General features: G+C 38.1%; 1 long non-coding RNA gene across 2 annotated transcripts; it reads left to right on the top strand.

Annotated features, from left to right (window-relative positions):
• Window positions 1-56,293: 56,293 nt before the first annotated feature.
• On the top strand, window positions 56,294-134,314 carry LOC134418106 (uncharacterized). 2 transcript variants are annotated; one of them, XR_010027700.1, is made up of 3 exons: window positions 56,294-56,431; window positions 132,820-132,855; window positions 133,200-134,314. It is a non-coding gene; the product is annotated as an uncharacterized LOC134418106 (long non-coding RNA). The 2 variants fall into 2 exon arrangements; XR_010027699.1 differs by lacking the exon at window positions 56,294-56,431 and adding an exon at window positions 117,239-117,371.
• The last annotated feature ends 9,865 nt before the right edge of the window (window positions 134,315-144,179 follow it).

Here is a 144,179-nt window from a genome sequence, read left to right as displayed (position 1 = left end):
CAGACCATTAAAAGTACCATCCACGTAAGAAAAATTCTTCCACCCTCATCTGAACAGACTTAAATTATGTTGCTGATGGTATTTACAAAATATCTGTGGCTAGTACAGTGTGTCTGTGCTAAAGTCAATGAAGCATACAATGAACAGGACATAGTCACATGAGGTTTGAATTCATTCCAGTTTGTACTCTGGCTTTTTTTTTTTTTTTTTTTACTCAGATGATTGCAGTGACCAACATGTGATTTGGAGCAGGGATCACTGGGGTCAGGCCTGCAGAAGCAAGTGGCAGAGTGCCTGAAAGCAGTTCAGACCAGGAGAGCTTGTGTGTGGTGGCTCAGAGGGCATCACGTGGAGATAGGCACAAGTGGGGAGTGCCAGTGCAGCTGGGTCTGTTTCATGCCCACATGCTTACAGGGTGTCCTGTTGAGTGGAAAGCACCCTGAGATAGACCTGAAATCTGGTTACCCTTTGCCACGGAAGGGACAGTAACTCTTCCCTTCTCTCAGCTGTGCAGGGCATTGTCATTGTGGGCCCTATCCTGTTCACCTCTCAGGGCAGGGCCCACAGTGACCAGCCAATTTGCACACTTAAATACATTATGTGTGTTTAAATACATATGTTTGCAAATGCATTATACTAACATCCATAACTATCTTAATAAATGCCATAGCTTAAAATAGAGTCACAATGCTGCCACAGTTATGGAAAGAGAGGTTCTTTGGAGCCCTGCTGATAGGCTCTGTGCATGCATTAGACCACAGCTGACTTTAAGCCTGGTTCCATGTGCATGAGTTGCTCTGCCTGTGTTTTGTGCACCACTGCTAATCTACTGCTCTCTAATTTTATGTGTTGCACAGATCACTGCAGACTTAACACAGCTTTCTAGGGAAGAGTGCTGAAGTGTTTATCAGAGAGAAGTCACTGATCATGTCTCCAGACACACAGAAACTGCAAAAACAGTAATACAGTAATCTGGGAACAGCTTTGGTGTTTGGATGCTCCCAGCTGAATTGGCAATAGAGATGTCTTAAACTGCTTCTGTCTTTCTGACTCATCTTGTCCAAACTATTCTGGGTGCTTCCTGAAAACAAAGTTTGAAAACCATTGAAACCATTTCTCTAGAAACAGTGGCTTTTTTTTTTTTTTCATTTCTTTTCAGAGGCAAAATCTGCTGTCCCAACAAACGTCAATGGTGAAGAATCCTCACCCACGTATATGCTAGAAAGGGCACTCAAGTCTAACATTTAGTATAATTATTTAATAGCTCCCACACATTAGTCAGACTTTGGATATAAGAAGATTGTTAGTATTTAAAATTAAGTTGCAGCATCATTGTCATTAAGTTGTCCTTCTGAAGGAAGCCACACTGGAGGTATGGAACATATAAACAAGCATAATTTAGGCTGGAATATTTAGGGAAGTGGAACTAAAGCACAGGTGTACTGACGCCTTCCCCTTTCTGACAAATACTTGTAGAAAATAAATAGTCATAGGCAAAGGTCGTGGTAATATGAAGGTAAAGACAGATCTTTGAGCCCTACAAAAGCATTAAGTGCAGGAACACTGCATGTCAGGTGGCAAGCAGGCAGATTACCTGTGAGATGGGCTGCCTGCTCCTGCTGAGGCATGGGAGAGAACAGAGCCATGACACCACTAAGTGATGGTATAAGCAATTGACATTGGCTCTTTTCACTCATGTGGGACTGAATTTATAGAAACCTAAAATCATTTGGCAAGTAGTTACAGTGAATGGCAGAGGCTGACAGACATGTCTGACAGTACACTCCACAGAATCACAGAATCACAGAATCAGAGTCACAGGATGGGTAGGGTTGGAAGGGACCACCTTAATGAGTCATCTTGTCCAACCTCCCTACTCAAGCAGGGTCAACTCAAAGCACAGGGCACAGGATTGTGTCCAGACTGTTCTTGAATATCTCCAGTGAGGGAGACTCCACAACCTCTCTGGGCAACCTGTTCCAGTGTGCAGTCACTCGAACAGGAAGGAAATTCTTCCTCATATTCAGGTGGAGAATAACTTACTTAAGTAATATTAATAACTTACTTAAGTAAGTGATTGCTTATAATGACCCTTACATGCACTGCTACTTCATTTAGGTAACTCCTGTACTGGGATGATCTTGTGACTGAGAGTGAAGTACTCTCCTTTAGGGGACAGGTCATTTTTGGAAGTCTGGCAGCAGTCTCTAATATTGTGCTGCAACTTTTCTCTCTCATCATTCACTTTCAGCTCATGGAATAAAAGAGAGATGAACTCTGTGAGGTGCATTCAGATTCCATGGAAATAATAAGGGCTTAGATTCTTCTACTTAAAATAAAAGTTGGAAAAAGAATATTTTGTTTTAATAGAAATTCACTCTCATCTATTTCTGTTATTATCTGGCTAAGTGCAGCATTCTTGATGAAGAAATGAGAACAATTCTAAGCTTTCATTGAATCTGATTTAAATTACAGTTTCCCTCTGAAGCAGTAACATTTACAAAGTGAAGTCTTAGAGAACAGGGAATCACAGCTGAGATCTGGACATTGACAAAACCCTTTTTTTTCTTATAGATAAAAAAAAGTGTGTACATGAAGTTGTATTTATTTTTCTCCGTTATATCCATCATTATACCCACCCACCCATAAAAGGTTTTTCCCCCTTCCCAAAAATGTGGAATAACCACAACTGCAGTCAAACTAATTTATTTCTCCATTTTACAGGATATGAACATCCCAGAAGATGTGCTGGACACTCATGATAGAAGTTGTCATATCTGCAATTTTACAAACTTACAACAAGTAAAATCTTGCAACCAGAGATCATCCTGATTCAGGATGAAATATACTCTTTTTCCTATGTAAGAGTAATGAAGAAATACAGAAAAAATGCTGCAGTTTTCTGAAGATCTGGGGAGAATTGTTGAACTGCATGAATCATTGCTTTTGCTGTGCAAACTGATCAACAGCTAAATTCTGATCAAAATGCCTAAATGCCAGTTCTGATGTTTATTATCCTGAAGGCAAAGCTAGGCTGGACAAAGCTTTCCTCCAGGAAGAGAGTTGTCTCCTTTGGTCGATTTCAATTAACAACTTCCTTGAAATATTGTTGACCTTTCTGGCATAGTGCACTTTCAAGTAAAATGCAGGATGCCAGTCTAATCCACTTAGCTCCAGAACAGTTTAACCAATACCCGTAGGGCACACATCCTGTGACTTGATTTAATCAGGGGAGTGTCACTTGATGTGTTAGGTGTTGAAGACTTAAGAGGCCCTTGACCTTTTCTAGAACTGTAAGATTTCCTTGTTTTCAGAAAAAAAAAAGGAAAAAAAAAAGAAAAGTGATTATTTTGTGGTTTTTTTTTTTTTCATTTCATGAATGCAAAGCAGATGAGAACTGCAATGATAACACTCATAGGAAAAAACCTATATTGTAAAATTGAGGAATTTAGGAAGTCTGTTTTCAAAATTATCTTGATTATGTTCCAGAAGCATACAGTTACTAATCACTGCAGCATTTCATTCAAGTAGCCATAGTTGCATAGTGAACTGAGCATTTCCACAACTAGGATGGAGAATTGTTGCTACTTGTCACAATTTCTGCTATTCAAGGCAGCTAACTGCTCTCCAGGAGTAATGTTTTCTCTGAGGTTACTTCAAATTATGATGCTTATAGGGAATGCTATAGCTTTTATTTAATTCAGGCAATGCAACTGGCAAATTTATTGCAAATTTCTGTCTTTTGTTTGAGATATTCAGTAACAAAAATAATATGACCTTTGTAATGATTCAGCTCTCACAATCTATGTGATTCTGAAGAATGCTGTATAAGAATATGTGTCCATATTTCTCTGCACAAGTGCCTCCACATAAATGAAATGTTTCAGCCATTGTTCAGAGATTGATCCTAAATCTGGAAACTGCTCACATCATTGGGTTCCAACAACATAACACTCACTCTGCCTTCTGGAAATTTTAGAGCTACTGGGAAAAACAAACAAACAACATTAAAAATACCTTCTTCTTGTGTGTTGTGGTTTCATATTCTAAAATTCAGGTACCTGAATAAGCACTGTGGTATGGACGGTTCCTGAAGTCAGTGGGAGTTTTTCTTGGGACATGTAGACTTTCTCCATGCTGGAACACAAAGACCTCTACCTTCTGAGTGTCAAAAGCAGAGATTGAGGACTGGGGCTTTGTAAATATCAGAAGTGTCTGAATCTGTACATATATTTAGTCTCTTTCAGCCTCAATGCTTGTTCTGGGAGTGAGTATTTAGCTTAAGAAATTCCATTTATGGGACTGCAACACTAATGAATGAATTGACCATTTTCAGTTAATTTCAAGAGTGAGGTAATGCTTCAAAGACCATAATTGCTATTAGAGACTTGAGCAATGTATGACCCGTGGCAAGGGCACAGATAGAACAATGCTGGAGAAACCCATACAGAAAAGTTGAGTTACACAATTCTGGTATGGCAAAGCAAGAAATAAAGTCTGAATTACCTGCTTCACTTTAACAGAGACTTTTAATTACAGAGCTGACATACTCAAATATCTTAGCTGTCAAAACTTTAATTTTGATGAAATAATTTCAAATTTATTTTAAGGGTGAAGGTTTTCCTTCCATTTATTTACAGACTCTATTTCACTGCTGATAAAAACACAAAGTGATCTGTCTTTGCTGAGTAATCTTATGTATAAAAGTAAGCATTCTTGAAGAAGGTTTTCACAAGAAAACTTTTTCGTAAAAGACTTTGTACTGCTGCTTTTTCACTTTAAACATAACCAGGTATGTAAGAAATCTAAGACTGTTTCCAGGCTTCGTTATAACACTAACTCTGCTTGTAATAGACCTTGTAATGATTTACTCATTCACTCACTCATTCATTCATACATTCATTCATTCAGCCATTCATCTGCTGGGAGGACAGTAGTCATGTGGCTTGGATCGCACTTGTTCTAGCACCAGAGTATGATGTAACTCATTAAAGAAAGTTATTCAGCTTTCTTGGGCACCTTTTGGGAAGTCTTTGAATTTTTGCATTATTTTCAGATTTATATCTGCTATCTGGACTTTCACTGGTGTTTGGAGGCACTCAGCATTCTGAAAAATATTAAGTTCTAGACTATTATTTTATATATTCTCGAAAGTTTCAGTCCTATTTCTCCCAAAAGCCAATTTCAAATTTTATGTGGTTTGACCTGGGAAATAATGATCTTTCCTGAATACATAAGAAGGCTTTCCTACATTTGATAGGCCAAGGTATAGATGTACCTTGCACTGATGTTTATCTTTGTCTGCTAATGCAAGTGTCACACTTCAGTTTAGATGCTGTTTTTGATAGTGTCTAAATATGTCTGTTTAGCACCATGTACAGGTTTGACATAAGTGAATCTCAGAAAAACTGCATCAACATAATTTTATGGCCAGCAGAGATTTTGTGCTGCTACAGCTACATGGCTTCCAATTTGAGACCCAGCTTGTGTGGCACTGCCTGGAATGTCTTCTCATGTTGCAGCATAGTGCAATGCAAATATTACCCTCTCACTTCTGATAGATTTTTACATAGGCTCAGCACAAACACTTTACCTACACTATCTTAACAATAACAAAATTATTAAAAATGTCTTATTCAGAGAGTAGACATTAGGATACAACTACATGCCAGAATGTGGCTCACTCATGCAATCCCTTGGCAAGTGTGAATGGTGCTCTGTATTTCATTAAGCAATCACCATAATTTCATAAGGTCTTTGCCCCACTCATTTGCTGACAAATAGAAACATGGGGCATTTGAGGGAACAGAGAGTGGTCTTTGTAATCCAAATCTTCAGGGAATTCTGCTCTTAGCTTTCAAGGCTCTGTTGAATGGAGATTTTATAATTACACAATACAGATTAGATTAGGTTTGTCAGTTTATTGGATAGGAAAAAGTATGTTCTTGCAAATATGATCACACTATACTTAGGACTCTGCTCAGAGGTATGACCTTTCATAAGTAAGGAGGTTTCAACAATTTTTAAAGATAAGCAGACATTTTTGCATTTTCTCTATTTTCTTGGATTTGAAATTGCTGAAAAATATTAGCTGAAAAAAAATTAGTCTGAAAACTTTTCCTAGTAATTTTGGGAAAAACTATTGAAGATAAGCCCATGAAAGCTGAGTGTATAAATTTTTGGGAAAACTTATTAACTCAAAAAACTACATCATGGAATTGTGTCTATTTGATCAGGCAGAGGTAGAATTCCTGTTTTATTTAAATGCTATTATAAGAGGTCTAACTATGCTATTCAAAAAATATTCAAGTTATATGTAGGGTTGTAAAGAAATCTTCCCAGTTTGTTGCCATTTCTGATATGTTTTGCATAAGAACACTTTTTGTTCCATTCAGTTTTGAAGGAACAAGCTATTTCATATGGCAGTTTCTTAGTTGTTTCCTCTCTCCCTACTGAGCGTTTGCTCGCTGCTATTGCAGGATTGCAACAAAACTGAGTTGCAACATCTGGTATTTGATCTTTAACACACAGCTGCCCATTCACTTTGAGACATGTATTTAGTATATTTGTGGGGGAGAAAAGGGCAGAGGTGCTTGTTTGGCTTTTTTTTTTTTTTTGAATTTTGCTGTGGTGACTGCATTTGATCTTTATAGTAGGGACTCCCAGACCTTTGCTGGCCAGAGACCAAAGTTCTGGGTCTGGCTCAGAGGGCACCTGCCAGGCTGCTCGTGGAAAGGAAATTACATGATCCCGCTGCCACCTGTTCCCAAAGGGCTCTGCTGGCAGCCAGGTTGCTCGTTCACCAGGTCACCTTGTTGTAGCAAGGCCAAATCATGCTGGGTGCTGAGTTCATTGGCTTTCCAGCACCCTCAGAGCCTTGGGCTGAGACTGCCTCGGGCTGGCCAAACAATTGACTCTGTCTGTAGGAAGTGTGATGCAATCTGTTAAGAACAGTAGTTTGGAAATGTCAGAAACTGTTTTTTACTACTTTTATATGTAGATGTCAGCAATAAAAAAGGGAAAGAGGTCAGTGATGCCAAGGAGAGTGTCAAGTAGCTGTCCTGAACCACAAACTGATTTCAACAAGCTGCATACAGTTTTTGGCTCATACAACAACAGTCTTCAAGACTGAGATTTATTGTATGAGTTCAAAACAAATTTGTATCATGAGTACACTGAAATGAAGCTCCCAGCACAGGTAATGGGCTGTCTCTAGGGCATGGCAGATGTGTCTGAACGGTGTACTAGGAATGCAGTATGCACATTAGGCTTAATTTGCCAGACCTCCTTCCCATTAGGCTGGAAACAAGCTGTGGCTTTTGTGCCCATCTCTTGTGACAGGCATATCAGAAAAACAGCTGATGAAGAAGGAATGGGCCCTGATTAGTAGTTTTAACATTAAATCTGTCCTGAAAACATAAGACAGAACAAATTCTCTTTGAGTGGCTTTGAGAAATTTGGCAATCTGGAGTTATGCTTACTTAGAAGTAGATGCATTTAGAGATACTTAGTAGTGTATGAGGAAAAGATGGGCTGTGCAGTGGCTCTCCTACTTTGAAATTTGGATCACTCTTTGGATCACATGGTGGAAAACTCTGAAGGTCTGGAGGTACATCTACTCTTGGTCTCCTCTACACTGAGAACAGGAGGGATATCCCAAAGTGTTGCACTGACACTGCAGCAATGTGCAGTGCTGGTGGGATGCAGCTGGTGGATCAGAGGAGCTTCCCCTGAGGTAACAGCTGCACTTCACACCTTCTCTAGCCTGGAGTGAGGATCAGCCATCCAGATGCTTCTCCTGATGATAGCAGCGGGTCTTGTTTGCACTTATGGACCACTTTTGCTGGTACCATTTGGTCAAAGCTTGCAGCCCTGCAAAAGTAGGAGAGCTCCTCAAAACTCTCAGAAAGAAAGCCATTTCACCTTGAGGGTTCCCTTCAAATGAAGCATTTTGCACTAAAGCAGAACAAAACAACGTGGCTTGCACATGGCTGGCTTCCCCCCTCCACAACATACACACACACAGAGTTTTTGACTCAGCAACCATGCTGACAAAGATTCATTATCTGTGCAGCTCTAGAATTTAGACTGAGATCCACAAGGGACTCGGGGTACATCCATGCATGCACTGCAGGCAGACACGAGCAGCCTCTGTCTGCACTCTAAGCTCACAAAAAGCCCACATGACCACAGTTTAGTGAGTCACTGAACCTCAGCTAACATGCTCTGCTGAGATGAGCAAACATATATTCTAACTGCAGGGCAAAATATTTAAAAATGTGTTTACTGCTGTCACATTTCCTGGTATCCAAACAAATGTTTATCAGGATCATTTTGTGCAGCAACCAGAGGCCCCTGGCTCCTGCTGTGTTAGGCTGAAAACAAATATATGAGAAAGACACTTCACAGTTTATCTTCTAGCAGAAGAAGAGATAGCCAGCAGGTAGAATGTTATATAAAACACTGATGTGGCTAGGGAAAGGAAATCAAGGAAAACACTCCCTTTTTGGTTTGATAATTAAAAGTTACATTCATTTTTAGTGGAATTGAAAGGTAACATTTAATGTGTAATGCGCTTCTGCAACAGTACACTGCAGAAAATGCATCATCAAACTTCTGAAGCAGATCCAGCCTTTCCCCTTTACATCATAGTCTCTTGTTACACATTAAATTACCTATTGACAGGATTTGTGGGGGATTGTGGAAGGCTGCTGTCCTCTGTATTAAAAGAGTGAAGTGGCTGCCTCTGAAATAAGATGCCTGAAGTTCCTCATAAAGAGCATTACTGCCCAGTACTATTTTTTGCCAAACTGGTGGGTATTCTTATGCATACAAACTGAATTCTCTTTGTAAATAAAGTGAATTGTGGTTTTGGATGCATAGCTCTCAACAAATAGAAAGGGATGGGCAATTCCAAATTCCCAATGCTCAATACTTTCTTGAAATGAGCCTGTCAATGTGATCCTTGAAAAAGTCCCAGGCAATCAAATCACAAGTTAATTTAAAAAATCTCTTTCTAATTTAATGTACATTTTATTACATCATTTAAAATAAAGGCTGCATTAAATGATCATATGTTCCAAAATTGCTTGGATATTACAGTGATAAGCTTCTGCATACTTATCACCAACACTTGCTTCTCCAGTGCCCTCTAATCCCAAGCAGACATCCATTTCATTACTCTCTCTCTGAATTCATGGTTTCAGGGCACAACTGCTCCAATTTTCTTCCAGGAAGGTTGATACTTGTTGAATAGTGACACTGTCACTGGGGGAAGTATTCCTGAGTAACGACTCCAGGATGGAGTTTGAGGGAAATCCTTGCTGATAAGTAAATCTGAGACAGTCTTCAATTCTGTACCTATTTACAAACCTTGTTCATTTTCCCTTGATAAAGAGTATTACATTCCTTTTAGCTGCTTCAGGTTTATGCTGTGTAGTTTTTCAGGAACAGAAAAAAAAACTGGTTTGAAACAAAAGGTTTGTTTTGCTTTTGTTTCATGGAGGTGGCCAGCAAAAAAGCTTATTCTTCTTCATTTTTATACTTTTATTTGCTTTGAAATGGGAACTTCACAATAACAGTCATCACGCACCAGAGTATCTTGTTTGAAGAGGCTGCCTCATCCTTGGGAACTCTTTTAAAAAGAACATAATTGGACATAACTCTGAGAAACCTGCTTAAAGCTTTGAAATTAACTTTGCTTTTAGCAGAACTGGGAGTAGATGGCCTCCAGAGGTCTTTCCCAAAAAATGTATTCAGGGATCCACTGATCACTGATCAGTGATCCATTTGGGCCATGAACTTTTTGCAAACATTCAGGTATGTTTACACATTGCTGGGGGTATAGAGCACAGACCTAATACTAAAACAAAAGCTGACCTTTGCCAGTAAATCTACATGGCACAGAGCATCACCTCACAGAGATACAGAATGCAGTGTCAAAGTATTATGATCCAAAGCATTGTGATCTGATCGGATCGCTCAATCTCTTTTGAGAGTTACTGTACAGGTCATTTAAGGCACAGTGTTCTAGAACCTCTCTAGGCCTCCAGGAACCAGGGAGAAGCCATTGCAGTAAATACAGGTTATTTTTCCAGGTTATTTTCCCTCTGCACCTCTTGTTGTTAATGCTACCCTCTCTGTTCAGGCTTCCCTCTGTTCAGGCACTTTGCAGTGTAAGATTTGACTTTAGCATGATTCACTCTGCTTCCAGACTAAGGAAAATCTCCACTTTGAAAGATTAAACTCTCAAAGTAGTTGAGGAGCTTGAGGATAATCACTCGATATCAGTATTAACTGAGGATACCTGTTAACAGAGTTACAAATGGCAATCACAAGGATGGGGTTTATTTTCGCTTACTGTCAAAGGCACGGCATTTAATCAAGATGTTTTGAGCTAATAGTATTTAGTATCATAGTATGAGTAATATAAGATGTCATAAATCTACTGGCCAAAGCACAAAGTGGCTTTTGGAGAAATAAAAGTTTAGTCGTGACAGTTCTTTGCAATCTCTAAAAAAGGAAACTTCAACCTACAATTTCCCATCACTTCTCATGTCAGTATATCCTGGATGAGGATGCTGAACCAAATCTCTGAGAAGAGGGAATCTGAACTGGGCACAATATTTGTCTGCAGGTACCCTATTCTCTCCCCTGACTACAGAGAAAATATTAACTATCTGAGACCAATATCTAATGATTAATACAGTGGAAAATCACTTATGTTTGCATGTGCTTTATTTGAATGTGCTCAGATGAAAAAATATACAAAATAGATTAAAGAAGATTTGACCATGTAAAGAGATTTATTTTTCAGTTTATTAAAATATTGAACTCTTTACATTAATCTGAGTTGAATGTCTACACTTTTGTTAATACACAGTGGAAAATAGCACTGCAATTTCCAGAGTTATTGCTATTTTAAGAGACAGTGAGAGCTGAGTGTCCTCAATAACTCTCAAGATAAGTCCTTTAAAGTAGTTATTTAAGACATAAGGTTCATGAGGTTTCTATGGAGATGACTCTTTTTGTGTAGGTGTATCAAAATAAGCATTTGCATCAAAGGAGCATTCTGGAAAATGGTTGTTACAAATTCTGTGTTTTCAACCCACATCTTGTCATTCCATATAATACATTATCCCTGATCTAAATATTGAAGCCAAAAAGACTAGCAGGATTCCACCACCTATGCAAATCAGATAATATAGAATAAATCCCATTTTATCAAATCTTGCCTTACTACAGCACTGCCTTCACTCTGCTTACATCCCAGATGACAATCCACAGGACAACTGCTGGCTCTTCTCTACCTTGATCTGAGGTCCTTCCTGCCTGCTTTCCACAGTTTCCCTTCACATGTACCACACAACACTTGAACTTGCTCAAAAATGTGCTGCTTGCTGGGACCATCACCCCTATTCTGTGAAAACTTTGGTAAATTCCCTAAGTCCTGCCTATCATGGAAAACCTTCCAGTATTGCTGGGACTTTGAAACTGAGCCAAATGTCTAGAGGTGCCTGGCACCCTGTGCCTACATGCTGGGGTGAGAGCATGGATGTCCCTCAGCATCCCCCACAGCTTGCAGGATCCCAGACTGCGAGGATCCATTTCCCTGGTATAAGCCCCAGTTACAAAACTGCAGGGAGGCCTGGGCAGACATCTCACTGTGCTGATGAGCTGTCACAGGGCTGAGGAAGAGTGGAAGAGTGGCAAGTGGGGCACCCTAACAGGGCTGCAGTGCCTGGGGGACCCTGCAGTGTGGCCAATGCCCTCCAGCACCAGGCAAGGTGGAGCTCAGAGAGATGCCTTTGTGTCCATTAGCAGTGAGTTCAGATGCTCCTCCCTCACAGAGATGCCCTGTGCTTTTTCTGATTGCTTCTTTGCCTCTTTTGCTTTGCACTACACATTATATTATATTCATTATATATTTTGACTGCTAATTAGTAATCCATTTTTTCTACAGATATATAACATTATTTTATTTATATTATCTATCATACAGTCTAGATACTGTGCATGCCATTTTAAGTTAATAAAATTAGACTCCTGCAATTATTCTTCACAGAATCCAGTGATAGTATTAATAATTCTTTCAAATTGTTCTTCCAGGCAATGTAATTTCACTGAAAGATCCTCTGTTCCTTTTCCCACTTTGGAGCTCACATCTCTGCTAGAGTCTAACTTGAAAATTTCCTCTGCTTCTGAATGCCTGCAAAAATCTTTCTTTGGGATGGTGTAACATGGATGGAGGCACACTTGGGATTGAGGCATCTACTGGTTAAGCCCTCAGAGTCCATCCAGAAACTTAAATATTTGAACAACTATCTTCATTAAGGGCAAGGGGTAACACCCCTTTGTTTTTCAGAAAAGAAAATGTTTTCAGTCTGCACTGTTTTTCTAAGCCCTATTAACCATTGCTTCCTAGTCAAGTTAGATAGCCTGTGGACTAAAGTTCAAGAATGAGTATTTGTTGAATCCATGAATATATGAACATATCCTAGGGTATTGATTTGCTGTCAACAGATAATGAAAACCAGAAAAGCATTTTACTTTTAAAAAACCCATGTTTTTAATTACTTGCTATACCTTTAGACCCCCTCCCTCAGTTAAAAATTAACCACTGTAGTTAACAAATCTTTATCAGCTAGCAGCAAGTTCACTTTGCTGATTCTCCAAATATTCAAATAGAATGACATCTGATCCACAGCAATTTCAGCTCATGTGATTACAGACATCTACCAGATCAGATAGGTTCAGCTTTCACTGTTCACTGCCATTTGGCTAAGAGTTACCCTTGACCCACATTTTTCATCTGCTCACCTAGAAAAGAAATGTAAAAAGATCACAGTAGAAATTCAAATGAGTACTACATACCTGTGATTCAATGCATACATCAGACTTTGCAACCCAGTAAAAGGTGAAAAATCCATATGTCAACACCCAATATGAGAAATTTAAAGCAATGCTCTAAATATTTCACAAATACACAGATTCCATAGTAAAGATAATCCAAAGAGCACTAAGGGAAGTAGTTAATGAAATATTCAATGAGAACATGTTGTACATTTTACTGGAAGAAATTACATTGTCTGGAAGAACAATTTGAAGGAATTATTAATACTATCACTGGATTCTGTGAAGAATAATTGCAGGAGTCTAATTTTATTAACTTAAAATGGCATGCACAGTATCTAGACTGTATGAAAGATAATATAATGTTATATATCTATAGAAAAAATGGATTACTAATTAGCAGTCAAAAAATATAATGTATATATTATAAGGTATAGTGCTTGAAATCTTTTTTTTTTTTTTGATGGCAAAGGTTTTTTTGATTTTACAGTAATCATTAAATGAAGTTACACAGCAATATATGGAGTCCCTGTTTCTTTCAAATACCCAATCAGAGCTGTAGAGATTATTACAATAGCTATAAAATGTTTTCCAGTGTGAAATAAATAAGCCTTATGAGTCGCATTATTTCATCTCTCTATGTGGGGATTTATGCACATCCTTCCCACCACCATTAAAAGAGATAAGACTTATGTATGCAAATCCTAAGATAGCACAGGGAGACTTAAACAGTAAATTTTGCAGAATAGCTATTAGCCTGAAATTATAGGGAAAACACAAAAGGCACTCTCTTGTAAAAAATCAAGGATTCTGGGCTTGATCTTTATGCCCAGAGTACAACAAATGTAAAAAAGTATAAACTGTGAGATTAAGATGCAAAGAGTAGAACAGAGAATGTTTCTTCCCGCACTCCCTGTCGGGGGCAGGTGACAGCGCGCGCTGCGGATGTGAGCCGAGAGCAGCACGCGTGGAGGTGTGCTCAGAGTGGGAACAGAGAGCTAAATTCAGGTGGTGTGTCATAGCTACCTGATGTGGGAGTTGGAATTGCTCTGAGATTTAAGGTCAGGAGGATGAGGAGTGATCCAAGCTCAGCCTGGCATATCCAAGTGTCCTGCAGGAGCCAGGTGAGGGCACAGGTGCAGCAGCATTAGGCAGCCCTGTCCCTCATAAACTGCAGGACATGGTTTCGGTCTATGGAGAGCAAAGTTTTAGAAACATTTTAGAGTTACAGAGATAAATGTGTTAAGCACCCACATCTTTGTAGAGATTTTTTCCCCAGAGCAGTTCATGAAGCTCAGGACTCCCACTGTCACCCTGGGTTTGGGGCACATGTCACTTTACTTGTGCAGTCTCTACTGCTTTGCCAATTCTGACTCATGGGTGACCAGTTAGCAGAGGCCTTCTATACCTCTTTTTTCTTCTTTTTCTCCCTCTGGGGTTGAGCAGGTACTGAGATCCTATACCTCATTTTTATTTTTAGAGTAGCTTTTTGTCCAAGATCTCACCTTGCCTGTGACTCAAACTGTGCATGCCATATCTTTTTGTGTGTGTCTTAGGTATTTCCAAAAGGTGATGTGACACGTGGAACTGTTACACAAGGCTGGATAGATATTGCACGTGTCTTTCTGGATCACAAATTAGTAGCTGCTGCCAGAAAGCATCTCTGACACCTTCTGCTGTATTAGTCATGGTTTCATGCAATTAATGTAAATAATGTTGATTTTTGTACATCATGTAATTACAACACATTTTTAATCATCCCATCTGGAGAGCTATTGAATATGAAAAAATATATGATGACTTTGTTTTGTTGATCAACCAAATAATTTTAAACAATATATAATGTTTAGAAAACCTGTGGTTTAGGGAGGATGTAGCTGGTTTCATTGACGTTCCTTTTCTGCTCATGAAAACTCAGGAAACATGATAGCTCTACTAGATTTTCTGTCATTGGTAAAATAATCAGTCTTACAGTAGACTACAGAGCCCATCAACAGGTACTAGAGCTCAGTTTTACTGGGAATGGTACAAACAGGTGATGAAAGTTCTTATTCCTGAAAACCAAAATATATTTTCTAATATGAACACAGCCATGTGGAGCAACTAACAGTTTTAGCATCTTTTCATAGTTCTAGTATATAAAATCAATTAATATTTCTTTAAAAAATAATATTATTTGGCAAGAGACAATGGTCCTTCCAGTTTTCCTTTAGCAAGAATAATTTCTAAGATCAGATAATACCTTCTTCCCTACTGCTTGTGCTAATGGAGAAAGCTCCTTCTGTCATTTTGAGCTATGAAATTTAATTGCCCAGAATAGCTGATACTTATTTTCAACAACTGCTGAACAAACTCTTTAAAATGCTATAATTGCACAGACAGGAATCCTTAATTTAATGTACACCTTGTGGCATTAAAATGTGAGCTTGTGTGAGGGAGATAAAGAGCTCACGGGCCTTCTAAATCATCTATTTCTGGGGAGGGACTCACCTTTATTCTGCTCTCACTTATATTTATTATAGACAGAAATAAAGTATATAATTTGCATGAATTTTTTTTCTTTTGCACAGGTAGGAGGGAGAGGCTGTTTCAGCTCTCCCTTTCATGCATGGCATTTTTAGAGAGCCTGAGCACCTGAATGTCACATCTCATGTTGGGAGTCACTGTGTTGAGTTTGTTTGTGTGACAAGCACAACATACATTCTCCCCAGAAATATTTTTATCTTATAATTTTTGTTCATGTACAAACTTTTTCCTCTGAAAGGAAAGACCTTTAGATAAGGGAGGGAAAGGTGTTGGAGGTAGGTAAATATAGAATTAGAAAGATGGTCTTTCCTTCTGTTAAAGAAGTTTTACTGAGCTGAAAATTAAATATTTCAGTTTCCGACTCTGCCATTACCACCTACCAAATATTTTTTTGCCCTTCACAACTTCTTCTGCTTAAACAAGACCTCTTATCCTGCATGAGGGAAAAGATTATCTCATGACCTATGTCACAAATAAGATAACTAAGCCTCTGCTTAAAGCACGCTGTCAAAACAAGGAAGAGATTGTCAGCACTGCTCTGCTCTTCAGGGCACTGATGAGTGTGCACACATTCTGCTGGCTCAGCTCCACTCGAAAGTGGGGAAGGTATCTCCTGAAATAGGTTTGTGGTCCTGTAAATATTTCTTCATAGAGGCCCTAGACTTTGTTAAATTTGTTAGCTTGAGTGTTTGAAAGAATTGACCTAGACTAAAACATCTAGGGGTGCCTAATTATTTGAAAGAATATAGAAACATTTGTGCCAGCATCTGATATCTCTGTTCCTCTAAACAACTGGGTTCTCAAGTGCTTGTACTCACACTGAGAACAAACATATTTCCACTATGATTTGGCATCTCCTCAGAGCATCTTGTAATGTTCTGAGGACATCCCTAGAAAGCTCTTTTCCTTAATTACAAAAGGAAACAGCAATTCAGGGTTACTGAACATGCAAAGCTTGTACCCACTTGTGGTAGAGAGCATATTACAGAATGTTTTTTCTGTTTTAAACTTGGCTCAATTTTAATGCAATTCTTTAATGCAACTTTATGGGTTTTATATGGGTGTCTAACACTTTGTTTGATTTTTTTTTTCTTTTAATTTTCTTTCCTCTTTATTAACTGCTGGTTAATAAATAAATAAACTCATGATTCTCCTAGCCTCAGCCTTGAAATGCCAATGTACATTTCAGGTGGATATTATTGTAATCAAATGATTGATGCTGGATAAGATCTTGAGTATAATTGAAACAAAATACTGCATATGTTATAAAACTTCAAAGAATTTGCCAGCTTGAATTCAAACATGGTTCCAGGTCATATTTAGAAAATCACCTCTAGTAAAAGTAGGGGCAAAGCCAACCTCCAATTTTTGCAGGAAGTCTTCCCAGTAAGAAGGAATCCCCTTTATTCTGTCCTGGAACCAGCAGCTTCATTTGTCTCCTCTGGTAGAGGCAAATACCTCCGAAAGTACAAAATATATTGGCAATTTCTGCAGTGTTGCAGAAGTCGTGGCACTTTGCTTTGTTCCCTGCCTGCAGGATAGCAGAGGGAGCAGCTCAGGAGAGATGAGAGCTGCCACACAAGACCCCTGTGAGTGTCTGGGGTCTGTGGGCAGCAGGGCTCAGGTTGGAGGCACCAGGAGCATTAAATTGCCCATAGCCTCATGCCTGACAGACACCTAGTTTATGCCTGGAAGGATTTCTGCTTGCTTTCAGGCAGCATATTTTAAAGGAGTTCTGCAGCTGTGAGATGGCAGCAGCTTTCAGTGGTCACTCCTGGCCTACTTTATCTTCCAAACATGGGGTAAAAAGAGAGATTAAAGACTGCATAACCCTTCAGCTCCTACATAAATCCTATTTTGCAATAGAACTAAAGCCATAACATAAAAGATAAGTTGGGCTTATTTACATTGTAAGGGTGTGAGACTGAGGTCCCCTCTAGGGGCTCATTCCAAGCTCTGAGTTCTGGGCAGCTGAGTTTGTTGGATAACTATGTCATCATCAGCTGAGTTTTGGTATTTTGTTTTCCAGAATTACTTGTGCAATAATAATGAGCCCAGTAGTAATCTTTGCAAAATCCCTTCTCATTGCCTTCTATATTGAAGTAGAATGAAAACAGATTGGCAGCAGACATCTAGAAAATTAGATATTAACTTTCAAAAGTGCATGCTAGTTTGCCCTGTAATAGCTGGGAAGCAAGAACATTATGTTTCAGCGCTGAACCTTTTTGTGGAATCAAAATATTCTCTCACTGTAGCCTGGTTCACATCTGCTGTGGGCTTTAATGTTGTTAACAATACTTGTGATTGCAGTAATAGAAATGTAGTCAGGGAAAAGAAAGGGAAAAACCCTCTTATTTGTATTCAGAACTCTAACAATGCAGTTAATCCTACTGCAATTACCGGAGAAAAGAGAAAGGAACAAATGTGAGAAAAGAAATTAATGTGAAAAAACCCATTCCTCTCTGTTTAATTAATATTAAGGATGTGAAATAAGCCCACATAAGGAAAGAAGTGGACAACTGTGACAGAAAATTTGGATCAAAATCAGGATCTTGATAAAGAGTGTTATTATAGAAATAATGTAGCTGACCACAGAGAAAGCCAAAGGGAAAAAACACTCCCCTAGACTATGAGGAGTTTTAGGGCAAATCAGAGATCTGAGGCTGTTATTAAAGTGACAATGGGTTTCAGGTGAGAGGTAGCAGGGTCACTGAAAGGGAAGTTGCATCATATCAGGGTTGTTACTCTGCCCCATGCCTGGGAGTGCAGACATTTCACTGAGTGGTGCTGATGGGGCAGAGGAGCTCCAGCCTCTTTGCTTTCTTCTTTCCAACAGACCTTACAGGAGAGCATAAATAATTTCGCTTTAGAGGAGTAAAATAGAAGGTATGCCCAGTCTCCCTGTTTTCAGCAAAGGGATACTTGGCCATTTTATCCCATTTTTTAAGTGTCACATTTTTCTTTGGGCATTGTGCTAGGCTCCTCATTTCCTTTCACTGCTGCTTGACATGAAACTTCACTGGCCATTTTCTGCTTTTGTCATCTGTGGCTTGCACTCCTCATCTCAGGAACTTAAATATGAATTTTCATTCCTAGATTTGTCCCTTCCTGTAACTCTTGTCATGAGAAAACCCATCCATCCTGCTTTCTAAAGTCTCTTATTATTCATTATGTCCCCCTTTTTTCCTGGCCGTTGGTGTCTCTAGACCTCCAGAATAGGTTTAATCTCCCTTTAGTTATTTACACATTAGAATTCTGCATCTGAATTGCTGACCAAGGCTTCCTTTGGCAACTGTTCCCAGGAATAGACATTTGTGCTGTGACTCATCTGACTCATTTTGCATCTCTTCATTGGGAGGAGATGCATTCTGGAAATGCCCATATGTCTTAGTGAAAATAAAAGGAAGATATACAAGTAGATTAGATGAACTTTTTGACATTGTGGCTGTGTAAAATGAGGTGAGATGAATGCCTCTGTAATGCTTCTCTAGAAGGTAAGATAGAGAAAATATATAACAAAAATTTATTTGAAACTTCTTATAACTAAATCTAAAGTCAATTTCTGTGAATTATTAAGGAACCTAAAAACCTTTACACAATACCTGATTTTTATTGCAAAAATAAGTGTACCATTTTCAGACTATTAAATAATACCAAGAATGATTCAAAAGCGTGCCTTTCTTATATGTTGGTTTGTCTCCTACTGCCTATAAAATATATGCTTTTAATCATAATGACAGAGAAAAATTGAGATTTAACAGTACCTTTATTGTATATTGTCAAAGAATATGTAGATATAGGAACTTAATCCATACATTATGAAACTATCTCCAGTGCTGTGAAATAGGCTTTTGAAATTATGAGCTTCCTGGAAACTGCCTTCGGATATTCTTTTTGATATATACAAGTATTTTACAACACATCTTTTTGTTTGTTAAGTTACAGTCGTTTATAATAAGAGTATAGGGTTTTAAGTCAGTCTCCTAAATGAAATATGTCAAAACATAGGGCTACATCATTGCACATCAGGACACAAGATAGTGGATTTTACATGGCACAGTGATGTTTTACAGTTTCCCAAATCACCTGCAGTATAACACTGCTGGCTTTATAGTTATGTTGGTCGTCTGAGTTTTGGGTGGTTCTGCAAGCCCTGAGCTGCACAGTTGCCACACTATAAATGCATTTCCCTGCCTTTTCCAGTGAGCCTCTCCCTGCCACTGGGGGTTCTTTGGGTTTGCTCCCTGGCAGGGCCATGCTGGGATCTCTCTGCTTTACCCCAGTTCACCTCACTGAAAAGATCATTGTCTGGCTCATCCATTTGACTCAACTCCCTTTTATTTCTTTCAGTGGCTTATGCTTCACTGGTGCATCTAATCAGTGCCTTGCCTGGAGGTCTGCACAGAGCTCACCCCTTTCCTGTGTGACCATTCTTTCCTTCTGCTCCATCGTCCCTATCCCTGTTGCTGCACCAGTGGCTCCAGATCCACTTTTCTCTTCATTAATTTTTCTGTCTTCTGTTTGCACTGCCTCCCAAGCAAATCGCTTCACCTGGGACTCCTCTCCTACGTGGCCTTCAGCTTCCGCCATCTGCAAATTGCTTCTTAAGACAAATTTTTTTCAATACGACTACAAATGCAACCAAAATTCAACCAATTAAAAATTTCTGTATAGAAGTATAAATACAGGTATATCTCACTTTTACAATATGGAAAAAAACCAAGTTCTGAAATATATCTATGACATTTTTCCCTTTCTTACTCTCTCTCTCTCTCTCTATATATATATATATAGTATATATATATATATAGTATAGTAAGATATATATAGTAAAATATAGTAAAATATATAGTAAGATATATATATTACTATATATTTTCCCCTCTAATGATAAGTATTTGCAAAATGTATGTACAAAGCTTGTCACAACTTGTGTGTTACATTAGCAAAATGTTAAAAATAAAAACTATAAACATTAATGATGGTTATGGCACAATATTTGCAACAGCACTGTATGCAGAAACCAGATGTTTTTGAAGGGTGTTGTCTTTTTATTTTTTATCTTGAATGCTTCTATGAATCTTGTTATCATTTCATCTCCTGGTTATAATTCATAAATTATAGAATATCTGATAAAACATAAGAGTTACCAAAAATCCACCATGCAACGATGGGCACAGAATATTCAAATTTCATGTCCTTGTAAGTGTGAAAAAATACAATAACAGTAATCAACAAACATGCAAAAATTCTCATCCTACTTGTGTAATATGGACCACTAAAGAATAGCATTGTGTTAAACTGAGAAAAGTAATTAAAAGGAATACTCTAGCTAAAAGGCTGGAGTATTAGAAACTTGGAAAACCTGCCCTACTCATAAAAAACACTCCTAAAAGAACAATATTCTTCAATTTTTCTTCCCCAAACTAGTGATTGAACAGCAGAGGACAGGGGATTATATGAAGAACAACAAAAGCCTTCCCTCAGAAATTGAATAAATCTTTTTCCAAAGGGGAAAAAAATAAAGAAAATAAAGAAAAAAAAAGAAGAAAAAAGAAAAAAATAAAAAGGAAATGGGGGAAAAAAGGTGGGGAGGAAGAGGAAGCATTTAAAACAATTTAGAAGCAAAGGAGTTTATTAAAGAAAGGGTTCATTAGTGAATAAGACTGTGGTAAAGAATGACTAGCACAAGCCTCTACACTATACACTACTTTTTTTTCCTTTTTCTTGCTTTATGGTCATTATGCGAAAGATTAAGGAACTGCCTATCCTGCAGATTTTCTCTACAGGTAAAAATCTGAGCACTGGATCACGGTGAACTGGAAAGGGTCCATGGGACTGATACCTTGCAATTTGACACCAAAATAATAGAAAGTGGCAAATGGGCAATCAGCCATCAAAAAGGGCTTTTCCTTGCTCTAGCAGGTCAGTAGTTCAGATGTGATTATCAGAAAAATTGGTAGAAATTATAACTACAAATAATTAGTAGACAAAAGGGTAAATGAAATATATTGATCGAGAATCAGAACAACTTTTGTAGAAAAAAGCCATACTTTGCAAAACTATGGCAATCCTCTGAAGAAGACAAGGATTATTTGGAAAATGCTGATTTAAACGTACTAACTTAACTTTTTAAAAATATATAAACACCAACATTAATGATATGGAATAGTCATAGGGTAAAGGGGTAAACACACTTCCAAACTACTAGATGAAAAGACAGGAATCAAAGGGCAGGGAGAACAATAATTTTTCACAGCAAAGAACTTGCAGCACTATTCAGCACTCCAGGGATTTGAATACAAAAACATTGTGCAAAGGTGGTGAGCTGACAGGTAATTTTATGTGTAATGATACAGAATTAATCAGGAGAGTAAAAGCATAAGCTGGATGTGAGGAGTGATAGATCAGTCTCACGATACTGAGCAATGAAATGACAGATTAAATCAATGTCAATAAATGGAAAGTTATACACTGAAAAATAATAACCGTCATTGTTCACTCACAATGATCTACTCGCAATTAGCTATTTCTGCTCTTGGAGGCAGCAGTAAAGACCCTGAAAACATCAGTGAAATGTTTGGTTGCTGAGCCTTCAGCAAGAAAAAAGTAACAAAGTAGGAATTATTGGGAAAACAATGAGGATTCAAGATTTTCAATATTTAGAGTGATCACAGAACTGTGTTTATCATACACACAGCTGGCAAATGACTTGGAGAGAGTCTCCAGGCGGAAGATCACTTGTCAGGGCTTGTTTAAGGTGCAAAGTCTATGTGGACTGAGGAGTGGACATACAGCTTGCCTGGGCTCATGTGTTCCTCTCTGGACGTCATTTGCTGGAGACTTTTGTCTCTCCAGCCTTCTATATAATTGCCCAGGTGTCACCTATCTCTACTTGCTATTTCTCCAGTAAGATTTTTTTTTTCCATGAGCCCCCTTCTCTGATAGTAATGTTGATTATTATATTATTATGAAGAGTAAAAAAAAGTAAAAAAAAAAAAAAAAGAAAAAAATTAAATATACATCCATTGTATTTTTCACTGCAATCAGAAGATTTCACTGGCACTCATTTGTTCTAAAAAACCCCAAAACTAAATCAGGACGAGAAGCTTCATCTTAAAAGAAAATGATGCAAAGATGTTAACCTTTAACTATATGTTTATTTTTCTGGGAAGCAAGAACATTGTTAAAATTATGTTGATGCAAATGATTTGTCAGGAACTGGTCATATGATGAAGTTATACTAGCAACTAGAAAGGAAGCAAGTATCAGAAGTGAGATTATAATAGTGAGTTAGATAATTGTGTAACAATGTACAACAATCAATTATGAGAGCAATCATCTGAGTACATATTGAACTGAACAAGACCACTCCCCATAAGAAATTATTAAGATGTTTTAATTATAACATAAATAAAAATGTCACACAAAGTGTTTGGGCATGCTTTTAGCAGAGAGGAGACAAGCTGAGATAAGAAAGGAATCAGAAGAATTTTGTCTAAGGACAAGAAGAATTATTCTTAGACTCTAAAGTTATACATGTGATTAGGGCTACATTGTTAAAATAACACAAAGTGTTTCATAAGTCTACATTGTGGTATTGCTGTTACACAAATTATATCTGTGACTCCGGGGAAATCTAAGCATTTGACCTTGACACGTTACACAGGTATGACCCAGTGATCTAATTAATACCTCTAATCAAGTAAATTCATTTGTAGCTAAACATTGCATCCTCATCCATGCTCAGGAAGGTTTATCTTCCTCAGTGTAAAATATAATAATAATAATAATAATAATAATAATAATAATAATAATAATAATAATAATAATAATAATAATAAAGCCACTGTGATCCTCACATGCACGAGTGTGGCTCTGACACAGAAGTGGGTGTTTTCCTGAGGCTTACTGCAGCCCCAAGTCTCTGGGGCTCTGTCCAAGCCATGTGCCTTCTCATAGCAGTATGGAAGTGATATGTCCTGGATATGTACATTGGTAAAAGAAGTAAAAAGAAGCACCTTCTATTTTTTTTTCTATTTTATAAATCTTTTTGCCATTCTTTTGAATTGGGGATTTACTGTGAATAGTCCATGTTTGAATTATGTTGCTTGGCCAAGTCAGTCTTATAAAGCACATAATGCTACTTCTAATTCAATATTGTGTGAGGTGTTTTCAGAGCAAAGAATCGTTGTTACTTAGCTGTTCCTTTTCCACAAATGTGGAAAAGGAAAAGAAGACTACCATTAGGAAAGGTAGTCTCACGAGGTAGCCTCAGTATTGCTATGAACATATCTGCAGAAAATTGTTTTTAGCAAAAATCAAATATCTCTTCACCAAAAGTCTGCATGAATGTGTAACTGTTCAACACCCCTGAATAGATGTTGTGAAGACTTGACAGGCACTTAACAGAGACTGGATGGTCATGGCCAGTTGAGTTTTAAATCTGGTGGTCTGGGAGGATGAAGGATGTGATAGTGTGGGCTGTTGACTGTTCATTCCTGGGAAGCTGAGTGCTCAGGTGGCTAATCTCAGCCACGTCCCTTGTGGCAGCTCTCACTCCTACATAGGTCACTCAAAGTGTTTTAGTTGACAAAACTATAGCTGCCACAGTGGAAGGGCACCATAACTGTTATATACACTCCACAGAAAATTGTGACAAGTGCTCACCACTTGTTTTCTGCTTCTCTGCTTATCCTCTGCTTATAGAGAAAACTATATTCATGAAATGTTTCCTAAGAGAACCCTCAAGGGCATGTCTGCACCAAGCTCTATCTGAAAGCAGAAAGAGTGTGAGAACAATGAAATAGAGTCTAGAGGAAAGGAACAACAATGGTCAGGTCACTGACTAAAGGACTCTGCCATGGAAAGGAAAGTTGAAATACTTGGTTATGCTTACACTAGGGAAAAAATGGTGGAAGGTAGTCATCTTCAAATATATAAAAAACTTGTTGTAGAAAATTAAGGGATAAATTCAAATATAAATATTGCCAAGTCTGACACATCTAGGTCAAGAAATAATAGCCTTAGCTGAAGCAATGTTTAGCATTTTAGGGGCAGTTCATTGGTGTAGGAGGCTACTCAGAAGAGGCATGGGATGTCCATCACCAGGGAGAGACTAGAAATAATAGAATAACTATTCAGATAGAGCTTGTCCTGCCTTTGGGTAGAGAGATGAGCTGGATGACCTCTTGAGGTCCTTTCTGGTATTATTTTCCTTGATCTTATGACCATGGCAGTCTGCCCAGATTGATGCTTTTGGGTGCAAGATCTTTCTAATATTACTGTGACGCATTTCAAGGCTGAAATTTTTCCTTCACTGAATTAATGAACCACTTAGTGGTATCTTGGGGGTTCCCATACCAGAGTCCAATATAGCCTGAAGAACTGCTGTTTAGCTTCAAATAACTGCCTTAGACATCCAAAAGATGATGCACCGTGAGAAGGCTGGGTCCAGCTTTTATTGAGAGCACCTTTGTGCTCAGGGGTCAGCTGGGGAGACAGCTCTGTTAACTACTGTCAAACACTGTGGGGAAGTCACACCAAGTGACACTTCTCTGTCCCAGGCAGCACACATTCTTTCCACAGCCCAGTGCATGTGACCACTTGGTTCCATCTGTGGCAGCCAGCAGTGCAGGGGGGTGCAAGCAGCTGCCATAGCTGTCCTCAGAGTCCCTTTTTAGCTCTTCTCTTTGGGCTTGTGCTGCAGGGCTGCACACCTATGTGCTGAGTGCTGGTGACACATGGCACTCTGCTTCCAGGCCACAATCTGCTGTTCTCGGTTATAGAGGGTGGCTTTCCAGCCTCGCCACTTTTCCTTTGATAAGCAACTGGCACGGCTGTGCTATTTCTGACCAACAGGGAATTCCTAGGAAATACTGCAAACGCTCTGGCGATACTGCCCAGTGTCAGCTGAAGTGTGTGAGAGGTTCAGTTGCCTTTCTGGGGAGAAAAAATTGGCTCATGTTAAATGCAGAAGGCATGTCAGCCCTTCTTAATTTGGTATAACTGCAGAAATCCAGTGATGGATGAAACACGTGCTACACACATAGCTAATGTGCAAGAAAAGCTGTGGATTTGGGAGCTGCATGAGATCCTTAAACCATAACTCTGGGGAGTAGAGAGATCTGCAGGGCCCCCACTTCCTCAAATTCCCACTGCAAAATCATCCTTTCATTTCATACCATACATGAGCTCTGGCCAGTGACAGCCACCTGTGAGACAGTGATTGGATTGTAGGTGTCCCACTGGTTTTTAAACTAAATCCTTGTGAGCACTTCAGCCACACATTCTGTGCTCCCAGGGTAGGTGGAGCAGCCTGCAGGGCGGGCATTCTTGCCTAGTCAGATGATCTTTAAAGGTACCTTCCAACCCAAAATATTGTATGATTATTTAAATCCCCAACTGTTATGCTCAGCGAAGTTTTCTGCTGCAGCAAAGATCACAGGTTTTCTTGAGATCTGACAGCAGAGTTAGCAATACCCAACCTTGCTCTGCAGTGTTTGGGCCATAAGAAGAATTTAGGAGGAAGAAACTCTGTTTATTTTATTATGGTAAGTTGTCTAACTTATCCAAAGAGGAATTGTGGGAAAGGGAGAAATTTAGCATGAGGATTTCAAAGCACTACTTAATGCAGAACCTGTGATGCCCTAGAGGACTATTCCTGCAAGGAGAGATCTGATAAGAAAAGGGACCTTGAATCATGAGACACCTTGAATCCCTTAGGAAAAACCAGAAGACCCATGTATGAATCTCTTAAATGTTTAAACAGAGATCTAATAGTGTACTAGCGAAACAACAGTCAGCTATCATGAGGAATTTCACAAGGCAAAGCTTTTTTCTTCTGTCTGTAGTTCATTTAAAACTACTGAGTTGTGATTTATTCAGGGGCTGGCTCTTTCCACTGTTAAAAAGACTAAAGTGACTAAAAGTGACACATGAGCTTCTTCCTACTGGAATTCAATTAACCCTAGTGCAGGACTTCAAGATCACTTGTTCTCATTCTTCTTCTGAAATTACTTTTGTTTTCACAGCTCCCTGATGATACTGGCAAATGCCAGTTCAGGCTTTCATGACAGAGCATACAATGCTATGTTCTCTACTCAAAAGTCTCCAAAGTTTTTTACAGATCCTAATACATTTTCATGTGTGCATCAACACAAGCCGGCATGTATCTGTGTAAAAGTGTTAAAGAAATACAATGAATAGAAAATAGCATTTATTCTGAAAAGTGAAAATAGATTGAGATGTTCTTAAAATATGATTATCCTCCAAAGTGTACTGACACAAATTTTCAATCATTTTTGATTTCTACTTTCAGTTACTAAATGAGTTTTCTCCAAAATATGACACTGTGCTCCTGGTTGCTGCTTCTCTGTGATACTCAGCTGGCCTACCTTAGTGATGATGAGATGGATGGACAGAAATCTTTTACTGGTATCAACCAGATAGTGAGTCTGCAGAGTAGTGAGGTTTCATAAATGGTTGCAGTGTTTTCCAGCGCGGCTTTGTGTATTTGATTCTGGCTTTTACTGAGAAATACATTAGTTGCAATGAAATGTCCTCCCTCTTCAAGGAAATTTTTTTTCCTTTAAGGTTTTAAAAAGACATTTATACTATGTTCTATTAACAAGTTATTATCTTTACAGAATAACTTCTATTTAATACTTTTTGGAAAATGGATATTTTTAATTTCCAATGAAGATAAGCATTATTTCTTTTTCCTCAGTTTTTTTAAAGTTCATCTACTTCATAAGATGTTCACATGATATTCATCACTTCCCTTTATTTCCCTATGTGAGCTCTATTGTAAGATACCCACTGTTTTGCCTATAGACAAACAGGCTGGCTGACCCTGTGTCTGTGCAGCTACAGTGCTGAAAAGTAGGGATAACAAACACAGGCATTTTGCTTTGTCTCATATTTAGACAATACAGAGGTCACCACAGACAACACCTGCACAGATTGTCAACAAACCCCAAATCCATGTGATGAGGGTCTGGGTTTGTCTTTGGTCTAACTTTGATTTAAGAGAAAACAAAAGTCCAGGCTAATTCCCCACCTGGTATAAAGTGACACAGCTCCACTGAGTTTGGTGGACACCAGCTGAGAATGTAATCTTGTGTTTGCTGACTGGAAACTAGATCAAATATCTTATCCAGGCTAAGTAGGGTTAAAATTATTGCATCCATTCTGACCTGAACAGCTGAAGGTGTCTCTTTCAGCTGCAGAAGGTTTGATATAAATCAAGGATGAGGCAATGTGCTTCCCAGAGGTTCCAGTTCACACCTGGGGGTGCTGTGGCCTGGCTGGAAATGTTCATCCCTGGATCAGCAACTGCTCAAAACCTTGGGCTGAATTCAATATGATTTAGGAAGCTCTGTTTCTGTTGTTTGAAAGCAAGCTGGGCAAACCTCATGTAACTTTTTCATTTGATTACCCTGCTAATAAATTTGAATCTATGCTAACTGAAAACCAGTTTATGTAGCATAAATACAGAGCCCACATTAAAAAGGCCAAATCTTGCCTGATTTTGATGGTTGCCTTTCTACACTAATTGGATCTGAAAATGGGAAAATAGACAAACTCCCTAAGAATCTGCAATATGGCAAAGTTTCATATAGAAGTAAAAGACAAAAAGATAATTATTCTGAAATAGGTTTAAAAATTAACCCCCTGCTTTCTGTTTGGTTTCATTATGTATTAATTTTTATAAGTCAAAGGTTAATTTAATTGCTGTAAGTTACACATACCAACTGTAACAGACTTGGAACTGAGCATGAATACAGCAGGAATCAGAGGAGTCCCTGAATATCTTCTGTGGCATTAATTTCCAACGCTACTTGCTACTGTTATTAAATCTGGTTGGTAATTAGAAAGAGAATTTTTCCTGAACATCAAAATGTTCTTACAGGTAGCCAGAAATGAGTTGTGTATGAGAAAGTTTTTCTGCTGCTTTACAGACATATGTCATTGCCCCTTCTATCTGGACATAATATTCTTCCACAGTGAATATTTCTTTCCTTGGAGCACCTGAGTGTAGAGAGAGGTAAGAGGGAAGTTGGCAAATAGCAAGTACTACATTTAAGGAGGTGACCATCCTAATTTCAGTGAGGGCAGCCAGAGACTCTCATTAGGCCCCAGACTTTGTAGCAAAAATACACTGTGTGTCCACACTAAAAAAAGCTATGATATCTTTGAATATTTTAAATTGATTATTGCTACTCATAGGTAAACCACCTACAATCTCTTCTGGACAATCTAGAAATAAAGGTTTTACCACATATATTGCCAGTACCTGACATATAATGAATGACTTTAAATATTCACTTTAAATGAATCGCTATTATAAAAATCAGCAGAAGAGCTGACATTGGATATAGTTTCATTTTCTGTTACTATCTTAAAGGCTTCTTGCACATCCTTGGTAAAGTGAAGGCAGTTTTAAGTAGTTTCAATGGATACCCATATGATTTTTACACAAAGTTAGAATCAGGTTTATCATTTGGCCATTGGAATATAGGAATAATTTGGGAAGTTGATTGTTTATTGGCTATGCATTTATTGCTGTTTCTTACTATTAAGAAAAAATAAAGTTAAGAAGAGGCAAAACTTCACATTTTTAAATTTACGTTAGATAAATATTATAAAATTATAAAATTGTGTTAGAAGAAGAGCTTCTTTGTATTTGGCATTGTAAAATGTAAGAGACTAAAATGTAAACCTTTATGATAAGACAATAAACTTCTCTGATACCCCTGGTTGCCCAAATTCTATAATGTTATTGGTTATTTTACGAGCAAGTACTACATTTGTCACAGCAAATTGCAGTTTACAAACCATTTTCCTATTTAGTTTCATAAAGTAGCATTTTTGCAAGCAGTTTTAATCCACTGGGCATCCTTCCTTGGGATTATTTGTCCGTTAAGTAACACATTACTCCTGCCAGCCCACAGGCTTGCCTGGAACCAGTGGTGTTTGTTAACCCTTGGCCTTTGGTTGTTTAAAAACTCTTTAGCTTTGTGTTGTTTGGAAGTTCAGCATGAATTGACCTCCTATTCTAAATCAGCTAAGCAAACAGGAACAAATTTGACACTTCCCTTAAGAAAAAGAATTAACAACAAAACCAAAAGCCAACTAGTAGATATTCTGCTGTTATGTAACGTGCAGCAATTACGTAAATACGGATCTCAACATTTGGTATTTCTATGAGGCAGTACCTTACAGTGCTCACAGTCTATTCACCACCTCAGAACCATGCTGGGGCACAGTGTGTTCAGCATAAACACAGGTATAAGGGCTCACACATACTGCCAGCTGCCAAAAGCTACAGAACTAGAATTAATTTTTTGAAAACATCAATATTATATGATATAACCTCATTATTTAATAGTCACATGCAAAGGAAAATCAATTCAAATTTTCTGTGGATATTTTATTCTGCAACAGAACAAAATGCAGAGAAATGTGGGCTGAGAGAGATGTGCCCAAAAGAGGATCTTCTAGGGCTGCCTCAACATTTTACTGAGCCAGAACTGGAAAATTGCCCTTACAGAAGGTAAAGGTATGCTGTTTCATTAATACATGCAGCATGTTTTCAAACTATTCTGTATTACATTACAGAACACAGCAACTATGTTGTATGACATTTTGTACAAACATCATAAGCTGCAGACCCTCCCAAGATATTTTGCAGTCTATAACAATAATAAAAGTAGTAGAAAACACTTCATTCTCCCAGTTGAGTAATACGTAAGATCTTTGAGAGATTTTTGGACTCTCTATGTTCCATCCAAATCGCTGTTTACTTTTCTGTCATCCCTTTTATCTGCAAATCACTTCCCATTCCTGATACCATGCATTGACCACAACATTCTTCTTGCCTCTCTCTGCTACAGTTCCCACTGCCTACACTGCTCATTTCTAATTGTTCTTAATATCAATGCCCTCATTTCTTGCCTTTCCTCTGCCTGGCAACAGACCCCCACTTTTACCACTGTTGATCTAATTACTTTTTCTAGATTGGCATTTAGTGGAAATATTCATGTCTTTAGCAGGATCGATTACCTGCACACCTCAGAGAGCAGTGCTACTGCTTGAGGGGAGAACAATTAGTAGCTTATATAAATAGACAACTTCTGAAGTGATTAAAGTGATATGTAAAACTGCCACACTAAGTGAAGGCCTTTGAGAGAAAAGAAAAAGAAAAAGAAAAGAAAAGAAAAGAAAAGAAAAGAAAAGAAAAGAAAAGAAAAGAAAAGAAAAGAAAAGAAAAGAAAAGAAAAGAAAAGAAAAGAAAAGAAAAGAAAAGAAAAGAAAAGAAAAAGAAAAGAAAAAGAAACAACAACAAAAAACCAAAACAACCCAAAAACCTCAGCCAAAAGCATTGTACTTAGCAAAACTGATATTGAAACTCAGGGACTAAGCAGATTTACTATGCCACTGTAACTATATATTGCTTAATTTTTTTTCTTGATTCTTATTTATGCTATTGAATGAGTAGAATGTCCTTTTCATGATGATTTGGAGTGGAACAATTCAGAGGAAATCCCCAAGTGAGACAATGATTCATCAGTGGTGAGTCAGTCAGGATTTGTCCCTTGAAGTCAGCACTAGGCCAGTGCCAGGCAGATGGTTTGTGTGGTAAAAAGCCAAGCTGCAGTCCCAAACTCTTCAAGCAATTAAAGAAGCCAAAGCAATTTTTTTAAGAACAAGGATTTCACTATTTCACTCCAGTCATGTTTTATCGTTGTCATGTTTTCATGTTTTTTCAGGCTCTTCAATTCAATAAAACGTGGGTTTCTGTAAAGGACAAAATTATTAATACTTTTAAAAATATTGTTTAAAAGCTGGATGCAAACAGCTGAAAAGCATAGAGACACTTGGTGGCTGAACTAAATGTCTCAGATTCTCATTTGGGCTTGGCTTCCACTGACCAGCAGAGACATCCCTGGATGAAGCAGCATCGACCTAGCACGTTAGAGAGGATCTGCAAACAGACACTACAACAGCAAAACATGTCAGTCCCTGTGACAGGAATAACATTGAGGTGGTGAGGCACTTGCATGGAGAAAATAGGTCACTGCAGCATATTTTGATTGAAAATCTCACAGTTTTATGGAACAATGTCTGCACAGTTTCCAGTGAGTGCAGCAGAGATGGAAGGCCTTCTTCTCCCATTAACCTGGATAATCCAGCTTGGTATTTAAAACATGGGGCTGCCTCTAGGAGGAAAACTCATGGCTCAGGGAAAAAATATTTGTTTATTTCTTGTGTGCCAATTAATCATAGAAAATTTAATTATCTTTAATTTTACTGCTTCAAAAGTGCAAGAGACAAAATTTCCCAGCATCTCATTCCCAAAAGATGAATTTAATTTCTCAGATCTGGTGCTCTGTGATAGCAAAGCAGTCATAACTATGACATGTGATGAATCCTTATTCAGACCCCTGCATAACTAAACAACATCAATAACATCTGTCCTCTCTTTTATCTCCTTAAGTTTAGGTGGCTTTTTCATCTTCTAGTTGCAAAAATATTTTGAATGCACATGTATAGCTAAGAAGAAATTTAAGGCAAAGCTTGTACATCAATTGTTCAGCTAGGCTCTGCCCTTTGTTAAAATGAGGAAAGCTGTATGCGAAGTCTTGGCCAGTTCTTCCAAAGCCTTTATGACACTGCTAAACCATGGGGCTTTCACACACTAGGTTGTATTTTCTTCAGTGGTTTCCAGCTCTGACAAAGCTGTAATAAGAGAGCAGGAGATATGAGACACCAGCAAACCTCAATGCTAATGTTATTCAGGGAGGCAGGTACTTCCAGCCCTAGCCAGTGCTCGCTCAAGCCCTGTCAGCCACTCTAAACTATTGCTCTGCATTTGTGCTGGGAACAGCGAGCCTGCTTGGGGAAGAGGTAGCAGGAACAGGCAGCCCTGTGTGCAGAGAGCTGGGTAAACACTGGGAATGGGGAACAGTGAGCCATATTTTCAATTTCCTTTGCAGGAACTATGCTTTTGTCTGACAATTTTAGGGGAAAAAAAGAGTTACCAGTATGAAGACAATCATCCCTCATAGGAACAATAAATTCCTACCACTCTTGGCAAATTAGGCGAAGAATCACATTTGCAGTAATAATTTTAGTCCATAAAATTGGTTTTAAGAAATTTTTTTTAGGGACATAAGGGTCCAGATTTTGCATCCAAGTGCTCTGCTAAGTGGTGATCAAGAGGTTACTTCCAAAGGATTTTTAAAGGTCAATTCCCTCTTGGCATGTTGCTCCCAGCTCCACTTTGCAGATGGCTATGCCTGGTGCCACTCTGATTTATTTTGAAGGACTTGAAGTAGAGGCCAAGGTGAAAGTGCCGTAGGAGCCCTGAAGTCACTTGAGACTGCTCATAACCACTTGTCTGGCTCCATGGGAGCCCTAGCATGGGTGCAGTTGTCCACAGGCTGATTGCAGTCTCTTTGGGGCTGGGAAGGGCTGGCCTAGCCTCTGTTGTATACATCCTGGACTGAAGTCCTTGCCTACAACACAGAGGTTTTCGTGACACTGTCATCTTCTCTTGTTTATCCCTCCATGTGCCTGATGCATCTGGTTGTAAATCAGGATGTTAACATTTAAGGGATAAGAATTTTATTTCTATTTTGTGGTCAAAAGAAACTTAGTGCAGAAATTCTGCTCCTTATATGGATTTAGATAATTGAATAACATATGCTTTTAAATAACTGGAGTAATTTAATTCCTTTTATGAAATCCAGGTCAAGCCTGTGTCATTACAGTTTCCCTTTCCACAATTTCTTATAATAATGCTGTTTCCTTCTGTGCTCGAATGAGGCTTATAAAAATGTAAAGGATTTGCTGAGTTGGTTGGAAGATAGATGGAAAAAAGAAAACAAATTCATGGATTGCTGTTCATGTATTTCAATGCTTGATGTTTGTCCACGAGTGTTCCATGTGAAATTATGAAAAAAATACTTATATGTGAGTTTAAAGTGAAACAGCTAACAGTTTTTTATTTAAATATTGTAGAGTAGAGAAAGACATATTGTAAAAAGGAAACTGCAGTCCCAAATCTGATATATTCCCAAGTTCCAAACCCAATTATTTCCCACATCATTTTTGCTATTGATGTATATTACAGTCATGTTGTTACCTACTATGCTACATGACCAGAACTTGAGAGGCTCTGTATAGCTACCTGTTTATCTTCTTCAGGGTAAGACTGCAATGGAGTTCAAAGGGATATCCTCACTTCTTGTGAGGATACCTAAGCTGATTTTAAATGGTTTGGGTCAAGATAAGCAAGTAGTGTAAATTACCTGGGTAAATCACAAGGTTAGATATCTGTTCTGAGCTGCTATTGGGAAGCTACAGCCAGCATCTAATCTGAATAGTATAATGCAGAGGCAAAAAAAAATTCCTAGTATGGGACTAAATTGACTTCCCAACAACCTTTATGCACCATAAAATACTGCGCATCTTAAACTCATGAGACCACAGATTATATGAAGTACTGTCACAGGTTTTATCCCTGCCTAGAAGTGCCCTCCAGCTTTGATGTTTCCTGCTTTAAAAAATACCTTCTTGCTAAACGCATTGACCCAATGTATGCATAAATGCTACAGACCAAAATCAACACCTCCTCTAAAGACAAAGATAAGAAAGAAAAAAAGCAAGAACATAAGCGATACATACAATATCACAGTGATATACAATGATTTCAACTTGTTAGCAAAGTCAGGCACTAAACTCAGGTTCTCTAAATTTTATACCTGCTGCCTGTGTGTGCAGGAAGGGAGTTTAATGATAGCCATGAGGGAGCTCTCTAGGGTGGTTTATGAATGGAATTTGAGATAAGTACCCCAAGGCAGAGTTTTAGTTCTTCTGAACTGAAAAGGAACATAAGGTATCCACCTACTGAACAAACACAGTACAAATGGAGAAAGTTTGTAATTAAAGATCATTAAAGAGTCAAAGTTACATGCTGGCCTCCCAGAGCTTTATCTTGTGTGACTCTGCTGGTCCGTATGCACGAGTCCCTGTGAGAGCACTCCCAGAGCATTTCCGAAATGCATCACGGTGCCTGTGGAATGTGGCTGTTATCCTGGCACTCTCCACATGCTTTCCTGGAGCAGATGTATATCTGCACCTGTCTGCCCTCCCTGTTCATTCCCACCACAGGAACCTGAGTTTCTCAGGCGGTCACTGTGCCCCTGTGTCCTTGTGCAGCTCCCAGCGGGTGCTGTGGCTGCTCTGCTGCCCTGCACGTGGCCAGATGGGCTTGAGGTGCAAAGGTGGGGTGTCTCCTTACAGAAACATGGGCACTGCCACGTGGGAATGGCTTTCATCATGAGAAGGAGCTAAACTCGCATGTCAGCTCATCACTTATCAGCAGACTCTGTGTTCCTACTCTTTTCTCTCCTTTTTTGCTCACTTTCACAGGTGAGCTGCCTTCTTCTTGAGTATTTTAATTTGGCTTTCACAAACAGGAGTGTGACAGTGGTCACAGGGGTCTTTGGATGAGGGAAGAGGCAAGGATTTGACTCCATATTTCAGAAGGCTTGATTTATTATTTTATGACATATATTTCATTAAAACTATACTAAAAGAATAGAAGAAAAGGTTTTATCTCAGAAGGCTAGCTAAGCTAAGAATAGAAAAGAAAGATAACAAAGGTTTGTGGCTCGGACACTGTTTCCAAGCCAGCTGACTGTGATTGGCCATTAATTCCAAACATCCACATGAGACCAATCACAGACCCGCCTGTTGCATTCCACAGCAGCAGATAACCATTGTTTACATTTTGTCCCTGTGGCCTCTCAGCTTCTCAAGAGGAAAAAACCCTAAGGAAGGATTTTCATAAAAAGATGTCTGCGACACAGGAGTTATTGAGGGTGAGCACATGCAACCTATTCTGCCCAAATCCCAGGATGCTCCTTATTTACAGGCAGCCTTATGCTTCAGGAGGGACAGTGCAAGTGAATATGTCAGGAGAGAGAGAGCACCTCAAGGAAATGAAAATACAAGTGTTAGGACCACTTGACATAAGCTAAAGATGACCAAAAGAACTGGCTTGCCATGCTGACTGCATCCTGTTGAAGTGGTCACACAAATGTCACACAAAACCCAACATACAGCTTCCAGGCAGGAATATGATCATTTCCTTGTAGGTAGAGGGCTAGACATGGCTTTTGTTTCCTAAATTTAGAAATTTGGATTTCAGAAGAAAAACCTTTTTAAAGAGAGCTAACAGGATTTTGTTATAACGTGTAAATAATGATGAAATTTGATCTTGAAATAAAAAAAAAGAAAAAATATTCTCTGTCACTTTTAGCCCTTTTTCATCTTTTTAATGGTTGTTATTTCAAACTTAAAAGGAATAAAACCCCACAAAAGAGTTAAGTAAAGTGGTTTTGATTCATGTTTTAGTCATATGACCCATACTAAAGCATTTTCAAAATTTCATTTTGTGAAATAGTCCCTAAAGTGTGGCTTTTTTAGTATCAATTTTAGTTTTTAGCTTCCAACTTTTTTTTAATGAGATCCATTTCAATTTTGAAATTTATTATTAATCAATTACCTTTTTCCATTTTTGGTCCAAGGAGTAGACATATGTGGCTGAGGCCACACTCAAAGGATTTGCTTCTTTACCCAAATTTTGAGTACAAAGTGGTTTTTTTTTTTTTACCATCCCTGCACTGAATTGCAAGGCAAAACCAGGTAAGGTAGTTCTTATAGTTCAACTTTTTATCAACATACTTAAAATTACTGTTTTGTGTCATTTGTTGCTGCTTTAGTAGGCTTACTTTGGTAAGCCTGGACTGGGGGAGCCAGACAGTGAACTGCTTTGTTCATGGTCTGTCACAAACGAACAACTCTTCAATATTTCCCGAGTGCTCCTTCCCCATTTTGCCTTCCCAGAAAACCCCTGGATATGCTCCCATAAGGTGGTAGAGAAGGGACTGACAAGGGTGAACCAGAAGTTGAGGTGAAGAGTAGGATGAGGGAAAGGAGTATGAGACCTCAAGAAAAAAGTATAAATCCTTCCCCAGCTTGAATTTCTGATGGGGGACAGGGGAAGCCTACAATTTCTATGAACTCCTAGTTATCCCCTACCAACCACACCTCTATTTTTATTCCCAAGAGTTTTGTGGCTTTCCACTTTCACCCATAAATCCCTGAATTTTCTTTGAGGCTTGTTCCAAAGCCCATGGTCTGCTCCTCTGAGCTGAGGTGATGAGAAAAGGGATTTTCCCAAGTGGCTAACACATAGGTGAGTGAGCAGTGGAAGAATGGAAATTTTGCAAGATGTGTATTGCTGAAATATAAAACTGTTCATAAAGGCATGTTCTGTCTTATTAAAAAAAATAAAAAAAAAAAAAGAAAAGAGAAGAAACAGAAACCTCAGGAAGCCACAAAGGCAAAAGTGCTGTATCCTAGCCTGTATTCAAGGTACACTTGCTAGCTAACACTCACATACACACAGAGTGTGTATATATGCATATATGTGCATATCATCAGGATCTACTTCTCAGTTGTGCCTATCAAAATGGTGTCTGTGGTGGAAGTGAACCATCTGCTTCACAGCACTTCTTTTTATAAATCTGCAGCCTGGCAGTGTAGCACATGCAGTGTCACTTCAAGCCCTACTCCCCCAGATGAACTCCAATATGTCACTGGGTCGTCCCCTCAGCTCCACGTTGGTTCTGTAAACAGAAACCCTATCTCCCTGCAGTCTGAGTCAGCAGCTGTACTGGAGTGGGACCTCTCTTTAAGGCTTGCAGAATGTGTAATCTGATGTCAAAAGAACCACAGAAGGGTATTTGCCACCTGACTCTGGAATGGACAGCAGCCTTTTAATAGGAGTTTCCACAAGTCTGTCCTCATGGGCATAGATTAAACTTCTGCTGCATTTGCTGGACTTTTCCAGCTTGCTGGACTTTTCCAATTTGGTGGTCTCTTCCACTTTAAACTATTTTTCTGGGAGTTCTGGCTCTCAACTTCTTCCCTGACTTCATGCCATTTTAGGAATGATGTGCTATGTGCTTATCAGTTTTCCATATTAGATATGCAATGTGCATACAATGCTTACCTTTAATTTTGGGATTTACTCCTAAATCCCCCTCAGGCATCAAGGAAATAAACGTAGCACAAGCAATCTGTCTGAAAAGTCCAGGCAGGAGCATGAGCAGACCTAAAGAAGCATTGTGAAACAGCGTGTTGACATACAGCTGCTCTCATCATGCATGCCATTAGAACTTCTACACACATTTCAGTGCCCTCCTGCCCGTACAGCTTATATAAATTCCCCTCCAGCACTACCATTAAACATGTTCAAGAAACAGCCCACAGCTTATGGTAGATAATGGTTCCTATTGACACCACAGGAGGGCAAAGATGTTTGTGCTAGAAAGTGTTTGTAGTATTTTCCAAAGATGGGACATGTAATGACTGTACTTGGGTCAACTGACTCCTTTTTCCTGTTGCATTTTGATGGTAAAGATTAATTTCTTGCTTTCTTTGTCTTCAATCACTGATAGAGCAGAAATCTAATTAATGAGATCACACAAGTTTCCTGTGGCTGATGATATGTTATTATTGACACCAGTCTATAAGCATAAGGTGGCACAGCTTCATCAGTATTTTTTGTCTTTTATTACTTGAAGGGGTTAAAGTCACTTACACCAACTTCTGACTTCTCCAGAAAAAAAAAAAAAAAAAAAACCAACACAATACTTTGTCACAAGTTATGTTGTGTGGGAGAGCAGACAAAATGGAATTAGCAATGTTCTCCACATCAAGAGCACACAGCATGATCTTGTTAAAGAATTATACTGCTTCATAATCCTCAAACAAATAACATTATGATATAATGGATTGTTTTTTACTTCCTAAGCAGAAGATGGTAGGTTTGTTTTTCCTATTAAACTCAATTTTCATTTCAGACACAAGACAAATGGTACATTGATGCATTCACTTATCTGTTTCTTGAAGTTTACAGAAGCAAAGAGGATTTTTTGGATCCATTGGTGTCAATAAAACTTACTCTCCTGAGTCATAATTTATCCTTTTTTCTTTTCTGCTGCTTTGAATCTGAGTATTGATGGAAGAAACTGTAATCAAATACACTTGCCATTCTTGATAACAAACAAGTTGTTAAATACATATTTTTTTTTCATCTTGATTTCAGAAATAGATAAAAAATATTTCTGGGTCAAAACAGTCATGATTTAAAAAATCCCCATTTCTTGCTTTTCTCTGCTGCAGCCCTTTGGCAACAAGACTGACTGGGAAAGGGGTCCAAATTGAAGCTTAGTGCCTTACCCTGCAGAACCTCTCCTTAAAATATAACTGATAACAGCACTACGAACTTGGTGTCAGGTCAACTAAAAGTTTTATATTTCTCCTTTATCAATCTTCTTGTTTGATGCTTCAATTTTCAAATGAACATTTCCAAAGAGAAAAATAAAAGTGTATCTCACAAAAAAACCATTGAAACTATACATTCCAGATTTAAAAGAAAAGGATTATTTTTAAAGCAAAATTGTTTGACAAATGCTAACAAATACTTCTAAATAATGTTGATCAACTTTAGAATGTATTACTTAGATGTAAATTTAAAAATCTGAAAAACATTATGCCAAGTATTTAAAAATCTTGAAGTTAAAAACATTTGTGCCCCTGATTATTAGCCACTAATAACTTCTTTTCTGCATTGGATTGACGATGGAGTAATCTTCCTGCAAATTAAAATGCCTTTAAGGCAAATACAAATATGTAAAACTCATTCTATTCCTGACTTGTCAGGGTTTATCCCATTTTCTTGTCACAGTCCTCAGTTTCTTTTTGCCATGACAATGTTTTCAGTCAAATTAAAAAAAAAAATAATTGTGCAGTATCAAGGATTTTGAGGTAATTTCTCTTTTTTTTGGTCACAATTTCTTTATGGTAGCTCAGTAAAACGTGGTTGCCTCAAACTGTGTCATCAGCAGCTAGTTTGGAACAAAGCTCAAAAAACTATTAAACATACCAAAACCCCCACTATGTCTAAAAAATTTGAAGGACGATTTTATCTTTCATAGGAGATCCCAATGTGATATTTATAATAAATTATAATATGTGCACATATATGTGCACATATTATAATTTTCCAACCACATTTCCTGAGAAGTGATGAAGACAATGACTCCCTGTGTCCAGGAAAGATCGCTGTACTTCAAATAGCAGTAAGGTGTTGGTGAATTTAATCTTTTCCTTTTGAGTCTATTGCTGAAGGTTATAAATTTTGCAGATAATTCAAGTATTACAGAAGTTTTACAGAAAGAGAAGATGACCATGAAGAAAGAAGAGCTTCTGTCCATCTGCTTATCAACACACATGGTAAAAAAAGGCCAGATTCCAAATTTGACTGCATGCCTCCTTTTCTTGAAATAAAAAGGCTCTGCCTCAGACTTTCACATGGATCAGGTAGATGATGACTCTGAATACACTGGATAAATTCGCTAGTTTGCAGTCTCAGCTCTGTCCTTGAGTAAGCAGCATGTAGAGCCTCCCTCTCACTCCTGCATCTCCAGAGTGTGTCTTTCATGGATGAGCAGACCTGGCAACAGTGGAGGGACAACTGCCCCACATGGCACTGCCATAATCCAGCACCAAGATACCAAGAGGAGGTGGGATCACACAGACCTAACAGACGTGTGCCTCTTGGGAATTCTGTGATATATTTACATAACCACTGTAGGGGGATAGAACATAAGCAAATAAAGGTAGTACAGAAAGTAATCTTACCCCCTAAAGAGTTGCAGCTGAGCCAGTTATTAAGGATTAGGAGCAGATCTGAGTTTAACAGGCCACAGCTGTAGCCAATAAGAAGAGTGTTATAAAAGAGTGGGTTGGTTGGTTGGTTGGTTGGTTGGTTGGTTGGTTGGTTGGTTGGTTGGGAGGGAGGGAGGGACGGAGGGACGGAGGGACGGAGGGACGGAGGGACGGAGGGACGGACGGACGGACGGACGGACGGAGGGAGGGAGGGAGGGAGGGAGGGAGGGACCTGGAGTTAGTTAGGTGCTGTGAGGGCAAGGAAGAGTCAGTGCCTAGAGGAGGTGCCTACAAGAAACTTCAAGGAGGTACAAAGCCCTAGCAATATGGAACCCTTGCAGTGTAATGACAATAGAACTTGTGTAATATAATGACAACAAACCACCTTAAATATTGCCCAAACACTGGAATGGTGTAAATAGCTCAGTAATAAACTATCAAGAGGAAGAATATTTTTGCAGAAGAGGTAGTGACAGTAAAGGAGATAGGGGAAAAGACAGGTGAAAACAGAACCAAACAAAAGCCCCAAATAAAATAAAGGGTATATTTTCAGATGAGAATTAATGCTTGCTATAAGAGACAAAAAAAAAGGGAATCGGTCTGATGGCTCACAAGACCTGGAAAAATGCATTCATTGTGACACTGTGGATTTCTCTACTGAAGGGGAAATTCCAGTTAGAGGATGTACAGTTCACCAGCACACATTGCCTCTTACTACCAATACACACAATGGCCTGGGCTTTTGCTTGCACCTGGGGGAACTCCCCCATTGTCCTGTGCCAGGCTGCCACCTGCACACTCTCTTCTAAGGGCTGCTGGGTGCCAGCAATGCACAGAGCAGCATGAACACAGGTGAAACGAAAGCCAGAGTAAAGCTCCGTTGCTGTCCTAATGTTCTTCCTGCGGTTCCTAGTGAATGTTTCATAGTGTTCTCTGCAAGTTTAGAGCCGATGAAAGACCTGATTGCGCTGACCTTTGATGCTAAGGCAGCTGGTATTTTAGGAGTCAGGTCAAGAAGGTGACCCAGCCACAGTTAAGGGCATTGAAGTTCTGGACTGAATGCAGAAGTCAAGGTAGGCACCCCAGAATGACATTCACTCTAAGGTAGAATTTGCTTACAGCTATCAAGTAGAGAAAGCTGATCCCTCCCCTGAATCCGAGCTCTTCATTTAGAGATTTAGAGATGCAGGAAGCCATCACAGTCTCTTCCTGTCATACCCTTTCTAGAGAGTGGGCATGAGGACAGTTTCAAAGAACTGGGCAGGAATTACTTTTAAGAAAATGTAAACCTTTATAAATGGACACAGTGCTTTTTTCAAAGGACAGTTTCAGAGTGGGAGCTTAGTCACAACTGGGAGACACTGACCAGGTTTAGACCGCAAAGCCAAGCATGGGACTGCTATCTAAGACCAACTTGTACAGATTGATCATATCCATGTAACAGACCACTTGGCTCTGCGTCACTTTTTATCCAACAGTGGTATTCTTAAAGCCCTTTATGGAATCTTTTCTTATGAAGTTCACTTATTTCTCACTGGAATTGTCTGAATAAATGGGGAGAAGTTGTGGTGCAACCCACCAGATCAATGCCTATATATAGCATGAGACTGAGAATGTGGTCAAATGTGGTCTGATCTGCACAAAAGCTGAGCCAGGCTGTGCTAAAAGGCAAACAGTGAGGATGACTAGCAGTGTCATGCATGAGTTTTTTCTGTGTGACATTATGAGCTCAGATTAGTATTCTAGGTCTTCCTACATTTGCTTTCTCTCAGGACAATCTCAGTCATGAACAAAAGCAGAGGGAGGATAGTCTCCAACTGTCAAGTGGGAGTGCAGGATTTTGTGAGGGTGGAGACTGCAAGGCTGGCCAGATCTAAGCCTCTGACACAGAGAAAGGGTGCCTGGGGTGACTGTCCTTCCCTCTGGGCTCACATATCTTACAGTGAACAACCAGAACTGCACAACGAGCTCCCTGCCTGCCTGAGGAAAGAATTTGCCTCACATCTACTGACAGATCTTCAATCACTTGGCAGACTTTAAGAAAAGGAAAATAGAGAGTCTGTCCCCATGTGCATATATGAGCATGTGCATGTGTCAGAGGGGGCTGTCCCAACACCCACTCCTTTAAAGAGATGTTGCTTAAGGTTGTATTTTCTGAGGGTCTTAATATGAGTATGTTTGAAGCCCACTCACTGGGTTGACACTCCTCCACCTCTCCCTGAAAATTTTAACAAAGCAATGACTGCTAGATGCATCCCAGCATTAGAGACCAAGCTGCTCTGGCTGCCAGTCTGTATGTATGCAGAGAAGAACCCTTGGCTCCCAAGCAGTTTAGAAGTCAAACACAGATGTTTGCAGAAAGCAAAACTCTTCTAGGGTGAAAAGGTGAATGATTTTTTAAAATTATTTTTATTTTTGCTCTCAATTTTATCTCCGATCATTTCCATGTCTTTTATTGTATGCTTTTCTGGCTTGGCCTGACTCTTGCATGTTGGTGCTGAAGCAGGATAACCTTGGGTCTAAAAGCCAGGAAAGAGGAAGATTACTTTCCCCACTGATCAGGTATAGAATCTGGAACTGATTTTTCAATTCTCTGCTCTATTTAATAAACACTTCATTCTTTCTGGGATTGGTGTGGTTTAGGATTATTAGAAGACTGACCTTTGAATATGGATCCCCTTTTCCTCTGATTAATTCTGTTATGTCAATATTTATATTGTACTCAAAGGAATGTCTTTATTTGTGTTTGGGAACTTATCCAAAATTTGATTGTCTGGGAGAAAATAGTCTGTTTTGTGCATGTAAAAGCTGTTTTAGGTCAGGGAGAAAAGAAGTAGGTCAAATTTTATATCCTCACATTTTGATCTAAGGGATGGGAAAACAAAAATAAAAAGGCATCACATGACTTAATGCTTGTGCTTTGAGACTCTTTTTCTATTAGAGTTACTCTGAGGACACACACACAAATCTGTATACACAGATACTACGGCAGCAACAAATCAACAAGCTCAGTTATGTGGAATGGGGCGTATCAAGTTTGTAAACAGATGTATGGTCCAGGTAGCCATTTATTCTCACTCCCCTCTTGAAGTCTTGGAACTGCAGCACGGGTGGGGACAGTAAAAGGCAGAAAAACAAGTTTGTCATACATTCAGCTGATATTGCATGGAGTTAATATCTGCACACAGAAAAATATTCACTCTTCATCTCATTGTTATTTTTATCAATCCTAGGTCAAGGAGTGCATTTGGTGTTAATTTTTTAAGTGGTCTGAAATGGTCATTTTTTAAAATGGTCTAAATAGTTTTAATTAAAACAGCTTAAAGCTTTAATCACAAATTATGTAGCTGAAGACTTTCAGATAATTTTTCCTTCATATATTAAGCTTCTGAAACATGATTGTGCAGTGACACCATTTCTAGGTAAGTACTTTAAAGTAACAACAGTGGCAATAATGTCCTGGACCTTTAAGTGCCAGGTGTCCACAAACTAGCTCTTCTCTGGGGAGCTGAAAAGAATGCAAAGAGAAGCATTAACTGCCTTGGCTGGCAGCCTAACCTGCAGTGCTTTTGCCTCTACTGTGGGAAAACTTACTGCAGTGTCACAGCCCTGCTAGTATCAATTAGTGTCAATATGAACAAAGAACACCAGATATAAGGCCAATGTTCTGGAAATATAACAAGCAAAATGATGTTTTGTAGCAAAGCTGAAATTCCACTTTGTATGTGAAAGAGGATCCAGGAAAGGGAAAACAAAAGCAGATTAGTCATACATCTAAATTTAGGGGTTTTTCCGTACATGCTACTGTTTCAGATCAGTCATGGAAATTAATGAGTTCAGTGTTATGAGATGAAAAGAATCTCATAGTGACCTGATATGAACTCATGGAAGCCTGATAGGAGGATTTGGCAGGGAATGTAGAGAACCTTTTTATATCATCCAATGGCTCCTTTTAACAGTAACCACTATCATGTTGTCAGCTGAGCAAATAAAATTGGCCCACTTCTCAGGCCTCCCCTTCAGTGTGTTCCAATATCAGAGCTGGCTTGATTTTCTACCTCTGCTTAAGGCAGCCCTTCCCAGAGGGAAAGGGATCTGTTGACCAGGAGAATTGTCCCTTCATAGGGACCTCCTTCTCAAAGAAGTGAAGGACAGCATGAGGGACACCTGCTCACCGTGCAAGCAACTTAGTTCTCATGTTCAGTGCAGGCAAAGTTTGGAAATAAGAATAGCTAACCTCTGGTTATTATTAATTTTTCTTTGTAACTTCTGCTCTGTGTCTCTGTGTTCTGTGCAGTTGTGTACTTGTACAATAAAGGTGAACATAAAGACCTATAGAAACTGAACCTCACGGTATAGAACTATTCTAATTTACATGTTTGACACTATCAATTGCATCCCATGGGTGCAGGGACAGCACTGACACAGCCTTACTGTCATTGTGTACTCTCCAAAACCAGAGCAGAGATTGCAAATTGGAGGAGTTTGGTTAAAAGTCGCTACAATCAGTTTTCTAGCATCTAAATTAATCAAAATGACTAAACAGTTGAAGCCCAGCTTAAAATCCAACCTTGATATTTGTTCTTCTTTTGCCCTGGTATATACGATATTTATTTATTTACATTTATTTTTTTGACTTTTTTAATGTAAAAATTACCTTGTAATGTGATTTTAATAGGGTTTGGAAATGAATTTTTGCCCTAAGAACATTTTGTTCAGGTGTGTGCAAATCAGAATCACCCTGTAATTAATCATAATTTTGTATGTCTGCTTAGAAAATAATAGTGTCAAAAGTCTTATTATTGTTTTCCTGTGCATTGTTCTAGATAATACACACCTCAGAGAACACACATGTGCTCTTTCCCTCTCTGAGGGAGAGAAAAAGGTAATGTGTGACTCCTTGCTAGTGGTAGAAATAATGCAGCATTGCACACAGTTTCCTGAGCCAACACTAAACAACCCATCTTGGACACTGGAAACAGTACAGATTTGTAGAGACCTCTGACTGGGTTACATTTATGGTCCATAAAAATGCTGGTACCTGAGCAAATCCATGATTGGAGTCATCATCAGCATCTCCCCAGGACACTGCAGGACCATCAAGGAAAACTTTGAGGCCCAGGGACTTCAGTCATTGCTGAGCAGCAAACATAGAGGTTTTGAGAACCTAGAGCTTGAGATTGGCTCCTTGGTGAAGTGTCTGAAAACAGTGATGGATAGCTAGGCTGTGTGATGGTGTAAACTTGAGGACCCCCTCCAAGCTATTGGTTTTGGTACCTCTACCCTGGAAAGCAATAAAAGAAACCCAGGATGATTCAGTCAGAATTTCTTGCGATTAAAACAGTTGTGATATTATTCCCTATGCAATCATCACTCTCCTCAGTTTACTTGAATCTTTGGCAGAAGACTTGCAAAAGAGATTATACAAGAGAAAGAGAAGTTCAGAAATGCCACTCTCTAGTAAAACCAAAGTATCTTTTACAGAAGTATTCTCCTAATCTGAGTACAGCCTTTGGAATTGCCCATGAACTAGCAGCTTTCTCTTTCAGTTATTCTGTTACATAAACAAAATAGTTATAGTGAAGAGGAAAAAGGTTTCTTTATTCAAGGTGGCCATATCATCTTTAATAAAAATTAAGTATTTCAAGGAACAAAAAAAAGGTACTGACCTACTCAAACTTGGGTCTTCACAATGCTGGTACATGGTAAACATTTTCATAACTTCATGGTATTTTTCAAGAATTGTTTGGTTTTCAATTCCTTGATGTTAGCACCTATGATGTAGACCAAAATTCTTGTTTACTTGTCTACCTTTATTGTCTCCAATGTTTTTTTTTTTAAAGAGGACTTGCACTTTTCCAGGTTTTATCAGTTTTCCTTGATATTGTATTAGATTTCCCAAAGCAACAATGCAAAGTTCCACCTCAAATTGTCAAATGGTATACCATGTTGTTTAATCTTCTTTACTCATTTGTGTTCCCTCCTTCAGAAATTGGAGGTCTGAATATCCTGTCTTGAATAATTATTTTACCTGTCTCACACTGATACACAGAGCATGACTAGGCAGCAAAAGAAGATGAAGAACTCAGCAGTTCAAACAATGTCAGAATAGTGCTGGACGTAACTGATATAATTGAGCTAGAAAACCCCTCAGAAAATCACTCAATGAGTCTCCTTGCCCAAGAAAGGATCAATTCTGTCTATGGGACTCTTGAAACCTTACTTAATTTATCCTGAAAGACCTTCAAAACTGGAGTTTTCATGATCATCCCACACAATCGATTTCAGGGTTTCACTATTTCATTGTTAGGAACCTCTTCTTGACATCTTAAGTTAAGATCCCTTGTTGAAATTTAAAACCATTTGGTTGTAAAAACACATGTGAAATTTGTAGTCTGGACACACAGACTTTAAAGAAACTCACCACAGTTTTTACCACCTTTCCTAAAGTTACACTTATTTATCACTTTCTGTTCCATTATTTTCCAATGGTGTGATTTTGGTCTTCTTCTTACAAGGATGACATTTTTTTCTCCATGCCTTTTTTTTCAAATAACTAAAATTATTTTGGATTCTGGTCCTATCTTCAAAAATGCTTTCAGTCCTTTGAAACTTACTCTTTTTTCTATCATTCAGGATTTTTACTGTAAATATCAAGTATCAGGGCCAGATGCACATCCCATAAGCTTCACTAAATGCATCCTTATGTTTGAACTTGAGGGAACAATCTGTGATAATTTGTAAATTGAGTCAATTTACTTCCCTCCACACTGAAACAAGTGGAAAACCAGTGATCAGTCTATGAGTCAGGTGCAACTTTGCTTTTCATGTTTTCTTGAGGCACTGTGATCAGTTTCTGTGCTAGATATGTAATAGTGTCCAGCAGAAGTCTTTCCATGGAAGGAGCAAAGTGTATGCTCTGGAATATTAAATAGAGCTTTTGATGCAGTGGCAAGAAAGATGAAGAAATCAATCATCAGAATATTAAATGAAAGGAGGTGAAGGATATCACAGTGCTCCTTGAGTGTGTGTAAGAGGAAGATTTCTATATTAAATTTGGAGCAATCATGACTGCAATCTGGGTTGGAAGTAAGAATAAATGTTGAATGTTAGGTATTTCCACAGAGAACAGAAAAGAGAGCAATGACAGACATAAGGCTCAAGAAATGATCATCCAGTGAAGTGGTTTACCTGCACTAAATTATTTACCTGCATTAAATTATTTTCTTTATGAATAAAAAAGAAGTAATAAGCAGCTATTTAATCCTTCTGAAACTTGATCCAGACCCACTGACACCAACAAAAAACTTATATAACTTCATGGGATTTGGAGTAAATCCCTTAGAGTGTGTCACTGAAACATTACAGGATAAATTGTTACCTAAATCGAATTTATCATTGGAGCCTGTTATGTCCAATATAGATTCCTTCTGTTCTTTACTAGCTCTTCCTTTCATTCATTCATTTATTCATTCATTCAAATGAGATCTTAGCATGCTGTAATCAGTCTGCTTACTGGAAAAAGACAGGAAATGTGCACTGTGAACTTTAGCTAACAAGAATTATGGTTTCAAAAATTATCTGTTCCAGCACATATTTTTAAATACCTTTCATAATTATGAAACTTAAAAAAAAAAAAAAAAAGCCACAAAAATCCCTCATACACCATTGGGGGACACTCCTCATATTCCATTAGATTTGTGGTTCTTATCTGATGAAAACAGCACTGAGCTGGAACAAACAATGCGTCAAGGATGATTATGCAACATGAGATGAAGAAATATTTCTCAACCCAGTGCCAGGAAAGCTACAGGCAATTCTGGAAGTCACATGCTTTCTGGTGGGATTTTTTTGCATTTTTGTTTTTGTGTCTTGTACAAAAAGATAGTTCTATTTCGGAAGTCAAGTTGCAGGAGGAAACAGCCAGTAGAGAGGATCTTTTCTGTATTTGTGAATTCCGGCTGAACCACAATGAGTACATTCTTCCTTCTCTCTTTTGTGTGTATGTTTAGAGTTTTGTTCTTTTAGTAGTGAAAGTTTAATGGATAGAAAGGGATCAATGGAGGCATTGTTGAACTGACCTCTGGTGACCATCAGAAAACAAACGAGGGCCAGCAGATGGACACTGCTCTAGCTAGCCATATCTGCAGGGTATCACAGCTATTTTCAGTTGAATTATTGTATACTAGATTCTATACTGTTATGTTTGCTCATAGTGTCATAAAGACTAAATGTCTATGGGAAACTAAACACTATATGGTAAGAAAACAGCAGATAAATGTCTGGGAAAATGACAAAACAAAGAAAATAAAACAACAGGGATTTTGCTTAGTAGTGTATATTAAGTCTGAAAAGCAGTGATAAAATAGTAAACAGAGCTATGAAAAATTTAAATACAAATGAAACCAGATTACTGTGATTTTTGTGTCAGTTTCAGCTGTCCCAAGTTAGCAACAACATTTCTGTGTGAGGTAGATGGAGGCTGAACAAATCCAAAACCTCAGTGAAGAATTTGATAGGGCCACAGATGGGTTGGTTACACAAGGCTGGCAGAACTATCACCCTAACCAGCATTGTCTAACCCCATAGCCTGGAGATAGTCCCAACTTCATCTATATAAGCCACAGCTGTAATATGGAGCAAAATCACTAAAATTGCTTTTCGAACAGGGATCCTTTTATACCAGCATGCATACACTAATTTTTATCTTGATAAATTCCAAATTTTGCACAAGTGTTACTAACTCCAGTCTGTGAAAGGCTTAATTCCGTTGCCTCAAAATATTGTCATATGCATATTGTCGGAAACTTCAGCGTTTAGCTAGTCAGTGAGGGCTGGATGTGACAGAAGAATAATAGACAATCTTCTTCTGAAAAGGACAGCCTGATGCAGAAGTAGCAACACAGAGTTACAGAGTCGCAGAATCAGAGAATGGATCAGATTGGAAGAGACCACGCTGGGTCATTTGATCCAATCTCCCTGCCCAAACAGGATCATCCAAGGGCACAAGGCACAGAGTTGCATTTGGGCAGCTCTTGAATGTCTCCAGTGAGAGAGACTCCACAACCTCCCTGGGCAACCTGTTCCAGTGCATAGTTACCCACACAGTAGATAAGTTCTTCCTCCTGTTCAGGTGGAGCTTCCTGTGCATCAGTTTCTGCCTGTTGCCTCTTGTTCCATTGACTGGCAGCACCAAACAGAGCCTGGTCCATCATCTGAACACCTCCCTACAGATGCTGACAGATATTGATGAGGTCTCCTCTCAGTCTCTTTTCAAGGCTGAACAGGCCCAGCTTCCTCAGCCTTTCCTCACGAGAGAGATGCTTCAGTCCCTTAATCGTCTTTGCCGCCCTCCCCTGCACCGTCTCCAGGATCTCCACGACTCTCCTGTGCTGAGGAGCTCAGAACTGGGCACAGCATCCAGGGCAGCCTCACTAAAGCTCATTAGATGGGCACGGTCACCCCTCCTGGCCTGCTGGCAGTGCCCTTCACACTGCCCCCCAGGATTCCATTGGCCTTCTTGGCCCTCAGGACACACTGCTGCCTCAGGGACAGCTTGGTGTCCAACAGGGCTCCCAGGGCCTTCTCACATGGCTGCTCCCCAGCAGGCCAGCCCCCAGCCTGTGCTGGGTGTGGGGGTTATTCCTCCCCAGGGGCAGGAGCCTGCATTCGCCTTTCTTGAATTTCACAAAGCTCTTTGCCCATCTCTCCCAGCTGCCAAGGCCCCTCTGAAGGGCTGCACTGCACTCTGAGTGTCGGCCACTCCTGCAAGGTTTGTCCCATCAGTGAGGTAACACACCACACATTCCTGCTCTGGCAGCTGAATCCCACCCTAAGCACAGACTTCTCATCACAAAGGAAAGCTGCATTTAGGAATCCAGACACGAGAGATGGCACCTGGGCACCTAAGTTTGGTTCATCAGTCTTGATTTTTCGTGGACAGTAGTGAATAAGTCTCAATTATTTACAAGGCCAGTTTAGACACATATTTAATGCCTGCATAATTCTATTTTAGTGTATTCTTTCGAGGGCTAAATCCTACCTAAACATTCATATACTGCTAGTATTCGTCATTTTATATAACAAATATTACACCCTCGCCTTCGAAATTACAGATTCCTAAAGAAAAATCACTATTGTTGAAATCAGGGTTATAGTGGGTAAAAGCTTAGGGACAATACTTTAAACAAGCCTATTATCTCTTTGTCTCAGGGGAACTACTTAGTTGCTGTGAAATAGACACTAAATATTAACAGTCAGAGAGCTATTTCACACTTGCACCTTCACCCAGATTCATTTGCCAAGTAGGTAAACAAGATTAATTAGTTGGAGGATTATGTTTTGTTTTGTGGAAGTGGGAAAAAAAATGTTTAATCATGTGAATCACTGGTAGTATCTAACAAAAGCTTACTCATTCCTGTGGGTAAATCAGGTGATCAAGAGAAACAAAGACTGCTAAGGGACAGGCAGAGTCACAACTTCCTGCCTCTTGAATCAGGAATCTACTATGTGTAGCAGCAGGGTTTTGCTTCCTTATTTTCCATAATGTCACTTTCTCTTCTAAGAAAAAGAGGAGCAACCTCCCCTTCCCACACCCCCAGGAGAAAAGGGAAAAAAAATAAAAATAAAAAGGGGTGTGGTTATGCAGATCTTTCCTTCCATTGTTCTATGTTCCATATGGAATGACCGTGGATGATGAAAACAGAAAACAAGACTAAAACAATCCTTTTATTCTCTTCTATTGAGCTCTAAACCAGATGATTGATTGATTCAACTTGTTTTGATTCAACTTATAGTTTTATATAAGGAGTGGTAAGAATTCTTTAGAAAACCTGAGGTATTTTCCTCGCAGTTTTGCTTCTTCCTCTTTTTGTTAACTACCCTTTATTTATTGTTAATGGGGAAACTGACATGAAGAGAAATATTGTCCTTTCTCTCTTGAAATTTAAATATACATAACCACAACCTGGCTCCAATCCCACAAATAATCCAAAATTCAGATACACTATGCATCTCTCTCTTTTGAAAATCCTTCAAAGAACTTTTATGTCATTTTTTTCTTCCACAGCAGATGATCCAGTAGCTTGGAGAAGGGTGACAACCATACAGAGTAACTTTCCTAACTTCCCAGACATCTTGAAAACATCTGACAATGCCAAGAAAAAGAATATTTTTTTTAAATGACAGAAGAACGTATTAAACAATCTTGATTGATGGATGGATTAAGGTGGTGCTCTTTTATCTAAATCTGAGCATATTTGTGTTCTGAGGACTTCAAGGCTACAAGCACTGTCCCAAAAATCAGACAAAACAGGTCAGATTATTCTCTCAGTTATACTGTTATACAGGAAATCTGTATTGAATCCAGTACAATTTTGAACTGAGACAGAATCTTCACCACAGAATATTAAAACCCTAGATTAATTGTTCTTAGACTATTTTTAGTGCCTATGCATATTAGCAAATATAATATGTACTTAATGCTATTTCTTTTTATATCCATTTCACTTGTACTGTTTGATGCTTGGTATCATAAGCTAAATTTCAGCAATGAGAATTATTCCCTAACAGGAATAAGCATCTAGAAAATCTTCAAAAATTATGTCTGCTTTTCTTGAGCCTTTTGGGACTTTGGCCAGCAATGAACAGATGTTCTGGGAAGAAAAAGGAACAGGGATAAAGCATAATGTAAATATGTGCTATATATTTGCTACTGCTCTGAGCTTTCACACAAAAGGTGATTGAGATGAATCAGGCACCATGGTGGAGTGCTGGGAGCCCAGCCACACTGTACTCTGAGCACAGGAATTTCTGGGCTCACTTACAGTTTCATGGGTCAAAATTAAAGGTGATTGTTAACAAGTCAATGATTGGGGTTTTTTTCTCCTGCTTCACCCCATATGCAGATCATTTGAAACAATCTAAATACCTGTTATGGTGTATTACCCTGTGTCTTCAGGAAAACCTATTGAGAGGAGCCAGCAGATAATAAACAAAACCACTGCTGTTATGCATGTGCTGACATGGACTGCAGATGAGTCCTGTTCTAAGGGGTTTTTGTACGCTTGAGGGAAAAATCTTGTTTTCCATTCTCAATAGTTTGGGCTAACAGAAGTGAGGAATCCTCATTTCACAGAGAGGAAACAAAGCAATTGCTGAAGAAAATCTTCACTGAAGTGTCAGTTAAGCCCAGACCACAGGTATGAAGTAAAAGGCCTCACAAAACAGTCATCTTCCAATTAGAAAAAAACATGGTGCTTCCACAGAATGCTTCCTGCCAAGTTACATTGAACATGACCTGATATCCCCTTCAAGGATAAATATATGATTTTGTTGCTTATGTTCTTAGTACAGGCAATGAAGTCATAGAATCAGAGAATATGGTGTGTTGGAAGCATATCTGGAATATCAGAGTTGGAAGGGACCCACCAGGATCAGCTGGCCCAACTCCTGGCCATGCTCAGGAGCCCCAAGAGTCACACCATGTGCTTTCCACTGTAGAAATTGCAGGATATACCAGGTGGAAGGTATATATGATTTAGTCTACCTTTTCCTATGCAATAGCTTTCAATCTATCTCAGATAGACAGTATTCTAGACTTGCAACAGATCAACATAATTCTCTTGTATTGCTTTTGTTTATTGTGCAATATAGATGAGTGTTTCCTCTTCTGTACCCAAATATGGTATGGCCCCAAGTTACCCTGACCAAAAGCAGCACACCCAGGATGAACAAAAATCAAGTGAAAGTTAATAAACATAATGGTTTAACCACTGTAATTTCCTGAATCCTATGGGTGGCCTATATTTTCTCAAAGGTCATTCAGATTTGAGGTTTCAGAGTAAGTACTTTTCAGTGCTTGCTACTTAGTGGAATTTCCAACCTAGTTTTACATTCATAGGGGTATGAAGAGAGTTCATCACCCAAAAAACTAGTGGTCTGGAAAGGATTTTAACCATTATTTGAATACTGTCCTTGCCTTGCTCTCAAGCAGGGAAGACCATCACAACTTTTCATTGATTCTTCCATTGTATGTTTGAAATCATACTCTAAAGCCTACTTTGTTCACAATTCGAAGTATATTGGTGAATTTTTTTATATTGTAAGTGAGCAGATGTTTCTGACTTCTAGTGAATTTTAAGTTCCAAGTATCATCCTCAAGTGATTCATATTTTATGTGAAAAGATAAAACTCCGTTATGATTTAGATTTTTTTTTTAGCTTGCCAGTATATAAAAATAGAGAGGCATTGAAAGCCTTCATTTCTACCTCCTCTATTGATCACCCTGAAACAGCTGAAATGGAATTCAGATTTCTCCCTAAGGAAGTACAAATGCACTAAAAATCTCTTACCCCAGCTAATAGTCTACTACGCCAGAGTAAAATCAGAAAACTTAGTGAATTTAATTGCCCTTTCAAGGACGTGTTCCTATACACATGATCTGTGACCTGCAGTAAATCAAGCATGCATGACTGTGAACTAGCCTACTGCTTTTGTGTGGTGCCTCCCTCCTATTAAACAGAGGTATGGTTTGTCTCAGCAAAGACTGTAAAGATTGCCCATCAACCAGGAGCTGCTATCCTTTTTCTTTTAGCTAGAAACTTCCCCCTGCCCTAGAAGTTATATTCCTATCCTAAGTAAAATACATTTTTGCATTGTTTTCTTTTTACTTATTGCTGCTTTTTAATTGCACCAAATTCCAATATGAACATTCATTTAACGTTGCTTTGATAGCTGTAGATTTGAACTATGATACATTGCACCTCAAAGCTCCAAAGCATGTCAAAAACTCTATTCTGCATATTCAGAAGAGAAGGGGGAAAAAAAGAGAAAACTGCATCTAAAAGTTGATGAGGAGCAGAATTTGGGACAAGGAAGTAAAGGAAAAAATTACCCAGGAACCTTGACAGACTTAAATGTCAGGCACATTCTTCACAAGTACTGCTTGCATATTTGAAGGCCATTGCAGTCAAAATAGGACATTCAAATCTTACTCTTATTTATATAGTACTGGAGTGTATGAACTCTGGATGTATTAGTTCAAGGCCAACAAAGCTCTCAGTGGTTTATATTTGAATTTGATTTATGTATACAAGAAAAAGTTTATTTCTTCTCTAAAAACATGTGAGAGCTTTCTCAGAGGGTTTTCCAGGACCAGGGTACTCCAGGCCACTACAGCAACATCTGTAAACACCTGCACTGCAGATGCTGGCTTCAATCACATGCACTTGTGTAAAAATAAAACATTTGATGAGGTCCAAAAGCAACTTTTTAAAGTTCCCAAAAAAAAAAATGGAAAAGGATTGTGGAATCTGGTGGGTGGGCAGAGCACACAAGGTGATAGCGTAATGAGCAATAAACAACAGGATGGGACAGATTTAATTCAGCTGAATTTCCTCCTTGACATCTAAAAAGGAAAGAGACAACATTTCTAGTAACTTTAGTAGTCCTGTTGACTAAGACAAGATCTGACATTGGCAGTGCCAGAGCCTAGGTTAAAGGGCTCCCTTATTTATCCATATCCCCTCCCACTTGCATGGTGGCAGCAGCAATTTGGAGCTTTTCCCAGGCTGCTTCTGTTTTCTGGCATTCCTCACACAAGCAAAGTTTTTCACCTCTAAGGAAAGAGAGAAAGAAAGTGTGCCTCACATTGGTCCAGGGCTCTGAGTCTCCTGTGCACATTCCTGGGGCTGTGCTTGGTGCTTGAGCTCTCCCCTTTGTCCCCAGGAAAGACAGGGGCACCAGATGCCTGTCCCTGGAGCTGCAGGTTGCTAATGGGGCTGTGATGAATAGGGTGAAATTCATCATAGCACAGAGGAACACCGTGCTCCTAAACAGACCTGCAAGACTGAAGAAGGGAAAAGCAGGCATGAGGTGAGTTATTATGGGAAGCGTCAGAAAACTAGGATCCATGTCCAGAGAAAAGAACCTTAAAAAGTCTTGGCAATGTGAAGGAAAGAGGAGGAATGACTACTCCTCTGCACTTTTTCCAGAAGTAAAGGGTAAAAGAAAATTAGGGTCAGGAGATGATCTGGTAAAAGAATGAGTTATTCCATCAAACTCAGCTCTACAACTGGCATCAGGCCCAAAACCTGCGAGGCTCCTTGTTTTTCTGGGTCTTGTCATCTTGCTGGCAAGTGAAGGGCAGTCAGAGCTGCCACGTGTCACAAATAACACATGGCACATGAGCATCTGTCAGGCCTCCTCATACCCCAGGTGGAAGGTCACTCGCTGTGCTCCCACTGAGCACTATTTGTCTCTCAGGAATACGCTGCAGGCCAAAAGTCAGGCAATCACAGGCTCCAGACTCAGGGGACTCATGTTAATAATTCCTCGTGGTTCACAACCTTTGTAACCAGCCTGGGCTCCATTTCCCTTAGGAACTTGTCAGGCAGTTATCAGGAGATGTGTGAAAACAGAGATAAAACAAATGTATTATTAAACAAATAGCCTCACACTTAGGAAATGTGGACCTTTCAAGCTTTAAAGGAACATGCTCAGGTTCACCCCGTGATTCAGGAGCTCCTGCAATCCTATCTGGTGTGAGGGGTGTGTGGAGCACAGCATGCTGGAACCCCTCCAGCCTCACCCAGAGTTCTGCAGCTGCCAGCTGAGCACAGAAAAAGGAACATATCCAGCGTGGCTTCTCAGAATAAATTGATCCATACAGGTGAAGCAATCCTGAGAAGTTAGCCTCAGCCATCAATAAAACTGAAAACCCTAGAAACCAGGACAATGCCTACTATGCTAATCTGTGACCCGTTGGTTGAGTGAAAGATCAAATCCTTTGGGATTTGTCCTAAGAAATACCATGAAACTCTTTCTCTTCTTAAGAGAGTCTGTAATCTCTTGAGGGTATTGTCCAAACCATAAAAACCAGGTTGCTCCCATTGGGTCAGCTTGATTGCTATCTCTGCTCATTCTGTTTTCAGTGGAGTGTGGTGTAGCTGTAACCACTGAGCAAGGAAGAGAATGAATGTATGAATTGCTAAGCTGCATTAAAAGTTTAAGTAAGTGATAAGTGAGGAATTTTCTTTAATGGCTTATTTACTATACTTACAACAATGTTTTGAATTATGTAGTGAACGTTCAGATCTGTCACAAGACTTGCTTTGCCTGGAGACATACAACATGTCAGCCTGCTGCCGTGAGCTGTTTTGCTGTGCATTGCTGGGGATGTGTTCACTCTCACGCAAATCAGCACAGACCAAGCTGCACTCACAGAACAATTTTGTTTTCGGTAAGCGTGAATGAAAGTTTCAGGAAACAAATTCAGGTTTCCTAAAGTGAGAATAATTTTGCCCTGTGAAGTCCTCTTAATGCCAATGGAAGCTTAATTTTCCCGTTCCTTGAAAAGAAAAAAATGCATTATGAGATTTGTGGTAAGAGTTGCAATAGTACTAGTGAAGTAGAATCTGTGAAGACATAAGGACAAGGGGTATAGAAAGATTATATATTTAGAAAATATGGACAAGAGTTTAGACTTCAAAGCACCTTTTCAGAAAGAATGTTCTGGAGTTTTTTATAGTGAGATGTATTTGCTGAACTCTAACACAGGCAGTGATAGAATACAGGGAAATTTCTCTGAAAGCTTTTCCAGACTGACAAGAATTACACAGGAGATGCTATTGTCCCAGTCAACTGTCTGATGGGAGTTTGACTATGGCAGAGATGGGGAAATACAGGTGTGACACCTTTTTAAGCTTTAAATATTTGCCCCAGTGTAATTTTTGCATAGTGGTCTATAGTTTTGGGGCTCAGGAGAGGTTACAGAAGAGCTTTATGCAAAAAGTAATGCAAGAGTGGCACAGCAGCAACTTGAGCAAGAACAGTTCATTAACTAACTGAAGTCACCCTGCTCCTCTGCTTTGGTGACCAAAGAGTCACAGATCGTTTGAAAGCCTCACTCTACAGCTACATTTAGGGAAACAAAGTTGCCACAAGTGGTGTAGTGTGAGTGTGCTGAGTCAAGCTAACTATTCAGCCCTGTGAGTGGGTATCATGTGTGATAGTGCAGCTGTAATTTAGTGGTGACAGACATACTAATTAATCCCAAAACATTTACTAAGTTGACTATAAAATTAAAGTATCTAGAGTAAAGATAAGTCTCAAAAGAAAAAAGCCCAGCTGAAGGAACTGTGCCATTCCCTTGTAAACTATTGCTTCAATAAACTTCAAGCTGTTCCATTAAAACACAATTTGTTCCATAAAAAAAAAGCCCTGTTGGTTAGCTAAGGTAAGAGTAATCTAATCTAACTGTAAATGTCTGAGAGCTGGTCATTTCAGCTTTTCATTTGGTCATTTTAGCTTTTCCATATAGCAAGAGGTGAGCAACAGGATGATGCCTGTGAGCTGTCTTTGCATCACTATCTGAATGCAAGAGGAATCTGTCCCTGCCTGTTCCTCCTCAGTGACTGACTAGAAAGGGTGTAGGGAAAATTGTTCAGGCCTAGACATTTACATTTTAGATGTGTAAGTTAATGTACACTATGTCTTATGCTTTCTCTATTTTCCTACTCGTATTCCTTTCCTTCTTCTCTATTGTATAATCAGACCTCTAAAAGTTTAAATTGTCAACCCATGCATTGGGCAATTATTGGAAAAACACATAATAGTAACTAAGCTTTCATTAGTACAAAAATGCAGTAGTAGTTTATTAATTTTCTCACCTCACTCTTTAACCCTTGGCTTTAGTACGTGGGAGTTTGTTCCGGGCATGAAAGAGAAGCTCAGTTCTCTTGCTCGTTGAATATCTGAGTGTTATATTTTGTTTGAACTAAAAGCCCAGGCAGTGGCTACTTTGGAAGCATTCAAACATCATAAAACATGAGCAAGGGAGCATGCATAGCAAATAAAAGAATTCATTTTCACACAACCCACCATGATCAAAAAAATCATTATTAGTGAAATTGTTTCAGAAAATTCCCACTAGCAGCACTTACCAGTCTGCCTGGCTTGTGGCTTTATTTTACAAATCAAGCAACACAAAACAATACAGAGCATGAAACTTCATCAAACATATTTTTCCCTCTGTTTGACTGCTATCTTACTACAAAAGCCCAAACTGCTTAGTCAGAAATGTAAATAGCATTTTTGAGTTTGACTGATTTTGCTTTTTGGCAATTTCATTAATTTATTGTATGTGAAACATATTGTATCTATTATATATTTGAATGGTACAGCTTTCCACATTTCTGTACAGCAGGTTACTGCAAGATTTGTTAATGACACAATAATTGTGTTTGTCTGAGCTGGATTGTCACAACCCACCTGAGCTCTATGGAAAAGGTAGCTAATATGAACTCCCACTGGGAAAACAAAGGAAAGAAGACAAAAAGAAAACCAAATTGCAACAATTGAAAATTATTACTATCACTCCAGAATTGCTTATAATCCATGAGAACAAATAGAAAGCCAGGTGGAAATATTGCATTATCTATAGAGAAATTTTTGTTCATTTTCTTGTTCCATTTCTACTCAGCTTAGCACAGTTCTCAAGCAGAACTTCTGCAGACCTTAAACAAGATACTGCAGTTTGCTCTTGGATGTATTAACCTAGAAAGCAATTAAAATGCAGCTCATTTAACCCTGTAATAAAACTGCTGCGAAAACTGCAGGCAGCAGAGGAATCTGCAGAGTTCTGCAGTGCATTCTCACCACTTCTATGCAGAGCAGAAGATGCAGGTTCTGCTTCACAGCAAACTTTGGGGTTTGGAATTTTCAGGTCGAAACAAAATATTTGGAACATGTTTTCTCAAAATTTAGTTGTACCAAAACATAGGTCAAAATTTTATTGTTCAAAAACCTCGCTGAACATATCTTCAAAAGCTGTTCAGCCTCATTAATTATTCAGCTTAAATGAAACAACACCTTTCAAGAAAAATAAATTTTGTCAAAAACTGCCTGACTAGATCTTTCCTGTGTTAACAGAAGCCATGTAAAAATAGGTTTAAATGTATTTTTAGAATTGCAAATTAGGGGAAATCTATTTACTCGAGAAGTGTAGGCTCATAAACAATGCTTAGTTTCTATCTTCATCTAGAAAAAACTGGTATTTCTGTCAAGTTGTAATTACTATTCAAGGACAAAAATTACACTTGACTATTCAGGACAAAACCTTTAATTCCTGCTAAGAACTCAGCAACCTTTCTTTTACTGACCTCTGCTACAGAGCTATCTGTCCTTCGGGTTTTTTTCAACTACCTGACCTTCTGCAGAAAAAAATAACAATCCTAAAAAACAAGAAATATACTACAAACAGAATAGCTTATAGAATGAGCTACATAGAATAGCATAAAGCATCTCTCTGCTACCAGTTTGTGTCTCTGCTCTTTGTTTTTAGTGTCCCTGTTCTCCTCTGCTTACCACCCTCTGTGATAATTTGATTGTTAATACTTCCAGAGAAAATGCCCCTCTGGACAATATCCTTGTATTTTTACATATCTGAAGACTATCTTGGTCACAGAGAAGATTTGACACACTCACCAGGATTTCAAACTAGCCCTGCAGAGAAATGGGGCTTGTCTCTGAGGCAAATTTACAAGGAGTAAAATATTTTAAAAATCAGAATTGATTTAGATTCTTTTGTGAGACCCCTGTTTTCAGGAAAGGGATTGCAGAGTGAATGGAGAGAGAGATTTCTCCTCTGACAGTACTAACCAGCAGCTCTAGTCTATGCATAGTGTTCATTAGGTCACTTGGAAAAAACAGGACCATAAATGCCTCTAACAATATTGTAAATGCTTCATGCTAAGCCACTCTCTCACAGTTTAAGCTAATCAGATAGACAAAATTATGGATGAATTTTTTAAATATAAGCAATCAGAATATGAAGCTACAGCACTAAGGAATTCTCTCTAATGTCTGTGAGTGAGAAGATAATGGAAAAAGAGAATGAGAAGCTCATATAAGACTGGAGCTAAATTGTCCACTATATGAACATTCCTTTAAGTTTCAATCCTTCTTAGCCACAATTAAATAAGATTGCAATTTTCTGCAAGAAAGTGAGTAAGCACAGTAAGTACTTGTGAGAGACTGTGAAAAAGGCTGACTTTAAGAAATTCATTCTGGTGTGTTAAATAGCTCCATCTGAAAATAACCCCAGATTCAGAATCATAGGAGTTGAGAGACTATCTTCTCAGCCAGGATATGCTTGAACCTAAGTAGCCTAAAGCACTTTTTGCCATGCTATTATCAGACCTTAAAGGTCTTAAAACTACAAAATCCTTCAGATGATTTTCCCTGTTAAGTGGTTTCTTGTTCTGAGGTACATGGAAACAGGTGTGGTGCTCAGCCCATTATCTGTTCAGCCCCCTGTGAAAAATGGACCGTGGTGGTGTTCTATGTGTTACCATCTCCTGAGGAGAAATGCAGACCATGAGGAAAGGTCTTTAGGTCTGCCCTCACCATCAAATCCCAGGGGAAAGGACATTCCAGATGCCAACACACCAGCTGTGGGACTGCCATGGGACTGATGGCACTCCAAACACAGCACCCCTGAGCACGAGAAAGAGGGATCATTAATTCAGGCAATGCCAGTTTGTAAGTGCTGGAAGGACCTGTATATAAGGTATTTTGAATGTTTTAGACCTGACAAAGTAGAAATCCCCAAAACTCTGGTTTCTGCTATTTGGAACTGGTTTATTTATTTATCATTCTGCTAATCAGAACTACCACTTATTGCTAGGTGACATCTCAAGAGATATTCAGGGAAGGAGCACGCCATTTGACGTGGATTAATTAATTCAATTGACAACACAGAAGTAATTAAAAAATAATAAATCTACTTTGTCCAACAGAGAAATTCCTACTTCATCACTTTTTTGTGCAGCCTACTCCTGTGATTGCAGGTGGAAGGTTTTTGTGGGCTACCATAGATGCAATTTTCTGAAAGAAAAAGTGAGAGAGGTATGCAAATGCAAGGAAGAAAAATCTATATTAGAGATAAGTGTACATCATATATTTTTTAATTTCATTCTGAGAATCTTTAAAGCACTTTAGAGTGGTTAATATTTTGTCTGCACTGACCTGTGTCAAGTCACTCAAGATTTATGATAATATAGCCTTTTTCAGAATCAATAGTCTGCTGGTCAGAAAGGATTTCCTCAAGCATGGACAGCTGGGTGGCTGCCTCAAGATGCTGAATACTTTCCTTTCTTCTAGCAAAGGGCCATGGTGAATTTTATCAATAGGTCAATTGCATACAGGTGGATGCAGTTTTCAGGTCTTTTGCACAGCTACTTTGCTCTTCATTTTCTGTAATCAGGAAGAAACAGGAAATCCAAATGTCTCAGTAATTTTATCCAGTTCAGGGTTCAAATTCCTGTTATAAATTGTTGTAACTCAGTTTACTTCAAGAAAGCTGTGGTGATTTACCTCGGCTGAGTATACACAGGTAGCTGTTTTCCATTTCCTTGCTCTTGCTTCTCAGATACTACGTTGTAGCAAAACATAGTATTTTGTATTATCTTTTGAATTTATTGAGGGAGTTAGTATATGTTGATATATTTATTGTTAGTTTGTGTAGTTGCTTATTGTTTTTCTTCTGCCAATTGATATTCTGCTGCCAAATAAGATTCAGCCAATGGTCAGAACTGCAGGATGGGATGGCCAGGAGAGCTCTCCTCTCCTCCAAATGTGAATATTGACTAGAGAGAAGCAGGGCTGGGGTTGTCACCTCCCAGCAATTGACTTGAAGAACCACAGTTAATAATCTCTGCTGCCTTCATTGAAATGAAACACTTTTCTAGTGGCTTGGTCAGGTAAAGAGCATTTAGGCTATCAGCAATCTATGACTTCTGAGATTTTTGAAAGTTGTTGAGCACTTAATTTTTTTGAAATCATATTGCATGTTTGTGCTTTTTTATAACATGTCCCTTATTCCTGTCAGCAGATACCTCACTGTGCAAAGGACACTATTTCCAAAAATCCAGACAGAATCTTTTAGAAATCCAGTAAAGCTTCCCATATATCTCTATAGATATACTAACACAGCTGTACTGAGGGAGAGATGAAATATCTACCAGCAGAAAATAAGCCATTAGGAGAAACAATAAAAGGGATAAGCAATGCCTAAAGCTAGAGAAAGAGAAGGAAATTTGAAATTCAGGCAATAAGAAGAACATATCACTTAATCATTTGATTAAATGAGAATCCAATGGGCAAATTAACATTTTATTGTTTCCTGAGCTGGTGTAACATATGTGCTGAGTAGGCCTCCTCCAAAGGTAACAAAATGCAGGCTTTGCTTTTATGGAGCAAAACATGGTAGTGACTGTCTGCTTTCCCAGACACAGATTCTAATGTATTCACAAAGGGAAGCATTTGTCTGGCTCAGCCATTTTCAAAGTGTACATCTAGATGAAAGCAGTGCAATATTAATGTCCACCAAAGGCATTAATAGGAAATTCAGATATAGGGCAGAGATTTAGGACTCTCTGAATACACAGCCTACTGCAATCTGAAGTAGGTGAGTGTTGGATAGTGTTTTGCTTGCATGAGAAGCAGAAGGAAGAAGGAAATATGCTCCTTTACCTGGTAGCTCTGTATTTGTCTTCTCTTATTTGTTCTCTGTTACTGTTTTCACTTAATTTCTGGCCTAGTTACCACCCTTAAGTGGCCTTTTCTAAGGCTCAACTTTGTTTCTTTGTGGAGGAGAGTATTGTAGGACCATTCCGATTTAGTAGACAATTTTTTTGTTCTACCTTCACTGTACAAAGTGAGATTATGGATTATCTTCATTAGTACTTACTACTTATGGACTATGTTCATTACTACTTACAAAGTAGACTTTCATATAATTATTAGGAACTGGCATTTGTTATATTTTTTCTACTGTTTTCCCACTTACTAGTTTTTCAGTATTCAGCTGTTCATATATGTTCTCCATGAGCTGTTTTGTTATGTATGAAAGTACACTATGATATCTGCCTTAAACAAAATAGATTGAATTTATCTGATTTTTAATCACCTTATGTTTCTTCAGTTGAGTTTGTCTTACACACCCTGAATTCCTGCTACAGTCAAATCTGGGATATAATGAAGGAAAGATTGATCATTGCTAATTATCTCAAATTGGGTTTTGTGCAATAAACCACTGAATATTACTCAAAATAACTGTTCTACTCAGGATTAAACCATTCAACAATTAATGAATATTTTCTGGTCTTCTCAAGTTTTCTCTAATTTGCAAGTCTGTAGACAGGCCTGTGATGCTGCATCATTTAACAATTCTTGTATTTCTTGTTCATCTGTGTTTTTATGTGTTGTTAGTGTGCTAGTAAAAACTTCCTTAATACTTGCTTTCAAAGGGAAAATCTTTGTGTTTAGAAAAGGGAAAATAGAGAGAGATGTAGAGTCTCCTTTCCAGGCAGGGACACTGTTTTTCCAGTGCTCCCCATTCTTTGTTGGGGGAAATCAGATTTTCCTACACCAGATGGTCTTCTGAATCACGTCATCTGCATCACATTTACAGGTGCAAACTATCATGTCCCAGGTAGCTGCCAGTTACACAAAAAAGCTTCAAGAGTTATTAACAAGTTTAATTAACAGCGTGTGAATCATGTACTCACGTCTTCTACTAATGAGCAGTTATCTGAAACCCTTAGCTATGTTACATACTAACAGCATCCAAGACAACACACTATGTCAAAACAGTTCTGATTTGCAAAAGAAAAAAATCTTTCCAAAGCTATAATTAAATATTGGTAAGATATGTTTCTGTCATCAGCTAGCAACTAGTGTACCATCTATTCAACCAAACAGGCACCCATTTAAATGACAGTCATACAGTTTACATGGATGCTGATCTAGTTCAAATAGATGCTGAACTATTTTAAACTGTTTTTGCTGAACAAGCACAAGCAACTCAGCAGTAATACATAGAGATGAAGCCTAGTGATGTTATTTTCCTTAAAGGAAAAACCATTAATGACATCATTAAAATATTTGCTGGAATGTCTTACTAGGAATGTCTTTTATATCTTGTATTCTCTTATATAAGAAAATATTCTCTCCTTTTTTTTCCCCCTCAATATTTGTATATTAGAGATTACAAGAAATCTCTGAATAATACCCAATGGTATATTACCTCCCCTCCACTAACTTGTTTTTACTATGTTAAAAGCAAATAGTAGAGTAACTAAAGAAAATATCAATAATAAAGAAATTAAATCCTTGGCGCTTAAGTATCTGTTTGGGGAACAGAAATATTCTAGAAAACTTTAGATGTTGCCTCTGTTGATGTACTTGATTGAGTTCTCTCCAATGGTGCATGAAAGCGAGTAGCTGATGATATGAAATCTACAGGCTCCTCATGTCTTTTCGTGGGAAGTTTTGTGGGGAGGGCTCAGGGAGCCTGGGGATTTAAACTTTCTCCAGTTTCTCATGTTGGCTCTCACTGAAGGGAAGAGGCTCTGTTGGGTTCAGAACGGCGTCCCCAACCCTGTTGACCCAGCTGCTCCAGGGAAGGTTCAGCCTGACTTGTGCAATGGTTTTTCCCTGTGTTTTTCCTGAGACTTCTCCTTTGGCCCAGTTCCATACACTTTATCTTTTCTCCAGAGAGCCGTCCCTTACTCTTTCTGGGCCTGATCCCAGAAGAACTGGGATGACAAGAGATCGTGGAAGAGAGTTGCACTAATTTTAGTAAGCTTGGGAACACTGTCTGTGGAAATAAGAGAGAATAAGCCCCCAAAATATCTAAAGAAAATGATGAAAGAGATATTGATGAAGTCCTGTTCCTCATTGAATTGAACAGGAATGTTTATTAATAATGTAATTTACTTCAATAGAGTTATGACTTAACTTTCTATACTCAAAGGTGTTTCTAGCAACCAATGAATTATTTTAGTAAACAGAAAGCATTTTGATTATTCCACCATAAGACATTTTCAAATCTTTTGTGGAGGTACATTTTTGTCTTTATTCTCTTACAAGGAATTCAGTAGAGGAAAAAAAATATCACTGGGATGCACTAGGATCCAAGCATTATATGATATTTGCTTAATATTTTCCTTTCCTAGTCTTGAGGTTTTTACTTTTCCTGGAAGAAATTAACCATTTGATTCCCTGAATAGTTGCTGTATACTTACTAATAATTCAAAAATGAAAAATACATCAGAATAATCTCTTCAATAAGATGGTTTGTGTTACAGTGTATATATATATACACTGATGATATGAAATCATATATATATTTATATATATATAAATCATTTCATATAATTACTGATGATATGAAATTATATATATATTTATAGATATAAAGAGATCTAAGTACCTAAAAAGTAAAAATCACAACAATGATGTCCCATTCTTTTCTTCTCTCAATTGGCACATTCACACACACTCATATATATGTACACATATTTATGTCATACACACTCATATATATGTACACATATTTATGTATATGTTTTTTTCTCAAATTTGTACCCAAAATGATTTTGTTATTTGTATATCACTTAAAATTACTTTTCAGTGTATGAAGATCTCACTGAAGTTGAACTGGCCTTCATAAATTGATTTTACTTCTTGCTGTGGATGTTCCTCTCTTGCCCAAGGACGATGCAGCCAAACTTCCACACCCAGCATGTGACAGGCTTGAGATTTACCCACCACAGAGTTGTACCTCATCATCTGGGGGGCCAGAGGATGGAGGTGATTATCCATTAGTCCATTTCACTGTGGCTGGTCGGGTACAGAACTAGCAGGAGCGTTTGCCAGTTCCAGTTTGTCAGAGCTGATATTCCCAGTCCTGCTGTGCCTGTACTGAAATGGAGCTGCTTTCTGCCACGTGGGGTACTCCTAGGTGAGGTCTCCAAAAAGTCCCACTGCCAGTATGGTTGGGACTTCTTGTATCCCCTGGAGCCCAGGAGTTCCTCATGGTGGTGACAATGCATTGGAGCTGTATCTCGTTCATGGGTGAGGAGATGGAAATGATTCTCCATGCAGTAGGTTTTGGTGCAGAGGGTAGAGACAAAGGGTGGTGCTTTCACAGTAACATCTATTGCTGGGCAGATGTACTGTTGTGTTTTTCACTAGTTGGAGCTGTTTCTGAGTGTGTAGTCCTTGTTTTGATGCTTCAAAACACTTACAGTATTTTATTTGTCCATTTATTGCAACTTGAAGAAAAGAAATTACTTGTAAATGTTCAATAAATATTTGGAAGTCTCTGTGACAGAGACTGCCAATCCAGCTTGGTGGAACACCTGCCCACCAAGATTTTATTCTTTGGCAGTGGCAGATCTCACCTGGCTTTGCTGATGATACTGATCCCTCTGAAACAGAATACATGCCACCATAAACACCAATATTATTTTTTCTTTTCTCTCCTCCTCCGGCAGTCCATTACGAGACAGAAATGGGAACCCAAAACAAATAGAAAGGCTTTAACCTTTTTATTAGTGATTATCTCTCCTCTGAGAGAATTGTTTGATGTTGTAGTCGCAGAAGCAGTTTGAACATAGACTAGGTCAAGGTGAGAGCAGAGACCCCACCAAAGACTGAGTGAGACTGTGGAGACCCAGTTGTCTGAGAGAACAGATCTGTTAAAGAAACCTGACTTGGTCAGAATATACAGATTTACCCAAATCCAATAATATCAGAGGAAAATAAAGTTTTGGACAAAAAGTGGAGAGAGGGAAAAGGAGGGCAGAGTGTTTTTGTGGGACAAGGAAGATCCACTCCAGAATTGTGCTTGTGGCTACCTGTCCAGTCAGCAGGAGAGTGAGAAAGCACAAGTTTGAGTGTTTATCTTTTGCACCCCAGAGAAATGCCCTTGCCATAGACATGCTTCCCCTGCTGAAATGCTTTGAAATGTTTTGGTTTCTTAGTGATATGGAAATGGAACAATTTTGTTATGTCAAAATATTTCATAGGTCAGACTGCTCACTCTCAGCTTAGCCCTGTTGCACCTGTGTTTTATTCAAGCTCTGTCCACTAAAATAATTAATCCAAAAATAATGCACATAGAAAGAGCCAGCAAGCACTATCAGTAAAAAGGCAAACAAGCTAACAGCCCTGTCAAATGATCACTTTATTCTTCTACTGAACAGTGTATGAATAAACCTTATCTATATAACTCTTTTGTACCATCTTTTGACTTTAGATATGAAGCATTTTGTAAGTGGTAAACTCTAATCCAGGATGTAATTTAAGCACATGTTTTAACTGCTCTTTAGAAAAAGGTCTAACAGAGCACTTATTTAAATGTTTTTCTAATTAGGGGTTAATTAATGACAGCACCTGAATTTCCTGTAAAGGGATATTTTTCAGATAGAGAAATGGAAGCCAGACAAGTTGTCTTGCCAAGGAGTGCACAGAGTTACAGGCAGAGCAAAGATTTGAGCACCTCTCACCTCTCTCCAGACAGTGCTGTTTTCCCAAAGTTCCATGCAGTTTTATTTCCAGCATTTGTGCTGCATTCATGGGCTCGCTGGTGCGCCACAGACTTTGAAGTCAGGAAGTGTGGTAGACTACAAGGATACAAGCTGACAACTTTTGAAACATTCTCTTACCTATCTTTATGGGTCAGGACATAGCAGAATAAATGAGAACATGGGTACTATTTTATTGAAACCTTTTCTTTGTAATTCTTAGACCCTCTAAATCACTGAAAAAAAAAATCCACTTTTCTGTAAATCAGACAAAGGAAAAGGGAGAAGCATTTTATTTGACAGAGAAGGTCAAGAATGTTTTCCTCTTTCATCTATAATTCTGGCAGCCAAGGGAAATCCAGATTCATGAACAAGGAATATTGCTCTTATGGTCAATTAATCTATTGCTTTAATTCCCTTCAGAGTGATTGCTGTGATCCCCAGGTGTTTTTACCCAGAGCCTTCTCTGCCTGTCTTAGTCTTTGGTGACAGTCTGACAAATTCCTTATGAACAAGTGCTCACTTATACACATGTTAATGCATCAGCCACACAGCAAAATATTGTTAGGTTAACTAAAAGCCTACATATTAACTGCATGTAAAAGTTAATGCTATCATTCTGTAAGTAGACCTGGGTCTTTTTGTAGCTGTGTATGAAGAAAATTATATCTTAAAATGTTTTCTTCAAAACTATTTAATTTCAAGCTACTTCTGCCTTTGACAGGAGCAGCCTTTGTGAACTAAGCAGGGAATGCTGCAGTAAATTTATAGGAACATTTATCAAAACCTAGCTACACCACACTACTAATTTGGGATTCAGCACTTTACTAAATGTGCTAGAAAGTAACAGCAGGAGTTGTTCCCAATTTGTGAATGAATTCAGTGCTCAGAGAAGTGAATGAGCTAAGAACAGCCTGGGAAGAGGGAGGTGTGTGGTTCCTCACCTCTTCTCCACATGACAGTTCTTGCTCAGAATTGGACCCATGAATCTTGAGAGTTGGTTCCATAAATGAGTCACTTTCTGAGCAAAAATAACCTACATTAAATTAGAGTCTGAAACGGTTAGACTCAAAGGAACATTGAGTCTAACCATTTGAATTTATTCAAATATATTTGATTAGATAGTATCCAGCTCAATATCTAGGACCTGAAAATTCCTGGATCTGCCTTCTTACATGGTTTGAGTCATCCATTTGATTTTGCCCTGTTCTTAGCATCAGAGACAGTAAACTAATCTTTTCCACTCACTGGCACATTTCCTGGTTCTGTTCTCTCCCAGATGCTCACCAAGCCTCTTAGTTCACCTTTGTACTGCTGTAGCTTTTGTGCTCTGCTTTTCCTTACATTTCCACGTGCTTTCTCCCAAGGCCTCTTCTTTCAAACATCAGTCTCTTTTCTGCTGGTTTTATGTTTTATCTTAAATACACTTTTTATTCCATCCCTTGCTGTAGGCTAGCTTTTTTGTTTGCTTGCTTCCTTTCTTGCTTTTTTTGGTTTGGTTTTGTCTAGTGTTGAGTTTTTCTTAAAAGAGATACACTGAATGGTTAAAAATAGTGACAACTTTTTTTTAAAAATCACCTTGCTAAAACAATCTCTCTTACCAGGGTTTTGCATGAGAGCTGTTTGAAGACAGTCTCCAACAGGGCCAGCTAAGGCTTTCTGCTTTTCATTTTCATCTTGAGCTCTTTTTTTTTTTCCTTCTTGTTTCTTTCTTTCTAATCATTTTCACTTCAGCTCCAAAACAGATGAGAACTTGTGCATCTAACCCATACACATAAATTTATAAAAGAAAAGAGAGAAAACAAGGGAGAATTTTTCTTGAAATTATTTTTACTTATGCAGATATTTAGCTGATATTGAACCACAGATAGTAACCACAGAGTGACCACGTGCTTTCCTTCCTACCCAGGAGTCCTGTTAATCAAACCCTCTCTTGCATTAACTGGTACAGTTCTCTTAAATCAAAGGCAATGCACTGATTTGCTACAGTGTTCTCCAGAAAACATTACCCTCCTCTGGGTGTGTTCTTTGCATTCTCTAGTAGGCATATCACATCAGCAAATCCAAAAAATGAATTGCCACACAATAAAGCAGCATGGCAATAGATCTATTTCTCACCTGTGCACTGAAGTGTGGTTCTTCTGCAGTGTAAATGGGGCTAACATGTTTGTCACTCACATGTAGAGAAAATATCATGTGCTGACAGAAAAATGCTTGTGATGACAGAGTAATGCAGGGCTGAGAAATATATCAAGAAAAAGGCAAGGAGAAGTTGTTCTGCTGAGCAGCAATGTATATAATCTACATGTACTTGTGCCGCTGGATCACCATCTCATCTACTTTCTTGGACTTGTAAATAGAGTATATTTCAATTCTTATGCAGGAATCCAAAACTGTACCTTTAATTTTACACACCTTCTTAAGTCTGCTTCCCTGTCTGTTATAAACATCACAGGTTTTACTTCACTTAGCTCTGACCTTCTAACAGTTAATCATCTCTTTTAAGTTAACTGATCACATCTCCTCCAAGGCTGATGGGAAAAGATTCATTCCAGCCAAAGCTCTCTGTATATGTTTCCTTGGTTTACTACACAAGCTAGATAAGATTGCACAGTGAAATTATAAATAGCTGGTACTGAGTGAGAACATTCTCACCATTTGTGGCTGTGTCTTGTATAGCACAGTTCTTGTGCAGAGCCAAGCATTTTTGAGTATAGAAAGGAAACATCACAAGTCAGAGCCAGGATATTTATGCAATCCTCAGATGTCTAACAACACACTTTCATGGGTACAGACATGTTAATATATAGGTACCTGAAAATTGCAGGAATTGTTGTTCCAGTCTCTCTATTAAATATTTCATCGACTTGTTTTCATGTTAATGCAATAGTTTCATTTTAATGGCCTGACTTCTGTTTGTTTGTTCACTTTCCCAGTGAATAGAGGACAAGCTAATTCCAGGAACTTTACAAACCCACTCAAATCCCATCTAAAATTGAATTCACTTGTAACTCCATGGGTAGTAAAAAACACAATCTGAGATCAGTGAGTTGAAACTGATTGACATTAGTTGATTTTTATTCTTTTTCTGAATCCAAACCTCAAATTCCACCTAATTCATTACATTCCATCTAACTCACTACATTAAAAAGTGGAAATACCACTTTTGGTATTTCCACTTATTAATGTAATGAGTTAGATGGAATTTTTTATTTTTGTCTATATTGCATACAGTCTTTTCAGTACCCAATAAACATAACAGTCATAGTGAGGGGCATGCTTATTTGCAGAGAAGAAGTGCTAATTCAGGTTTAAATACCAATGGTTTATATGTACATGTGTCAATTCCATTATTGTATGAAGCTGGTTTTCAATACTCAGGTGGAAAAGACACATAGTTCCTTATTCTTGCAGATCTGGCTAGATAGAGACAGCACTGGGAGTCCCATCTGTGCTGACTTGCTGTTTGGCATCTTTGGGGAGTGCTAGATGTGTCCAAAGGATTTGGATGATCACAGCAGGAATAACAAAGTGTAGAAGCACTGGACTCATGTACAGATCACCTTTGCCTTGCAATATCAAGAACATTTTCTCATACTTTTGAAAATCTAGAAACCTGAACTGCTGAGTAGCTGTAAATCCAGGGAGAGCCTAGCCAAAATTGCAAGATTTCTTTCTATGGTAAGAGGTAAAGTGCCACACATTGGGGTGAAAAAGAAATATCTGAATGAGCAAGGGAAGAGGTATCAGTTCATAGAGAATGAATCACCTGTATCTCCAGATTCTATGAGATATTAAGGCAGTGTTGACCTACTTTTGCAAAAAGGTGAAACTTGGTTTAGGTTAGGTCATCATCAGTCATATAAAATAATCTTTCTATACCAATGAACATTTGTAAAGTCTCAGCTGGATTATCACACACAGGTTTCAGTGTAACAGCTCTGAAACAATGAAAAAAAGGTACCAAAAGCCACAATAAATGGTAGAAGATTTTGCACTGCTGCACAGAACACAGAAAATGGAATTTTGAAAGGGTTTTCCATTTAATTTGCTGTAAAGTGGACCTGTGTGCTCCCTGTGGTATCCATTACAGGACAAGAAATGGTGGCTTGCATTTCAAAGTATGGAAATCCCAGGGAAGGAGCTTTAATGAAAAGGGTCAAGAGACACAGGAATTGATTATTGGGCAGGAAGAGGGAGAGTCTGGGACTTTTAAAGCAGGTTCAAAATATGTTTCTTGTGAATGACACAGTTCAGATGCTCCTGTCTTGAGGACTGGCCCTTGGGGCTTATCCAGCCCCTTCCACAGGGATTTCTATAAATATGTGCTGAAGGTGCACTCAGTCATCAAAAGCAACAGAGTCAGCATGTACCTCAAACCCTGCCTGACTTCAGCTGAAGCAATGTTCATGCAAAGCAGTCAGAGAGTAATGTCAAAAGGAATATGGAATCAAGCTAAAATTACCCTGAAGTACCCCATGAATCCCCATTAATCTTTGCCCCTCTGCCCTCGATATGGATGGGAGGGCAGGAACTGCCCCTGTGCCCCTGGATATGGATGGGGTGGGAGGGCTGGAGCTGCCCCTGTGCCCTGATATGGATGTGAGGGCAGGAACTTCCCCTGTGCCCCTGATATGCATGGGAGGGCTGGAGCTGCCCCTGTGCCCCTGACACGGATGGGAGGGCAGGAGCTGCCCCTTTATCCCCGATATGGATGGAAGGGCTGGAACTGCCCCTTTACCCCTGATATGGATGGGAGGGCTGGAGGTGCCCCTTTACCCCCGATACGGATGGGAGGGCTGGAGCTGCTCCTCTGCCCCTGACATGGATGGGAGGGCTGGATCTCGGGTCACTGGTTCTGCCAGGCTCTGGCACCATGCAGCTCCTCAGTTCTGCCCTCACTGCAGAGTTTCCTACACAGCACTGCAGGCACAGTCCCACTAAACCCCTCTTCTGCCCAAGTCTCTTTTTCTTTCTGTATGGCCATATCTGTTGCAGGCTCTCCAGCACGAGGTGCAGGCAGCAGTGCCAAGGAGGGCAGAGGAAAAAGTGGTGGCATTTGGTGAAAATGAAAAATACAGCCAGCTTCCATGGAAATATTATTATACAGGGTAAACTGCTCTTACAGCCTTTTTAGAAGCCATACCTAAAAACCCTAACAGACTCTAGAGCTGGCCTCAATAAATGCTTTTTATTTTAAAGGCACAGTTGATAATACGGCATATACCTCTAATTAGAGTGTACAGGGAATAAAAAGTAAATTTAAAGGCCTGCTCTTCTGGGATTTCATTTTTTTTGTCTTGTCAATGTTTGTGCCCCATTTAATCATTCCAGAGGTATGAATAAAGTAATAACATTTAAATTGTTTGGAATTTATTTTTCACATTTAGAAAAAAAAGAGAATTGATTTCTTCCTCCTTTAAATGAGATATAATAAAACATAAAGAATCTGGAAAATTGTAGCTTTCCCCGATAAAAGAAATGATGTGACAAGTATAACTGCCTACTGAGAAACATAAAATGTCCTTGAATCATTTTGAGTAGTAGCAAACAATATTTATTCCTCATGACCTAGTACTTTTGTCCAGAAGCAATAGCCATTAAAAGCATTCACAATTTTAAAGTGACATAAAATCAGTACAGGTGAGGGATTTTGGGCACGTGGCAGGGCATATACTTCAGGGAAGCTTTCCTTACAAATAATACTTTCATCCATACAAAAATGTCATCAACAGAGATGTCTCTAATTATCAGAGTCTTTAAGTCTAAACTTGTCCTTCCTGAAACTACTGTTGATTCTTGTGGAGACAAGATGTGCCTCTGTATTTTTTAATATTCAAAACAGACTTTCTATCATGGATATCTTTCTTACAGAGTAACATGATATGAAAAAAATTTTCCCTACTTACTCTTCATTTGTGTCTTCATGCCAGGCTAAGCACAGCCCTGGCTGAGTGTATATGATGCATTTGATGCTAAGGATGCTGGATGGATAAGGAATGTGACTGACAAGTCCTTAAAAAAGATTTGTCACATGGATTTTAAGCTAAAAAAAGCTCTATGAGCAACAGAATTCATCCTCAATGTTAAGCTTGCTAATATTTTCCCAGCAGCTAGTGGAAATAGGGAAAGATTTAAAACATAGATGATCACAGAACAGAAACATTGTTTGCTAATTAACTTGACTGGATCTGACATGATTAACTTATGAGAATCAGTGCAGTTTCTATCAGTATTTTGAGACTATCTCAGATCTTGTTCTGTCATAATGGACTCCTGCAGACACAGGACAGACATGCTATCTCTGAGCGGATGAAACTGGTTTCTCATCTGCATGCGACACACAAGTCTTTAGTTCAAGAGGTTCTTCATTTTCCTTCTCTTTTCTTAGGAAAAAGGAAAACTTTACCATGAAGCAACTGGACTGAAGGACTGGCTTGACATGCAGCACTTGTCAAGATAGCTGGGCTGCATTTCTTTGTGAAATGTTCTGCCATCCTGCTTCTGCCATGCAGGACCCTCAGCATCAGCAGGTGTGCTGTACTACAAAGAAAGCAGGACAGCTCAAGCTACACAGGAAAAGGATTCAGCTAAAGAAGCTAAACTGACTTCTACACCTTCTTCAGTAGAATCCCACTGTGAATAGGCATTAGGAAGAGATAACTTTGGGCAGCTTGGGCCAGTTTTAAAATTTTGCTACTTGCAAATTGTGCCAGAGAACAGCTGGGACTTTTGCTTTTCCACAGATACCTGCCCAACAGAATCTTTTACTTTGGCCCTCCTGTCATATCTTGTCTCCTTAAGGTTTTTCTGTGCTCAGAAGGGATAGCTGCACTGCTAGAGCTAATGTTATCCCTCCTCCCTCCAGTGCAGGAACAGCTCATACAAGAGATGGAGCTCCTTTACCCGTACCACTGTCAGAATAAGCATCACAGGGAAAAAAACCCCAATATTTTCTTGTTAAATGGAACCTGTTAGGGCTAGGGTTTGGAGGCTTTTTGCATATTATGTTGATAAACATAAAGCCCCGAGATATCTTTGCTCCTAATAGGCTTAGTTGTGCTTGCAAAGATTCAAAATGTGGGCCTGTCTTGGGAGTGTATTTCTATGGCTAATTCAGCAAAAAGCCAGAAAAGTTCTGTGTGCCTTTGTCTTCTGCTTAACACCTGGAATTTTTCAGTGAAAATACTATATTGTATTAACAGAAAAATTCTCAAATGGGTTATTCCTTAATTCTATGCAGCCTGCAGCCACAGTTCTTTTTCATTTTTTTCCTTGGTGTTACTATTGAGTAAAGATGTGGATTGCCAAAGGTATGCATAAAGCTTCCTTGGCCCTTAGGATTGAAATGACTTCTTTCACCTACTCTAGCCAGCATAATTATGTTAATTTTGTGCACTATTAGAAACATTTTGCATGACCTTTGAAAAGTCAGATAGGTTCAGAGCACTAATTTCAGGGGAAGTCAGATGCAGGGTACCTATTAAGGATGAGCCTCTGCTGTACTTTCGCCAACACCATGAGCTGACATAAAGTTCCTCTGGTGCTCATTGTACTCTGGCACTCACAGATCACAGCTCCTTCTCCTCCTGCCCACAAGCACTCTCTTCCCTTTCAGTTACATAAGAGTTTGTGCAACTGTACAGTGAACTGGAGCAAGAAAGTCATCAGGGTAAAACTAACTTGCTATAAAAGTGGTTAATTTGGATCTGAATTAACTCCTGGACAGAGCTGACCCTGTGGCCTCCCAGCACTGAGTGTGGCTGTGGCAGGGTGGGGAATGAGGCTCCTGTGAGATGGCTTCTGACAGAGCTCCTCACCTCCAGAACTCCTCTGGGAGCTGCAGTGTAGATGTGCTCACACCACTGGTTCTCCTCCACAGTGTGGGGAAGCCAGCCCTGTCCCACACCTCACTGATGCTGTGAAGGCGAAATCTTACAGACTCTGATCTTCAGTTTGAACAGGTGTTATAACATATTTTAGGCAGGTGAATGAAAGTGGTAACTCCCAAAGTAAAACAGAAATAGCGGAATATCTTCAGAAACACAACAGGAATGCATGTATCAAATTTCAATCTTTTCATTCACTTTACAACTGGAGAATAACTCAGGCACCATGTGCCTGGTCCTGTGCTATGCACAAGCACCTCAGGAGTCTCAGTGTACCAAAGCCTTTGGACTTGGATAGGAGAACTCATGTTTTCCTGCATTCATTGAATCAGTTTGAATAACTCCAGTGGCAAAACCACCATTTAGTGGTTACTTATGAGAATAATTTACAATTATGTTGAAACAAACTAATTTGGATTTTGTGAGAGCAAAAATGTGTCTTCTAGAACATTCTCTTTTCTGAAATGCCTGAAATCTTTATGAAGTCTAATGTAAAATAACCTTTGACCAATTAGACAATCACTGCCTATACATATTGACAAGAGGCTCCTGTAGATATCTTCTGTAAAGTAGGTCCTCTAAAACTGATATGATAAAAAATGCTGCTTTTTAATATTTTAATTGATTTTGCAATTGTTCTCAACAGATGCTGTAAATATGCATTTGAGTTAAACATTTATCAGGTTAATATTGTGTTACTCACAACTAAAATGTGAGATTATCAGAAAATATACTTTTTCTCATCAGGCGTAGAGAGAGAACAGGTTTAGAATCAACTCTGTGGATCTCTAAATTCTCTGAAGATATTCCATCAGTAATGAACACCACCTGTTTCACCCTGCTGGTCAAGATCCCACAGGGTAGAGCAAGTATTAGGCATCTGAAAGAGCATTTAACAGCACTTGCCAAGCTGCTCAGCTTTCTAGAGATAACAGAGTTATTCTTAGAAACTTCTTCGTGAGAGTCTTTCACAATTAGATGCAGCCAGGAGACAGTCAAAGAGTTCTCAATTGTATATATCCATGTAATGCAAATTTTAGTGGTTTATTTTACCTGAAGATCAAGTGTGTATAATCAGCTGTGTTCCTAATAGCAGTGAAGGTTTTTTGGAGTTTTGGAGAAGGCAGTAACCATGACATCAGTTCTGATAGGAAATGACAAAGAACTTGGAATATTTCAGTACACGTTGAAACTTTAACTTCAGCACTCTATCATACTCTCCCTTGTTTTGGGAAAAAAATGGAATTTTTGTCTAAACATATATAAATTTTTCAGTGAATGGCTAGATCAAACAGAGAAAGCCTCTATTTCTCAGCAGTAAGAAAAAGACTGAAAAATGTTATGAAAGGCAGAAAATCATGACTATCTTTTACATAGCTTTAAGTTCATGGCCTATCAGGATATTTCTTCCTCACTGATGTTGGTCTATGGTGAGTCAGATTCAAAGATGTATCAGACATTCATTTTCTGTAAAATCAAGCCAACAGAATCCATACCCCTTGGAGTTATTAAAATTCTTCCTGTTAGATATGTTGTCAGATATCTGTACACTGATGAATCCACTGCATTATAATGCAGATTGCATATTTTATGAATATTCTCAGAATATATTGAAATTCTTGTGTGATGACAGAAAGGATGCTCGAAAATTCCCTTTCCACCTCTTTTTTCTTTAAAATAATGGAGAAATGCATGCCCATCTGAAGCAATCTTCCATTTTATGTTTTTAGTAAGGTTTCATTACAAGTTAGCCAAATAGATAGAAAGAGTGTTACTCACCTGAAAAAGTTTTGGTTAAGCCATTTGTGTAATAGAATTTCCCTTCTATGGAGCCTTTGCCTTCATCTGCAGTGCCTAGAGCTGAGTTTTCAGAAATCTTTGGGACAACTGGAGGAAGAAATAATGTTAAATGGTAAAACCCAAAAAAAAAGAGTAAGGAATAGATCCATCGTCTTGCTCTGAATGAGGTTGAACTAAACTAGGAAACAAACAACTTTCCTTTCGTCAGGGAACCATCATTTAAGTAAACCTGGGTGATAAAGAAATATCTAATGAGTATAAATTTTGTGTCCATGAGGGAACATCTAACAAAAAGTGTTTGGCTTATGATTTAGTTATGGAGGCATATAAACAGATAGATAATTTTGTACTTGTGCATGATCTTCATGTCAAATACTCTCTTTTACATTGTTTCTGTTAAGCTATCTGCAAACACTGTCAGGTCATCTTCTGCATGAGCTGTGGATAATCCAGAAATCTCAATGGCTATGCTGATATCTTTGAGTTACTGCTTTCTTCATATATTAATTTACGTGTGTCTAGACTGATCTCCACAAGATTAGTAGTTGTCTTTGGAGGTGGAAACATGATATTTAAATGATTACTTATTTCTTGAGGATTGAACTATAAAAATATTGGATTTGTTTTGCAATGTTGCTTCTTATGGGATGCACTATAAAAATTCAATTCTGAAACATTACTCAATAATCTGAGAAGAAAGAGATTCTGTTTTCATACTATTTTATTACTACTTCCATGGAAAAGAAAAATGTGGATATTGTGAACCTGGAAATCAAGATCTAATCCTATCATCTTGTGTTACTGTTACAGGATGTTTAATTCAGAAATTGAAATGAAGGGATCTTTTTGCCTTGTTTTTTTTTTGTCAAGTAAGTGTTTCATTATTTGAGTAGCATATAAAATACACCCCCAAACCACAGGAAAAAGTAATATTGAGCTTCATAATAAAATATACATTTTAGTTTTCCACTCTCTGCTTCATGTCAGCTAATGTGTTTTTAATTTATCATTCAAAATTAATTTCAGAATTCAAACCTAGCACTGAAGTCAGCAGTTGATGTAGTAAACTTACCATGTCATGTAATATCAGTCCCTATGTTTGTACTACTAAAAATCTGTATTAGATATTATTGAATATTTTTAATACACAAAGATTACAAGCACATGCATCTGTGCTTATTACTGACCTGGATTCTAGGGTATTAAATGATGGTGCATATTATATGAAACATCTTTCCAGAGAGCAGTATCTGGCTATGTATTTGTATTTTGATATTGGCTACAATTTTAGTAGATATTTACTTTAAAAATGTGTTACATTTCAAATATTTTAAGTCAATTGATTTGCTTTTCTGATAGCTCATATAACCTAACAAACAGCCTGAATTTGATAAATGTACTTTGTTCTAACTTATAAAATAGTCATTAGAGTTTCTATGAGAAAATGATATGTCTACCAGGAGATGAAAATCCTGATCATATGATTAGAAAACACTGGTACATCCTCTCCCTCCCCAAAACACATATTTGTTCATCATGGACGATGAAGCTAATTATACAGGATCTCCTTGCATGCTGACTGAAGCTGGTTTGCATGTTAATGTGGAGAAGAAACAGCATTAAGACTGTCAGTGCTGGACATGCTTCAATGTTGCCTTTTAATTAAAAGTTCAAATTTCTGAGAGAATAGCTGGAAAAGAATGTACCGGAATCTTACACAAGAGCTTGACTTACAAAACACAGCAGTCACATGGGTTTGTTTCCTGTCACACACTGTTAGCATCAATGACACTGCTGCTGCCAAGTTCACTTGATCTATGCATAAAAGAGATGCTTACTTTTCAAGAGTTATTTGCCCAGCAATAATGAAAACATCCCAAATTCCTTCATAGTTAACATGCCCCCACCCCCAGACGTTATTAATATGCAGCCATACAGATCAAGAAAAACAAAGTATTGAATTGCTGACCTCAGGACTTTTCCTGTGGGGTGGGGGTTGCTTTGGTTTGGGGTGGTTTAAGTTTTCTCATCAGGAGCAGAGTTTTCTTTTAATGGCTGCTGCATGAAAGCACATCTTCTCTATTTACTGGCTTATCTGTAGTGTTTTGCATGGATTTCTAGATTGAAGTTCCTCTCATTAATGAAAATTGAGATAGCTGGCAATTCTCTCAAAGCTAGGTTTATGTCCTGAAAGTGTAACAGCCCAAGGAAAATAATGCCCCAAGTTTGTGATTTAAATCATTCATTCCTAACAGTAAGTGAATATCATACTTTCAAAGACAACATGTCAAAGTTTCCCAGAGATATTCATTCCAATGGCTCACATCTGATTATCTGTTGCGCTGGGGTAAACACAAAGTAATTTTCCTTGCACAGGGAAATCAGCTCTGTCATCACACAGCTATAAATTGAAGTATAACTGGCCCACCCTTTTTTGATTTTGAAATGTAATGGCTCAGCTCAGAACAGCAGTAGAATAATATTTGCATATTTGGTCTATTTTAAAGTCAAATACCATTATTTAAATGATAATTGGAATACTTTCTTTAGTAAAGACAGCATAAACAATACATACATGAATTAATCATCTTTCCTTATGAACTTACACTTCAATGAAGGAGATAATTTAGCCAATGAACAACTAAAGTTGCATTAGATAAATGAAGAAAATCTTTTCAGTGAAAAGGGGATTGACCTTGTTGCAGTCTTGTAATGTTTTTTCAACTTAAATTCCATTTGATTGTTGATTGTTTTAAAAGTAATGTTTTAAAGAAATAAATGTCAGATCAGAGGAAAGGCAGTCTACACCAGTGTCCTCCCTCTGACTGTGAGAGAAAGAGGATGCCTAATTAAGCAAAATCATATAGTTATTTATAATATTCTGTCAATGTGCTGTTCTAAGTTCTTATGCTTCTTGTGTTCTGTGGTTTGGCTTTTCCAGTGAATATTAAAAGCAGAGAATGCACTTGAGACACCATGTTTCTGTTAGCCATTCAAAGCTCTGCTCTGCTTGCTTAATTTTTATTTTTCCCCCCAAAACCATTCCATAATTTTTACCTTTTCCCTTTTTCTGAACTTCAGAAACAAGAGTAAAATTTTGTTGCATTACAAATACATGACATATTGCCTGATCACATGAAAAAGCAGTATAAACCAAAGTCACCTTTGGCCTGGTTACCTTTCTAAGATTTTGATCTAGGGTCCTTTTACAGAACCCTTATTCTAGACAACCAGATCAGCTCAGAGGCTAGATCTTCCTTACAAAAGAGCCTCCAAATGCTAACATTTTCTGTTACTTCACTTTTGATAGCTATCACAGTACTGCACTAGTTAACCAAGGAATAAAATAGTAGACAACTGGGTGCTCACAGCTGCTCAGGTGCTGCTTTAATCCAGGACACTGCACTCCATGCATCTGTTTGAGCCTTCTCATTGTGGGGCTTGGATGCTGTGGGCTCTCAACATGTTCACTTCAGAGGGAGAGGCAACTGCAGCTCGGGTCTTGGGTGACGCAAGTCTCTTCCAAGGGGCAAAGCTGTGTGTAGTGACTAGTCGGACCAGATGTTCCAGCTGTGGACACATCTTGTTCGGGTGTCTGAGTTTGGATAAGTCCAGGCAGCATAGCTGAAAGACAAGTAAGGTTAAAAAGTCTAACCAATTAATTGATAAATTGACACTTTTTGGTGGATTATTTATAGAGTTTATTTCTTTTTTTTTTTTCAAATTCATTTCCTACACAAGTTTCAATAGACTTTTTAAGTTGAAATATGTGGTTATGACGAATTTTCAAAGCTCACACTTACGGAACACTGGAACATATTTCACCTGTGCACGTGGGAGAGTCATCACCAGACACTTTCCCATGCCCAGACAAACATCAGAGCAAAATGATCCCACCTGAGTGATGTGAGTAACCATGTCTACACAACACAGCCAGATTTTCAATGTCCATGAATGATTGCATCATTAAATGGTTCAAAAAAGCGATTACTGGGAAAGTTGAATAATTGATTGTATCCTCAAAACTGAATTCTCTACATGGATATTTGACATAATCAAGATCCTAAATTTATCAAATAAAGCTTTTGTTGTGAATTAGTCACTCCATGACAGCTACAAGCACAAAAAGATGCAAACACACATCAAATATTGCTTTGTGAAATTTGTCACAATTGACAGCCTTCTGTTAAGGTCTCTGACAGAATGTAAATTGGGTCTTTATTATTTGAATAATGTAGAAAAGAGGAATATGTCAAGTCTATTAAATTTATTTAGACTTTATCACTCTTCACTTGTACCAAAACAGCCAAGTGCTTCCTACAAACATTTTGCCAGAGACAATATTTTACCTTTTTATAGCAAAAAATAATTAATAACCTTTAAAAATATGAAAGATAATTTTAACTTTCTTCTAATCTGTTTGTTTTTAAAAACCCAAAATAGAAGTAGAAGATAAACTGTATTCAGAAATTAGCAAAGGAAGATTAGCCAAAAAAATTCTCTTTACCCAAAAATAGATAAACTGTTTGACTATATTTATTTATCTGTTTATTCTTGTTCTCACAAAACATGCCAGAGAATTAATAATGTATTTTGCAAATAAGTTATGATCTAAGACATCAATCTGAGAAGCCACATATGCACATATCTGATCAGGGAAGTACTTAGCCATATGCCCTGCATCAGTGGGACTCAAGAATATTCAATGAGATCCTTTCCAAAATTAAGGCCTGAGGCAGTGAGATATTGAAGGAGAATGTTATGACAAAAAGTCATGGAATCATAGAATCATGTATGTTGTAAAAGACCTGTAAAAGGATTGAGTCTGATCATTAACCCAGCTCTGTCAAATCCACCAGAAAATCATGTCCCTAAGTTCCACTGGACTAACTTGGTGTGACCTATAAATGTACTGAGGTAAAAACAGACTATTTTTTAAAGGGAATATTTCAAGGATCGCATTCACAGCACAGGCCCCAAGAAGCCCTGGTTGCATGACCAGGCTGGGGATATGCCATGGGAAAAGGGTGAGTGGTGTGGAAAGACTGAGAGCTAGTGCTGGGGCTGAAAGATGAAGATGAAATCACCACCTCTGCCACCACTTGGCTGGAGCCTTTCACATTCCCTCCAAGATGTGAATGTAGTGAATGACTTTTCAGAACCTCCACACTCAGATACTGTTTGCCTTGATTTGTTGGGTAACATTTTGCACTTATTCTTTGGTTTTCTGGGATGTAATTCTTGGTTCTTAGGTTCGATTCTCATTCCTGCACTTACTTTCTCCGTTTATGTTGATTTAAGGAGTCCTACATGCTCATGATATTGTTTTTAAAAGCATCAAGCCTTGTGTTTATTAGACAAATATTTGATTGCTCTAAATTAAACTCTCAACTGATTAGTCGTAAAATGTTGCTTCAAACCTACTCCTTTCTTTAATGCAACAGCCTGTATGTGGATTCACCTTTCCTCCCCATTTTTACTTGCCACCCAGCACTTTCCTGTGAGAGCTACTTGTTACAATGGTTGACTCTGGAACTCTTTTTTGCAGCTACTATAGAAACTGGCTCTGTCACTGTTTTGTATTGAAAACGAGCCCAAAAAGCAATAAAATCAAGTGTGGAAAGAAAATGGCAAGATTTTTGAATTCTAAAGTCAAGCTCAGCATCATCCTTACAGCAGAATATGTTGCATGGGGAAAGAGCATTTGGGATTCTTGGCTCATTCCTTCCCTTCTTCTCTTGGCATATACTGAAAACTGAAGAAGCACATTAGCAGCCAGACACTCCGTATCCTCAGGGGTCTCATTTCTCAAGCATACTTAGTACTCTTGGGCACCAAATGGAGACATGTTTTTGGTGCTCAGAGGAAAAGGATATGATTTAGGTATTTGAGAGTGTGGTGCTGACAAGTTTGAAAGAGGAAAGCTGACAATCTTGATGCTCGATTCTTTTTGAAATCTATCTGTGAACTCTTGTGAACAAGACAAACCTAATTTCTTCAAATTCCCTAATATTTTTCCAGTGTGAGATGTTCCTTTGTGAAAGTTTTTAAAAAAACCCCCAACTACTAAGTCTGTCATTTGACCCACATTTGTTTCAAATCTAATGCAGCACAAGCAACCCTTACTACTTCATACCTCCGGTTACTCATTCTCACTCTTCCATCACTCCCTCATGTTGTCAGTACAACCATTTGCAGGGCTTTGAAGAGAACTTGATTAGATAAGTGACCTGGGTTAAAGATAAATCTTCCACATTCACTCATTTACAGGGTTGTTTTTCAGCCATATCAGCTCCTGATCCAGATGACCACGTGAGCCCCAGTCTGAGGCAGTTGTGAGGTGGGGGAAGAAACACCTCAGGTGCCTGTCAGTGCAGTTGGCACTGTGAATGTCCTTAAACAAATCATGAAAATGCACCAAGCCATCTGCTCTTCTTCTCCTCTCTCCATGGCTGAGAGAACCTTTTCCTTTCTACCCCCCAAAAGAGCTGTGTCTTTAATTTGGTGTTTTAAGTCTGTCTCATGATGTTGCAGCTGGAGAGGCTGAGATGGGAAAGCGTGTGGGATTTGAAAGATCAGGCAGGACCCTATAGGTTGGGTGGGCCATAGTGCCTGAGCTGGGTGAGCAGCACTGCATAGGCTGCTACAGGTGAAGAAGCACATCAAGATCTTACACCTATGGGACGGTGTGGGGACTGTGGTGAGATGAGGATGGAAAGGCAAAGTCAGGGATGGCAAAGAAATAAACATCAGTTTTGAACCCTGCTTCATTTTTGATGTAACCACTCTATACAAAAGTCTGAAACCAGGTTAAGGCACAGAATTCTAGGTGGAATATCTACATTGAAGCTTGTTGAAGTTTAGTTGCCCCATTTGAACTTCACGTGTTTCAGTTAATTTGTCTTACTTTTCTTGAGAGAGACCATTAAAATAAACCTCAGAAGGAACTATGTGTTTGGGCCTTGTGCTCCCCATGTGATTCCAATGCCAGGTTTGTATTACCAGTTTTAGTTTATGCACTGGCCTCCTCCCTTCTGGCAGGCCCCTGGCAGCCCTGCTCCATTGCCAGTGAGCCAGCTGCCCACACAACTGCTGTGAGAAGCAGGAGAGACACCACAGTAGTCAGGCAGCCCTGGGCTGTGTGTTGGTTTCTGGGGCAGATGACTCAGAGCAGAGCACTGGAAGCCCTGGTGTCCTTTAGTCCTTTTTGTCCCTAAGACATGGAGGTGACAGTCTGTTCTCCAGGACAACCCCAAGGTGTGTTCATCATGAGGCCCCTGACTCAAATGTACCCCGCTCTGGCCCCCCATCTCTGGTTCCACAGTGCAAGGCAAAACCACAATTACAAGAATTTTAGTTCTGGGGGGAAGCTGGTAGGTGAAGGAATTTAAATAACCAACAATTACCCAGGAAAATATGTTACATATTTTTTAAGAGAATTGAGCCTTGAGCTCTCAAATTTCAATTGGAAATTCTTTGATATGACAACTGTGGTTTGAATTTACACTAGTTTCATCAAGGATATTAATTTATCATGCACTGACATTTTTTTCTCCCAGGACAGCATTTACCAAATAAGATTTCTTGAGCTTTCTCAACATTTTAAGAAATATTTTCATTATTTTCAGTTTAATTCATTTATGTCTAATTTAATTCATTTAGATAATTCATTTCAAGATTTTTGAGCCTTTTTTAAATCACCAACCCATAAATTTACTTACTATATGGGATTTTCAAAACTCTTAGGGTTCTAATTAAATCACAAAACCTGTTTGGACTCGATCATCACAAGTGTTAAACTGACTTCTTGAGAGCCATTAACGAGACATGATAATGTCAGGTGTTTTACTTTTTCTTTAAGTGACAGAAGAAATTCAGCTGCTGTGAGCTTGAGCTTAAAAAAGCCATTAAACTGAAATAATTGCTGTTAAAGGTTCATTTCTTTAACCTTTTGTTCGATAAAAACTCAGAACCGGTTAACTCAACAGCTGAGAACACATTTAATCTTGATTGCTTCATTCTAGCATTACTTAATTTAATTCTTTTTCCTTTATCCCTAGATTTGAAATCTTACCAGCTCTTTCCAAGCCACTGTGATTGATAGTCATATTACTCTCATGTGAATTGGTAGTGAAGGTGATGTTTCTCTGCTTTGAAAGCAATGCCACAAATGAAATTGAAAACCATACTTTTAAAAAGAGAAAGAGTACTTATGATTTGCTTAAAATTATCAACCTTGGTGCCAATACAAAAACTGAAGTACAAGAGTAGCCTCATTTACTCATATCCTACATTTAATTTACATTTTATATCAACCCTTAAGTGCCAATTTTAATGCTAAATGGGCTGTTACTTTGGAAATAGATTATTTGGTTTGATGGAGAGCCAGAAGCTTTGACATCTATTTCAGCACAAGGATAGTTGAGGAAAACCATCTTACATGCAAGGATTTTCAAGGACAGTGGGAATATATTGTTCTATTCAGGAAACTCTGTATGCTAAACACATGCTGTTTACAGCTTATATGGACTGCAAGTAGTAAAATGCTCTGCAAGCATTTACCCAGTGTTTCCATTACTCAGACAGCCTTGGTATTAGCTTGTCCTAGCATGTGGATCTTTTAAGTTCTTCCAGCTCAGCTGATTCAGAGGTCTAGTTTTACTACAATACGTTCACAGCAAGAATAGCAAAGAAACTGGGAGTCCACACCAAGGTTCAGGTTACTGATTTTGTGTCAAGGCTGGCAACAGGACAGCCCTGCAGAGCTGAACTCTCAGAGAGCAGTCTGGGTGGCTTCTGTAGCAGAACCTGAAATCAGCTCACTTGGGAGCTCCAGGTCCAGCCTCTGCCTGCCTGGGCACGTCCCAGTTTGTGTATTTGGGCCCCTACCTTCTGCTAGGCAGCTCAGAGATGTCTAGGGAAGTACCTAAATGCCTCCTAACTTTCCTGGGTGAACCACCAGGCATGTTCAGAATGTGTCTGACACGCTGGACCAGGAAAATCTAGAAGTTATTGTTTTCATTCAGAAACAATTATTCTCCATTGTGGGAGCCAGCCAGTTTGATCACCATCCCAGATACTCTCCTCCTTGAAGGGACTGAGTCTATAGCTCCTGGTGGCAAATCACTCTGGTGGACACCAGCCATGAGGTGGCTTTCCACAGTAGCTGGGCTTCTTCACAGAGAGAGGGAAGGATTTGTGCTACCACAGGGAAAAAAAAGGAGGAAGGCACACCTCTATCTGCCAACACAGAGGGTGATTACCCATAAAGTCTTAGACTCTCCTTTGCTTCCACAAATGCTTGTAGATTTATTCAGTGATTGACTTTTTAATGTGACATTCCTAGATTAAGGACTACAAGTCATACTTATTTACATAATTTTTATTATTACATTAGCATCTAGAGTCCCTAACAAGGTTGATCTCTAATATTCTAGTCAAGGTATTCATTTGTTGAGGGCCAGTCCCTAAGAGTTTACAATTTAAAAAAGAAAACACAGCAGTCAGGGATGGATGGAGGTCTTACAATGTATATGTGCTCAAACCATTATCTCTTTTCCATTTGTGTGAATTTCTCTTATATTTATATGGTTTTGTCTCTGCCACTTTTTGTGGTGAGCTGAAGGGCTCTGTACACATCAAAATAACCAAAATTTTTCTAATATCTATCATCATGCAGGTATTATTTCTGAAGGGCATTAGAATAACACCCATGACATACTGAAACTATTCTTTGTATCAATATAAACAGACTCTAAATAAGGTGCATAAACTGAGCCATGTTCCATTTTGAATTTGAAAGATTTACAGGGTGCTAAGCATGCAAACTATACTAGATCTGCAAAGAGCACTAAAATATATCCCTTCAAACTGAAAGCACGAATACTTCTGAGAGCTTAAGTTTGATTAATGATATCAATGGCTGTAAACATTTGGTTTTCAGATTTTGACCTTAAACAATGCAAGAGCCACTGAAGAACCACCACTCATCACATGTAATTTACAGTCCTGTCTTTTTCTGGTCTGTCTTTTCAATATTGCTCAAAGCTTTATCAGAGTTAGACCTTGCCACTTTTTTTCTCTCTTTTTTTTTTTTTTTTTAATATGAGATTTTGTAACAAGAAGAGTTGATTTTGATAGTTCATAGAAATTAAATCAGTAGTGAAGCAATAACCTATTAACCTTGCAAGAAGGGGTCACAGTAGGCAAGGTGTGAACTGAGGCCTGTTCTGCTCTTAGAGGCACAGGGACAGGTTTTCACATCCTACCTATGCCATGCAAGCTATGCTAGTTTGAATTTACTCAAACTACATGAAGCCAAATCAGTGTGCTGCACATAGTGCCCTTGAGATTCACATGGAATAAAAATATCTGTATTGATCTGTGCACCTGTCTTCCTCATTCTCTTCCTTTACCCTTTGTGCACACCTCAAACCCTGTGGAAAAATCTTTTGACAAGTAGGCAATCTGTCCCTTTGGTTGTATGCACCTCTCTGGACCCAACTTCAAGAAACATTAGAAGCAGGTGAAATTCTCTTACCAGTGATGCAAAGATTCTTTGTATTATGATGTTGTCTGAAATATTCTCTCTATATATAAAATTTTTTAAGGAAAAGACTAAAGAAACTCACTAGTTCAACTAAAGATCTTTGTGGGTGAGATGGAGGAACAGTGTCATGTCTCCTCTGGGATGCCCAGAACTGCACAGAGCACAAAGTGAGGCTGTACCAACACTGAATGCAGAGGGATAACTGCAGCTTTTCACCAGCTGTTTATGTTGTACTTGATGCACCCCAGGATGGGGTTTGTTTTCTTGGCTGCCAAAGCAAATGTTGCATATTTGCATATGTATTATTGCATTGTATTTGTATTCAGTCCTTCCAGTTCATCAAGGATCCAAGGAAACTACTACTACAAATGACTGTTAAGTAAAAACTAGATTGGCCCTGAATCACGCTGAAAAGAATAAGTGGTAGGGGATATTAACACAAGGTTTTGCAGATATTAGCTGGACATCACAATAGGCAATACCAAGTTTCTTACTTTTTTTCAGAAGTTTGTTATACTGCTAACATTAAGCCAAATTTTGTGGCTACACTGAATGTACCAGAGTTCAGGATATGTTAAGATTTAAAAAAATTAAAATATGAAGGTGGGAAAGATAGAGTTGTGGAGAATATTCTAGGAGTAATATTGTAGAGAAGGATCCTGATGAGAGAGGGTGAGGATGCTGGGCCAGATCCCTGCCTTCCAGCCCCTGCCCTCTCTCCTTCTGTCTATGCAGAGGGATGCCAGGAGCAGGGCTCCTGCTTTGTTCTTGGCACTTCACCATCCACCTCTACCAGCCTATAGAAATTGTTTTCAAACTATAGGTAAGCCACTTTCAAACTATGTGCCACAGTTGTGAGGGAAAAGGCCATGAGAAGGAAAAAAATAATTTAGGCTGAGGAGATGAGGACTTGTCCCATCTTTATAGTTTGCAGACTGCTTTAATTCTTGTCTGTGAGCAGCTCCCACAGAGCGACTGAAATTACAGTGAACTATGACATAATTGAGGGAAAAACCAGGATCTTGTTTGATGATGACCATATACTCCTGTCTGCCAATAAAATTACACACTCACATTTATTTCTGCTTTCACTGTAACCACTCATCCAGCTTTTCTGCTGTTTTGTGTTTAAAAGTTTAAAGAGCCTGAAACAGTACATTATCTACTCAGATTTTTATATGTACTTCAACACCAAAGGTACAAAAGGATTGTTTTGACAATTTGCTGAAAATGCTGTTATAGTTTCTAGCTGTGAAGCTGAACTTACATTACCTCAACTGACCGGAGCCGCAGCAGACTCTCAGATGGAATGTATGCATCACTCTTTGCCAATTCAGGGTTATTTAATACGCTATGTCTGGAACCAGCCTTTTTGTTGAAATTGTTTTGGCTAAGAAACTATCCAGATGAGTCTATTGCAAAACTATGTGCTTTGACTGGGATTTTCAAAGTTGGTCTGGAATCAGTCTGCTCAAAAACCAGCAGTGTTAGAGATTACTTCTTTTGGAGAATATCTCTGAAACCAAAGGTTTGAGTTGGTTTTGCTCATTTTTATTTTGTTTATATATAGGATCAGTTGAACTCATGTATGTATATATATGTCATTGTGTAGAAAACAACTTTACCTTTTTTGCTGTCTGCACTAAAAATATTCAATAAAATATCAGCAGAGATAGGTGATAAAGATACAGAAGAGCTCTAATTTAGTCATGTGAATGGAAGATATAATTTTTCAGTATTATGTTTAGCCATGAATCATATTACCCAGAAATGGTTAGTTACTATGTTAATGGGAATAGCTGATGTATTGCTGTAAGTGTTGGCATTTTTCTGCTGTGATGGTTTTCTATTCATGCTAATGAGCATTTTTCTTTTAAATTGGTTGCACTCTTTAATTCATTATGATACCTCTTTGACACTCCAGAACAAATTTTGCTCTCAATCATACCAGTGCAAATCTAGGATTGGGTGTCTGTTTTCATCAGCGGTAGACCTTGATTTGTTCTGTGTTTTAAACAAGATTTTAGGCGCACTTCCATCACACAATCATAGCTAAGAAGAATCTGAAAGGTTGAGCTTTTATTTCTTTATGTTGGTGGAAGAAAGAGACTTTGGTCTCATGTAGTTAAATGTACTATTTCATACCTGAGTGTACAGTTATGTGTATCACAGGCTGTAGTAAGTAATGAGTCTGAGTTATCCTCGAAAACAGCAATCATGGTGAGTGAAATATTAAACCCAAGTCAGTAGCCATTGCTGAGAAAGCAGAGCTTGTTAACCTGGGCATGACAGCCCCACTGCTGCTGCTGCTGTTTGAAAGGTGACTGAAAGGCTGCCCACTCCGGCAGGAAGGAGCTGGTGAATTTAGCGGAGGTGAGCTCAGGTACAGCCTCACCTGCCCCACAGCTGGGACTTAGTGAGAGGTGACACCTGTGGAAGGGGCAGAAAAATGAGTGTGTCAGCTGCTCCCTCAGACACTGGAGTTCACAATCTGGCATATTCATTTCAGCTGCTTTTCTTGGACGAGATTTGTCTGGATGGTTTTTCAAGTCCTACGAGGTAGATTGAATTCAATTTTTCATCTTACTCATCATTAAGTGTGTAATGGGCAGTTTCAGGCTTGTAATGAAACTAGGTCAAACAGTAACTGGCTTGTATAAGCTCCAAATGTCTGGTTCACTAGAGTCTGGTGTGTTTTAAATGAGAATAGATGGTATTTTGATGTACCTTAAAAGGTATAAAAGGATAAATGTACATTATCCATGAATAGATTTTTTTTATAAAATATGCTGGAAATCAATTACGTCCCAAGTCCAGCATTCCTCTCTTCAGGCCTTTGGCATGTGGTCACAAATGCAATTTCAATGTCTAAAATTCAAGTTATATGGTTTAAATCATGCCAGCTGTCACTGCACTAATTCTAATCAACATCACAGAAAAGATACTTTGAAGTCCAGAATTGAAATCTACAAGGAATTTTAATGCCACGTAGCATAAAATCTTTATGTAGTCCCACACAAACTCATGCAGTGTTTCAAGTACTCTGTCCAGCTTGTGATGCAATAGATAATAAACCATGCAACTATTTCTAGAAAAGTTAATGCGAAAAAAAAACAACAACCCAAACCAAAAGAGTTTACCATTCTTATTTCTGAAATTTTAAACAGGTGTTTTGGGACCACAGGAAAAAAAAAAAAACCACACAAATTAGGATTTGTAAAGTTTTCAAATGCACATCTTTGTACAGTGTTCACAACAAAGGAAATAGAAACAAAGAAATGTATGCTAGACACTGAAAGACCAGACTGCAGGGCACAGTCTTGTGGTTCTCATGCCAGCACTCCTGCTGAGCCCTCAGCAAGCACCAAGCCAGGCTCCATCATTTCTCTTCACACCTTTTATTCCTTCTCAGATTCTCTGGGGCAAAAATGCTTTCTTTTTTTTCCACTGTGCTTATAAGAGCAGTTGATTTAATCAAGAACTAGTTAATGAATTATGATAATGGTACCTGGATGTGATAGAGTACAGGCTATGATAGATAACAAAACACTCAGTCAGTAGACGAAGTGTCAAAAACCATGCAGGTATCAACAGTGGCCATGATATTTACAAGTTCTCAGAGAATGTGAATGAGGAAAGTTTTCAGAAAGTGCTGGTTCCCCATCTTCAGAATCCCAGAGTCCTGTAATATAACCTACTCTTGGAATCAAAATTTATGCTATTAAAAATTAAGACACTCTACCTTTCCTGGCTAAATCCCCGTTTGGATCAGTCTTGCTCTAGTCCCTTAAGTCTCACTTTCCCTTTCCCTCTGCTCAGCATCACACCTTTGGTATCTCCAGGGATAGGGATTAGTCTTCATCTTCAGCTATTCACAGCCTTGCAGTAAGAACACCTTCTTAAAAATGGGATCAGCAGATTCAAAACTACCACAGGCCAAAAAGAGTCAAAAGTGTGTATTTCTCACATTGTAAATGTTAGTCTGTTCTGTTAGGCTATTGCGTGGAAGTCAGTGCATGACCTGATCATGTCTAATGGATCAGGCTTCTCTAAGAAGTTAGGGTTGCTTTAGCTGCCTCGTGCCTTTTATCAGCTTCTCCTGGAGTGTAGAAGCTTTATACCCTCAGCCAGTGCATCTCTGAATAAGTGATAAGGCAGTCCTTAGGATCTTTGTGCATTTAAACAGAGGAACAAATTGATTTTAAGAACCTTCTAGGCTTATACAGGACCTGAGCTCCAGCAGGCAGAGCTGTGCCATGGTCCTGGTGACACGGGGAGTGCGAAGGGAACCTGGGCAGAGAGGGAGGCAGCTGCTCCCTGGGCTGGGGTAGCAGCTCAAAGGAATACCTGCACTAGCCATTCACATGGCTTATTTGTAAGGAAAAACCATGTAAAATAAGTCTTATTTTTTCTACCCTGACCCCACTTATTACTTGAGCTGAGGGAATATTTCACAGCTTATTTCTTTCCTGACAAACAGAGCTGATTTTTTCTTCTTGGGCATGAAACCATCTGCCTGCAGCTATGAATAGATTGCAGTTTCCTCATGTTTCTCTCTAAAAAATGCAATGATTTCCACCTCCTCCACTTTCACCTCCCCTCTCCCAATCTTCTTAGCTCTATGGATTGATCCTGACGTGGCCTCTGATCTGTTTTCTGGTTACAGAAATCATCAGGGTAGTTCTTTCAGCCACAGGTATAGAGAGCTCACACATGTTGCTATTTGCTAATCTTGTTTAATCTTTCTTTGTTTTGATAGATGCTCTCAAGAAGAACAAGATGTTATGATGAACACTTTTACACATTTCTAATCTATTGAATATATTAAAATCCAGGGGAAGATGCAAAATTACTATTTATTTTATGCTACACGTGCAGCATAAAATATAATTGAAAAAGGTTGGTTAATAGAATAAACAGTTTTCTGAATAATTTCTAGACCTAAATCTGACATTCATATTTGAAGTCAAACATACTTGAAACCTTATAAATATTACTTTGAAATTAACTTTTTGCTATTCTTTATTGTAGTAACATTTTCTGACAAGCAAGTACTGCAGTGGCAGGGTGTAGGTTGAATGAACCATAACAAACATGAATATGCTAAAAACTCACAAGTATTTTTGGAAGGACTTGTGTTTTATTTGGGATGTATTTTGCTGTAGTCATTCCAGCCTTTTTTATGCATGATTAATCATTGCTAATTTGTGAACTGACTAAGGCAAGGGTTACTTCTCACTGCAAGTCTTACTGCAAGTATGTGAGTCATCCTGGTAGATCCAAGGCCTGTCACTCTGTGTCTGCTGTAAAATCATATTTTTCTGTCTTTCTAGAAGCCTGTTGTCTAATTCAGCCCTACAGCTGGATCAACAAAACAGCACTGAGTGAATCATTTGCTGTCATCCCTGTAAGCAAGGTTCTTGTACTAACTCTGAGTCAAGTCTGGAAGTAATGCCAAATTTAAAACAGGCCCCATCTAAGATGTTTCTTTACAAGTGAATATAATGTCTGTAGTTATCTTAAAGATTTATTGTTATTCTCCGGAAGCAAATCTGGGAAAAGAGATGGGAGAGACTTGCTACTGCACTGAAATCATGTGAGCCTCAAACAGAAAGGCTGATAGTAACAGATATGTATTACAAGCTTTTATATCCTAAACATGCTGGACACCTCAAAGTGTGTTGACTGCCTTTGGTTCACTGATCTCAATGGCAGTTTAAAGCATTTGCTGTAGCAGGAGATAAGAACCATTTTACAGCATGGAATGTACCAATATGGGAAAGACTGTCATGTTAACCATGACATCTCAGGTTTCACACAGAAACTTAGCACTTATTTGGGCTACTACCTAAGTGCGCCAATCACTGACTGTCAAGAGATGGATCAAGGTATTCAGCAGTGGCTGTTCAATCTCTCAGATTTTCATTAGACACTTAAGCATGAAATGAATTCTGATTTTTTCAATTACTTCAGCTGGATGCACAACTTTCTTTTTTTACCTTTTTTTTGAGTCAAAATTATTGGTCTTTTTTTGTGAAACAGCTAATAAATTAAATCATTTTGATAAGCATTTCAGTAATAGTTCCTTTCACTCTTGAGATGCCTGAAAACATTCCAGTTTTTTTCTGGTTTTCTGTATTTTAATTAGGAGTTATGTCAGTTCCAAATGATCACAAGTTATAAAGTACTTTTTCATTAGCTAATCTAGCAAATTATGGTCTGGAGATTCATCAGAAATGGTACTGACTTGTATTTCTTTGGGGTTATTCCAGCACAATGTGATCACGTGTGAAAGGATGAAGAGGAAGTAATCTACCTGAAGTCCTGTGTACTGCAGCAAAATCAGGGAGGGCAACTTGTCATTTCCTATCTATTATCTGTCTGAGTGCATTCCTGACCTATTCTTGTGACAGTTGTCTCATGGCCTGTAGTGCTGCTCTTCCTGTATAGGAAAAATGGCATGGGATCCAAACTGTGATACAGTCTAGACAGATTTACTGCATTACTCATTTTAAACAGTGGAATTGTCTATATTCTTTGCTAATATTAAGGAACAACTTTGGTAGTTAGGTTGGCTGGTTTTAGTACTTATTGGGACTTTTTTCTGTTTCTGCCTATGAGGACTCTGGTTTGCAATATGCTCTCACTTCTCCTGTGTCTGTGGCAGTTTAAGATTTGCATAATCCTTTCTTTTGTGCTTCTTATTTTTTCATCTTTATATTACTGCCATGACAGTAAAGACTCCTTTGCCCTCATATCAGCATAACATTGATCCAGTGCAGAGGAAAGTCCATCCCAAAGCACACAGGTTCTAAGAGTCAGCCATTTTTCAGTATTTGAGTCATTGTGGAATCAGGATCATAACACCTGTACCATATGGAGTTGCCTTGAGTCTGCAAAGAGACTCCCAGTAGCTCATGTCCTCATCCCCTTTGTCAGGGTTTAGCAACATGCTTCTTACTCCAAGGTCATAGAGTTATGTGGGCGTATAAGACACCTCTTATATTTTATTTTAAATGTATGTACTCAATTGTATTTGATATCAAATCAAGGAGGGCATTTACTGACCTTGCACCTTGACTTAATGAGATCCAATACTATAGCAATTCAGAAGTTAAAAATCCACCAGCTATTTTAACAGAAGTAATTGAGGAGTCAATTGTCAAATACCAGGGTAAAGACTGAAGCCAAAACAGACCATTTCAGGAAAAGCAGACTTAGTGGTGGAATGGGAAAAGCTTCATAGAAACATGAACACTTGATAGCTAAAACAGGGTTTCTAAGTAGAGGACAGTCCAAACCCACAAGTAGGTTTTCTACAGCTGCCTAGTTCAAGGTCTCTGGGATAAGAGCAGAGGAAATTTTTGGACTGAATGTCTGGATGTAAATTCTATCTTTGCTTTCATTTTATTTGAAATCTTTGGGAGAGGAAATAACCAAATGTGCTACAGAGAAGGGACATGAGGTGACAAAGAAAATTTCTAAGCTGCTTTGCTAGCTGGAAGATTTTGAGATTGACTCATTTTCTGACCTGAGATATTTGGTTGCCTCTTCATAGAACATTTTAGCACTTATGTTTCCCTGCCTGGAGATTTAATGGCTACTACCTGTCAGCAGAGGAATCCTCCTTCCATTTCTCACCTAAAAGTCTACTGTATAATGGTGACATGTAACTGTGTAGGAACTGACATAATTTCCCAGGAGAATCTAGTAATTTTTCAGACTTTGACAAACATAGCCATTCATGTGTATGCTTTTTGATTTGTTGTTTGTTTTGTTGTTTTTTTCCTTTTTCACAGAAGGTTAAAGTCTAATATATACTTGACCTATGAAATGACAGTATAATTCTGCTGTGTTATGAAAGGCACATATCCACCAAATTGATAAGTGATACACAGTCCTTATTTCTTAATTATTTACCAGTATAAGACCTGAAGGACTCTTTGTATAGGAAAACTGCTGCTCATGAGAAATTTTTTATCTGGAGAAAGTGTTATAATTGTTTAGACATGCAGACATGTAGTCATGCTTAAGAATTCATTAATTTGGGGACATTTATTTATTTCTTAGGAGTAGAATTAGCTAAACATGTGACATAACAGCTCACCATCCTGTGAAGGTAGCCCACTGATCAACATTCCTAAGAAAGGTCCTCCCACTTCTGCAATGAGATATCTGTAAATGTTTACTGGTAAAAGAACTGTTTCTACATGTAGCTAGCGTGTGGAAAAAACTTTAATAAAAATGCTCCCTTAACATTTGATAAGCAAAAAAAAAGTGATAAAGCAAATGAAGTAGATGTCTCAAAGAGCTTTCCTTTGGCCTTCTGTTGTAGAATTAAAAGGGATGACTTTGAAGAGCTTATGAAAATAGGCTCACTCACAATAATAATTTCAATACAAATGGCATCTTAAATGAAAAAAATTTAGTTGGGTGAAAAAATATTTAAAAAGAAATTGTAATCAATAACATGAACAAGGTTAGGTCAATGGTAAGAACTCCTAAAGATTGATCCTTTCAGTTTCCTAATCTCTTCTTGAGAAGATGTCAATATGGGCATCACATTAAAGAAGTTTTAGCAATACAATCTTTAGCAGATACAAGGAAATACATCCTTACCCAGTTTAATGGAATCATCTCTTTATAAGTTTAAGAAGTGGTTAGGTTGGTGGTTGGGTTACTACCATAGCATGTTGTAATATTTTCAATTGTACAATTGAAACTTGTACAAAAGTACAATTTTCAATTATAATTGAAAATATCTGTGCAGAGTACAAGGTGAGGTTGCCATCATTTTGCACATCTAGATGGCAGGAAGAATTATTAGCACAAATTTCTAATGGACTTTAATTAGTTCATGTGTAATTTGTGCTAAAGAAATTCTCGAAAGAGAATTGGTAACCAAGGGACAATAGAATGAGACAAGAGACAAATGAGATATTAAGAAACAAACTCTTATATGCCTATGCCCATAAACGGCCAAATGCTGCACTAGTCAGTGAGGGAGAAGAATAAGGAAAGATGGAAAAGAAATTATTTTTATGGCAGCTTTTTTCTCCACAATTATGACAATTCAATGACAGATGTAATTCAAATTTGTCTCCTGTTGAGGCTGAAAACAAATACTTTATTTCTGAAAACTTCAGCCTTTTGAGGGATTTTGAATAGTAGAATGAGGAAACTTTGGGAAGGGTGCTCATGTTTTAAGGACAATGGGAATATTTAAGAGATGTTGATAGGGATCTTTTCCCTCATGCAGAGGATGTTAGCTTATGGAATTATAATACAGAAGTTAAAATATTTCTTCACATAGAAATGAAGATTTGAATCATTCTGAAATACAGTATTAAAGAAAAAATATCTTTTCATATTTTGCCCAGGTCAAGATCAGTTACAAGCTTACATTTTAAGGGGTTCTCTCATAAGAGATCACATCCTGATTGAACCTAAGAGGAAAACGCAAAAACTCAATCTGCCAGAAGATCCAAAATTAATCTCTAACAAAGCAAGAGATTCACCAAAGCCTAATCTGTACATCAGTTTACTTTCAACTTGAAGTTCAAAAGAAATAGCAGCTCTGTGGTTAGGCAATGATTGAAGAGGATAGTAACAGATCAAAGCAAAGGATAGGAGAGAGATGGCTGAGCATCTGGAAGAGAAAATGGATAACATTTTCCTTGGTCTGGTCTGAGAAAAAATGAGAATGTGGGGGAGAGAAGGTAAAGGAAAAATAAGGTCAAACTTCTAAGGAGAAATGCTTTTGCTAGAATGAATGATGAAAATTTCGAGAGAAAAATGTGAAAGATGCTACTGCTGTACTTTAATCTTTCAAAATTATTTCTGCTACTAGTTGCTCCTTTGAAACCTCTTACTTTATTTCAGGACTCATTACACAATTAAAATGCCCCAAAACTCCAAGCCAGAATTATTTTTCCTCCTTAGTGCTCTGATGTGTTGCACTATATCATGAAGAGGTTTTTTTGTTCCTTTTTGTTTTCCTGAGATGTTCCTCTGGAAATGAAAGTGTGTTCTTTATTAGTCTTGTTACATTAAAGTCTCTATTTGCACAACATTCACATAACTTAAGGATATATAGCTCCCTGTTTTTTGTTAATATTTGAAAATAATTTTGTTCCCATTTTAAAGTCAGAAGGCAAAAATAATCCTTGCTGTTTACCACATTAATTTATCTACAGACCTATAGCATTATGCGCTACTAAAAATTAAATTTCTAAAAATAGTGAAGTTTAAGTTCATTAAGCAACTAATTGTTCTATATATCCCAAGTCTTTGTAAAATAACTTTTATTTTCGGATTAAGGTATAAATATTTTGTACTACAGTAAATACCTCTGAAATATTAAAATTTTGGCTTGATTCCATCTTTCTGTTTTATACAGTGGACTTTTATTTATATCCCCAGTTCTTTTTGTTGATGGTGCTCCTGACCTACATGTGATAATTGTTTACTGCTTTCTTTGGAAGAAATTTGCCACCTCTTCTGTGTCTGTCTGTAGGGCTGTTTGTGATTTAACAGTGTCTCAAAAATTTATCTGTATATTACAGATGGGAATTAAACTTCAAGAAAATATTATACATTTGACTCTTAAAACATGAAGAAAAGTATTGTGTATATATATCCTATTAGCAGAATACAGGGTCTTTATAAAAGCAAATTCTGTGTGTGGAACAGGGAGTATTCTATAGATGCGTAATTACTGAGAAGTAAACATGTGACCCCCTACAATCCATAAGAATTTCTCAGGCCATTTGATAGGGATAACGGACAAGATATTCCCCATTTGTGTAGACATATTGTTCTTGAGCATTTTTAGGGAAATGAGGTACTTTTTCTTAAGAAGAGGGGTCTAATCTAATGAAATACTGAAATATTTTGGGTCAGTTAAAAAACCCCATGTGTCTTCTATTGCATTTTGTGCAGAGCCCAGTCCCATGGTTCTCACTTAGGTCTTGGGAGATAGTCACCCAGTCAGAGCATTTTCCCCCAGGGTTGGCAGCAACTGAGCAAAGGGTTTTGAAAGTCACCATTTTGGACTTAGGCAGAATTTTGGTACTAATTTGTGGCATTTGGAAGTTTTCTTAACATCGGAAGCTGTGGTGTATCACACAACAAAATCCAGTTATCTTGTGTTGCAACCCATAAATACTGGACTCTAGATAGGACTATGAAATAATTTGGCTCTTGAAACACTGTTTTAATGGAAAAAAAGATGAAGAGATGGTGAGTTTATGTATTTAAATATCTAGTTGCCAAGTTTTTCTTTTTATATACTGATAAAATAGGTTATACTCTGACTGTGAATATTTTAAGCTGTTGAAGTAACTACAGTGGGAGGGGGATTACTGTAGTTTCTGTGACAGACCTATCAATGCCTTTTAATAGCTGTTATTTAAAATTAAATTTTGCAATTAAACTAATGAGGGAAAGGAATTCAGAAGAATAACTTCTTAAAGCTAAGCTTGTGGAAAAGAGAGACAAGAGTAACAGTTTTTTAGAATTCTTGGTCACTTTGTTAAGATGGCAAAAAGCAAGAATTCATTGAGTTTAAGAAGGAGAAAAAATTGTACTGAATGGACATTTGCAAAAAATTCTGCTCAGCAAAAAGAAAGAGCAAGTGCAGGGGTTATCTCTGACACAGGTACCCTAAATTCCATTCAAGTGCATTGTTATTGCAGAACAAACGAACATCCTACTGTGCTACTTAGTAATGACATTCATTATGATTAGAAATCTTATTTGCTGGGAAGGAAGACATGGCTTGGTAAATTGGTCTACATATAAATTACATAAGGGAAAAGACCCTTACATTGACTTCAGTAAGGGGTAAGAGAGAATGTCAGATTTTTAATAACGGGCAGTTATTCAGCATGTGTGGATTAGAACCATACTGCTGTAAACTCTCTTCTATAATCTTTTTATTATCTTTGAGGCTGTATAATCAGAAACCTTATCAGGCTCTCTAAAAGGGAGAATAATTGCATCTTCAGAAATCACATAGTGGAGACATTATTATTTTGATTAAAAACAAACACTCGCCTTTCTCCCAAGGAAGGATCTTGACATGTGAAAGTGCTTAACCAACCTAATACATATTCCACAATTAAAGAAAATTGGAAGAACTTAAATAATCAGTGACAGGTTTGAAGTGTGTCTTGTACTGAACAAGGGAGCCAGACTGCAGCTGTACTTAGCAAAGTGTGGATTAATGTCAACGAGAGGAACAAGAGACTATTATGCCTCTATTTTCCTATTTCTTCTATATAATGGTTGGCTCTGTGATTTTTGATATTTCTAAAACAAATTCCTCACTTTAGTAAGCACTTGAAAATATATTTTTAATGTTAATTGGCTGTAGTTTCAGTTTATCTCGAAGACCAAAGGGTTAATAAAATCTTCTCTACTCTTCAAGTGCTAACTGCTGAGAGTTTTCACTGCTTTCATTTGTAAGAAGAGCCTGATTGAATTTACTTCTGTTTCACTTTTAAAACTTCCTGGCTTTTCATTCACAAATCACACATTTGTCTTCTCCCGGAAAAGCATTGCTTTTGTTTTTGTGACCTACATTTGTAGGGCTCCTAATTAGCAGGCAGCACTGGGATCTGCTGTCCCTCAATAGCTCTGCTTTGGGATTCCAGGCTAAAAAGAAAACGTTGCTGAAATCTCACTGAAAGTAACGATCCTACTAAGGGTCAGCACCTTTCTGTGCACCGCGTTGAAAAAAATGCATCATAGCTGCAAATTTCCCCATATATTGCATTCATGTCTTAGTCTGGCAGATGCTGGAGTTAATATCAGAAGGATCAAGCATAAGTGTGAGGTGTTTTCATTGTCCTTAAAATAAAAATGTACCAGCATTTTGTTTGGAAAAAAATTCTTCCCTGAACTGATTTTGAATCACTTCCTTGTTTTTCTCTGTTTTGTTTGGGTTTTGTGGGTTTTTTTTGTTTTTTGGTTTTTTTTTTTTTTTGTGTTTTTTTTGGTTTTTTGTTTTGTTTTTGTTTTTGTTTTTGTTTTTGTTTTTGTTTTTGTTTTTGTTTTTGTTTTTGTTTTTGTTTTTTTAATTCTTTGGCTTCTGCAGATAAGCTGACCATTATTTTTACTTTTGTGTTCAAATGATCATTCGGGCTTGTGAGAAAGTGGCACAACATCCTACTTAAATAGCATTAGACCACACAAGAACTAAGTCGTCTCTTTCAATTTTCAAAGTAAATAGGAGTTTGGCTGGAACTGGAATGCTGCATTTGACTCTGCTTTTTGTATTAAAAACTTATTACTTACTGTGATGCAACTGATATGAACTGCTACATTCAAATACATCAAACATCCAACTCCTCCCATCAGGAAGATCTTGAACTTGCTAGACAATTTTTGCAGACTCCTGCCATGTCTGTCCTCAGCAGTGTCATGTCAGTAGCTGGCCAGCCTGTCATTTTGTCCTGCAGAATAAGTAATGGCATTACCATTAGAACAAACAAAGTTTTATTTTCTTTGAATTTACCTTCTGCTTGGCGGCATGCTCTGAGTTTGTTGTGTTTTAAAGACACTCTTTTTCTCTTAGAAACTTGCATATGATGAAGGCTTTTCCTGAATCTCACCAACTACAGCATATTTCAAAACTTATAGGAATGTTAGTTCTGTGGCTACTACTTCTCAAAATCAAGCTAAGCTGAAATTTGCCAATATTTTGTATATACAAATGCTGTTGGGAGAAACAAGTGGTGATACAGTGACTGCTGTTAGCCTGAGAATTCAGACTAGAAAGACTTGTACCTGGAAATACATACAATTTATTCTACAGTAATGTCTGTGCAATGCAAACCAGACACCTCAAGCTAGAACCCCAAGGGCAGGAGAGCAGTATGGAGACACCTATATTCTAAGCAGCCTCCTAGAACACAAGGTGTTTAGTCTTTCCCTGTTCCAAGCTTATCTAATAGTAGAGCAGAAAATCTGTTTCAGTGACAAGAATAGCTTGTTTACATGTAGAAACCATTTAGTTTGGGGTTTGTCTACCCATACTCCATCATCTGTCACAAGAGTAGAAGGAATATGTTGCATATCAGGTAGCTATTCTATATCTAAGCTGTTGTGCTTGCACTTTCTGGGAAGCTTTAGAATTCATTGTATATGCACAATACTTTTTGCAAAATCTCTACTCCTCTGTGTCTATCTGGGAGCTCCTGCTTCTCTTGCAGTAGGAATCTTTCTCTATCTGATCAGCAGATCTGGAATACCTGCAGGCTGTGTGCCATATTGCACAAACAGAGAGGCTGCCCTCTCCCAGGACTTGTGAGGAGAGCCATTTGCAGCCTGGATGCATGTGTGTGTGCAGTGACTCATCCAGTCAAAAGGTCGCACAGTGGAAACTGAGGGGAATTGATGTTCATGCTGAGGAACCTCTACAGTGCCAAGAGAGGCTTGGCCTAGATATCACTCCCAGGGGAAAAAGGAGGAAATGTTCCTCTTTTATTCAGTAGTCAGATGGTTTCAAGAGGAGGAGATGAAGTTTCATCTTCGTTTAAATGGATATTTAAATGTCTTTAGCAACGCAGTAAAATCTCAGTAGCAGAAAATTGAGTATGTTCTCTTAAGAAGCAGTTTTCTCCTTCAGATGGACAGTTCAGTGCATGAATACAAGTCACCCTTTCTGTCATGCTTTCTGACTCTGGGGCTTTTGGCTATAATGATTGGGATTCTCCTGCCCTGCATTCATCAGTACATTAGATGTACTCTTCCTCGCACAGGAAAATCTCCTAGCTTGGCTGTGGTTGAATTGGCTGCTCAGAACTTTCTTACTTTAGATTTTTGGTGCCTGCTTTTGGGCAGAAACACAGAGTGTGCTTATAAATCACAGAGGAGGCCCAGGTCCCAAATGGATATGCCTGCATTGTGAGCTGTGGTGCCAGGTAGAAACACAACACCGGAGTCCAGAGAAGCAGCGTCCTGTTACGGTGGCTCTGCCGTCACCCTGCTGCACCCTTCCAGAAGGAAAGGCTGTGCCTGGCTCAGACCCAGCTGTGCTGAAGTCACTAAACTGCTTCGGTTTCTTTAAAAGACTCGGTCACCACCAGCTCCAGGCTTTTTGTGCCGTATTTAATTTACATAGGCATGTGCTTGTTTGCACTTTTACAGTTACTTAGGCCCTTGGACTTTACTGATATTCATCACAAATCACTTTGCCAGTGCCTGAAAGATTTTTTTAGCAAATGCTGGCTGCTGAAAGTTCTTCTTGAACTTTGCTTGTTCTGTCAGCTCCTCAGAGCATTCGTGAAATGCAATCTTGGATACCATTTGTTTCTCTGTCTGAAAAGCATGCAAACTCTCACTCTTGTCAATGGAAATAGAGTCTGGGGAGTACAAGGAAATAGTCAGCTGACCACTGATAGATACTTATTTTAGGTGATCTGATTTGACTCTCCATGTAGGACTTTTAATATGCCAACCCGCAAGTTGTCCCTTCATGCCAATCTGTTCTCTGAGAGCCAAAGTGACAGGTGCCACAAGAGCAATGCAGATCTGTGGTTACAAGAATTTCCACTGCACAGAAATGACGCCTTGATGTTAGTGGTTTGCCTTGAAATTATTCTTTACCCTGAAATCACCTTTCATTCAATCCACACTACAGCAGATAAGCAATACTTATCTGTGAAGTCTGAAATAACACTTGCAGATGTTTAGAAAACCTGATGTGTGATAGATATAAAATGATCCTTACTGAACTCTTTCCTTCTGTGTGTCCATCAGATGAATTGTGGGTGCTCTGATTATCAGATTCCATTCTAGGGACTTTTGTACCTGAATGTTAGTTTGTATTTTCCTTCTTCTGCAGATTGTCCTATAGATTTAACTGAAATATTATCTTCCCCTTTCATGTAACTTATTGGGCCTTTTTTACAGGAGAAAAGTATAAGCCTTTTTCTTCTCTTCTGTTTATTGACAATTACCAGCACTTCAGGAATCATAATGTCCCAGTGGAAAAGCTAACATCCCAGTATCCTTTCTCATATAACCCAGGGGGTTCAAAGCTCTTCATTGCTTTCTTCACTTCCCTCCTCTAAGAATATCAAGCAATGCTCATGTGACATTTTCTAACCCTACATCTTATTTTGACAACCACACAAAATCTAATGCATAAATAGAGTTCTTTGCCATGAAGTCTATTAGTGGTAGACTCCCTCTTCACTGAGATTAGAGTGAACTGGAAACAGCCACTCTGGAATGATAACTGACTTGGCATGGCTCTACCCCAAACTTATTCTCTGTAATAGCATGTCCCTTTCTTAGGTGATCACTGCAGACTTTAAGCCCTAGAGGCCCCCTGAGTGTAGGCAGTGCCATTTTAGCAGTGACTGGGTGCCCAAATGCATTCAGCAAGTTCTGCCCTTCTGCATTGGAGTGAGAGCAACTGTGAGTGCTTCTGAACTGCCTGCACCTCTTTCCTCACACCTTCATTTATGCCATAGTGTGAGTGCTTCTGAACTGCATGCACCTTTCCTCTCACCTTCATTTATGCCATAGTGTGAGTGCTTCTGAACTGCACGCACCTTTCCTCTCACCTTCATTTATGCCACAGCGAGCACAACTGATAACCATGCAGTAAAAAATACACCCTTTTAAACTCTGAAAATAAAGTTGCTTTCTTGCTCTCATCAAGACATGAGGAGACATATGTGCACACTTGAATGCAATGCTAACTGCAATAACAAGCAGGCAAGTAAAGCCAAATTGTTTAAAAGCTAAATTGTTCCAAAATCAGCAACTTACAGCTGAGTTTTAACTTGCAGGTTGATTTCTCCTGTTCCACATACACTCATGAGTCAGGAGCTAGTTTGGACTCATAAAGCCCCTTTTCTAAATTATCTTCTGGAAAGAATCACACTCAGTAAATGTTCCTGTTCCCTTCTGTCCTCTGGTTCAGCTCACAGCACCCACTTAACAGTGAACATTGTCACTCCTAAAACACCACCTTGGATATTTCAGTTTTGTTTTGCTTTTGTTTAAATAAAAATACCCAATCTTCATGCATTTGGAGCCAACTCTATTCCCATTTTCTATCAGAAATTTTGTTGATAGCCTTTACTTAAGAGGTTTCCATGCAACCAGCCACATGGAGAGCTTAACTACAGGATGAGGGGCAGTATATGTATAAGGCTGGTATTGGTATTGATAAAACCACAATAGCTTCTGAAACATACATGTTAATAAATATATTAAATTATTTTTCTCTTCAGGGTTTTCATTTTGAAGTTAAAGAATTCTGAGTTTTTCAGAAAACCTAAAATTAAAGCCTGCAATAGCTTCATACATATAACAGTGATAAATTGCACAACAACACTTTCCCAATATAGCACAAACTCTCCTACTACAGCAGTAGCAAGTGTGTTGTTTTGTAAATAGACACTTAGTAAAAATCTGAGTCCAGCTTGGGGTTAGCAAAATCAGCCTTTAAGTGCTTTATGTAGAAGTTTTACAGTTATGTGACTCAAAATACACAGAAGATGTTCTTTGACTTGAATGTCTCATTTTGGTTCTATGATTAGTATATGTTTGTGGATCATTTTATCATCAAGTTTATTCATCAAGTTTTAAAACATAAAGTGCATACAGATTCTTATGCTGAAATGTCATGTTGAAAAATACTGATTTTCTCCTTATACCAGTGTGAATTAGGGTTGGGTTTGGTAAAATCACACAGTTTTTTTCCATCTTTAAGAACATTGCCATTGTGTTTGTTTCGAAGAGAGAGGAGAGTGTGAAGGGCACAGGACTGTGAAAAGACCATAGTTTTTCCAAGTACCCTAGGTTTCATCCTTTCTTTTTACTCCAGAAACAATGTTGTTTAGGTCAGCATTGTATTAATCATGTTGATATATCTCTTGTAGTATGATAATTAGCACATACTTGCAATCCTAATTCGAAAAAGGATATACCTGCGCTAAGTCTCTCACTTATGTAAATGGAATATCTTTATACAATACTATCTTTAGTATTGTAAATAATATAAAATGGCTATTAAACTGTGTAAGTAATCTAATTGGAAATAAAATAGGGGAAAGCAAAAAGGATAAGTTTGGCCTTTGCCTCCTCTTGAATACTTGTTGTCTTACCAGAAGCCCTGACCATAATACCCTTCTGAGTATGAAGTTAAAGTGACCAATGCTCAGCCATTCAGCAAATCTGGGCTTCCAGAGTAATGAAATGGATCTCCAAAGCAGCACCAAACCACTGGAGGGTATCTGTTGTGTGGCCTGGAGCTGCTCTGTCCTGGTGATGGAGCATGTCTCACTGCTCTGATGACACACACTTGGCTCCACAGCCTGAATTCCTCAAGTGCAAAAGTCAGCAAAAGCCAGAATGAAACAGATTATACTGTTGCCCATGTTGCTGATCTATGATGACTTTGAAGCATGGTGAGGTAGAGACTGAAGCATCAAGCCCTTGAATACCTATGTGAAAGGATTATATGAGCTACCACAGCCAAAAGACTAGGCTCAAATGTACAAAGACTTCCAGGGTTAAGGCTATGATAATGTGTATATACCACAAAGAAGTTCAAAATGTTGAAGCACTGTGCTTCCAACCTGTCATATTAATTCTTTTCTTCTATAAAAGGTTTTATTTTTTAAGATTGTGTATGGGACCAGATGGTTAGGTGATTTGGGATGGCTGACACCATCTGTAGTTTGTTCTGAAGCTGCAGTAAGGAAGTCAGCTGTGTTTTGGTCTCTTTATCCCCTTATGTGTAACCTTTGTTTCTACTTTGTTTTGGCTTTGTAAGAGAATGAGAAGGTTTTACTACCTAACAAAGAAAGCTTTGACTGGGACCCAGCTAGGAGAGTCCAAAATTAATGTTCTCAACAATGATGCTTTGTTCTCTGAATCTTTTACTTTTTCAGATGGAAGAAAGCTAAATAAAACCTGGATAGGGCTATTCTAAAGAACTAAATGCCAACATTTGATTAACTACATTTTTGCTTGTTTTTGTGGAACATGATTCACGCAATCACTTTCTGAAAGTCTGCGCTCAGCCTCTTGGCTAATTTCAACACAGCTTGATAGGGGAAAAACACTTAGAGATAACTACCTTTTTATAAGTTTTGTTCAAATAGGCACTTGCGTAAAGGAAATGGGTCCTGAAAGTGTTTGAAGTGAATGTGAGATCACAGAATAGTTCAGACTGGACCAGAGCTAATGAAACCAACTGGTCTAATTCCCTGCTCAGAGCACACCTAACCAAGTCAACTTGTCTAGTTGAGTCTTGAACAATTGCAAAGGTGGAGATGCCATACTCTCTCTGCACGGTCTGCCCCCGTATTTGGCTATCCCAATGATTTAAGAAATTAATCTTAATATACAATGGAAAATTCCAGTGCTCTAACTGATGTCTTTCACCTCTTGTCCTGTTGCTGCACCTCCAAGAAAGGTCTGGCTCTGTCTTCCCTTTATCCTGACCAGATGATTATGGAATCATCGAGTCATTTTGGATGGAAAGTATCTTTACAATCAAGTCCAGCCATTAACCTAATATGGTCAAGTCTGTCACTGGATTTACATACCTGAGCACCACGTCTGCATATCTTTTAAATACCTCCAAGAATGATGTTTCCAATGTTTTTCTGGAAAGCCTGTTCCGATGTTTGAAGAAACGTTTTCTAGTATCCAATCTAAATCTCTCCTGGTGTAACTTGAGGCTGCTTTCCATCATCCCTTCACTTACTTAGGAGGAAAGATCAACTCCCATTTCACCACAACCTCCTTTCAGGTAATTGTAGAGAGGGAGAAGGTCTCCCCTGAACTTCCTTTTCTCCAGACTCAACATCCCCAGCTGCCTCAACTTGTCCTCATAGGACTTGTACTCCAGACCCTTCACCAGCTCTGTTGCTCTGCTTAGAGCACTGCAGTGGAAATTCTTTTTTCATATACAATTTGTATTTTTTTCATATACAATTTTTTCTCATTTACAATTCAGTGTTAGCACATACTGAGCAGAGCTGTTTGAGAAATATAGTAATTACAAATAAAATCTCTGATATAAATAGTTTTGTTTAGCAGCAAGTGTGAAAAAATTTAAATAGTAGGAGAACTAACAGATTCTTCAGATTTGTGCTCATGCATCCAGAAATTAAAATTAATTTTAACACAAATGCAGAAATATACATCTAGAATATTTGCCTTTTTTTTTGCAAGAGGCTCCTGACCTGTAAATGTTTGAAGATTATGAACCAACAAACACCAATCATGTACACAAATGGACATGATTGAAATAAACAATTCAGTGTTAATCAAATGCGTGACAGCTGAATTCTGTGTATGAATTGTTGTCAGTTTAGAAGGGATTCAGAACTGATTTTTGAACATATGCTTTCCAGAACTGAGTGAAAAGATGCAAATGGTGTGGCCACTAGACAGAAATGGACCAATAACACTTAGGAATGGAAGAGATTAACACATTTATCAGCTGTGGTAAATAATTTGGGAAAACTTGAGTCAGGTATTTTTACTATGATAAATCCGAAGACTCTTCATGGATCTTGGATGAGCTGTCCTTGATCTGCTCAATTACAGTGCATAAGAATCTGAACCACGTGTTTTAAACTCAGACTTTAGAGAATGTTTCAAAATGGACTAAATAAACAACTCCTCCTACTAAATGGAATTATTTTTCTTGTAGAAGCAATCTTATCAATAATATAACTAATTTTAAAGAGATAAGGTGAAACAGGAAAAGGAAACAGTTCATTACTCATAATAAAAGTATCATTAGCATAAACAGTTCAGCAGTCATTAATCTTTTATTGTAGTCATTGTATTGTAATGTGATACTGTTGCTGAAATACAGGTACAATGCATGTAAGCTCTCAAATATATATCTTTGGGTAAGGTCATGAAGAAGCAAAACCAGCTTATGAGTACTTCAAGAGAAACTTCTTTGCTCAGTTTTGTGTCTCTATTTTAATGATGCTTGAAATGGAAATGACTAAATGTCTGCAGTGGATATTTCCATACTTATGCTGGAACACTGGAAGACCATTCTCATCCATATGATATGTGATATAAAAATACTCAAATAACTGCCTTTACAAAATAACTGTTGTCATTTTTACTGCAGGTGCTATTTTCATTTCACTGTTTCTTTGTTTATTTTACTTTTGGCATTCTATTTATTTGGCTGTGAATTTTCCTGAAATTGTACATGACGTGTTATTTAGACTCTCAAAATGGAATCTGACTAAGAGTTCAGCAACATATTTTTGATTTTTACTTTGTTCCTAACTCAATACAGTAGTTAATAGTCAAAGTCCAAGTATGCTGAATTACACAAGTGGAATAAAAGGAGCAGTGGTATTTACAAGTTGGTGCATTATTTAGACAATTATTGCTACCTGTTGACGTGTTTAGATACTCCCCTATGGCTTACAAAATAAAGCTTCACAATGGAGTAATATTTCTCTGCCTTTGATTAGCCAAACAAAAGACAAGGAATGAAGAGCTAATGTTTTACTTCAGTAGTCATCAAGATTTAGCTTGCCAAACCTGACTCTGCATTAACTTGACTTCTGGTCATCACTACTGAACACATTGCAAATCAATATTTTCTGAGCTCTATCATGTTTCTAAGATTGTCTGTGAGAATGAAAAGCTCATAAAACGTGTCATAATGAAGGGTCTGGAAGCCTCTTCTCACCCTCAGTATTCATATTACTTCTTTATTTCCACACCTGGTGAAGAGAGTAATCACTAGGAACTCTGCAGGAGTTTTTTCAATCCCTGCAATGCCTTTTGACAGTGCAATCAAAACAAAATTTTTGAGACAAACTTGAAAATAACCTGTACACTTTTCTGTAAAATGTTAATGCTATTTTAAAGCAGAAAGTGGAGTTAAATTTATACATTACAGAAATAAAAGCCTTAACTATTGCTTGGATAAATCCCACTCCTGTCCACATAAAGGACAATTTATTGAAGCCATGACCATATGCTGTTTAAAGACCAGCCAAGCAAGGAGCTAGAGGCCTTCATACCTGCATAGAGGAGAAGTAAATAAGGAACATGGTTAATATTTTTCATTTTGTATAAAAATTAGTTTGAATTATACTTTTTTAGGGGGATTTTCTTGAAAACAGGGAGACTAAAGAGTGGGCTACCAGATTCTGTGCCTCATGAACTTAAGCAAATAAATTTTGCAATATATTTTGTAAACAGAATTATTAAAGAAATGTCTTTTGTATTCAGGAGGTCTTTGAAAAATTGTATAGAATCTCACTTCTCTGAAAATTAGAAAACTTTAATTTGAAGTCTAAATATACAATTGGATTAATTGTTTCCAGCTGTTGCTATAAAAATAATTTAATTTAGTAATTTTGACCCACTTCCAGTAAACCTCATAAGTGTATACAAAGAAATCATGTCAGCTGTGCTCAAGGTGTAAAGCACAAAATGTTTTTGCTGCTCTCATAAGAAAGGATTTCCACTTTTATCGTCATAAAGGATGTTCCTCATACATCTTTCATTCTGAATTTGTCTTTTCTGACTGGTGAGATTTTTTTATGCAGTACCCCTCAAGCTGGACAAATCCTGGAAATGTCAACAGTCCTGAACTGTGCTGCATATGGTCCAGCTTATGGACCCTGACGTCATCTGTTTTCCAGTTGCACAAAGCCAGCAACTCCCAGCGATTCTCTGGTCAATGAATATACACAAGGGCATCCTTTCAAACATTTGTTTTCAAATTTTGAACTCATGGATCATGACCAGAAACTCCAAGTTAGTACTGGCAAAAGTCCAAATTCGACCTGCCTCACAATAAACACCTGCCATCAAAATGAACTCAGGGAGTAACTGTCCTTATTTAATCAAAAATAAACTCAAGCCACTTTAAAAGATGGTGTAAAGGGCATTTTTCTATAAATTATTTACAACAAGAGAATTTTTTGAATCATATTTCAGTCTACCATCTAGTCTGACATACTCATAAGTCTCTCAATGGTTCTGAAAATATTGAGAAACTGTTTAAAATTGTTCTCCTTCTCTTCTTACTTTATTTTTATGCTGCATAAACTTTTCTTTGATTTTTTCACCATGAGATCTTGGGAAGGAATAGTGAGAATCAGTGTTTCTTTTAAGGGAAAGGTCCTGGAAGGAAACTGGAAGCTACTGAAGAAACACTCTGGAATACAAAGCACAGGATATGTCCTTTGAAGAGAAAAACAAACAAGCAAACAAAACAGAGAAACTGAAATTTTAGAGAAAGGAGTTCTTAATGTTGCTGGCCACTGATAAAAGTCTTCTGCTTCAGAGTTTTAAAATATTGTCATATTTGGCACCGTTCAATAGCTCTAATTTGGTCATTAAATTCCTTTCACCTTTGCCCTCTCCTAATGATTGTGACAAAATGATGTCTGCAATCAGTAAGGCTCAATCGTTGTGGGAATGATTTGAATAAACAATCAAGTCTGCATCTCATCCATCACCTTGACTGATTTCTCTATCTCCTGTTCACCTCTTCCTGACATTTGGCAGGTCACTTGGTATAAAATATGCAAACAGTGAACTGAAGTAGCCCAAGTCTGCTGAAATATGCTGACTGAACCACTTGTCCTAAAGTATCCATGAATCTTTGCATGGCAAGCACAGATATTTTCTGTAGGTTTTTTTTTCCTTACCACACAGGCTGGTGTGGTATTTGTCCCCTTTACATTCAGAGCACTTGCACTTACAAACCCACCTCATGTGAAGATGAGTATTATGTTAAATCTCTTGGATAAATCCAAAAATAATTTACAAAAAGGAAGGAACAGTTAGCAGAAAGAAAGATGGTAGGAGTAGAATCAAAGTACTGATGAAAGCAAGTAAAGGAATGAGGTGGGAAATTAAGCCGACAGAAACACTATACATACAGTTTATTTTCTGCTTTAATGAAATTAGTAGATATCTTTACTAGGGTTGAATAGGCCTAAAATTAAGTTATATTAAGGTACCTCCAGATGGATGATCTGAGTATTTCCAGGGCTTTTTGGGTACACCCTGCCATCCACCTGCCTCTGTCAGTCTCACTGAGCTGGCTGTACCTGCCAGCAGCCAGCACACACCATCTCCCCTGCTACAGCTGCTGCACAGCTCAGCCTGGGGTGCAAGCACAAGCCTGAATCTGAGTCAGTTCAGAGTGGTATGGGCTGCAGAGGATGGTGCTGAGGCCTGGGCACATGGTCCTTTCTGCCAGCTGAGCTCTGTGTGGCATGAGGCTCCCCTAGAAGAGCAGCAGGATATCCACTGGCAATAGCAATCTCAAAAGAGTCAGAGCTCGCCTGGAGCTTAAGCTAAAATGATCTGAATGTCTCCTGGGAGATCCACAGAAAAGCATTTTTTGGGTTTTTTCCCCCATTCTCCTGTCTCCTCTTTCCACGGTGCTCATTCTCCTGTGCCAGCATGTTTGCATGCATTTGTGTTTCTTCCAGGCCTAGGAAAGAGAAAGAGCTGAAAGAAAGAGTCAGGAAGTCTTAGTACTCAATAAAGCTCTGCATCAAATCACTTTATAAGATGGCCTTTTTCCTTTAGCTTCTGTAGAGAAATATGCATAATTAGGGGCAGTTTGTCCTGCTGTGGAATCAGGAATGACTCTTGGTATGCACAGGTGCTAGAATATATCAGTGATCACCTGTGAAATACCTGCATGACTGAAGTCCAAGAACCAGTTTTACCTGTTTTCCACAAGAAGTCCTGATTCCAGAATTTAAAGTTTGAAGTACAAAGCCAGACTGGTTTGGGGAGAAATTAATTGTAGTTTACCTTTCTGGATGTAACTCAAATCAACTTTTGCTCTTAATAGCACAGCCCAAAACTGACCCTACCTGCTGATTTCTGCTTTTCCTGTCTGTGTTGGTGATAGTTTGGCTCTGTTTGAGATAGTTGCATTATAAACTAAACATTTTAAAACAAAGGAATTTCAAAATAACCCCACCAAAGGAGGGGTGCTTGGAAAGTCTTTTCCAGAGGTCATTTCCTCTATCTGCACAATCTCAGCTATGCCATTAAAGGCAATATTCATGGAGCTGCACCTCCAGTCACAGAAAGAGTGGCACCAGGTCTGCCTCAGCAGTGGGGCTGCCACATCCACACATCAGCTCAACTTCTCCTTCCCATCCCCTTGCTACCACCTGCAATTCCAACACACGACAAAAGGATATTTAATATTTTACAGCAGAAAAAGTAGATATCTATTCCCCCACCCCTTCTTTTCCAGGACACTTTCAGCCAGGCAGATGCAGCCCATCCTGTGGCTGCACAACCATCTGCATGTGAAGGAGCTGTGAAGTGGGAAGACTTTTTAAACATTCTCTGAAGAAGCGACAAAAAATTAAAAATGGGATGAGCTACCCCAACAGTGGCTGTATTGTTACCAAGAGTCACCAATAACAGCAAATCTTTGTCTATGCCTAGATTATAGTGCAGGTACAGCCATGAACAATATGTGAAGTTGTTTGTTAGGTCAATAAAGAAAGATCACATCTCTCTTTTGAATTATTTTACTTTTATTGCTGGATAATAAACCTGAACAAATTTTCATATATCAAAAAATATGTAAATATATAAACCAGAAATATTATTAAATATTTTTATACATTATTTAAAGCAAACCTGCTTTTAATCTTCAAAGTTTCTATCTCTAGGTATTTCATGATGAATTGTAATAAAAAATTATTAACAAAGGAGAAAAAATATCTACTTTTTTTTGCAGATGTGTTCACAAAAGCAAAATAATAAGCTGGCAAAGTATGATATATTGTGGAAGAAGTTATATCTTCATAAAAATGACATTCGCTTTTGTTTGACAAATATTTTATTGCATGTCTCACAGCTATTAAATAATTCCCAGTTTAATTTTTGTAGTGTCCTAAACAGTCAATAGTAAATACTGTATATTCCCTTGCTCTCTTATATTTTCATCTATATTCACAAAGAAAACTTCCAGTTTTTATCTTGTTTTCTTTTTCATTTTACATACAGAACCCAGTAACTTTTTACCCTAGGGCTCAGTTCTTAGGATATATGGTGAGAAACCTGCAAGCAATCAGATACAATCCTGCATATCTCAGCCTCTCTTCCAGGCTAGATAACTGGAATGCATGAGCATAAGGAAGCTCAGTGTGCACACTTAAGGGCTCATTTTCCATCTCTTTTCACTTGCCATTACATGTGGCTTCCTTAATCCAGCTCTGGTTCTTATCAGCTTCATCCAGAATTTTACATTACCCCTGTACAGATACCAAAATATGAGGACTTACCTTAGCATATCACAGGTGGATTAGTCAGGCATCAAACTGGGACATTGGGGAACCTATCCTGTCATGGCAAAACACAAATTACCTGGGACATGAGGGTGCTGTAAGCCTTAGTGGTTGTTATTACCACTCCACATTGCATCCTCCTGGGGCACTCATTTGCTGTGTGGAAGGGGGATAACCCTCGTAGCTGACACTATTATTTTGTGAGTTTTGCACCAGACAGCAGACACTGTTGGTGTGTTCCTGGTGCACCTGCCTGTGGTCAGTGTGCCAGGGCTGCTTTGAACTCAGGAGCCCCAGCTGGGAACCTGCATGCCACTCTGCTTCATTTCTGGACCCTGATCAGCGGCAGGCAAGAAATAGAAACACAGCTGCTCACCACAGAGTCATCCCAGGCATGTGCAAAGCATTTGGAGAACTTTCAGGTCAAATTGGGATGCCCCTTAGTATGGGTAAGTGACTGAGCAGACTGCTTCCAGTGACTTCTGTTCAGGCCATATTTTTCAACATATTAGAAATGCATGTGACTTAACAGAAATAAAATAACACTGCTGAGGCAAAATGCTCAATTCACTTGATCTCAACAGAGACAAAATGAGATTCCAAATAAGTAACTAAATGGAATAAAATTTGGAAGTGATATTTGTCTTCAGTGAATTATAAACAGTGGCAAAATGCATATGGCAAGAAACTACCCCTTTTTGTTCAATTTTAATATGTCTCTGTAATCTTTCCTGACCTGACCGCCTTTCTCTGGTGTGACATAGCTAGATATCCATTAGATCCAGCTGATTACCAGATTTATATGTTACTACATCACTTCTTAGTATAGGAATAGACTAAAATAAAGCTGGCATGTGCCAGCCTTGCAATTACATTAGGCAAAAAATGTAATATGTCATTTATACTTAAAAATGGAGAATATTTGATGCAGCAAAGAGTCAGTCTGTCAGAAATTCAGGGTGAAGTCTGAATTGCTAGACTGGTACACTAAATCAGGGTTGTAGTGTGGCCATAGCATTTGCAATCTTGTATTGGTATGCCTCACGCTGGATTTAATGTATTTTTCAATCCAAGCCTCATTGTTTTCCCTGGAGGGAAATAAATGTAGGAATGAAGGATTTTATTTTGTAAGAGGAGCAAAAAAAATGTAATGGCAGGAAGCTTCACAAGAAGTTTCACAGTCAGCAATTTATTCTATAGTTTATGTGTTTGAAGTCTTTCAACATCAGTTGTGCTCTGTCAACTTTAATATTTTAGAGCTCAGTCAGGTGCTCCTGGCTTGATACCAGTATCTTTAAATGTTTGCTTTCAGAGACTGTAATGATGTAGTCTTGTAAGAAGAGAAACCAAAAAGAAGTGTTGCAGCTGTGCTAGAAAACAGATGACAGTACCTACTCAGTGTTTGTACATAATGTCATTGGGTAATTAATACTAACACCATTTCTGCTGATGGAGTGCTCTCATTACTCTATTCCTCTCCATTTCTGTTACAAGACACCACAACCTTTTTCTTACAGATAGAAAAACTGAGTGTCAAGGAAGCTTAAATGACTTGTTTAGACCAAGCCAGTGAGTCAGCATTACTGCCAACTGGGAAAATCACACCTTTCAAGTTTCCGTGGTAGGACAAGTCAACTACAAAACATTAGGACTCTGGTCAATATTGCATAACATGTTAAAAGGCTTCATTTGGTATCTGTTCCCCTTTCCAGCACACAGCACGTGAGTGACCTTGCAAAGAAGTTGTATCTTCAGCTTTTCCCACCCAACCAACAAACCAAATTCTCAGAGTACTGAATCTGTATGGCCTGGCAGTCACTGATGTTAAAGCAATTTGCATCTTCCCAGCATTTCAATGTACAGGTTATCTGAATATGGATTTTGAAGGTTAGCTTCTGGAAAAGGAGAAAACCTAAAGAAGTGTCACCTATAAATTTACTTTCAGTGGAGAGATTAGGAAGTTTAAATGCAACACCTTTTTCCAATGTCCTCCAGAAATGTGCAGTTTTAGCACATCCACCCTCGGATTTCTCTTAAAAGTTTACATTAGAAAAAGGACAAGTAAGGAAAAATGAAAATTACAGAATATAATATGATATTTACTGGTTGCAGTTCAGTTTTCTGGGTAGGAAAAGATATAGTAGATCACAAGATATATTCATGCTCAGCAAAAGTTCAGTGAAATTTCTGTTATCTTAAATAAACTAGTTGTTAAAAGGTACTGCTGATAGGATTGTCAGCAAGAGGAAATTATTTTAGCTCTGTTCCAGTATTGAATTGTTGCAAATGGAAAGTACTATAACCTTGAAAACTGATATGTTTCTTAAACTAGCAATAAAAAATATCAAAACATGGCTTTGGACAGCCTTTTTAACAGAGTTTTACATCTGAAGTTAATATCTTAGTGTCTAAGGTGGAGACATTATGGAGATAGCAGCATCTTGGCTCTGGTCATTAAAAATCTAAGGAATCAATGCTGTTCAGAAATAGATTCTACTAAAGTGTCTAAACACTGGACAGTACAATCACATATATCCAGACACTTCTGTCACTTTTAAAAAATTGATATAAATACTTAAAACCTAACTTTTGACAAAAACCCATTATTATTTGTTTAAGACCAAAAAGATAATATTAAAAATTAAAAATGGTGCTAAACAAAATGCACAAACCTTATTTTATAGAATGCTCTTCCTAAATTTTACATCAATTACTGCTAAATTCAGAGGGACTTACAATCACACGCCTGAGAAAAAAGGTTTTCCTATCTGTCTCTTCATGGTTTTGACTGGTACAACCATTGTTATAAAAACTAAATTATAAAAAACCATATATATAAAATGTATTACATATATATAAATAATAAAAAGTGCATTGCATAAGGAATTTTTTTTCTAATTTATCAAAATATAGCAATATAGAATATAAATGTATGGCCTTAAGATTATTTAATATGTCTATAGAGATACATGGTTTACATATATATATAATATTTATATATTTTATATAATTTTAAAAATTGCTGAAAATTTTGGTCTGTGATTCCCTGCCACTGTGAGTGCACACTGCCCATATTTATCCCAGCCCATAGTATGATTTTTCCATTCTGTTCTTTTACAGAAACTTCTAACATAGTGAAACCTCTCTACATCTCTTGTTCAGCTTCCCCCTGATTTGTTTTGGCTCTCAGCCCCACTTCAGATGTACTCTCCTCATGAGGAAAGAGCTGTGGAAAGGACATTCAGAGGTCATCTAGTCCAAGGTGGGACCTGGTAAACTGCGTCACTGCTGACATTCTTACAGATGAGGGTGATTGTGCATCCTCCCTCACAATCTGGAACTGGTGGCTGTCCCTGAGACTGAGCTTCTTCCCAGGGTCTCTATTAGATTTGTACTGCTGCAAACCCATTACCTCAAATTTTGTCAACACTGGACAAATAGAAAAAAATATTTATTTTTACTTTTCAACAACTTTTGATATTTGGGGATTATTATCACATCCTCCTGAGCCTTTTTGAGCAACTCTGTTTCCTCCAGTGTTCCCTGGCAGGTTATACCTTGTAGTGAACCCTGCTGCTCACCTCTGAGCTTGCCACAAATCCACCTCAAGTACCCCAGACCAGCTATAGTAATCCAACTACTTCTAGCCAGGGCTAATCATGGTGGAAAGATTAATTCATGCTTTGCAGCCTCTACTCCTTCTTTTAAATCCCAGCATGAAACCTGAGTTTTTTGCAATAGCACACTCTTGTTAATTGTGTTCAGCTTCTGATCCACCCACCTGGGTCTTCCCTTAAGGAGCCAGCACCTGTTCCACGAGTATTATTTGGCAGTTAATAGTTCTACCTTGTATTAGTGCATAAAAAAATTGAGATATCAAACATTTCTGGATGAGGAAGACCCTTCCAAAGATCGCAGTTCAACATCTGCATTTTCCTCTTAGACTGCAGATTAATGTCAACTAAGGTTGTGGTTTTCTTTTTTTTGGCACCAGTCTATAGAATTTGCCTCCAGACCTGATTTCCCTAACTTGTTAATGAGAATGCTGCATGAGAATCAAAAGCTACATTAGAGTCAAGATATATTACATCTTCTGCTTTCCTTCTCTCTACAAAATCTGTTCCTTTCTCACAGAAGAAAATTAGATTGATTTGACACAATTTGTACTTGACAAATCCCTGTTGGCTATTGTTCATCTCATTTGTTATCTTCAAGGTGCTTGCAGACAGTTTGATTATTTGTCCCTGTGTTTTTCCAGAAACTTGAGCTGCTTGGTCCATAATTCTCTGTTTCTGTCTTTCTCTTGTTCTATCTCCTCTTTCTCTGTCTCTCTTTTCCTCTACTCCCCCATTGCCTTCCTATTTATTAAACTAGGCATTATATTTACCCTTTCTAGTAATTTGAGTTCTCATACCTTTCTCTGAGCTCTCAAAGAGAACAGAAAACAACTTGTTTATCTAAGGTGGTTTATAGGACTATTTGCAGTCTCTGCAAAAGAATTAAATACTGACATGTAAGGACTCGGGACTACTCCAGTATTTACTCTACCTTTGTACCCCAAGTACTTCAGTGAAGTAGATGTGGAGATTCATTTGCATTAAGATGTCAAACCATTTACTGGAGCAGATGAAGCTGCTTTTTCCTTGTTCTGCTGTTCCTGCTGAAGGAGAGTGACCTGGAACAGAGGAAGGGCCTGGCAGGCAGAGGGATTGTTTTACACTGTTCCTTCTCATCTGGGTACAGTGCCATGAGCCCCCAGTGTCATTAAACCACTGCTGCTCTTTCCCAATTTACTGCAGCTACAGCCTCAACGAAATGGAACAACACAAATCCTTCTTGCCCTTCTGGTGACGTCTGTGACTACAGTTTCCTCCCACTGACTACTGAGTCAGCTCTCCACTAGATTTTCCACATGCTAGCAATGTACTTACAGATGTTTTCTTTTTCCTCCTTGTGGTCTTTTCTGATTGTACCACATTTCACAGCTTGGTTTTCCTAATTTCGTCCATATATACTTACACTGTTCTTTTATCCTTGTGCCTGATATACTGACCTAGTTTCAATTTCTTCATGCTTCCTTTTTGTGTTTGAGGTTAATGAAGAGCAGGAGATTTAGTCAAGCTGATCTCTTTCATAAGAAGAGCTTGTGATTGTGATCTTAATAGTGTTTCTGTGAGGAACAGCCAAATTTCCTTTTTTCTTTAGCCTTGTTCCTCAGGAGAACTAACCTAATAATTCTCTGAGGGCAGAACTTTGCTCAGAAGCTTTTAACTCCATTTATTCTCCATTACTTTTATTTAAAACAATGTGTTCTGCTTCAGATGGGACAAATGGGATGAGCTGTCAAAATAAAAACAGTTAGATCAAATCTATGAATAAAATTCGGCTCCTTCCTGTGGAATAAGTCTTCAACATAGGTGTCTTCAGATAGGCCCTGATTTTGAAATGTTAAGAGTGTATTTCAAAAGTAAAATAAGAAATTGTGACTCCTGATGGCTGGACTTCTCAGTTTCCCAAGAAGGATGTACAAATACTAACTTTCCCTTTCAGCATGTGTGGAAAATCAGTATTACGAGAAAGAAAGTGCAAGGTTTCCCTGCTGCAGAAAACAGCTAATGTGACTCTGCTCTTTATGTTCTACATTAAGAAATCACTCTACATTTTATTCTCCCTGAAATGTGTGAATTTCTTTGAGCTTTTGTGCCTTTACAACATCTCTAAGGCTCTAGAGGAGATCTCCTTCTAACATTAAGCACCATTATGCATCGTGTAAACTTCTTTGATGTAGGATATAATTTCAAGTATCCTTATGCAGACTCATAGCTCGCAGCAGTCAGCACTGCCACTTAGAAGTTCTTATCATGGGGTTCACATTTTGAAAACTTCTTTTAATCTTTGAAGTCTCTCTAGGGAAGTCACTCATGTTTCTCAATGAAAAGTTGAAATAGTAACAATCATCTGAAAATATGATAAAGACAATTTCAATATTTTAATGCCATTGATTACTTAAATGTATTTCAAGTCCTAATATAAGAGTTTTGAGTTTACAGTTATGGGCTAATAGATTGCCCATAGCAATTAGTTGCTCAATGTGTAACTAACATTTTTTTATTGCTGATCTGAACCCATCCAAACTATAAGAACAAAAAATGAGAAAAAAAAGTTACTGCTCATATACAATCAAGACCCATAGTCACTCACAGGAGGCTGCACACAGGGGCAAGACCTTATTTATTCATCCATCAGCTTTAACAGTTGCTATAGTAAGTTGCAAATATCTAGACTATTAAAATCAAATTTTGGAAATTCATGATAAATTATCTAGGATTAAGAATACTTGTTGGATGTTAATAAGAGAAAACATATCTGACATTATGACTGATCAGAAAGGAGATTAAACTAATTTCCTTTGTTGTAAATCAGAATATTGCAACTGTGAACATTCATGAATGTTCTTGCAAATTTTTTCTAGTGAGATCAAGCCTTAACCAATCAAGTTGTAAGTGGAGACCATCAAGTATTTGACAAAACTAACATGTGTAAATACTTGAATTAGTAAAAAAATTACTCTGTTACAAATATACTTTATTGTATAAGAGAGAATTTATCACTTTAATGAATATGGATTTCTATGAGTTGTGCACATGTAAATAATAATCAGAGATCTACTTTTTGTGAGATCTTTAAATTCTCTGTAAGACAAACTATTGACCAAGGAAAACCTGAGGTAAGTATTTTCTTCAAGGGGCAATAAATATCTGTGTTCACTGAAATACAGTTAGCTAAATGTGAAACTACCACAGGGTAAATGTAATATGACCATTATTGGCTCTGGAAAATAAAACTATTTCATGGTGTGTGTTTTCCTTTCAACTGTACTGACTTTCACAGATAAGGAACAAATAATAATTGTAATGAAAAGAAAAAAATATGGAGAATTTTGTTTGTGGGGCACTAATGGACTTGCAAAATTGCATCTTAAAAAAAATTACAGAATGTTAAACATCTTCTCTAATGGCAGAAAGCTCTGACTTTATTTGTGCAATCAAGGCCTGGCTTAGTTACCTCTGGTCTCTGCCTGACACTCTGCTCAATCAGCTTCTGAGATCCCAAACAGGCAATGACTTACCTTTGGTATCTGCAACGGGAAACATGTCTTGTCTCAAAGCTGGAGGGAAATTGCCATTACTTTTTTCTGCCTTTAGATGTGGATTTCGTTTTTCTGAAACTTTTTCACTCAAATGTGTGAGATTTTTATGAAAGCCTTGGGCTCTGATTTTGCTGATATTTAAAGAGTTTCCAGGTTGGTTCTGCAGTTCTGAACTCCCATCAGAGGTGAGTTTTCTAGTCTGACCTCTGACTGAAGTCACCTAAAGTCACTGTGATGTATATCCATGCAGACAACAATTGGCTTTGGTCCCATCAACTCCGTGACAAACACAGAAATATCTCAAATGTTCCCAGACTCTATATTTAGTCAGTCACTGTTTATGGATACATGTTGGTTGTAGAAGTTTGACATTTTTGAGGCAGCAAAGCAAAAAATATATTTCTGTTTCCATCAGGTGGAAGATCTAGTTTTACATGCTCACTTAGTGAGAGAGTTCAGTCTCTAAAGTAACTAAAGATATCTTCAAAGGAGTAATTCAGTGATGTTAATGCACATTAAATCAGTCTGATTTTCTATCTCTGAAGGTACAGGAGTAGAACTCTGCTTGAGAATACCTCCCACAAAAGATGAAATATCTGGGAGGGAAGCTGGAACTCAGTTATCATAAACCATACCAGGAATTACCATTTCATGAAATCAGTAGGAACATGGGTTTGAGAAAGCTAAAGCAATGGAACTGATGTTACAAAAGATGTTTCCAGCTGTAGTTCTGGCTGTCTGGAACAGAACTTTTCAGATTCCAGAAGTTTGTGCTGGGGCAGCAAATTCAGAACCCTTAGAAATGTTCAGTGTTTACCCTTTCCTGCGAAAGTTGTGTGGCTAAATAAAGCAGATATATCATTGGCCTCCTCTAGGGAGTCCAGGGTAACTGTTTTTAGTTATTATGATAAACACATACAAAATATTTGGAAATCTACAGCAACACATTTGGAGGGGCAGTAAATTCAGTGTCATCTACTAATTCTTAGCACAGTTACCTATTTTCATTTTTCTAAGAAAAATACAGAAATACATAAATAATTGCTATGCTAGTTTCTGGCAGTATGTGTATGACTCACCAGGCACTGCTAAATTCCTTTCTCAAGCAGATGAACTCTTATAGTACATTTACTTTTTTTATATGTTCACAAGGGTATTTAAATCTGCATACTCAAATTAATCTTAAAAGATTTATAATAAGATTATCTCTCTCAAATTCAGCTTTTCAAAACTACAGCATGTATCAGGGTTGTCTAGACTTCCTCCTAAGTAATAAAGACAGCTGTCTTTGGAGGATGCCCTTCTTATCTCATGCTATTATGAGTGCCAAAAATAGTTGAAATTATTTATCATCTGAGGACATTTCCATTTCCAGGGAAATCCTGAGCAATATCATAACAGCATTAAACTACATTTTGTCTTCAGTATGAAAGCTGACTTTAAAAGACCCTGCCCATCACAGTCCACTCCAGCCACACATTTATTTCCATGTAAAATTGCCAGAGCTGTAGAGAACTGCTCTGGGTCAAGCATTGCTGTTCAATGGGTGAAAGAAGGCATTGCCAACCCTTTTGCAGAGATATTACAGCTCCAGTAGCAGCTGTTCTGTCAGCACAGAGGCAGAGCTAGAGAGGAGTAGAATCACCCCAAGTTAGAGCCACAATTCATTTTAACTAACTCATTTGTACGAATGTATCTTTTAGCGGGATGAAATGAAATGACACTCGCATTGCTGAGGTACCCTTGCCATGGTTTTGGATCAGCGCTTCCCAATTCCGGGTCCCCACGGAGACTCTCCCAAAGCAGATGCTGCTCACTCGCTCCTTCCCCAGCTGCCCTCCCCCTTCCTGCTCCAAGGATGGAGTCAAGAATCGGAGGCACAAAAGCTGAAAATCACGGGCTGAGATAAGAACAGTTTGCTGGAAACAGAAATAAGAAAACTAACTGTAACTGCAACAATATTAATAATGAAAGGTATAAGACAATGAAACGATTTACATGGAAAACTGAGACAGACACTGACCAGCTCTTCCCCACCATGCCACTATTTCTCCCGCCAGAAGGGAAAGTCCTTCTTTCCCCACCCTGGCAATGATTAAAGTGGTATTGAGTAGCATTATGAGATAGATTGGCCGTGCCCCACCCCACTGATTTAGGCTGAAACCAGGACAGTTGGGAATATAATTTAATAACTTTCTAAAAAACATCTTCTGTTTTTAAACTAAAGTTTGAAAAATTAGCAGCATTTTTTAAATTGTTAAGAAATCCGGAAGGAAAGGGTTTTTCCTTCCTTGACACCTTAAATTTTTATGGCTTTTCACATATGTCGATGTATCAACCTCAGAATTCTGTAAGATAAAAGCTAATATAATCAGCAGGACCAGAAGTAATGAACAGCAGAAGCTTTTCAGTTACAGAGGAGGAGAGGAGAAGAGGACAGGGATCAAAGTGCAATAAATTTTATTGGATTAGCAAATAAATTATAATACAAAGGCTTTTTAGAGCTGACAATTGAAAGAGGAACTGCAGAAGTCTGTAAAGTTATAATTGGTTCATCAAATTAAATCAGATAGTAAAATATTGGGTGTCACAACCTCTTCTAAAGACTAGCTCTTAAATAGACACTTTTTATAGGATTCATTTTCTGATGAGATGAGATTCATTTCACCTAACTTTAAATTTCTACTTTGTAGCTTTCTACATCTGAGATAGTGTCCCTAACATCCCTTTATATCACTGATAAAAATGACAATTTAGAGTCCAATTAATTTGATTTATTTTGGTTGCCTACTTTGACATGAGATGAATAACATGCAAGAAGAATTTTTTTTTTTTCCACAGATTAAAAAAAGTCTGTGGGAGAAAAAAGTTAGATATTTATATCTACATTGTGGAGCTCTGAGTTTGGATAAATTCATTTACATGGTTCACAGAATATCATCTTCATAAACCTTATTTATTTCAGTTATTGGAACCACTTAGGTGAAAAATGTCTGGAGGTAAATGATGTAATATCTGGAGGTAAACGGCAATATCTGAAAGAAAAGGGTAAAAGGACATGAAAAGCTTTTGATTTAGTTTGTTGCTCACTTTTCAAGACAATTGGGATTAAAAATATTTCTGCTCTTATTCAAAATTAATTGCAAAAATTCTCTGTCACTAAAAGTCTGTGTATTTATTTACCAGACTTCATTTCCTGGATAAAGTGAACAAGTTCCATGTATGAGGGAGGTAATCCTGGCAGAGCGGTGTCAGAGTTCCAAAAGGCAATGAGAACAGCAAGAAGACAGTGGTGGGATTATATCTTCTTTTAAATAATCTAATGTAGTTGGAAAGAGCAGACAAGGCTCCAGCACATCATCTTGTCAAATGTCTGCCTTTTTTGATTGTGTTGTGTTGTCTCTGCTAGATGACAAGGTCTCAAGTAAGAGCTTGAGATATTGGGCATATGATTGCTTTTAACTGCTTACACAGAGAAAACAATTGCGATCACAGGGAAGCAGAACTTTTCTTGTACACAATATTTTGGGCACCCTTCATTTATACATGTGAGGGACTTGTGTATTTTTGAGAGGAGCATTTTTGTGTCTTTTGTTTCACACATTAAGCAGCTGTCTCTTTGAGCTTTGGAGTGGAACACGTTAGTGCTTTAACAAACATAATTTGGATGCCAGGATCACACAGATTTCAGAACTTCCTAATACAATATGCTGTTTTAGACCTTGTGGCTCCCTCAGACAATTCAAGTATGTAACTTATAGATAGCAATATCTACATGTCATAACAAAATGCTCTAGAGTTTTATATAATCACATTGAGAAACCACATCTACCCTCAGAAAATAAGAGTAGCTACAATGAGCTATAAGAAGGAAGATTGTACTGAGAGTTTCTCCATTTTTTACTAAAGATTTTGTGTTTTATTTGTATTCTTTCCTATATGTTTAATTCAGTTTCTTCACAAAGGAAAAATCCAGAGGTGCTTTTCCATGGAAACCAATGGGACTTGGCTGCCTGTTTGCTGCACAAGTCACTACTGCACAGAATTTTGTAGTGCCAGGATCAATCCATAGGTTTTTGGGCCCTTGAGGATAGTCACAGAATGATGCATCTCACTAAACAGAACCTGTTCTGGTTCTGGTCTCCTGATTATCTCATTAAAAATCTGCCCATGGCTGCTTCACCTCTTCACTCACTGGGTGTGGGTTCCTGTGTGCAATCTTACCCTGACACTCCCAAATTCCCCCCAGGATGGGGAGATCCTCCCTTGCCTGGGGACCTGATTCTTCTGTGCAGCCTTGAGAGGGAAACTCCAAGGAGAGCTCCTTGAGCCAGTGGTAATTCTTAATGCAGAATACTTTTGTGGTGGTTACTTCTCTCATGCTCTTAACTCTAAAATTCCAGTTGGATCAGGAATTTGAATGTGGTTCTGCTTTTTTACTAATCTTTGGAATTTTTAGGGCTGGTACATTGCTGTTGTTGCTTTCCTCCATCTGTATATTATGTCTAAATTAAAGTGTACTTTTTCTTGAGCCTGGTCTAAAATGCCTTAAATTTTCTAGAACAAATCAAGATATTAACATTCTTTTACTCAGATGCAACAGAATATTCATTTTCATTTCTGTATATACAGCATGAGTAAAGCTTTCGATTTATTGTTTCAAGATCGTTAATCCAATTCAAAAAGATACCTGTGAGGAATTTTTATTCTTTTTACATTTAATCCCTAAATCTATTAAAAGAATTCATTTCTAGTAGAATGCATAGAACTCTGTAAAATCACTTCTTCAATATCAGTGACTTCTCTGATTAGCACCTAGTAACAATAAAGGGACTTGCCAATGCAAAACTAGCAGGAGCCCTCAGTCCCTAGAGTGATGATTCACAGAGGGCAAGAGTGACTGGGAACTGGCATGAAAGAGAGGGAATGACTGAAAACAGTTGAGATACACTAAGATATTCAGTGAAGATCAGGACAAAGCAAATATACATCATCTAATTTTCTGGAGAAAGGGTGAAAAAATAGCATGCTCTGAAATTTTTTTTGATTTTATATGTAAAGTTTAAATTCTGAAGGTACAACGAAAAAGAGCATCTGTAAAAAAGGTTACTTAAAAAATATTTTCATCATGTTAAGATATTACATCACTATTTGAGAAAAAAGGCTAGAAAATAAAGGGTTCTCATAATTTCTGGGCCTCAAAGTAACATTTCCACTAGAGTAACATTCCACAAAATAATTCAGAGGAAACTGAGGGGTGGATTCTCATGAAGCTTAAGTTTAGTTAAATAGTAGGAGAAACATCATGCTATTTGGAGGACAAAAAAGACAATTTATTCTTTTTGTGTGGGACATAAAATCAAAATAACTATTTTCACATGAAAAAAAAGACCAAACAAAAACTTCAGCTGCTATTCTTATAAGAAAATTTCAGATCAGGAATATTTATTCTCCCTTAAAAAGAAAGCAAATCATGTGTTTCATGAAAATAAATAAAGTAACAGTAGTGAAAATATATGTTCTTTCTGCAGCTCAAATAATATTGAAAAGTGAAATTAATTAGATCTATTTATTACACAGAATAAAATACTTCAAATTAGTCAATCTAGTGATTATGACTGCAAAAGGAATCATGTAACCAAATACACTCAGCAGTTTGTTTGGAAATACAAATTCATCATTCAAAGAGTATTGTGCTCTCATTCACCAGTGGAAATTTTTCTCCATGTCTGTAGCTTGTAGGAGCCTTTATGTGGTGATATTACCACACCTACCATTTACTATGATTCCAATACTTAGAGAGGAAATTCTGCTAAATTTTAGGAGTGATAAACACAGAGAGCACCTGCTGTTCCTTCTTACATCTGGCTTTCTAGACTTTTGATAGAAGCACAGAAAAGAGACTGCAATGGTAGCAGGAGCTATTCTTAGCCAGTCAGCACTATCTGCAGAAACAGACTGATTCACTTTGATTGCCACTCAGCAGGACTTAAGGTAGAAGTCATATGTAAATAGATGGGCTAGAAATGGATGCCTGTATTCATTAATCTTTCATTAGATTAAATCTCAAAATTACCCAAAGGTTTTACAAGGACTTTTTAAACTCTAATTTGGCCCCTGGCCTTTAAACAAAATGAAAGCTATTGATTGATGTTCTGGCCAGGATGCAAATGAGCCCATCATTTCCTGAATCAGGCTTTATTGGTTTAGATGTACTTTCATATATCTGAACAGGAAAGCTCCTTGGAGATGAAAATTTTTATAAAGCTTCATAGTAAGGTTAATATTGTGTTAAATTATCTAATTAAGTCTTAGTAAAAGCAAAAACTTATTCCATTGTTTCCAGAAATTTACAAAAATTTACTTTGCTGTCCTTTGAAATGAGAAAAAGCACAACAGAAGTTTAACGACAGGAAAATACATATTCTCCAAATTAAATTTTAAAATACTACTTCTCTGTGTTACCCAAGCCTGCCAAGCGCAGATATCTGGATATAGATCTCTACATTCATGTTCCTTATGGAATGATCCATACTCCTAAAGTGAATTTTGCTGTGCCCTCTACCATAAGAGAAGGAGCACAAGTTGTTGTACTGACCATCCCAAGGCCATAGGAGTGTCAGACATTACCAACAGCAAATTTTGCAAAATAACACACAGCTTGGAACATTTAAATCTACAGGGAGGGAAGAAAAATTGAGAAGTAACAACAGACAAATAATTTTTTTATAGAAGGAAAAGTAAGTTCTAATTATATTTTCATTGAAAAATACTGTCAATAACTTACTACACTATCTATGTCAATGAGGTTTTGACTTTTATCTGATAGACTTCTTGGTTTGGGGGTAAGAAAATATAGAATATTTCCCACAGAAATAAGAGTCTATTCTGACTAGTTTTAGGCAGTTTTCATTGGAAGTGATGATATGTTTCCCAAAGTAGAAAGTAGAAATGAAATACAAAGACATGAGAATGGCCTAGTTATCATTTGGAAGACAACTCCAAGTCATACCAGGGAATAAGGAGCAACATATTTTTTATCTAAAGCAGTAACTTTCTCCAATTTACATTGGGTCAATGTTTTTATATTTTTTGCCTGAAAAAGAGAATGTTTTACTTTTCAGAGGTCAGTTGTTAAAAGTAAAGTTAGCTGATGCTAGTCAGTATTTTACAAGAACAACTTTTATTGAAACCAGTTTTCTGCTGAAAAAAGTCTGATTGAAAACTTCAAGTAATTCTTTTAAATACCTGGTTGAGGCTTTGGGTCCTTAAAAAGTTCCAAGAATATGCTATGTATAGGCAAGAAAACTTCAGTGTGTTTTAACTTAGTTTTGTATTAATATATTTTAAATCTATGAACATTCAGTTCAGCAAAATCCAGTATTTTCAAAACTAACGCAGAAACAAGAAAGACGTTGTTGGTTCAGTGCTTCAAATGGGTTTTTGCTTGAAAATACTAAGAGAAAACTGAAGAACTGGAGTAATATAAATCAGAGCAATTATTCCTACTGCTATTGCAAAAGAATCACTTAGAATTACTGTAATTTAGTAAACAAAACATGCACTAGAGAATACAGGGGAGCGCAAAATACAATAACGGCTGATAACATACTGCTGGTGGTTTTAAAATGCTTGTAATATTCTGTTTTCAATGCTGAAAATCAAGGAGTTCACAAGGAACAACAAAAAAGCGCCAAAGTTTGTGACATATTAAGAATAACACTGGACTTAACTCTGTTTGTGTGTATTAAAATAACTAAGTGGAAAATATCTTAATGACACGATGCACCTTTTTGTTGCCATAGATGTGTTTGCTATCCAGGGATCACTTGTCCATTCTTTTGATCTCAGTAGAGTATTATTTAACAGACAACCTACCTGAAGTCAGATGGATTTGAAAATTTTTGTCACATGACTTAAATCTTTGGATGAAAAAATGTTCTGCTGAGCAATTAAAAACATCGGAGTGGTGGTATGGATCTGACCTACTCTAAATGCTAATGAGATCCAATCTGCTGCCATGAACTTCAAAGAAGGAAAAAGCCTAAAGAGACATATGTATTGCTCATGAGACTGTTTCCTTTACTCTTTTACCCTCAGGTCTTACTACAATGCACAGTCACATCCAGGGACAGGGACTGTTTCTCACCACAGTCATCAGATTTCCCCAGAGAGGGTGGCAGAAGCTGGTGGAGTTGGTCCCTGTCCTGTACCTGTCCTGTGAATAGCTTTGTTAAGCTGGCGTCCTTCTACAGTACTCAAAATTCATTTTGGCTCCTGGGTGTGTTTTTCTGTTAATCAGCTGCCAATCCATTGTATAAATCTTTCCAGAGTATTTTTTAAAATTTTCCAGTCTAGCAAAGCAAGGCTGTATAGGCAATTTCCAGACTTGCTGTCTCAGTTGTCTTGGCAGGATCCCAAGTTGTGGACACGGAGTGGCAGAAAGCCTGCTCACAAAGGGGAGATGGGGGAACAGGAGGGGAAAACTGAAATGTGAGTGCAGAAGAAGGAGCTGAATTTGAATAAGTGGTCATAACCTTGAAAATGGGTGAGACCATGTGAAAACAGGATGGAGCAAAGGAGTTTGGGATAGTCAGTAGCCAAGGAAGGATTTTGCAAGCTGCTAGTTCACCCTTCCTTCTCAGTGGTATCCTAAAGAGAAAGAGGTAATGCCACTATCTCCTTTAGCTCAGGATGCTAATCCTTCCCTGGCAGGCAATTCCAGAGACGCAAGCAAAAGGGAGCAAAGACACCATTGTTTCCAGTGACAGGAAACTTAGCAAACTGCTGCACAGATATCTGAAATGCTTGTGTAAAATCCACTGCTGAGACTGAAGTAATAAATTCTTGCTTAAATAACTCCATTAAAAAGTTGGTTATAGGTGTCCAAAAATGGCCATCCCAAAAATTATAGGGTGACAGACAACTGCCCCTTATCCTTGAATCTTTTGGATTTTTTATTATTAATAGGTTAGTGTGGGCTTTTTGTTTTAACCTGTTTTAAGGAAATGGATTCCTCTCCTTTCAAGAATCAGAGGCACATTCTCTCACACACAATTGCACATGCATCCTTAGGAGCAGAAACTACACTGACTGCACATACCACAGTATATAAAACTTGGATAAGTGAGGCAAAGTCGTGCTCTGAATGTGCCTCACAGGTGTAAATGTTAATACAATAAGATTTGTTATTTTCATGTTCACATAATAAAGAAGATAGTTTCAAACTTCCTGTAAAAAAGAATAACTTTAAAGCTAGGACAGAATTTGCAATATTTCAGGTTTTAAACAGGCCTGCAGTGTGTGTAGTGGCATGCCAGGCAAGGGGAGATGCAGAGATCACAGAAGGAAGAGCAAATCTGCTTTAGTGCATTTAGAGTTTGGACATGTGTCAAGAGATCTCTTTCCAGTTCAAACAAACCTGCATTTACACGCATATAAGGTCCCACATTTTTGGAGAGGTCTTTGCATATGACCCTATAGTTATTGGTTTGGCTTTTCCTTTTAAATAACTAAAACAAAAAAACTACTACATATTATGCTTAAAGCAAAAGTATTCAATATTGCAAAAGGAAAAGTTACACAGACTGGGACGCTTTTCTAAATGCAAGAAAAGCAAACCTCTTATAATTGCGTTTCATTTGTAACATAGAGCTGTATTCTCAGTGATAATGAATACCACTCATAGAACATCAATTAGTTGCACAAATTAATGGGTTCAACAGAATTCGAGATCTTTTTCCAACAACACACATTGAATGTCCCTGCTTCTTTCTGTAGCAAATGTTTACATATTTAATGTACAAATTATTTTGAAGTTTTTGTTGTCCTTATTTGACACACATTTTGGTAGGGTTCTATCTAAAGAGACAGTGTGTGCCCTTCTATCTGCTCTCTAGGTAGCAGTGCAGTGTCTGTTTCATTTGACTGATCCCAACGCAGCTGATTTTCATCTGCCACACCTGAGTAAATCTCAGCAGCAGTTGTTGTGTTCAGTCAGAGACGTCAGCTGGAAAGGAATCTCTTGATTTGTGACTGAAGTGGAGCAAAGCACATGTCCTGTGCCCTGTGAGGAGTGGCTGAGGGAGCTGAGGCTCTTCAGCCTGGGGAAGAGGAGCTCAGGGGAGACTTTATCACATTCTGCAAGTGCCTGAAGGGAGGGCATAGCCAGGTGAGGCCCAGCCTCGTCCCCCAGCTACCAAGTGACAGGACAAGGACAAAAAACGTCAAGCTGCCAGGGGAGGTGTAGGCTGGACATCAGGAAGAAATTCTTCACAGAAAGATTAGATATTACAGCCTGTAAGGGTGTAAAATCACTGTCTCCAGTGGTGTTTAAGGAAGGACTGGAGGGGGCACTCAGTGCCATGGTTTGTTGTCATGGTGGTGTCAGGTCACAGGTAGGACTCGATGATCTCAGAGGTCTTTTCCAACCTAATTGATTTGGTGATTCTGTGAAAAAATAAAAGTTGGGAGTGATTTTTTTTTCTTTTTCAGAATATTCATAAGAGAATTGAGAAACTTCAAGTTTTTTTCTTAATTACTTGAAAAATAGTCCAGAAGTAATTAATCAGAGTTCTTTTGTGAATATCAATATTCAAAATTTCTCTATTTTTGATTATTTACACAACTCACATGATAATGTATTTTGTGACAGATTGATCTGTATAATCAAGCAACAAAAATTAAGGTATAGAAATGAATAGAAATAATAAATATGTTTCAGCAAACATTTTAACTTGTTTGTTTTTATTTTTTTTTCAAATTTGCCATTTTAGAAAGCTTGATACCTTTATTTTAATCTTTTTAAAATGAGCATAAAAGGATGTAAACACAGTTGAAGTGACATTTTCCTGACTCAGTATTTGCAGGATGCAGAGAACACTCACAGAATTGATGATGCTGTGAATGACTCTGCCAGCAAAACACATTTCATTGTCTTCTCAAAAGCTATGTGTATGTTTTGACACCAGCAAAACAGCAAAGTTCCCTTTACAGTGGGCTAAAATCACAAGACAGAAACATGTCTTATGAATAGTTCTTATTTTGGCTGGGATAGAGTTAATTTTGTTCCTAGTGGCTGGTACACTGCTGTACTTTGGATTTGGTATGAGAATAATGAAAACACAGTGATATTGATGTTTTGGCTGTTGCTGAGTAGTGCTGACCCTAAGTCAAGGACTTTTCAGTGTCCCATGCTCTGCCAGCGAGGATCTGCACAAGGAGCTGGAGGGAGCACAGCTGGGACAGCTGACCTAAACTGGCCAAAGTGTGTATTCAACATCATAAAATGTTATACCCAGTGTTTAAACTGGGGAGAGTTGGCCAGGAGGGGCCAATAGTTGCTCAAGCCAGGCTGGGTATCAGTCAGGTGGTGAGCAACTGCATTGGGCATCACTTGTTTCTCTAGGGTTTCATTCCTTTCTGGTTTTGCTGTGTCCCTTTCTTTTGATATTATTTGCATTTAGTATTAATAATAATTATAATAATTATTTCAATCATCAAACTATTTTAATTAATTAATTATTATCTTAACCCATGTCTTTTACCTTTTTTTTTCCAGTTCTCCTCCCCATCCCACTGAGACAGGAAGGCGCAGGTATGAGTGAGCAGCTGCATGGTACTTAGCTGCCAACATCTCTCTATCACCATTAAAAATATTTTCTGTTCATTCTTATTTCTACTCTGAGTATGTGTTTACATGGGTTTTCTGTGCTTTTGATATATAAGTGTCAAAGCTGCTTCATTTCCTCCTGAGCTGTAGAACCGGGAATTGACATGAAATGTCTGTCATTCTGTAGTGGCACCAAGGATCTTGGCCTTGAAAACTCTGTTGTTCATTCCTTCTACAAGAAGATATGCATTTTTCTGTAAAAAATATACAGAGCTTTTCAAAAGTAAGCAGGACCAGAGCCCAAATAAACTGTGTTTCTTTTGCTTCAGCATTACAGCCTGCTGCCATGAATTTAAATTTCTACTGGACACCCAGGACTGCAAAGAATGCAGAGTTTCACATCACGTGTCCTTGGTTTTGGCTTCAAGTGCAACTTGCTATTAATTAAAGATTCCTGTCATGATCCTTAACACAGGGCAAAAAAAATATTTTGTTGTATACTCAGAAGTGAATGGATAGAAACAGTAATAAATATAGTAAATACAGAACATACAGAAAAAATATTACTCTGCTCCCTCAGAAAGGAAACAAACATACTTCCTTCTGTACTTATAAGGGGGCAATAAAGAAAAAAATTGGCATTTTATTTACAAATATTTGTGCTTTCTGAGACCATGGGTGATTTGTAAAGTATACAGCTTTCGTGATGCCTAACACAGTCACACAAGTTTTTCAATGTACTAACTTCTGTCATAGAAATAAGTCCCCATTATGTACAATTTATGCTGTTTTAAGCTAATCTCAACCAAGTAACAGACTACATTTAGAATTATTGATCACATTTTGGAGAAACAGATGCAACTAAATCTTTTGTTTCTATATATAATGAAAAGGCAGAAAAGGAGTATTATATAGCCATGGACAATGTTGGTTAAAGGGAACATCAGTGGTTTGGACAGAAGCTAAATGTGATTAATAGACTAAGTTCTGCTTTTAGAGACAATGACAATCCTCTCATCAGGAGAATTTTATTTTATTGTAAGTATAAGTTAAATATCCAAAACAAAGATTTTTAGAAATTTTGGTTTTCCAAGGTGTCCATGCAAATGGAAAAAAAAATCAAAAGTAGCATAATTCTGCAGTTCTCTAACGCCCAAATGCAAAATTGCTACTCTGACAATTTTTCTGCTCTATCTACTAGCTATATCAGGTCAGAAACCTCAGGTTCTCTTTTTGACAAAGGCTTTGCTTAAACTAGCATTTGCACATACATTTTGATATACCTTTATCTCTATGTCTGACTGAAATATTATTACAGTTTTTAAGTCTGGGTATGAGATTCAAGTACAAGCAAGTTTATCTTATGTATGCTGTTTTGGATACAAGAGCAAAAATATATAAAGTCTGGGTAAACAATTTCTTTCTACATTTGAGTGACGAAAATATGTAGATATATCATATGTTGTATAGTATGTTGCATTTTTATGCTTTTAAAAAAATATTTAAATTTTGTTATATATTTTTTTTTTATTCTGAACCTGTTAAAATGGAAGTAAAAAAAATCCTCCTATGTAATTTTAGTACATATTAAATAAGAAGCAAAGACAAACTCACTTTTACAATCTCCTGAACATCACCTTTAAGAGTATTTGGCTTCTGTATTTTAAATAATTTTAGTTGCTTTTGTGATAGCCAGTGGTGTATGTACATCCAGAAAAATATGTGCTAATAGAAGCCATAAATTCTTGCCTTAATGTAGACAGATGGAAGAGCAAACAAAATACTGTCTTTACTCCTGCCTGATAAATGCCACCATAATATTGCTATTTATTCTCAAAGAAGAAATTTGCCTCCTGTATGAGTTTTCTTTTCCACTTGTGGGCCACTTGTAGGTTTCATGGACATCTTGCCAGTGCAAATTGACAACAAATTTCATATGGAAAAATTAAATGAAGAACTGATATTTCTCACTTCAAAAAATTAAATAAGCTTTATAAGGCTCTTTTAAAATGTCCTATGAAGGAATAGTTGATAATATAAATGTATGTTTCGTTTGTGGTTTATAGCCATATAACTTCTCTCACTGAGCTGAAGGGTAATTAAGCTGGGCTCAAGTAAAACCTTTACTAAATGTCAGACTGGCTGGGCTGGCACTGTTTAGGTCACAAAATTATGGGGCCAAGTGAGAAAACGTGTAATGTAATGATGAAGAAATTTGTATCATGCATATGCCTTTTTAACATGTACCCATTAAAAAGGCATTGTTGTTTTGGGGCTGTTAGAAAGGTCATTTGTGTTCCTCTGAAACGCTTGTTTTACTAGAAAAAGATGATCTAGTATCAGGTCTGCCAAGTCCTAATGTTGGAATTGTAATGAACTGTTTCATTTTTTGGAGTGGGCAATGCAGTTTTTCTTCAAACAAGTCTTGTTTGGATTCTGCTTTTGTTCCTCCTTTTAATTTCTTTTTGTTTTGTTTCTCTGTAGTAATTCTATTGATACATAAATTAAGTATTTGGATTTAATTATAACTTGTATTGCTGAAATGAGCAAGGTGTGTTTTAAATAAAGAGCCTTACACAAGAATAATGGCATGTGATTCAATTTATCTTTAAAAATATTATTTGTTGTTTCTGGTATAAATCTCAGTTTGCTCTAGGATAGTATTGTAAATTATTCAAAGAGCAACTTATCTTGGAGAAAAACCCAAATTCACGCCAGAAAAATCAATTCTTTATAAAGACGCTAACAGCAGAATACATTATTAATTACTTTTTTATTGTGACAGTTCTCTTCAGAGAAAAAAAAAAAAACAAACAAAAAAAAAAAAAAACAAAACAACCAAACAAAACTCTCTCACACCTAAGATTCAGGGATTCATATATTTTTAATTTTCTTGTAGATCAAAAACATGATTAGGTGCAGCTGTTGAAGTCTCATTCAGTGCTGGGAGCTTGTGCACTGTCGCTGTCACTGTCTAGACACGGCTGGGGAGGAGCTGGGAGTCACCTCCCTGAGCAGAGCCCCTGTGGGGATGCTGGGATGCTGCTGCCACACCAAGCCCCGGCCTCTTCCTCCCTAAATGCTGTAGAGGGATGCTGATGATGCTGCTGCCACACCAAACCCCGGCCTCTGCCTCCCTAAATGCTCTGAGGTCTCTCAGCCTCATTGACTTGGAGCAGTGAAACTGATGTGCTCCGTGTGACATGTGTGAGGAACTAATTGAATTTTTTGGATGAAATTTCTCTAAGTGCTGAACAGATATGCAGGGATTTGTTTTCTTCTCTTCTTTCTTTGTAACATTTAATAACTTGTAACCATGTGGTCATTTTTCTTGGGTTTGAGTATCTAATGATAAAATTCTACTGCTGCTATTTGGCTAACTGCTAAAAAGTCTAAAATAAAGGTGTGACCCTGACATTCAGATACCTACTGCAAATGCAGATGAAAGTGCTGGAAGAATATATCTCCAAGCTTTTTTTTTTTCTTTTTTTTTCCCAATAATACAGAGAAGGTTTCTACTGACTGAGAGTCAGAAAGAGATAACATCTTTCTTGTCCGGGTTTCTACAATAACTTTTACTAAGTACAGGCAGCAGAAGTAAGAAGTGTAACAGTATTAAGAAGAGGACAAAGGAGATTTCTTCCTAAAATTGCATTGATTGTTAAAATCATTCACTCCATTGCTAGCAATATGCATTTTGACAAGCACCATAACTGCTTGTTAACTGACTAACCCAGTCAGAAATACAGCTCAAATAGTACTTAAACTAGTTTGGAAAATTAAAAAGGAATTTTATGTGGTTTTGTTTGTTCGGGCAGGCAGTAAAGGAAACAGACACTGAGACAGAAAGAGTATTTGGGTAAAGTTATCCCATATTTTCGCAAGCAGGAAGAGGAGTTCAGGAGGCAAAAACATGAGACAGGACAAGGTGAGGATGTCATGGAAAAAGGGAAATCTGGGACATGCTGTAAAAGCCAATGCCTGCTAGGAATGAAGTGTGTGTGTGTGTGTGTGTGTGTGTGTGTGTGTGTGTGTGTGTGTGTGTGTGTGTAATATCTGTCTTCCTGTCTTCCTTCATGAAAACAAAGGCAATGAAGGTCTTTGCCTCTCTGGCTGTCTCATGGATTCTCTACATACTTTCCCAAGTAAAGTAGGAGTCTTTGCACATCTTTCTTTTACAGGAAAGAAGATCTGATGGATCCTCTTGCCACTGCCGGCATCCCAAGTTCTCTTCCTTCTCCCTGTCTGATCTCAGTTTAGTGGTCCTTCTCTCTTCAGAAAACGATGCATGTGGGGAAGGAAGAGAGGAGGAAAAGGGAGGGCTGAACATTTCCACTGAGCCTTGGGTGTTCTCAAGGAGCAGGGGCTGCAGGATCCAAGGCCTCTGGTATATTAGAACTGCCTGAGCCCTTCTCTCTGTTACCGTTTTACTGACAGCTATGACATAACTTCATGATGTAAACAACCCCAAAGCCTCGCTGTGTCAGCTACTAACACCTGACAGGATCACGGACTGTAAGCAAGTAATCCCAGGCAGGGAGGATGAGGACCCATCAAAGAGAATGAAGCCGTTTACACCCCTCAGCACTGCATTGTTTTCTTCCTGTACTCATCCCCAGAGGTGTTTTCATTTAAAAAAATCTCCTGACGAGAGGATGGGAGCGTTTAACACCTACTGAAGAAGTTCTCTTGAAGTGTTGATTTCTTCCAGACTGACTAGATGCCCTGCAGTAGTACAAAAGTACTTTAGTTGCCTTAAAATTTTGACTGCCCAAGGTGCTGGAGAGAAGATTGAGTTACTGGAACCTCCTCCCTCTCATTTTCACCTGTTGGAGCTTTGCTTAACTGTCTGGAAAGGCTCAAGATCCAGCGATGGAAATGAAATCTAAGTTAACAAAATCATTTACCCCTAAGCACTCAGGATGAAGAGATCTCTGGCCTTGACAGTTTAGCACGTACTGAATCCTTTTGAGAAAAATACAGTTTGTTGATGTTGCTAAGGTCAAAGTACTTTACTTCCATATGTCTTCACATTTGCACCTGAGCAGGTGCTAACTGATCTAATGATATCCCAAGAGCCCTATTTCGTTAATATCACAAGTAAAAGAAAAAAAAAAATCGAAGGACTTTATCTAATCTCCCTGAAACCAGTCTAATCTAGGACAATCTGTCCTTGGTCTCCCAAGTCTAGACAGAACTTTAGATAGTGATATTATGAGCTATTAGAGCTTAAAATCTTTGCAGTACTGATCCTTAAACCCATGATGAATGGACTTTTCCGAGACATCATTCTTCTGCACTGTGTCCACGTCAATGTTCCTCACCCTGTGTCCACTATTGCCACCAGCAGCACGAGATCATTTGGTTCCCACTCACCTTCTGAGCTTTTCTGCCCTTGGTCACTCTTTCCTTTCTTTGGGGAGCAGAGGCAGATATAATCTTTCTTTTGAAATGTCACAGAGCAGAAATGTTCTAATCAGACTTTAGGTCTCCCCCAGCCCCAACAGCTCATGCAGTTAACAGAGTTAAAGCAGATATCTTCCTTTTAGTTTGCTTTTGCATCTGCCCACTTGTCAGTTTTCTAATTGCCATTCCACAGGCCTTCCCAAGCCCTTTAGAGGTGATCCAAAGCACGTCTGGGAAGACTCTTGCACTGAAGTGCTCCTGTTATATACAACAAATAGTTATTCCTACATTCCCTGAACTTGCCTGATTTCAGTCCATAAGGATGTAAATACTTGCCTCCAGCTCATTGATTTTTCTGAAAGTCAAGTTTGCTTTCATTAGGTTCACACTTCACTTGATGGCAACATTAATTTCCAAAGTCAAGATAATCAAGACCTGAGACTCTTTCTTTCTCTCCAGCTTAGCAAGATAACTGCTGGCAAAGCAAAGCAGGTTTCACTCTTACCAACTGGTAAGAGTGAGAATAGCAATGGGTAAGGAGATGGAGGGGAAACCTGACAATATGGTATGGCTTAATTTTCATTTTAACAAGACAGTTATAGGCAAAAACCCCACAGAATTCATATTTATCAGCAGTAATAGTTTTTATAAGATATTTGAATGACTCTTTAACCCTTTGCTCCAACAGGGGCATGTAGGCTTCATAGGCACCGATGTTCATGGTAGATGAGATTTTGCTACTTGTGATACTAGAGTACTCATGAAATGAAGCTGGAAAGATTAAGTTAGGCAGTGAAAGATCTCCTCCAGCAGCTCCATTCTGCCCAGGAAGTCCACTTGTGTAGCTTGAAAGAAAGACCTACATTACACACCTACTTTTATCAGTGTTTTCTGCTTTTTTGTGTCTTCTGTTGTAGCAGATCAACTGTGGCCTGTACAGTTTCCTGTTAGAAGTGATATGGTTCCTCTGACTAGATTTTTTTTTTTTTGGTCAATGAAGATGAGATGAGATTAGCTATCAAGGGATGCTGTCAAGGGATAAAAATAGAGTAATGTGTACATGCCTAAAGAGGTAAAAATAAGCCCACGTGTGTGACAAAGGTGGGCTGGTCCCATTGGCTGCTCTTGTCCAAGGTTATAGTATAAGTTAATGCAGATGGTTGTTGAACAGACTGGGACCATCCAGCAACACCTAGCAATATCTAGCAACATCTAGCATCTGTTCACCCAGCAATGTCAGATAAGAGGGCAGTTGCCTCTAAAAGCCACTTACATATTAATCCACTCAACAGTTTTCTGCTTGTACATCTGGGACTGAGGCAGGATCAGACTCTAGCCATGACCTCACATAATCCTCCTTCTGTAGTGAAACCCTTGCATAATACAGAAGAATATTTGCAGTGTCAGGGTCATGCCACAGCAGTGCAAAGAGTCAGAAGTTGCATGACTGTGTCAAGGAGTTTCAAACAAGGCATGGAGCCTTGCACATATCTGTCACATGGCCTTGTAAGGGATAGATTTGGGAAGCCCTAAGCAAGGCTGTTCCCAGATGTAAGATCCCTATCACACAACAATAGTGTCCCTGTGAGGTGCTCCAAGAGACAATCATCACATTTGACCATTAGATTATCAAAATGGATATTGTAACAACATAGTGTTGAGTTTGAAAGGAAATTATTTCCATACCTGAGCCAAGAAAAATTTTCCAGTAACAGCAGGAAGATCCAACTTGGATGCCTACAAAGTTCTGTGAGTTAATAATGGCCAGGCAGAGGGCCAGTAAAAATAGATGGTATTGTTTCAAAAAATATATATTCATCCCTTTCCCCTTACAGTTTACATGCTGTTTGTCTTTCTGGACTGCAAGTGCTTCAGAGCAAAGCTGCATTTATTGCCTGAGATCAGTCATATTACTTACTTAATCAATGGCTGCTAATGATAAATAGGAGTAATATAAAACATTAATGGCTTTTTATCCATGTCTGCATCTGGCTCTCAGTGAGGTACTGCACTTGTTACTGCTGCATCTGACCATATGTTCCCAGGGAATGCTTCTAAAGTCTTCACAGCAGCAATACACCTGGGACATGAAAGCTGCTGGCAAATCCCTGAAGCTGGGGCTGGAGGCAAGAGACAGAGTAACCAAGAGATAGTCAAGAGATCTATGAAACCAAAGGGTGTGGTGTGAAAATGGTAAAGAGTAGTGAAGAGATAAGAAATCCAGGTAGCTAAAGATGATCCCTGGGGCAAGGAACAGGCAGGAACAGAGCAAACTTGTCAAGCTGGATAACAGTGAGATTCTACAAAACACAACAAGCAGCTGACACAGTGATAAGATTGGTTTTACAAGCCAACACTTAATACCAGTTTTGGCCAAATGACTGTCTGCAGTTCAGTCATCTTGATGAACAGAGCAGCGTCTACCACACTCTGGCAAGAACTTGGGACTGATATTAAATTCTTCCCAGAAAACAGTAATAAGATATTCACCTCTTACATGTTCCTACACAATGATGATGTAGCAGAATGCTGATGTATTAAAAAGACATTGAAAACAAGCAACGTTTTGCAAGTCTTTGCACCCCACTGTAATAATAAACAGTAATCACAGAATCACAGAATCAAAGAAATTCTAGGTTGGAAGAGACCTTTAAGATCATTGAGTCCAACCCATGTTCTAACACCTCAACTAGATCATGGCACCAAGTGCCACATCCAGTCTTTTTTAAAACTCTTCAAGGGCTGGTGACTCTACCACCTCCCTGGGCAGATGATTCCAGTATTTGACCACTCTTTCTGTAAAATATTTCCTCCTTAATTCTAGCCTGTATCTCCCTTGGCACAGCTTGAGGCTGTGTCCTCTTGTTCTGTCTGTTGTTGCCCGGAGAAAGAGACCGACCCCCAGCTCACCACAGCCACCCTTCAGGTCATCGTCATTTTCCCATATTTTTCCTTCTGAATCTTTAGAGGATTATTTTACACCAGAGCATTCAGGTCTCCTTAGCTTTCAACAAGCTGCTGTAGTCACTTCCACAGAAATGGCAAATTTTCAAAAAATCACTTCTTTTTTTTTTATTTATATAATAAAGATTCAAACAGGAATGACTGTACAAAATTCTAGTGCCCATGTAATTCACAAGACCGGACTGCCACAATGAATCCCAAAATCTGCAAGGCAATTTTTTTTCCCTCATTATTCTTCACTTTCTAGTTTTAATCCCATTCAGTTTCATTAGTATTCTTTCACTACATTGTCAGTCTGCATTACTGGGGTGGTTTGGAAGACCTTCAACAAAAGAATTCTTGCGTGTGCTACAACCCTCACCCTTTGTACCTTCATTCAGTGCCCAGTAAAATGAATTTCTAAATGCCTGCATATTGCAGGAAACTAACCCTTAATGAATCTTAGGGTGCAAGTCTAAACAGATGACAGTACTTTCCAATCTGCTATGGAGACAATATGTTTTAATTAAGTATAAGGTTTAATACAATTTTCACTCCTTATACAAAAATGCACCGTGATTAGCAGACGGTTGACAAGACAACTCTAATAATTTCTGATTAAAAGCTTTTGTTTAGCATTTTCAGTCACTCTCTACAGGGAATTAATTACTGGAAATGAAAAAAATGAAGGTTCATGCCAGTTAATATCCTTGAGAAAGTGGAAGGTAATCAACTGTATAAATTACAGTGGCATATGCAGGCCAGCCTGTGGTCAAAATCTGTACAACATACACCAGTCAGTTTTTGAGATGGTTAGACTGAAATGCATGTGCAGGGTAAATCTGTTGCAAGTAGCTGCTCCATAGTTTTAGGTAATCAGTGAGCAGCTGTATTCAGACAAAGATGCCATTGCAACTTTTCTTCACTATGTGATTTTTGAAATGACATTTACCTATTTAAAATGGCCACTACTGCAGTTGCAAAGCATATATTTACATACCCCTTTCATACCCCATATTGCTCTTTAAATAAGCAAATCACCTTCTAAGGCAAATCTACATGGAAATATGCATAAGAACCAGACATCAGGATGTAACTACTGATCTACCTACCCAGACCAGGATTTCAGTTGAAAACTGAAACTGTTCCAGCTAAATTGGGGTAACAGGCACTCCAACAAATGTTCCCAAACAGACTTTATATAAAACTAGTGACAAAAGAGAAAATGAACGACTTTTTATTATCTATAGTTCTCAAAGAAGTGTTAGTTCAAAAACTTACCTGGGAAAATGTACTTGCAGAAAGTTTGATTAGACAATTTCTTAATTGACATCTGTGATTCTGGAGTGTTTTGCTCCTCTGAGTTGATTGCATTAACTTGAGTCAGTTAACAGCATTGTAAATGTTCATCTAGATATGTCAAGATACTTTCATTTCAACACAAATGTTTGTATTTTTTCCCAGGTCTAGAACCAATTGGCAATCAATTATATTCAATTTTAGCAGCTGGAGTGCAGAAGTACAGTACTGGAGAACAAACATATGCCCTCTGGGCATGGTAATCTTTCCCTGCAGAAAACCAGCACCAGGTCATTTGATGCCTTATCACTATGCTTCTTGAAGAATCTTCCATTCCAGTTTGTCACCAGTGCCACACAAGGCTTGTACTGGCCACCTGCAAGATCTGGGAGAACTTAAATGTGCACTTCTGATACTCTTGTGTTGTCCAGGGATTCTTTATGACTTTTTAATATTGCCTTGATGACCACCATTTCTGGTGCTCAGTTGTCAGTGAGCTTCAACTGAACTAATTAATCTGCTCATTATAGAAAACCTACTGTAAGAGTTTGAAATATATATATAGATAGCCATATAAATGAGCTTGTGTAATTTGAAATTTCCATCAAAGAAATTCAGCATAAGAAAACAAAAATTGGTCAGAAAGAATAAATAATTTCATGTCAGTTAATAAGCTGGCTAAATATTCAGTGTTGTCAACTATATTACTTTGTTCTGGAATTAAGAAAGTTATAAGATGGCACTGAGATGTAAACAAAAGTTGCCATCATATATATATATAATCAGTGAATGAAGTCTCTAAAGGATTCTGAAAACTATCTGGGTGAAAAGAACCACTGGCACCAGTGCAGTTTTTGCCATGATGACAGTTTTAAAATAATACTAAATAATAAGGAGGTAACTTAGTAAAGAATATGAAAGTATGTATTATTTTTTCTGAAGCTGTGACTCACCCATGTTGCTCTCATCACCTGTATCAGAAGGAGTTTGTCACAGGCCATAAAAGGAGTTGGATTGTGACACTAGTTGGTGACATAGAAAGTCTGTTCAGCAGAGGAAAAGAGAGGTACAAATTATGATCAACATTGTTATGAACCCTTTTTCACACCAACAGGCAGTTACATGGGGAAAAAGAACTGGTGTTTGTTAGCATGATCTAACCAACTGAGCTAATTTCAAGCGTGAGTAACTAACTGCCTTCTTTGTGGTATTAACAAAAATGCCATCAAGGACTCAGGTTTTGAGATAATTTTTATGCTCTGCTTTTCTTTCAAGTTACCTTGCCCCTGCTTTCCAAATAACATTTGTTGTCTTACAGAGAGGTGCAGCTATGACTTCTGAAAGACAGAAGGGCTTTCTCCTTTTTCTACTGCTTTTCAGCATTGCAGGAAGGTTTCCTTTACAACTTCAGGTTTTCTTATTTATTTTCTCTCTAGGGCAGACACTCTTTTTTCACAAGTTAAGGGATATCTCTGTAGTCATCACACAGACATAACCTCTCTTGAAATGATTGGAATTTTTGGACAAGAACTGCAGAATTGGGTCTTATACCACCAAAAGTATTTTGGCTAGGAGTTGTCAGGGGAAATAGTGAACCTCAGCTATGAGAGCTACTTGAGTGCTTCACCACAACAAGCACTAAACTAGGAACAGTGCATCTT

The sequence above is a fragment of the Melospiza melodia genome, chromosome 4 (genome assembly GCF_035770615.1).
Source record: "Melospiza melodia melodia isolate bMelMel2 chromosome 4, bMelMel2.pri, whole genome shotgun sequence".
NCBI classification, from domain to species: domain Eukaryota; kingdom Metazoa; phylum Chordata; class Aves; order Passeriformes; family Passerellidae; genus Melospiza; species Melospiza melodia.
This window is presented reverse-complemented; position numbering and strand designations above follow the sequence as displayed.